Here is a 144,179-nt window from a genome sequence, read left to right on the forward strand (position 1 = left end):
TTTTTTTTTTGGCCATTCACATATTGACACGTGTGCAACAAACCCCAAGTCACAAATGGTAACTTGTTTAGCCGGTTTCAAGTCACTTGGGACCATTAAGAGCGGATTGAATATAAAGGTCGGATTATTAAAAAATAATCGAAAGGTGGGATTATTTTGGGCGGATGAGGCAAAGGTCGGATTATTGGGGGCAATTAAAAAATAAAATACAATATAATGTTAAGGGATTAAAATCAAGGTTTCCCTACAAAAATTCTTAGACGCAATTTTCACTTATTTTAGATTTAAGAATTTCAAATAACTTTTTTTTTTAGAAGTTCAAATAACTTCCCTATCCCTACCTTATAAAAAGTAGAAAAGAACTCTTAGGAATAGTGTGCTACCAATTATACCCTCACTATTGTGTACAAAATTGTGTGCAAAATGTGTATTTACTTTTTTACCCTCAATAATATGTTTACTATCATTAATACATTTAATGTTTTTTTTTCATTAAACATATATCATCAATTAATTCGGTTTTTTTAACAAAATATATGTAATGCTTTTTTTTATTTCCCTACCTTATAAAAAGTAGAAAAGAACTCTTAGGAATAGTGTGCTACCAATTATACCCTCACTATTGTGTACAAAATTGTGTGCAAAATGTGTATTTACTTTTTTACCCTCAATAATATGTTTACTATCATTAATACATTTAATGTTTTTTTTTCATTAAACATATATCATCAATTAATTCGGTTTTTTTAACAAAATATATGTAATGCTTTTTTTTATTAATTAAAAAAAAATAATGCTAGGAATAGTGTGCTACCAATTATACCCTCACTATTGTGTACAAAATTGTGTGCAAAATGTGTATTTACTTTTTTACCCTCAATAATACGTTTACTATCATTAATACATTTAATGTTTTTTTTTCATTAAACATATATCATCAATTAATTCGGTTTTTTTAACAAAATATATGTAATGCTTTTTTTTATTAATTAAAAAAAAAAATAATGCTAGGAAAAGTGTGCTACCAATTATACCCTCACTATTGTGTACAAAATTGTGTGCAAAATGTGTATTTACTTTTTTACCCTCAATAATATGTTTACTATCATTAATACATTTATTGTTTTTTTTTCATTAAACATACATCATCAATTAATTCAGTTTTTTTAACAAAATATATGTAATGCTTTTTTTATTAATTAAAAAAAATTAATGCTTTACACTTCATATGATATTATTATTATTTAAAATGAAAAAAAAAATTGTATGTACGAATAGATGATTTATTACCAACTACCAAGGGACTATTTTATCTAATTGTTGCCTGAATGTTAATGATTATGCGAGTTGTAGGGTGTAATTGTTTCTCTTTTTTAGTTTCATATAGTTAATCTCATATAATTTATATAGAGTAATTACTAGGTTGGGTAAGAGTATAGACTTTCAAATAGTAAATGTTCCGAAAAATTGTTCTACTATTGCATATATAATGTTAAATTACTTCTTTTAGTATATAATATGTGCTCTATGATTTTTGAATTGTATTTAATCCATTTCTAACTAAGTTTGTAGATGTTTTTGCAATATTACACTGTTGAATAATTGCATTGATGTTTCTTGAAGAAAGGTTGTGCAGGAAAAAACGAAAACTTTAAATACACATTCCATTAATTTATCAAACTATTTTCCCTAAAATTCCAAAGTTGCAAAAAGTTTAAACACAAGCCAATATAGAATCAAGAAAGGGCAAATCACTTCGTGCGCATCGCGCGCGTCAACTGCCCTAGTTAAAGGAAAACTTGCAAATTGCAGTCATTTAAAACTTGTATTTTAATTTGCAAATTGCAGCTATTTAAAAAAAAATTGTAAATTGCAGCTCAAAAGTTGTTATAAATTGTAAATTGCAGCCTAATTCAATTTTTCATTGATTTGCATGTCAAAAAAATGTTCGTTTAAGGTTTTGGCCATTTTAGCTCTTAAGGGTCCGAATTGAAGTCGGAATTGACAAAAAACAACGTAAGTGTCTCGTTTTGCGTAACAAAAATATATCACTCTAAAAAATATTATGATATAAAAAATAAGTCTATATGATAATTTTTGTGAATTATGATCTAATAATTTTTTTGAATAAAATTATAATTCAATTTGTACATATGAAATATTTGTATTTTATCGAAAATAAAACTCTAAACTAACAATTTTATCCTAAAATTCTAAACTAATTTTTTTATCTTATGAAGTCTATTTAAATCTATCCAACATGGCGCAACACTTGGCGAAAAGTTTGAACGCCAAGTGCCGCTGACTCGTGACCTGGGTAAAAGTTTAGCTTTATATATTAGTTATATGATATTAGAAATTCTGAGCCTCAAGAATTCCCGAGTCTAATAAACTTGTTGGTATTAAATTGTACTTCCTTCGTTTTTTTTTTTTTTTTTTTTTTAGTTGTAACAGTTTGACTTTTACACTATTCATGTGTTTCACTTTGACTAGCTTTGACGATTTATGCATAATTATAAATATAGTCATGTGGGATCTTATTAATTCGTCTCGATTTGTACAATTTTAATATATAAAATTTATAATTTTTACATAATGATAATCAAAGATATTAACGATTCAAAATATGTATTGACAAGCGTGAAAAGAGAAGTGTTGCAACCATATAAAAAAAAATAAATAAATAAAAAATAAAAAAACAAAAAAAAAACAGAGGAAGTATGAAGTTGGTTTCGAGTAAAATTGAGATCTATTAGTACGAGTACTAAATAAGGCCTAATTTTAGTTGTACTAAAACAATTAAAGTTTACTGTATATCTAAACACAATTTAGTACAAGCACGCGTTACTTGAGATTGACTAAGAACTTCTCACAATGTTCATGCAAAAAATTCAAAGAAATTTGTCAATTTCTATGAACAAGACAAAGTTAACATGAATGTGAAACAAAATCTTGAGCATGATTTACTGTAAATATCTGTATTTCTATCATATCTCATCATCAATAAATACGTTTACATGATTGATAGACGTACCAAATATATGTTATGTTTGACATAGCTAGCAATTTAAGTACGAACAATGGCAATGCATTTTGGCAGCGAATAATTAGTGCCTACAATTGAATGTTGTTGCAGCAAGTTCAGGATTCTGAGTGTATGAATTTTAGCCTATTTGACGGGGTAGCTTCAATTTCTGCAAATTGATTATTATTATTCATTACTAATTTACTGGCTACCTCAACTATAATTTTCATATATTTTATTTAAATATAAATTTATTTATGATTGAAAATTCTGAAGTATATCCCTTCAAAACTCCAAAGGCCTCAAAATATTATGGGTTGCGTTTTAGTCGATTCACTGGATCAAACTTGATTAAGGCCCCGTTCTTTAGAGCAGAGCTGCTTTTGCTGTGCTGAGCTCTGCTTAAAAATATTAATTAATATTAAATTACTGTAATAATAAATAATATTTAATAATAATAATAAATAAATAATATTTAATAATTATAATAATAATAATTAATATTTAATAATAATGATAATAATTAATAATAATAATAATTGATTTTTTATAATAAAAATTAATATTTAAAGATAATAATTAATAATAGTAATAAGTAATTAATATTTAATAATAATAAAAAAATTAATATTTAATAATAATAATTTATTTATTTTTAATAATAATTATAATAAATAATTAAAATAATAATTATTATAATAATCATAGTAATAATTATTTAATAATAATATTTAATAATAGTAGTAGTAGTAGTAGTAGTAGTAGTAGTAGTAGTAGTAGTAGTAGTAGTAGTAGTAGTAGTAGTAGTAGTAGTAGTAGTAGTAGTAGTAGCAGCAGTAGCAGCAGTAGCAGCAGTAGTAGCAGTAGCAGCAGTAGCAGCAGTAGCAGTAGTAGCAGTAGTAGCAGTAGTAGTAGTAGTAGTAGTAGTAGTAGATACTACTACTAATAATAATAATAATAATAATAATAATAAAAAATATGCTCGGCTCGGCTAGAGGAGTGGGGCCCAGATTGTATCTCAGCTTCCCACTAATTTTTTATAGGTTGTATAATTTTGTATGTTTTTGAGATATAATAATAATAATAATGATAATAATAATAAAATATGCTCGGCTCGGCTCTGCTGCAATCTGCTCTGCTCTGCTGACTCCTGCTCTGCTTTGCCCAGAAACTCAAAAGAACAAAGCCTAAGGCTGGTAAACCGGATGTAGTTTGAGTTTGTGTTGGGTCGATGTTGTCAAGTTTGTCACATAAGACTTTGTCATAAATCAAAGCTAGATTCCAACACAAATATTTCAATTCTTTGTGACGCAATTAATTACCTTTCAACAATATTTTTTAAATAAATTATTTCTTTTTTTGGTGTTTAGAGAGCCACAAGTGAGAATCGATCCCATGATCTCCTGGAATCGGGAGGGAAACTCTAACCACTTGAGTTATCCCTCACTATCAAATAAATTATTTCTTAGCATACAATTATGCTAGGTACAAAACATTGTCTAGGAAATCTAGCTTCAATTTTTTCCTATTTGATCTTTGCAAGATGATAAGTGATAAATTTTCCAATATCTATATTTTATGATTAAAAAAAAAAAAAGTTACCCATGAGATTTGAACACAAAATTTCAAATCGTAAAATTAAATATCTTACCACTGAGCCATTTCATACTTAATGTTACTTTTAAATGCAAAATATTAATATCTAGTTTTGAAATTATAGCGAGTTTAGCTGACACCACAAATTAAACACCGAAACACTAAGGGCCTGTTCTCATTGACTGAACTCAGCTGAACTGAATTGAGCTGAACTCAACTGAACTTATTAATTAGTGATTTTTAACTACGGATTAGTGATCTTTGATTATTTATTATTATACATATGTGTATATACAAATATACATATTAAAATATTTAAGAAAAATATACTATATAATTAAAATATTTTCTTTTCGAAGAGGACGAAAACTAACCGATTATGAAAATGTGTATCAAAAAAATATAACCATTTGAACAATGAATTGTATCAATATAATAATAATAATAATAATAATAATAATAATAATAATAATAATAATAATAATAATTATTATTATTATTATTATTATTAAATGTTATTATTAATTATTATTATTATTGTTGTTGTTGTTGTTGTTGTTGTTGTAGTTGTTGTTGTTGTTGTCGTTGTTGTAATAAGAGTTTAAAAGAATGAAATTTGGTTTTATATCATTAGCAATATCATTAGACATAAATTGAAGTGAACTGAAAATAAACGTATGAGAACAGGCCCTAAGTAGTAATTCCGCCCTTGCTTCCACAAGAGAGTATTATACATTTATACTCCGTATTGGATTATCAGTTGTTTTATTTTTATTTTTGTTTTAAGATTATCAGTTTATCACAGATGACAAACTAACCAAAGTGACAAACTAAAATGGTTTCAATGTTTAGTCTGAAACGAACTGCATCATTTATTTACATGCTAATATTTAAGATATTGAATTTGTTCATTAATGTTTCTCAGATATATATTGCTCTATATATGATAACCTACTCCAGAACCCCCAATCCTTTCATATTAATGAATGAAGTGTATGTGAACTCAATTAATAAGAGGTAGCTAACAGTACTCAGGTTCCTCTCGACCTCTATAGATAGACTGCATGCAATGATGTATGTACAAAGTACATATTTTTAAGTAAATGTATGTATTAAACTCTATATCAAATAAATGAAGGATTTATTTATTAAGTTTTGCTGAATTAATTAGTTGAAGGAGTACTAATGAGATACACATGCAATGCAAAGTCACCATAAATTTCTTTCAACACTTTCATTCTTTTGAAAAGATAGATAACTTAATATATATTGGCACAACTAATGTATGGTTGTAAGCGATACTCTAGATATCTGTGTATGTTGAAATGTTTAAATCACTTTGCATAAATCAAACACGGAGTACAACTAATTAGTTTATCCTGCTTTGTCATGTTAGACCATGTCATGTTGTGCCTTTTCATATTAGCCTATCTATATAGTTACATGATTGACCTGACCCAATGCCATTTTTTGCACAACCCTTAATTAGCTTCCCCAACCCCAAAGTAGACTCAAACTGCTTGTACAGTTTAGGCTCGCCATAACTTTTTCTACATTCACATATTTTCCACAGCCAAATGCTAGTAATTAATTAGTGTGCTACCCTTGTCTCACAAAAATGGTTACAAATTTGAATAAGATATTATTAAAATGATCTTCATTCAATTTTTTAAAATCATACATGCATTGTCACCGAGTTTAAGTTTTTGAGAGATTAGTAAGGTAAATAATTATAGGATTGGCAAGTTTAATTTGCAATCAATATAAAAATATATCATGATATAATAGCTTATAGCTTAGATGTTCTCTTCAAAAGAACAACCAATGATATAAACTTTCCACTATTCGACTCCAACAATCCAGCTGGCCTGGCTAGCTCCTATCTAATCCACCATCATACGAGTAGTGGAATTCATCAGGCAACAAAACATTATTACTCCACAACTTAAAAAGAGCCCTGCCTTCAAATAATACTTTTAAGCAATGTAACCCCATTGATCTTTTATGGCCCAAATTGTCAGATTAGTTTATAAAAAGGGTGTATGGTGGAATGGTGTAAAAATTTGTCTCTATTGACATTTTATTTGTTACTGAGGGACTGTTCTGATTTACTGAAAACAATTGAATTGAACTGGACTATTATGACTGAATTAAATAAAGTTAAAATGAATTATTTATTAGAGAAGGAAATTAGGAACTAAACTGATTGAAACGAAACTGAACTGAACTGAAATTAAGCTGAACAGAACAGGTCTTGAGTATGTATTATAGTATTGCGCACCTACCGTTTCAAAATAGATGTACTCCCTCCATCCCTAAATTCGGAATGTAATTTAGGGACGGAGGGAGTATTATTTTTTATTTTTTTTTAACAAAAATAGATGTATTACTTTGACTTTTGGCAATATTTATTTATTTTATATTGGCCATAATATATTTTTCTTGTTTCAATCAACATATGAAAACAATTACTCCGTATCATTCTATGAATGACCTAAATGGTATTGATAATGTATATTTTCAACGTATCAATTTTTTTTATGACACTCATAGTCAAAGTTATGTATTGACAAGCATAAAAGTCAAAGTTATGTATTGACAAACATAAAAGTCAAAATGGTACAAAACATCATTCACGTTGTCATGACATTATCGAAACCAACTAAGTTTAATAACAACTAAATTTTGGACTAGGAACCTCACATTAAGGGCAAGGCTCAACAGCTCCTTAAAAATCATAACATTAATAAGAGATAATATTACTCATAAAAAATTAAAAACAGGAAGTTGTGACAACATTTAAAGAATTTTATGAATTATATGTGATATATGGTTCGTTATATGATGAGCTATGAAGTGTGTATTTTATTACAAACAAGGTCTTGCAGTTACTGCAATAAACTTCAATATTGTACTTCACTGGCAAAACAATGCACCAATTTTTTCCTAAAAAACTTGCATGACCTCAACCAATGTAAAAATGTTTTGCCAACTTTTTGCACTAAAAAAGCCACAAATGTACAAAAGATGCAATGTTGATGATCTCTGTCTCTATAAATTACCTGAGAGGACAGAAGATGTAATGTTGATTGTTGACGATCTTTAATCTCTAGTTCTCTACAAATTACCTTTGGTCCTGCTTTTCCACGTGATATGCCCTTACTTAATCTAATTAAATTTTTCCTCAAAAAAAAAAAATTAAAATAAAATAAATAAATAATTAAATTTTACTTAATTACATGAAGAAATCAACCCTTAACTAAGCTTTCATAATTATTATTCTAAAAAATTCATAATCAATCAAATTTTTTTAAATTTAAACAAGAGTAATATCGAGAATTCAAGATAATAACATTGACATAGGTGAAGGAAACCATTTTTAATGTTGATCGAGTTAATGTAGCAAATTACTTCTATATGTCATTGAAAAAGTTGTGTCTAGTAAATACTTGTTAGTTGCACATAATTAGAAATGACATCTTATTCATTATGATCGATAGCAATTAGCCAAATGTCATGGTAAGCCTGACTAGTCGTGAGGCAGCAAGTTGAAGGGCAACATACTATATCATACTATCAATGGTAGTTATTGAATTAAGTTATCTAATAAATTTTTATAATATTTAAGACATTTTCAAAATTTTAGTGTTATTATTATTACTATTTTTTCTTTAATTCATAGAATTCATTTACCTAGGAGATGATCAATAATAACTTCCAACTTAGGACTTAATCTGATTGACTGAAGTTGAGCTAAATTGAACTGAACTGAACTAAACTTATTGGAGCTGAACTGAACTGAATATTTTATGAAAGAAGGAAATTAAAAACTGAACTCCGTAAACTACTAAATTATTACTCCATATTAAATAAAGAAGAGATTTTTACATGTACCTAAATATAAGTGCACCCGAGTGTTTATAAAAATTACATGGTATCAATATCAATGAGATCGTTCTACTGATAAAGAAAAAAAAAAACACAGCATCAACTTGGGGTTGATAGACTACACACTTTACTTAAGAAAAGAAGCTTTTTCAAAACTATTGATAGAAAATGACCAATTGGGTTAGAGCGTGCAATACCACGAGACTTCAGCAATGATAGTTTTCAACTTTTTTGTTATTCAACTCTTTGATTATCTGACATTTTACTGCCATCTTAATATCATTATATTGCACACAGCAATCTAATGGCAAGCACTGGAGCTCGATCGATTAGAGCATGTTTATTTCAATAAGTGGTAGTGAGAAACTATATTAACTTTTCAGCTACTTTTTGTATTTCTTTTTTTCTCTTAAAAGTATAAAGTAAATACAAATGGCATATTGTATCTATCGGGCTTGTTAGTGATCCTAAATGACATAATCCGAATATATAAACATTGTTTTGTAAAGTTACATAGGGATAGAGTTACATCGACGTTAGTCCCATACAATTGTGATAGGGATAGAGTTACATAGACGCTATTCCCATACAATTATGAATCATCCACTTCCTACTCCATGCTATGTTTAAGAATATGAACGCTGATTCAACTCAAATATTAGTATCTTTTACTTCTTAACATTACTCCGTATTTTAAATGTGAAAGAACCACCTACCCTAATAAATCCATGCACAAAAATACTCTTCTCAACTTTAACAAACATGGATGATTTTTATGATTTATATTAACCTGTCATTCAAAATATAAATTCCCTATTACTCTAGCTTGATGTTGGTGTATGTGCAAGTATTATTGTTGGTCATTTTCAATTAACAAAAGTTACTTATAATTTCAAATAAATCACGGTATGTATAGTTAATATGAAACGGAAACATTGAGTTTTTAAATAAATTGCGTAATGTATAGAATTAATATAAAATGGAGAAATCGAGTTTAATCAGTATGTATTTCAATAGAGACAAGCAAAATATTAAAATTGTGGTGCACTTGTACTTGTGTCCTTAAAGACCCTACAACATTGACTATAGATTGAAACCTCATTAACTGACTTATCACCAAGTTATCTCCATCCAAATGCAACATGCATACATGACATCCTCATTAATTGGAATTTATGGTTTCTACTTCTAATGCAAGTTATGCAACATTTGGTGAACAATATCCCAGATATCTGTAACTTTTTTATTCAAGAATTAATTATTTCAGAGCCTTAATTAGTTTACTCTTTTCATACGGAGTAGCTAACAGCAATTTACAAACAACTCAAATCCAAATTTAGTATTTTCATACCCTTTAATTTTTAAGGGGAGATAACTAAACTGTTTTCATTCCCATGGCAATGAGCTACTGTAATTCATGAAAATTAAACTAAGGGCTTGTTTGATTCTTATGTTTTTTAGTCTAACTTATTTACTGATTTTTAATTTGTTGTCACATAGTCAAGTATAAATGGTAAAGCATTCATATCATTAAGTCATCTATCTTTACAATTTATTCACCAATCTACACTAATGGTATAGTATACGTAGCCATTATAAGCCACATTATCTATGAATACTCTATATGATTTTTGACCTCACAGTACAAACACCATCTATCATGACGTACAATATAGTCATTTTTATAGAAAACAATACGGAGTAGTCATTTTTGACTCATACATAAATGATGCATCCATCACACGAGATTAAGAATAACTCCGGAGTCTTTTTTTTAAAGGAACAATATACAGAACAGTCATATTTGACACACTCATGACTGATGCATCACACGAGATTAAAAACAACTCTATAGTTGATAGTTACACATACCATTGTAATAAGTTCTTGCTTTCTTCTTCATCATTTATCACAACTGACAGAAATAAAAACATTAAGCCGACCTAGGGTTCTAAATTACAATCCATTGTTTCACAAAATTAAGACACTAGGAGCTGAAAATAATCATAATATTAGACAATACTGTTTTATGGAAAAAAAAAAAAAAAAAAAAAGACAACTAGTAAAAGATTCTAGGGAGAAGAGCAAAGTTTGAAATAAGCAAAAATAAAATTAAATGAGCATTAAAACGAGCTCAATTGAAGCAGACCCATTATCATAGCACTTCTTTCAATTGAATATTGATACTTCTCCTATGTAAACTCTACAAGACTACAATTATTATTCTGTTCCAAATCCCTATGTCTATATTTCATCAATTTTATGTTATAAGTCTTATAACTATACTTTAACCTTCTGCTTTTTTTTTGGCTTTATTATTACTCAAGGCTCCAACTTTTTTTTATTTACTTATTAGAGAGAGAAAAAAGAAAAAAAAAAAAAAAAAACTCAAGGCTCTTTGGGGACCCATAGCCTATCTTTTAGAAAAGGATTTTTTTTTTTTTTAATGTTTTAGAAAAGGTTATGTAAAAGAGAATGAAATACCACTTTTGACCAAAAATCAGTGGACCGTTTTATACAGATTTTATCAAGGACCTACAAATATTGAAATACTACAAGGAAGATACACTTGTCTCTTCCAAGGATTGCACTTAAACATACAAATTAAAATGTGATAATGTAAAAAATAAATAGAAACATAAAGAATTAATGATAAAAATAAAATTAAATTAAATGGTTAAAAAAGACAAATTATGGATTTGAGTATAGTACGTTTGAATGATACACCTAAAAATGGGAGATTACAAATCCCAAGTCCTAGAATAGAATTTTAAATCTTCCCTTCAAGAATTGGCAAAAGAGCACTATATAGTGTTAAAGAAAAATTAAAAATATATATAAACGCATAAATTAAAATTTAAAAAAAAAAAACACTAAAAATAGTAAAATCCGTTTGATTTCATACCAAATGGTAAAACATCTTTACAATTACTAGTCACATCACAATATGACATGATCATGACTTACAATCCAACCAAGTTAGAAAGATCTTACATATGTTGCCTCAAAAAAGGAGGAATATTTAAGATCATACCTACAACCTAATACCTAATAATAATGCACTACTACTATTAATCCATCCTACTCATACTGATTAATAATAACACCAAAAGATGATTACAAATGCTAACCAACTCAACTAAAAATCCAAGTAAAATTCTAGGACCCATAGCCATCACTCTAGTCGTAGACAAGACCGAGTTTCAGATGTACGCAATCTTATCCTGCTGTTAATTGCGGCTACTTAAATCTCATAGGATTTAGGCCGAACGAAGAACCGAGGGGAAGAATGATCAGGTCTCCCATTGAAGAAGAAACTATTCCAAATCTCGGTAAAAACCCGGATTATAGTCCCATGAAGAGAAGGAGAATTCAACTGCAAGAAACAGTTTAAAAGCTCCTTAAGATCATTTTTAGTATAAATTTGATTCTCCATTATCATTTGTAACATAGACTGCCTGAAATCCAAATACGGGTCACTCGAATCCTTCTCAACAGCCACTGATTTAGTCCCAACACGACCGTACCCATCAACTGATGAGGACGGCTGTGAAGAGGACGAGGAGGAGGTTGTGGTGTCCACGTAAGGAGAAAAGGTAGTGGAGTTAATAGTTGGATAATAACACTCATAAGGGGAGGAAGAAGAGAAGTTTCTAGTAGTTTTATCCCAAGTAGTGTTAGTACTAGAAGTTGAGGAAGAGTAGGAATAATTTTGGTATTTTTGGTATTTCGGTGTTCTTGATTTTGGTTTAGGGCTAAAAATTGAAGAAAGTTTTAGCGTTCTACAATTACAGCCTAAGTCTACTGGGACTGTGTTTAGGAGAACTTTTCTTTTGTTTGAGGACATTTTTTTAGAGAGAGAAAGTAGAGAGAGAAAGAGGAGTGAGTGAATTCTTGGTTAAATTTGTGGGAGAGATGTATAGTTTGTGTTCATGTGAATGAGTTTATGTATGTATGTTTGGAAATCTAGGATGACATGTGGGTGTTTGAAGTGAAGGTGACAGCCAAGCCTACTATAGTTATAGTATGGGGACCCAATGAGTAATTAAGGATCCGTGTGGTGCATTTATCTTATTAATTAATTATAATGGGTTGAATGACATCATATAAAATCTAGGCATCATTTGATATATGTGAAACTTTTGAATTGTTTATTGAAGCGAGTTCAGGTTCAATTGGATCATTTATCTTACGACAAAGGTAGAGCTTTTTACTGTTCAAGGCGATCGTAAAAAAAATGTTAAAATGCAAAGTTAGTGTCTGTTCTGATTGATTAAATTGAGTTGAACTGAACTGAACTGAACTTATTGGAACTGAGCTGAACTGAATATTTTATGAGAGAAGGAAATTAAAAACTGAACTGAACTGAACTGAACTTATTGGAACTGAACTGAATTGAACTGAACTGAAAATAATCTGAAGAGAACAGACCCTTAGTTGTGTTTGATACATGACATATTCTTCGTTTTGTTTATGGTTAGTCTATTGTATGATATGATGCGTTGTAACATTATTACATAAACCGTGAATGTCAACTAGTTTAGTTGGTTAAAAGTCTTAGGGTAATATTTAAGATTTTTTTAAACTAAATCATCTAAATCAATGTGCATACATTATCACATAAACTATCCATAATACATGGACTAATGGAGCATATGTGTTAGATATGGAGTATACTACTTATGAAAAGGACTTTTGTGAATTTTATTAAAGTATAATAGAAACCCCTGAAATTTCCATGCAAAAACAAACCCTTTTGAAAAAGTTTTGGTAGAAAGTAATCAAAGTATAATGGATTAAAGAAAAAGTCGTGATAAACTTTCGTATTCATATACATCTTTAATTAATCGTCTCTATTAAAATTAAAATTTATAGATATAAAATTGTAACACAATTGATGCATCTTTAATTCAGTGTCCAACAAATAAAGCACGTAGAAAAGAACTTCATGTGCTTTAATTAATGCCTTATTAAATTTACTTGCTTTAATTACATAGACTTTTTAATCTCATCTCTAAATTATACAGCTATTAAGCTTTCGAGTTTTAGATCTTATTGTATAATGTAGTGGCAGTAATTTATTCTCCTACTTGATTATTTAAACATCAAATTATTAAACAATATAATTAGCATAAAATCTTCCCTGACAAAATTTCAGATTTTGAAAAATTAAACCAAGAAATTAAATTATATTATAAAAAAGGTACTAATTAGGTAAACTACAGGTTAATATAATAATTCTTGTCTGCAAACAGAGTTTGTACTCTACTACAGGAATCATTCAGAATTTTTAATAATGCATTAAACAGAATATTATTATGATTTATGCTTCTTAATTGAAACTACTAAATAACTTCATTAATAACAAGACATGCTTGTATTATCTAAAAAATATGTAGAAAAAAGACAAAGTACTTAAAAGTTAAGAGTGGTTTATGAATGATTTAAGAAGGTGCTAATGCTTGCCCCCAGTATACTTTAGAACAAAGTACTGTAATAGGTAGCTAGACATAAATTGCATATACATTACTGTCCATATCACTAAATATTTAATATGATTTTGGATTTGAAGTTATCTATGCCCCACAATATTCACTCAATTTGTAACATGTGATTGTCTTACCTCAAAGACTTAAAATGCTATGGAGGTATTGTTAAGAGCTATTGAGGTAGAATTTCAGTCGCATAGATTGGATTTAGTTCGAGTCATATAGATCGGTTTTTGGGTTGATTATGATAGATGTGCAAATCAATCTAGTTTTGTGTACGTTGGTCCATAACCAAGAAGGCTATATACGTTGGTAGTCATATGAGAAGTGCTAACTACCAACCTAGGATCCTCTTTGTATGGCTAGACAAAACTGCAAGTAGACTTCGACATTGCTGGGCCTTAGTTGAGGGAAAAAAACTCCAGCAGGCAAGACAAAATATATAGACTGATTGACATGCTATGTATTAGTGACAAAATACAACCTTTAACTACTAAACTACCAAACAACTCATGTTGTCTTCTTATGAATTATGTATGATTAGCAGATTTCACTAAAAAAAAATAAAAAATTTCAGCCGACATCCTAATATTTTGAGGTAGTTCACAAGACATCTCCGGCGATTTAAGTATTCAAGCATGAAACTGATGGCTACTTGGCCGTAATGTCGAATTTCCAATCAGTTTAAGAGTTGGGGTAGCAATATGATCAAGGAAAGAATTAGCAAACCTGCATATAGTACTCTGCAGCAGCAGCAGCAAACATGTTTGCATTTCGTTTACACATACGATGAGGCCTCACCGTAGTCCGTAGACATGGCTGGCTGCTGAAATTCTTCAGAAAGATGAAATAGACGATTGTAATGAAACTGCTGAAAAAAGACAAATTCTGTAACTTCCAAAATTTTTTGCATTGACTGTTCAAATCGAAGTAATATTTTGATCAATATCACAGAAATACAGGGACCTAAGGATAGAGCAATTCATTATTTCATTATGTACACAGGTGTAGCAGCAAACAAAACGTATATATGACAAACTTGTACCACTTAAGCCATTACAGAATCTATATCCAGTTAACTTTCAGAAGAAGTGTGGTGAATAAAGTAAAAGAAATAAGAACCAGGAAGGTAACATTCTCTTCATTGTTTACTCATCAAATGGAGAGCCAGACGATGGTATAGTGTTTACAAATGTTTCTTGATCAAGCCAGCTACATGCTGGGCAACCCAAGTGGAACCAGCCTCGGTGCAACTAAAGGCATGGTCGTGACCCTCTTTTTCAATTGACAAAGAAACATCAGGAACTTGCTTGGAAATCTGTAATAAGTGCAGAAGAAAACAGAGGAGTTAGAAAAAAATTGCCCAACAGACGAAGAAATATAAGAAATTTGTTTGGAATATTCACATCATTGTCTGTTTATTTATCATCTGTCATCACATAAGACATTATTTGTCTCTTATATCTAACAGAATATTGGACCTTCTAAGCAAATACTAAGTATGAAATGTGCATTCCGCCATGAGACAACACTTGCAAACTTCCAGTTTGACTAGAATTTTAAAATGTGACAGTTTAACTTTGCAGAGAGAGGGATCAAAGTCTTTTTTGCTCCACCTTACAGAGCTCTTTCTAGTAAACAATAAGTTCAATTCTTAGATTCTTCATTTCGTCTCAAGTACCAGCATTAGGTACCTGACACCATATATAGGCACAGTCACTTGGGCGCTTCAACTTCAGTCAGAGAAGGGAAATCTGAAACTTTCTCCATTTCATAAGTTCATAACGTTTTGCCTGCTTGTCTTTAGTACGGATTTTAGAAAGAGGTAGAAAGAGAAAATAACAGAAACTTCACCTAAAAAACCAAGTGTGCAAAAAATTTGGGACACCCAATACAGGCAAATGTACAAATATGGGATAGAGAGAGAAATTCTCTGCCTACACTATATGCAAACAGAAAAGGATATTGTCCTTATCCTTGGACTGCATGATAAATTGAATAATTGTAATTCTGTCTAGTACTCCCTTTTCTGAAGTTAAGGTTATATTAATGGAGGAACTCTAAATCCATAACCAAAGTTGACATTTGTATAGAACATTGAGCATGACAGCATACAGAAAGAAGCAACTACTATCTTAAACCGAAATCGGCATTTTGATTAGGTTAAGGTGTTAACCTGCTTTAAGAACAGACTTATTGATCAAAGGACACATTCTACAAGAACAAATAGAGATTAGAAAATATGACACCACAGTAAGAGAAATAGGAGAGATGATTCAATTCAAACAAATTTCCCTTGATCTAAATACTAAATTCCAACCAAAGCAACACAAATCTAAATCATACTGTACAATATCAAAACGACTCAATTAACTATACAATACACACTCAGTTGTCAGATTTAAGCAGCAGACAGTAAGTAAGTTCTACATCAGCAGTTAATCATAAACAGACCCTGATATTGTTTGGTAAGGCTGCATATATCTGAACCTCCCTTAACCTAGAATGAGCAAAAGACCCCTTCAGAGGATTTTGGGTGATGCCTATCTTGATGTATTGTGTATTAAGCTCCCAACTGCCCAACTACATAACTTTGACGGCATTCCCAAAGAAGTGAGAATAAGAATCCTAAGCTCAGCAGAAAAGATGTGCTCAACAACATTTGCATTCTGACATATACATACAGAATGCAATTAATGTCACAAACTGATTAAGTTTATGGGCAGAAGCAACAAATTTTTGCACAGTATATGCAGAGGCAGAAGCAACATTTTGGAGGTGAATAAGGATCCAACCATTTATGCATCTGCTGATGAAATTTTATATAGATACTAAATACCTAGTACGCAATTGCAATCAACAGGTACACAGCTAAGTGTTGAGGTGTAGCAGTATGGTTGAATAATTTAATATCTTAGAATGACTGGACTTGAATCACATACCTCTTCAAACAATGACAACGGACCCCAATGATCATCAATGCCAAATAAAAATGCTATTTGATTTGGCTTAGCTTTCAGGAAGTCCCAGTCTGGTGCTTCTGAAAACTGTTATAAAAGCAATCAGAATCAGGCAATCAGCAGTAATGATTCGTCTTCTATCCAATCATTACAAAAGGTAAGACACTTATTCATTTTTTCCACACAACAGAAACTATATTAGATTTAGTTACAGTTGAAGGGTAATGCAATATTGGCATATAAATTGCATTAATTATGCAGTATAGCATATATTCTTACGTTGATTTGACAAAGTAGAGCATATAATGTTATGTTGTTGATGCAGAGTTACTGATATTTTGAAACAAGAAAATCAGATTAATTTGCCTAAATAAAGACATTTTTTTATGTACAACAAAGCTTTACATTCATTTACTACTCTTCCGATAGTATTCTAACCAATGAACTGTCTACAAATATACATTCTTGCTTAGATGGCAGCAAACTCTCAACATAGAGAAAGAAGATCTTCCCGAGAAATTGCAAACTATACAAGACACAATACATCAAATTCAATTCTAGGAGGTTGTATTTCTCTTCCGACCAACAAGTATTGCAAGGACATTCATAGCATCATATAAAACAAGGGAAATCTTTTTTTTTAAAAAAAAAAAAAAAAACATATCAGAAGTATGCCTACAGACAAAATAATTAGACAAAAATTTACCTTCTCAAACTCTGTCTTTGCCATAAACAGCATATTTCGCATTGTATGGTACTGCATTGTTTAATATGAACAAACAATAAATTAGAATTCATTCATTTCAAAATGTATATAACTTGGCCAAAAAAAAAGGAGGAAGATCCCTCAAAAATGGCAAAATACAAAACAATAGAGTTCTCTTGTCTTAGCAAAAAGCATTCATCAAGGGATGTGTTGAGTTCCAATTGTGAACATGATCAAGAAACCATTTAAGCTGCACAGAAGAACATGAATTTCTTGGTAGATGTACAGGCTCTCATGGTACTGTCCATGGGAATGGAGGGAGCAAATTTATGATCATTAAATGTAAATATTGATTGATTGCTTATGCAAAACTATAGGACCAAATATTCCTCCAAAAAAACCATAGGACCAAATAAATTCTAGGTTGTAATGTAAATTAAAAGTAAGAGAAACATAATCCCACATATATAGATCTGAAGAAAGTCTAGTTGACCAGACCACCCTATGCTGTTCAAGATCACATTATATGACCTGAAAAAGTTACAGTTTTCTTTCATTTAAGTTTGGCTAATTTTTTCTCTCAAAACTTAAGGGAGGATGGTGAATATGTTTTAACCAAAGTTAATTGGTTTTAGCAATGAGATGCAAATAAACAAATTGGATTACAAAACCTTTTGGTGGAGTAAATAAAAAAAAAGGATAAAATTAGTCAAGAAGTGAGTTCACTTGTGTCTCATTTAACATGTTTAAAACCCAAGCCAACACAATATTGCAGACCTTGGTTTTATAACATCTTGATGGAAACTTCTAGATAGACATCTATTCTTAACTTGTTATTGAAAAGCATGCACAACCTCCTTATCCAGATTTTGGAAGTCTTACCTTCAACAAATGGGAGCAAGCAGCATCTATAGCAGCACCAGACCATGAATTGCCTAAAGTCATCTTCACAATTAACCTTGATAAACTGGGGACAATGCCCAGCAGAGCTACTATAGAGCTTACCAATGCACATAGTACTGAAGACCTGGAAATTTGAACAAGAAAATGGACCGTTAAACTAAGTTATGTAGGGTAAGAGGGGGGGGGGGGGGGGGGGGTGAGGGGACAGCAGGATGCAGTCAGGAGCAATAAGTCACGTGAAATCTCAATCTAGAAAAGAATTTATAGATTGCCTCAGTTGTGCAAGCCTCACATTGTACAAAGATAATGCAATTAATGCCCACCACAACAGGCAGCAGCAGGACTGGCCCTAATACAGAACGATAGTTCTTGCAGGTCTTAAACAAGATTTTTTTTTTTTTTTTTTTTTTTTTTTTTTCCAATTCAGTTAGTGAAGCAACTCAATAGCCTAAAAGTTGGCGACTTAATATCTAAGTCTGACAAAGCATGATTTTCTAGACATGACGCTCTTGCCTCTTCCCATTCAGCTAGCTAAGTGAATAAAGGCCTAAAGTGCCAAGGAACATAAGAGTAAAACTAATGTGCTATGCAGAAAGCAAAGCACAGATCAACACTCATCCCTCATTTTTGTACTGACTAAACATAGATTTTGCATCTGAGAAGTTGATCCATGATGTGATAGTGTAAGAATAAGCAGTTAAGTCATAGCAACTTAAACATCAAGAAGTAAAAGCAAGTTTACAATTATATATACCACACCATGCCATTGCCAAACACCAATATGGCCCCCACCTAAGGCGGGATTAAGGGTGTGCACTGTATGCAGAAAGAAGCTATTCCTGATGGACTCACAATAGGAAAGCCTACTAAATGTTTTATAAATACTCCATGAGTAACAATCGAAAGTCAGAGATACATTCAAATTTGTTCATTCAGATGAAATATGAGGATATGAAGAATTAAAGGGCATAACATAAAGACAAAATCTGCACAATAGCTAACAATCAAATGTGTAAATATGTTAGAAAACTCCTAGACCAAAATCACAAGAAAGTGAACAAAAAAACTTTTTTTTTTTTTGAGTCGTTTGAACGTCAGTAAAACAGCAACAACCTGGTATAAATACCATCAACACAAGATCAATGCAGTAACTGTGTTTAAGCACCATTTTAAGTTGTGTAGAGTTGCTAAAATTAAAATGCAACTCTTATCTTAATGTGGAGTGTAAAGATAAAAATTTACTCTGCTAGCTTCCTGATTGCAGTTTGCTTTGATGATTTGGAATTTAAAGCCAAGAAAGGGTATAGCCCAATGAAGTATATAACCTGGATAAATAGCATCCAGATTAATCAATTGAGAATAAGAAAGCAAAGGTATGAAAGTAGTAGTGTAAGATGATTTCTCCAATATAGTTAACTGAACACCTTCTGTGAAGATCTCTTAAACATTTCAGATGCTATATGAGATCCAATAGAGTGCCCAACCTTCAAAAGAACATACATGTCAGATAGGATACTTCTGAAAGGACAGCTGATACAGGCCAATGAAATTACCATCCCCAAAAGCTAACTCAAAGGGTAGAGAGCCCATAAACCTATATAAACCCCACATCAACTTCCCCATATGACTGATATGGGACTGAGTAGCACAACTTGCAATGGAACCATATCAATAAGACAAGTATTTCACCAATGAATGTATACATTCATTACATATTGACCACGCAAAAGTATTTTTTAAAAGGCTTCCGTAGAACCACGCAAAAGTATTAAAATATACATTCATTACATTTGTATTTCTACTACACTATTGACCAGTGATTGCTAGAGTATTTCACCAAGATTAAAAGGTAATCAGAACAATGACAAGCAAATGGTGAAAAGAAAACTCAATATCTAGTATGTCAGAAAACAAAATATTCTGTTTTTTAATTAGAAGTGAGCATAATGTCAAAGACTCAAAGCTATAACAAAAACAAATTTATTAATCAAACAATGGTCCCAAAAGCTATATAAGCATTCAAATATCATATGACAACCAATAATGTTCAATTATTATCACCAAGACTGTAGAATTACATGGGCTAAATGGATTTTTATTGCTTTTGGAAGTGGTGAGAACTGCCAAAATCCTAACATCAAGCACTACAATGAGTAATTGTGGATATTGTTCTTTCAAGCCACAGGGAAATTATTAAGTGACGCTTACTAATAAGAAATCCACAAAGATTAGATCTAAATGTAAGTTCACCCACCAGTATTATTGGAGCACTTTTATTTTGGAGTTCATGGGTAATAAAATCAATCTGCAGCAACAGAAACACAAAGCATCAATGATTCATCTTGCACCTCAAAACAGCTTTGCAAAGTAAATTAACTCTTTAACTCGACACTGAAACTTACTGTCCGTAACCACAAACCAGGTGAAAAGCTTAATTAAGAAAAATTACATAATTACATGACAGGGTAAAGTTAATAATGCTCAACTACGCTACTTTAGAGTTGTGACGTATGCAAGAAAGCAAAAAAAGAATGATACTTTCGATGTGTCAGAGCTTGATCATAAAAAATTGGAAAAAATATGTGGTTCTTTCCACTTGCCTAATTGGCACTGATGACTTGACAGTGTATTTATAAAGCACTAATAAAAAACAAAAAATTAAATGATGGATTTTAGGCCTCAAATCCATTTCCAACTAAGCATAATAAAATAATTATCAACACAATCACAAATAAATTACAGTGCAAACTCCCTCCCCTTCTCATAAGAAAATTCTCTAGTTCTTTATTAATAGAGTGGTTTTACGAAGTCAAAGCAAAGCTAACCACAGAGAAAACTCTCTAGTTCTTAATTAATATACTGACTCCCACTCTTTCTCATAGTACCAGCAATTCCTCATTCCAGGAATAGGATAAAACTGTATTCAGAATAGTACATAGGTTTAAACTGAATATGCAAAGCATGTATAATTTTCTTTTATCAAAGCCAAATTATCCTTCACCTTGTAGTTTTAGCACAATGTACTCTGCTAGACAAGTTGAAATCCAAAATGAAATGTGTTAAATGGCCCTATTTCAGTGAACTGCCACCTTACTATAAAAGAATAGTAATGGAGTTTACCAAAGTAACCAAACAAAAAAAGCTTACCTTGTGGCTAATTTGATCTTCCAGTGAGAATAAGCGTCCATGCTCCCAATCCTAGCACACAATCAAATGCGATAAGAGAGGCTGTCTCAACTCTGAAGCATTAGTTTATCCAAAAGAGATGTGCCATGCTGTATTTTCATTCATTAATTTTACACATATACAAATATTATTATAACAATCCAAGGAGAATCCACACACCACTTCACAGCTTTCTTTCTCCGAACAAGAAAAAATTAGCCAAAAAGCTATTTCTATTGTTTAAAGAAAAAATTCAACTATGTAGCCTGATATTGAAGTAATTACAATGAGATAAACCCATGTATTAATACACATTTATGGTAATAAGGTAGCTTATTTGGAATACAATTATTGGCTAAAATTAAATGTTAATGTCCTCAATAAACTGCCAACAACACTAGCAAAGATATTGGGAGGGGGGGTGTTTCTTGTTTTTTTCGCCTGCCTCCTTTCTTGTTTTTCTTCGCCTGCCTCCTTTCTTGTTTTTCATCTTTCTCCTCTATCTTTCTTTCCAAGATTCTTCTTTAAAGATCCAATACCACCACTTTCCCCAATTTACCAACCTACTTTTTCCCCCTGCTCAAGCTCACAATTTGAAATAATCATGGAGCTCTTTTAACTCTTCCACTAAATATCTCTCCACCGTAGCCACTGTCATCATCCCTCTACCGAGTATATAAACACATAGTTACATAGAATATAGGAGTTAAATGAACTGTCCAATAAAGGGAATACAGCAGCTTTTTACACCAGATAGTTACAGAAAAATCAAGTATTGAGTAAAGTTTCAAAATAGGCAACCTTAATTGTACTAGCCCAAATGTTTAAATGTTAAGCCACTCACTCAAAAATTTCCATCATATAAAGAAATCCCATCATTAAACCACTACACTTCGTGTTTTAACAGAGTCTATGTAGCTATTCATAGCCATTATAGGCGTATCATCATGCAATAACTATCATAACATGTAGGTAATCTTCACAACTTTTACTTAGAGAAATAGTAATACAATTTCTCCCACAAGGATCAATTACATTTTACAGAAAGCAGATCACTACTCAGACATAAGGTCTCAACAGTCAATAAGTACCTTATTTGTGTGGGATATGTGCCCAATAGCTGTGGATCAACACAACAAGAACAACTCCCTTGAGATATTTCGGGTCGAAAATAAATGGTTTAAAAAGAGAAGGGAAGCCAAATCATGCCTGTAATTGATGCTTTTCCACCAAGCTCCTCATACAATGACTCCACAAAATCGTTGTAAAATGTAACAATACCTGAAATTCAACCACCTAAATCATTGTTTACCTACCCAACTTGAAAAATGAGTCACATAAAGAGAGAAAAGGCAACAAAACCTGGATTTCCAGGGATAAGCAAAACATGCATTGTAGGGTTTGGAGCCTGAATTTCCAGCAACTCTGTCATATAACTTAATCCAAAATACATAACTATGTAAAAACCAATTTACACAAACACAAATTCCAACAAAAATAATGACAAGAACACAAAAATCAATTGCAATAAGAGTAAGGCAAAAACTAGTACACAATAAGTACGGGTGTATTGTATACAACACGATTAGTTGCCCAAACACGAGAGTACAATAACACTTTTATGTGATCTTTAGTGACTAAAGACAGTTGTATAAAATACACCTGTCGTGTATAAGACCTATCTTTAAATTAGAATCACAGTATATATAAAACTAGCAATTGAAAATCATTTACCCAGATACATTGCACATTCGAAACTTTGCAATTTTTGAATACTCAGGATTAACACTTCCAGCACCCATCTGTACCCACTTGCAATGTATGTTGTTCTTCAATCTGAAATAATCACAACAACTTGTACAATTAAAATTAAGTAGCTAATCAGTGAAGATCAAAGATTTGGGTTTTTTATTTATATTTTTTTCTTTCCAATTACTCACTTCAATTCAACTTATTATTGATTACCCAATTCAAACACAAAGATAAGCAGAGAAAAATACAATGGAGAATTACCTGGAGAAGTAGAGTGGGTGTTGGGTGTTAAAGAATGATCGAGCAATTGGCGAGCATAATAATAACCTGAACATGATCTAAGATGTTGTCATTTAAACTATACTTGTTTTTTCAACGAACATCTACAAGATTATAGTTGGGTCATCTCCAAATTCACCCAAAGAATGATGGGCTTTGGTCAATTGTTTGTTGACAATCTTCATTGGTATGAGGAAGTTATGGGTCTCTTATAGTTCTAGTAATGTTGGATTGTTCTCAGGTTTGGGATTTAACCTCTATTTCTTCAAATTCTCGTTTTCACATACTAATTGTCTCATTAGTACTTAACAATTTGATATTGCTAGATTTGTTTTTTTATTTTATATTTTTTGTGAAACATAGTGTTAGTAGAGATGTTAATTGGATGTGTAAATACATTTAATTCAAGTCTTGTGAGATCTACCTGTCAAAAAAAAAAAAAAAAAAAAAAAAAAAAGGTCTTGTAAGATCTTCGGGATTGGATTATTTACTTATATCACATTAGGCTTATGTAAGGCCAATGTGACCACACAAATCAAAGTTTGATTGGGATAGCTTCTAGAGTTCTAGGTTATATGGGGTTGATCTTGAGTTGGGATTGGGATAAGTTAGATACTTGTAAGGAAAATTTGCGAGAAAGAAGCTTTTATAGTGAGTTGGTTGTAAGAAAGGATCTTTAAAAAAATAAATAAATAAATAAATAAAAAGTGGCAGATTAGGACCTTATTTAAAAAAAAAAATTGTGAGATGGGACCTTTTGACAAAATCCGGCCATTGAACCCTCAAAAACCACCTCCACCTCGCCGAAGTCCCTCCCAGACCCTTGAAAACTACCTCCACCTCGCCTAAATCCAACACCGACCCCCAAAAACCACCTCCACCTCACTCAAATCCCACGCTGAACCCCCCAAAAACCATCTCCCCAAGGCCAAAAACTCATCCCGACCCTCAAAAATCACCTCCACCTCGCCAAAATTCTACACAAACCCCCAAATACCACCTCCACCTCACTAAAATCCCACACTGACCCCCGAAAACCACCTCTGCCACGTCAAAATCCATTAAAAGGTCTGAACTCGCAATGTTTTTTTTTTTAAATAAGTTCCCATCTCACAACTTTTTTGAAATAAGGTCTCAATCTGCTACTTTTTTATATAAGGTCCTTTCTAACAAACAACTCAATTTAAAAGGTCTTTTCTCTCAAATTTTTCGAATTATAACAATAGGATAATTTAAGAAATCATGTCTCATGAAAAAGCAATTTCATTAATTGAATAATGTGGATATTGAATTGTGTCTCCTCGATTAACATCCAACAATTGAGCTTAAATTGTTTGCTATTAAGTTCGGTCTTGAAAAATTGGCCAAAAAAATACTTATGTTATCAATATCGTAGTAGTTGATGGGCCTAGAATCCAAGATTAATATATATATATATATATATATATATATATATATATATATATATATATATATATATATATATATATATATATATATATATATATATATATATATATATTAAGAGCCTTATTGGACCTTGCTAGGCACATAGGCTTTTCAAGACCCTCTTCGCATTCCTCTTTATATATTATGCTCTCCTTCACCAATTTGAAACATGAACGATATATATTATTCCCTTCATTTCGAATTAATCACAACAGCTGGTATATATATCAATACACAACTAATTTGAATCATTATTATGCTATACAAGACAACATTTGTTTTATGATTATACATCCTCTACTTATCTTTTAAATGCAACACTGCTTATTACATCCTTATCAATGTACTATTTCAATCATTAATATCTTTTATTACTAATATGTAAAAATTAAAAAAATGATATTAATAAAGTATAAAGAAGATGATTTTAACAAGATCACAAATAATTATATTTAGTTTTAATTATAAATCAATTAAAGCTAGTCAAAGTGGAGTACATAAATAGTGTAAAAGTTAAAGTGTTGCATTTAAAAGAAAACAAAGGAAGTATATTGGTAAAAATTATAGTCAAATAAGTATATAAATAATGCAAAAGTGAAACTGTTACATTTAATATGAAGTACAAGCAAATCTAAAAGACTAAAATAAATTCCAAAGCAACTAAGCAATTCTTTTTAAATGCAAAAGTGAAATTGTTACATTTAATATGAAGTACAAGCAAATCTAAAAGACTAAAATAAATTCCATAGCAACTAAGCAATTCTTTTTAACAAAAAAAAAAAAAAAAAAAAAACTTCGTATACATTAGGTAGCCCTTCTACAAGCTAAGCTAGTATATCCGCGGGTGGCTCTTCATAAAGACATTCTTTTAACTATTGAGCATGGGATAAAGTATTCTAATTGGAGTTGATAATCTCTTAGTAATTTAATATTTTGTCATATCTTTTGGGAGTCAAATCAATCAGCGGACTGAATTGCAAATGTTAGTTATTTAGTTAGCAATGATATCTAATTCTTCTTTATCCTCATCCTTACTTCCGACGTATTAGAAATTCTCTTTATTAGGGTTTCTTAATGGTTTTTTTTTTCCTTACAATTATTTTTTAGAAAAAAAAAAAAAAAATCTACAAGTATAGAATGGGACATGCAGACGTATGACTAATATTGACTATTTGGTCAACACATTTTTTTTTTTTTTAAGAAATGGTCAACATAAATTTAATACTCAATTATGGAAGAACCTCCAAAAAAAAAAAAAAAAAAAAAAAAAGAAAGACGTAATATTTTTACAAGGGTGCATGCCACATAATCAAATTTACATATTTCATTAATTAATCAAATGATTTCATAACCGTGTTGATGTAAAATTTAAAACATGAATGAAAAAATAAACATTAAAAGTAAAGAAAGCAGCCGTTTATTTTCATAATCAAAGTTCTTATGCATTAATTAACAAAAAAATAATACGGAGTACTAAATCCAAGTTGTTGAAGAAAATTACTTCGTATAATATACTCGGTAGTCAACTGAAAATACTTCAATTCAAACACTCAAAAGAGATATGGAGACGATGATAATCGGTGAGTCATACACTACTCATACAAGAGTACATGACAAATAACACTACTAATAACTTTTTAAACTCTGTCTTACATCAAGTCATCAACCAGTATTACACTGTTTCTGTCTAGACCTGATCTCCCAAAAACTCGGACCCGAGATCCTGATACTCCTATCGGCAAGCTGAGAACCTACACAATGAGAAGAAGTTAGCTAACCCCGGGGTGATCCGGGGATAACCACTCCGATGATAAAGTCAGAAAGTGTTTAAGCAAGGAAGATAAGTATGAGAGAGAAAGTGTAGAGAGAGAGAGAGTGATTAATGTCCTCATTAATGAGGTCTTACCTACTATTTATAATGATCCAACTTGACAGGTGGCTCTCATCCATGCAAAGCCTCTTGAGCCAAGTGTCAAGCTTCTGTTGCCACGTGCCGAATTCCGACAAGCCGATATGTCTGCTTTCTGGTACATATCAGCACCTTTTCACAATTACTCAAGGTTTGATCACGCGTTTCTTCAAGATATCGGCCCTGCCTAGATATCATCCCATACAATTAGCCCCCCAAGTGAGGACGCATGATCACATATCATCGTTCTCAGTTAACCTAGCCGACAAACTTAATCTAGCTGAACAAACTTTGGGTTCCACTTCTCATTCTTCAAATTTCACCTCATTTTGGAATTTTTATATGACACAACGTTTCTTGCACTCTGTCAAGCATTGTGCACCAACGAAACACTACTGCTATCCCTGTTGTTGTTCCAGTTCGTTATGCCCATTTGGCGTACACTCAGACACTGCAGTGGATGAAGTTTAAGGATACCTCAGAGACTTTATTCTGACCTGACGGTGCGGCTACAACTGGATCTATTCTTGTCCTTTAAGCTCTATATTCTTTTGCTGAGAAGATTTGTTTCTTATTTTTGTAATATTCAGGATGACTTTTTGTATAATGTTATAATTCTTTGGTATATTCATTTGCATTATCTTTGATTTTATCTCTCAATTTTATACTCTGTTATACTCCATCGACACATTACTATTATTTATTAACTCCGTTTCGACACATTACTATTATTTATTAACTCCGTTTTCCCCCCCAAGTGACCTTGTGTGCCGACAGCAGACAAGGTCTACTTGTGACAAAATATCTGGGAGCGAAAAACTCCGTTCCCCCCCCCAAGTGACCTTGTGTGCCGATAGCAGACAAGGTCTACTTGTGACAAAATATCTGGGAGCGAAAAACTCCGTTCCCCCCCCCCCCAAGTGACCTTGTGTGCCGATAGCAGACAAGGTCTACTTGTTACAAAATATCTTGGAGTGAAAAACTCCGTTTTCCCCCCAAGTGACCTTGTGTGCCGACAGCAGACAAGGTCTACTTGTTACAAAATATCTGGGAGCGAAAAACTCCGTTCCCCCCCCCCCCCAAGTGACCTTGTGTGCCGATAGCAGACAAGGTCTACTTGTTATAATTTATAAAATGGAAGCGTAACCGTTTTTTTTTTTTTTTTTTGAGCAGGAAAATTAATACACGTGTCGTAAATCCTACCGCTGCTTTTTGAAATCGATCGCCGATTCAGGACCGTTGGATCTCTGAACCGCCTTTCACTTCAACTGCTTTTTCAGTTTCTTTCTTTTAGATCAAAATTCCGCCATCTTTCTTTTTACTTCTCATTTTTTTCAAGTTTTCTCTCAGAACCAACTTTCTCGATCCAAGATTTTACTTTTCTTTTCTTTCCTGAATTTAGTCTGCGCACTTCAGTATTTTCGGCGTGCTTTTCTTCTTCGTCATTTCTTACCACTTAAAGACATCAAGTCAACAATTTTCGTCGAAGGTATTGTCGCACCCTAACCCCTGATTTTGCATGTTGTTTTTATTTTCTTATTTTTAAATTAAATGTCTGAAGATAGTGTTGAAGAGAACTTTCCTAACCTTAGTACTGCTAGGCGTCGTTTAATTAGGCAATCCCTAGGCAGAGAAACCGGTAGTAATCAGGGTAATTCATCCTCTCTTTCTGATAACATAGATTACCCATTTGAGACGTTATCTTCTGAAGAAGAAAAACGCGCTTTTATGCTACATAGGACCATTGCTCATCGCGAACGTGCTTATTACCCCACTAATCCTGATATCCCTGCCGATACTGAAATTCTTGACGTTGAGCCTGTTAGTGTTCGTTATCACTTACGCAGCTTTGCTGGGAAACGGTATTTTAATCAATACGGCACTAACGTTGGCAATATAGGTATAAATACTATGCCAAGGGTAAAGAGAACAAGTTACCAGCCCAAAGCTGCTGCTCGTGAGGCTGCTGAGGCTGCAAGAGCCGTTAAGGCTGCGGAATCTAGAAAAAGACCTGGACAAGGTCAAGTTGTAAGTTCTTCTGATGAGGGAGAACAAGAGGATGATATCCCTGTAAACACTTAGGAAGGTCCGTCATCCCCCGTTCATGATTCAGCCGTGAACTCGGTTTTAGGAGATGACGAAACTCAAGAAGGTAGTGTTAACACTGAGAGTAGGGAAGATATTGTTGACATGACGGCAGAGGTTATCCAGGAAGAAAATCTGGATGAGGGTTATAATTCTGAAACAGATAGGGCTGAGTTCCGACAACCTATTGTTCTCGCCAACGACGGGAAGGTTGCAAAGGCAAAAATAAGTGATGCTTTTAGGAAAACGGCAATTGAAAAAGATTATTGTCGTCGTGCCAAAAGGTTTTTCAACTTACCTGATGGGTACGAGTTATCTCTTCCTCCTTCTAGGGCTTCAGTGTTGGACTGCCCGGTAGGTTCTGTGGCCATTTACATGAAACATTTTGATTTTGGTCTCCGTTTTCCTTTACATCCTTTTGTTGCCAAAATTTTAAAAGCCTGGAATGTTTTTTTAGTTCAATTAACTCCTCCAACAATTCGGGCCGTTATTGCTACTGTTTGGGTTATGTTATATCGAAACTATCCTCTAACCCTTAATGTATTTAGACGATTAATTACCCTGAAGAGGGATGGTCAATCAGATGGGTGGTGGTCACTATACACTCAACCCCACAAATACACCGTTCATCCTAAACTATCTAGTTGCAAGGATTGGAAAGATAGATTTTTTTTCATGTCGGTCCCAGAGGATTTTCCTTTGAGGAGAACCTTCTTTAGGCCTCATCCCCGTTTTGACTCAATCCCCGAGAGAGATCTCGTTAAGCACGAAGAAAGAGCTGTCAATCACTTTGACATCTCCGAATTTGATGAGGGTGACGGCAAGGTTCGTCTAGTTCCCAAGGTGTGGGTGCCGAATGTGAGTTACATTCTGGGCAACGCGCCGCTATCTCATGTCGGTCTCTGTTGGACAGACCATCATGGTATTATTTATTTTGCTAACTTCTTACTTTCTGCCTCATTCTTGATCTTATTTATCTGTAGCTAATTTTTCTTGCTCTTTGTTCTCAGGCATAGATAAGTTAGACAACAGGAAACTTGGCCTATCAGCCGACGGGAAGAGAGTCATTAGGCGTTGTCCTAAGACGTCAAGTCCTTACGACACTCTTGCTAGTGTTTGTGGTCGTGCTCCCACTATAAGCGCAAAAAGAAGAGCTGAGATCATGGCCGATGACAATGCCAAGAAGAGAAAGACTACATCACTTGCCAATCGGCGAGGTGGTGGTGTCTTGATCTCTAGCCCTAGACAGCCTGAAGGGTGTGGCGAGAAAAAGAAGGACAAGTCGGAGTCCGAGAAGACTCCACCCATCACAAAAACAAAAAGCCCTAAAGCCGTTGTGAAGAAGGTTATTCAGGGGATTGAGATCGAGGATCTCACTGCTGCTGAGTCCCCTCGTCAGCTTCAGCCAACCACTACAATCGCTCCTACTACGGTTGGCTCAGATTCAAGCATTCCGGCTCTAACTTACGGGTCCAATCAATGGATTGAACGAGTCTCTGGAAGGTTTCCAAACGAAGTTTTAAAAGGCTTCGCTGTCCCTGCTGGTCATTCCGGAGACCGTTGGCAACCTAATATGGATGTCGGTCGGAATGAATCTATGATCACCGACGACCCAATGCAAGGTGGGAATCTCGGTTATCGGCTTTTGAGCAACCTTACTCTACCGATGGACAGACCTGCTGGTCCAATCGGTCCCCTTGCTGCTACTCACATGCACAACATGATGAAGGTACATTTACTTTTGCTATTGGCCTTGTCTACCCCACTCTCTTTTTTACATACTCTTATGCTTTTTGCGCACCTTTATTATGTATTTCTCACTCTCTTTGTTTATTCTTAACTTTAAACATTTCCTTGTGTTCAGGTCGTCATGTCTGGTACGGAGCTTGTTGAGATGTATCGTTACTATCAAGAGAAGCATCATCAAGCCTCCTCCAGCCAAAGCGCTATGCAAGAAATCATCGACAACGCTGAGAGGGCCTTAGATGATTTAAAGAAAATAAAAGAAAGAGACGACAAGGAGATGTCAGAACTGAAGGTTAAGGCTGAGAAGGTCGCTGGTCTAGAACTGGAAGTGCAGAGTCTGAAGACTCAAATTATTGAAAAGGATAAGGCCATTGAGCGCCTTCCTTCAGTTGAGAAAGATCTCGGCGACGCCAGAGCTAAAATTAAAAGCCTTGAAGAGAAGATTCAAAAAATGGAAGCTGACAAGCCTGGCATTTGCCAAAGGGCTGTTGGCCGCTATATGGCTTCTGATGAGTTCTGTTTCAAGATCCAAGATCGCTTCGACGGAGGTTGGACTGCTGCCCAGAGATGTATTGCTCACGCTGCTGGTTGGAAAAAAGAGGATTGGGCAAAAGTGGAGAAAGCTTTCAACGAGGAAGCCTACAAGATTCCTTCCGGCTTTGAAGCGCAGCAATTCTCTGAGGAAGACTTGTACAACTTGGTGCCAAGTGCTGATGACGGCCCTAAAGATCCCAGCATTTTGAACTCCCCAGTGCCTGAGAATGAACAAGCTTGAAGGGGCGGGCAGTCATCACCGACATCTTCTTGTGGGTCTTGTATTATTGGGCCTTATCAGTTGTAATTCTCCTTTCATCGATTTTTGTCTGTCTTAACATTTATTTTGACAATGCTGTTTTATCGGCATATACCCCTTTTTTGTGGTGATGCCTGTCGATTGTCAACTTTATTGTTGTGTAAACTTCTCAACTAATTTTAATGTTGTGTAAACTTCTTAACTCATTTTCATTATGCTTTGTTGCTTATCAATTGCTTATAAATTTAGACATCTCTTATCATATTAATTAGGGATAAGATATTTTATGTTGCAAATTTGCCTACTTAAACAATGTTATCGTAACTATATTGCTTTGCAAAAAACAGTTTGCAAAAAACAGTTTGCAAAAAACAGAGATTTGTCTGATATCTAACAACTCTCAACAATTATCAAACCATGACAATATCCAATCATAACAGCCTTAACAACCTGTCATTAAAAATTATCAATATAAGATATCTATCTCGATATCTATCTCTCACTCTTTACTCCCCCTAGTGTACATAGTTCGTATCAGAATTATGTACACTAAGCAGTGATTTGTGTTGCTGGTCCAGATTATAACGTCGGTCACCCACTGCTTTGCTGTTTCAGCCAGTTAGGTACCCTCTCGGCGATCACTTTCTGAGCTACGCCTCATGTCAGCGTATACTCGAATTGATTTGGCCGATATTATATTTTGAACCAGCAACCTCGCGAGTTAATGTATACAACTGATCAGGTTGTAGATTCATTAACTTCACGGAAGCGGTTTTGAGATGTCCGTCCCATTTAACGATGTTCTGTTAAATGGAGGATGCCTATTCTCAACACATGTTATCTGAATACCTCTTCATTCATCACTGATATCCTTTGTTGATATCAGCTTCACATCAAAATTTCATATATTTCATACATAGTATTTTTTTCAGCGCAGTCGAGCTCCATACATTCCTTAGTGGCTTCCCATCCATAGTCTCCAGATAAAACAATCCCTGGACGACGACATCTCTAATCCGATAAGGTCATTCCCAACTTGCTGTCAGCTTTCCATCTTCATTTCCCTTACCCGTCGCTGTTGTTCTTCGCAATACTAGATCCCCTACACTTAACGGCCGATGAGATACCCTTCTGTTGTAGGCCCTCGACATTCTTTCTTTATATGCAGCTGATTTAACTGCTGCTTTTTCTCTGAGCTCTGGCATAAAGTCTAACTGCTGTCGTAAGAGTAAATCATTTTGGTCTTCACAGTAATGCTGAACCCTAAATGTCGGCAACCCAACCTCTGCTGGTATAACTGCTTCTGTACCAAATACTAAAGTGTAAGGTGACTCGCCCGTAGCTTCTCTAATTGTAGTCCTGTTTGCCCACAATATCTCCGGTATCAAATCTTCCCACAAACCCTTTGCATCTTCAATCTTCTTTTTAATTGCTGTTATAATTTGCTTATTTGCTGCTTCTGCCTGGCCGTTAGATTGTGGATGGCATACTGCTGCATAAGCAAATTTCACTTTGTACATCATTAAGAGATCTGTGACTGGTTTACAATCAAATTGGGTTCCATGATCAAAAACCATTGCCATCGGCAACCCAAATCTTGCGAAGATACTCTTCCATATAAACTTCTTCACTTCTGATCGATGCCGTTATCTTCGCTACTGGTTCTGCCTCAATCCATTTTGTGAAATAATCTATTCCCACTATCAAAAATTTCCTTCCACCCGTGGCCGATGGGAACGGGCCAACTATATCCATCCCCCATTGTGCAAAAGGGATTGGATTTAATATCGGAGTCAGATCATTGGGAGGCAAGTTAATAGCTGGGGCAAATTTTTAGCATTTCTCACATCTTTTAACATAAGCCACTGCATCTGCATTCATCGTTGGCCAGTAATACCCCCTTCTCATTGCTTCTCTAGATAAGGCTCTTGCTCCGAGATGATTACCACATCTACCTTCATGTAATTCTTCCATCAACCTTGCTGACTCAAAATCCGTTATACACCTCTGCAATGGCTGCAATGGCAGTGAAAACCCCCTTTTGTATAACTGACCTTGGTGCATGACAAACCATACACTGTCTTTTCTTAATTTTTTCAACTCCCCCTTATCCGTCGGCATTGCCCCATGAAGGAGGTATGCCAATATTTTATCATACCACTGGACCCCGATATCTACACACAGCACCTCTACTGACGTTTCATCTATGCTCCTCTGCTTTAAAACCTCCACCATGACTGTCCTTTCCAAGCCATTAAAACTCGAACTTGCCAACCTTGCCAACGCATCTGCCTGAGCATTTTTCAATCTTGGAACCAATTTTATCTCAAAATACTGTAACTGCGCCGCTAACTGTTTCATCTTCTCCAAGTACTTCACCATAGCTGGTTCTCGAGTTTCATACTCCCCACTATACTGACTTGATACCAGCTGGGAATCAGTTGTTAAAATCAACCGTTTTGCTTCTACTGCTATCGACAACTGAATTCCAGCTATTGCAGCTTCGTACTCGGCTTCATTATTCGTGGCCTTAAATTTAAAATTCATGGCATATTCAAATATTTTCCCATCTGGCGCCGTTATTACAATTCCGGCCCCTGCCCCTGTCGCTGTAGCTGAACCATCAACTGATACCTGCCATGTTCCCAACTCCTCCTCTTCATCTGTATATGTTGTCTCAACAATAAAATCTGACAGTGCTTGAGCCTTGATTGATGTTCTTGGCTTATAACTTATTTCATACTCTGATAACTCCACTGCCCATGTCAGTAATCTACCAGATGTATCCATTTTATGCAATGACTTCTCCAAAGGATGATTTGTTAATACATCTATTGGATGTGCATCAAAATAAGGCCTTAACCTTCTAGCTGCCATTACTACTGCTAGCGCCATCTTCTCCATCACTGGATACCTGCGCTCAGCTGCATTTAGTACATGACTAACAAAATATATTGGCTTCTGCTGCTTCTTCCTTTCCACCAACAAAACAGCTGCCACCGTTTTTGGTGATGCCGAAATGTATAACTGCAACAACTCTCCCTTCTCGGGCCTGGCACGTGGGAAGAGATCTGAGATGATTCCTTACTACTTCCAGAGCATCACTCTGTTCCTTTCCCCATTCGAATGCCTTGTTCTTTCTCAGCACCATGAAAAACGGAAGTGCCTTGTCAGCTGACTTGCTGATAAATCTGGTCAATCCTGCCATCCTACCAGTCAATCTCTGTATATCACGAATGGTTTTTGGCTGTTTCATTTGGAGCACCGCATTCACCTTATCTGGATTTCCATCTATTTCCCGTTCACTGACCATAAAGCCCAAAAACTTTCCTGATCTAACCCCAAACACACACTTCTCTAGATTCAACTTCATCTGATACCTCCTTAACGTCTCAAATGTTTCCTTCAGATCTGCTATATGGCCTTCTTTTTCCTTACTTTTTACTATCGCATCATCCACATACACCTCAACATTCCGGCCCTTCTGCTTCTCAAATATCTTGTCCACCAATTTTTGATATGTCGCTCCTGCATTTTTCAACCCAAACGGCATTGCCTTATAACAGTACACACCGGCATCCTTTATGAAAGTTGTTTTGTTCCTATCGGCCTTATGTAAGCTGACCTGGTGATAACCTGAAAACGCATCCTAGAAACTAAGCATAGCATGACCAGAAGTTGAGTCTACTAGCCTATCTATTCGTGGTAATGGGTAGCAATCCTTAGGGCAAGCCTTATTCAAATCTGTAAAATCCACACACATTCGCCACTTCCCTGTCGGCTTTCTCACCATTACCACATTTGCCAACCATTCTGGATACGTGCAAGGCTCAATGAACCCTGCCGCTAAGAGTTTATTCACCTCAGCCTCAATTGCTTCTATCTTTTCAGTTGAGAAATTGCGCTTCTTTTGCCTTATCGGTCTGAACTTTCTATCAACATTCAACTTATGCTCCATCACCTCTGGATGTATCCCCGGCATCTCACTCGCTGAAAACGCAAAGACATCTGCATTCTCACGCAGCAGGCTTATCAGATGGCATCTTGTGTCTATATCCATATCAGCCCCAACTTTCACTGTTCTACTCGGGTCACCTGGTTGCAACTCAACCTGAACAGTTTCTCCCCCTGGTAACGGCCTTGGAGTCTCCTCTGGCCTCGTGTCAAAGTTTTTCATAGTTAAGTCTTGGACTGTTGGCTCACCTTCTCTTATCGGATTGCATGGTATCGGAGCACTACCAACTGGATTCTTTAAAGCAGTCACATAATAAGCCTTTGACATCACTTGACCTCCATAGACCTTTTTCTACAGCTCCCAAATTTGACACATAAGCTATTGCCAAATGGTAAGTCGACACAACGGCCTGCATATCATGTATTATCGGTCTGCCGATAATTGCATTGTAGGCTGACTTAACATCCACCACCAGAAACTCTGCCATCACATCTCTTGCCTGTGGCCCATCACCCAGCCTGACTGGTAGTACTATGCTTCCTTCTGGCCTTACAATTGACCCATTGAACCCAATTACAGGATACAATACCGGCTTCAGATACTGTCTCCCTATATTCATCTTATTGAAAGCCTGTACGAACAACACATTTGCCGAACTGCCCCCATCAACCAGTACCCTTTTGATGTCAGCCCCATTTATTTTAGTTATCAAGACTAATGGGTCATCATGCGGGAATACTACACCCCTTGCATCTTCTTCCGTGAACACTACTTCAGGTATTGCAGTTGGCCGAGGACGATTGTCCACATCCAGGGCACAAACTAGATGACGGTGTTCAGCTAAATGCTTCTTTGGTCCACTAATCGTTCCTCCATGCACCGGCCCCCCCGTTATCACATCTACCCTTCCAGTGGATAACGGCGGCATTCCTACATCTCCTTGTCGGACCACTCCTCCTTGCACCCTTTCTGGCCTTGCTTCTACCCGTTGCCTCTCAACTGGTTGTGGTGGTTGTTGATTCATGCCTGTGTTCAACCGGTATTGTGTCAAATGCCCTTTTCTGATCAATTCCTCTGTGTAATGCCCCACATCTCTATAAAACATACAATACTTCTTCACATCCCTTGGCCTTGCCTTCATGGGAATCGGCCTTCACCAATCTTCTCTATTCTGATTTACTGAATAGATTGCTGCCCTTGGTGTATTCAAGGGAGTGTAAGTGTTGTATCTCATTGGCGGCCTTGACGCCCTTGGATCTTTCCGGCTTCCTCCTCCCCTTCCTGGGGCAGGAGCTCTCGGCCTACTACTTCCGGACGATGTCCCTTCATGCTGATTTTGCCCTCTTCCGGCAACGACATGTCTACTACTTGTCCTCATCAATTCTTCACTCTTAATGTAATCATGGGCTTTGCTAAATGCTACTGCTAACGTCGGCAGATTTTTCCTTGTAAGATAACGCTTGAAATCAGAATCAACCAAGCCATTCATCAAAGCCATCACAGCTATCTCGTGTTGCAGTTTTGGGATTGTGTTTGCCTCATTGTTAAATCGCCTAATGTAATCCCTTAGGGATTCATCTAGCTTCTGCTCTACGGCCATCAACTCTCCAGAGGTTCTCTGCCGCACACTATTGCTGACATATTGACCCACAAACATTTCGGTCAATCTTTCAAAACTATCTACCGATCCCACTTCAAGGTTGTTAAACCAATCAGCCGCAGCCCCAATCAAAGTAGTCGGAAAGACCTTACACCAGACTGCATCTGAATTGGTGTACAACATCATGTACCCCTCATAGGACGTTATAAACCTCGCTGGGTCCCCTCTTCCATCATACCTACAAGTCGGCATTTTCACCTTTTCCATCGGCTGGTCTAAGATATGCTGGGCAAAAGGAGATGCCCTTAACTGCACCACAGTTCGCACTGCCTGCCCATCTACCAGCGAACTTCTCTGCTGCTGGGTTCTCGTACTTACGGTGTGACTTGAGGATTGCTCAACCCGCCGTGACATAGTATGCGTCCTTACCGGCGACTCATGTCGGGGTCTCCTGGGCGAGTTTATCAACTGATTATGTTGCTCTTCCTGATTGCGGTGCGATGTTCCCCTATCGGCCCGAGCGGCCTCCCTTTCAGCCTGTGCCGTCTCAGCCTCCTTTCTCTTCTTACTCATTGCACTCATCACCCTTGCTGCTGTCTCCAATTCATCTGGTGTGAATGCTGCCATAGGATCGGTAGTCAACTGAAAATACTTCAATTCAAACACTCAAAAGAGATATCGAGACGATGATAATCGGTGAGTCATACACTACTCATACAAGAGTACATAAAAAATAACACTACTAATAACTTTTTAAACTCAATCATGTCTTACATCAAGTCATCAACCAGTATTACACTGTTTCTGTCTGGACCTGATCTCCCAAGAACTCGGACCCGAGATCCTGATACTCCTATCGGCAAGCTGAGAACCTACACAATGAGAAGAAGTTAGCTAACCCCGGGGTGATCCGGGGATAACCACTCCGATGATAAATTCAGAAAGTGTTTAAGCAAGGAAGATAAGTATGAGAGAGAAAGTAGAGAGAGAGAGAGAGAGAGAGAGAGTGAGTGATTTATGTCCTCATTAATGAGGTCTTACCTACTATTTATAATGATCCAAATTGACAGGTGGCTCTCATCCATGCAAAGCCTCTTGAGCCAAGTGTCAAGCTTCTGTTGCCACATGCCGAATTCCGACAAGCCGGTATGTCTGCTTTCTGGTACATATCAGCACCTTTTCATAATTACTCAAGGTTTGATCACGCGTTTCTTCAAGATATCGGCCCTGCCTAGATATCATCCCATACATACACTTTTTGTTAATCAATGCTAATAATACATTAGCTTTGAAGGAACGTTAAGGTATGCAAGTATTTATTCTGTTTTTAATTTCCTCTTAAGCTATACAAGTGTACTCAGATCAAGTATCCTCTTTATTCTCGTCGATCGTTTTATTGATATTGAGAGAATGTGAGAATATTTGTCGTGCTTTCTCATTAACGATTAATCAATATATACAAAGTATTCTATGTTAAACTAGGAAACTATACATCAAAATAATTACCAAAATTATTACAGAACAATAAATACATAAATAGATTATTTACATAATCTAGCACTCCCTCGCAGTCGAAACGAGAGGAGGACAAACGCTGAGACTATCTTGAAAATCATCAAATAAAACCTTAGGCAGACCTTTGGTTAAGATGTCTGCAATATGGTATCGGGAAGCCACATGTAGGACCGAACTTCGCCCCTTTGAAATTTCTCACGGACAAAGTGAATGTACATCTCAATATGTTTAGTGCGCTGATGTTGAACAGGATTACTAGAGAGATAGATAGCACTAACATTGTCACAATAAACCAGCGTTGCCTTAGAAATCGGACATGTGATCTCTAACAATAAGTTGCGAACCCAACATGATTCGGAGACAACATTAGCAACCCCTCGGCACTCTGCTTCAGCACTGGATTTTGACCAAGTAGGTTGTCGTTTAGAGGACCAAGACATCAAGTTATCACCAAGGAAAACACAGTATCCGGAAGTAGAACGACGAGTGTCCGGGCACCCGCCCCAATCGGCATCCGTATAAGAAAGAAGAAATGAGACGGATGACTTATACAAGTGCAAGCCAAAATCGGGTGTTCCTTGAAGATTGAAGATAACGAATAATTCGTTTTAAAGCATTCATATGTTCAACCTGAGGAGCATGCATAAATAGACAAACCTATTGCACAGCATAAGAGATATCCGGACGAGTGAATGTAAGATACTGTAAAGCTCCACATAAGGAACGATAAGTAGTAGGATCAGAATAAGGAGTGCCGGATTGGGAGGTCATTTTTCCCTTTGAATCAACCGGAGTCAAAGACGGCTTGCAATTAGCCATGCCCGCCTTGGCAATAATGTCATGAGCATATTTCTTCTGAGATAGAAACAAACTCTGTTTGTTCCGAGTGACGGCAATTCCTAAGAAATAACTCAAAGAACCCAAATCTTTATTCCATCGCAAATTCAGAGCTAAGTTGGGAAATGATCAGTTTCCGAAGAGACTCTGAAGAAGCAGTGAGCACTATATCATCAACATAAAGAAGAATATAAGCAATATTATGACCATGGTGATCTATGAATAAAGAGGTGTCCGATTTGTTGTTAATAAATCCAATAGATGCCACAAAATCAGCAAAACGTTGATACCAAGCCCGAGGTGCCTGCTTTAAGCCATAGAGAGACTTGCGCAACAGACACACATGATCCGGCCGAGTCGGATCTTTGAACCCCAAAGGTTGATACATGTAAACTGTTTCATTCAAGTTACCATGTAAAAAAGCATTCTTCACATCCAATTGATGAATAGACCAAGACTTAGACAAAGCAACACTAAGAACCACCCGAATAGTTGTCAGTTTCACAACCGGACTAAAAGTCTCGTCACAATCAATCCCCTCGCGTTGAGTCTTACCATCACCAACTAGACGAGCCTTGTGTCGTTCAAAAGAACCATCAGAGTTAGTCTTATGCCGAAAAATCCACAATGACCGAATAATGTTCACATTAGGCGGTCGAGGAACTAAATCTCAAGTCCCATTCTCAATGAGATAGAGCATCATATTCCTACTACATAGCAATTTTCCAATTATGGTCACGTAGAGCATGAACCGGGTTCTTTGGAATAGGGGATATGGAGGTTGTAGTATGATGGGTTTGGTTTTGGTATTTAGGATTCGGCTTGAAAATTTCATGTTTACTTCTCGTATCCATAGAATGTGATGTTGTGGATGGCAAGGGAGAAAAGGAAGAGAGAGTAGGATGAGGAGGGGGCTGGTGCTGCCTCGGAGGTGATATGGAAGGCGAGGGCAGCTCGTGGTGTGGCGGATCACTGCCAGGCAGTGTGTGTCACGGGCTGCCTGTGGAAGGTGATGAGGGCTGGCCATGGGCAAAGAAGGGAGAACTCGGGGAAATAATGGAAAGAGTGCTAGCGGGGGAGAGAGGAGCCATGCTCGCACCAGCGTGTACTGGAAAACTAGCGGGCTGGGCAGACGCCTCAGCATGAGGTGTTGTTTGCACACCAGCACCCGCTGATAACCTGACGAGGGTATCAGTTGGCGGCACTAAGCCACGCTACTGGGTGGAGCTACACACACGGGCTAATGCGTACCATGAAGCGGGGATGGCGTGTGCTGTGCTATAGGATCAGCTTGGTTAGAGTTGGATTCAAGAATTTGACAGAACATAGGACTATCTAAAAATTCGATTGAGCACCCAAAAAATCATAAGAATGAGGAAGAGGAGTATGCACTTTAGAGAATAAGTGGTCATTTCAACCAAAAAGAAGGTGGCATAGAGGCATGACAAAGAAGAGTCCGAACAATATTATTTATGGTCTTAATTTTTCGTTCGGATTTTCAATTTTGAGGAGAGGTGTATGGACTAGAGAATCATAAATTCATCCCATTTTGATGAGCAAATTTCAAGAAGGGGACATTATCAAACTCATGACCATTGTCACATTGGAAAGCTTTCACTTCCCTTTCAAATTGAGTACGAATGTAGGTTCCTATTCGAAAAAACAAGTTATAAACTTGAGACTTAGATGCTATTGGAAAAGTCCACAAAAAATTTGTGAAGTCATCTAGAAAAAGAACATAATATTTGTGCCTAAGAGAACTTGCAACGGGAGATGTCCATAAGTCACTATGAATAATGTCAAAAGGCATAGTAGTATGAGATTGCGAATCGTAAAAAGGCATTTTTATTAATTTACCCAATGGGCAAGAATGACAAACATGTTTAGTAGCCTTATTACATTGAATGAGATTTCTACTATTCAAAGAACTAAGGATTGCATTTCCTGGATGACCTAAGCGGGAATGCCACACACTAGGAGAGACAACTGCAAAAGCTGACGGAAATGAAGTAGAAATGAGTTGACGATCGGTGAAGAAAGGATAGAGATCGTCACTGCTATTACATCTCACTATTTTTCTCCCCGTCTGCAAATCCTTCACAAAAACCCAAAAGGATCAAACTCAATAGAGACATTGTTATCAATTGTGAATTTTCTAACAGAGATGAGATTTTTGACAAGTTTGGGTACATGAAGGACATTTTTTAGTTGGAGTGTGTTTTGGTGTAAGGAAGTGTGACCATAACCTTTAATAGGAACATTGCTACCATCACCAACAATTATAGCATTATGACTATTTTTGCTCAATGTAAAATAAGACAATAAATTACCTTGAGAATTAGTCATATGAGAAGTAGCACCGGTGTCCATGTAATAGTTGGAGTCGGCTAGAGACATGGTGTTCATTTCCTGTTCGATGTTTGTTGGCACATAACTCGAAGGGGGAGGCGAGTTGTTGGTGAAATAAGCCTGCGGGGGGACGAGGCCTAAGGATCCCGGATAGATTAGAGTTAAGCCTTTTTGGCCACTGAAATTGGGCTGGGCCTTGAGAAGGATATGGGCATGGTGGAGTTGCCCATTGCATAGGAGTCCAATATGCCCAGGGAGGATACATCCATCCCGGGACTTGCTGCTACTACATATGCTGCGAAGGCTGTGAACCACCACGCGGCTGTTGCTGTTGGTTGCTCCGACCAGCACCGGTGGAGCCACCACACCCTTACCCTTGTTGCCGCCCTTACCCTTATTGTTTTTATGACCACCACTGCGTGAGTTACCACCCGATTCTGACCAGAATTGACCGGGTTATCACTGTGATTTTGCTGAGCCGTAGGGGAACGTGGGACAGATGGGCTTCCTTAGAGGTCTCAATTGCAATGTTGGCAACATTTCCTTGCTCATCATGCTCGAGCGTGGAACGCAATGTATCAAAAGAAGGCAGGGGTTAAGACATCGAACGGACGTTCGAAAGGGTTTATACTCCTCTGAGAGACCTTTCAATAGTTGTAGAGCCATTCGATTGTCGGAGACTTTATCTCCAACATTCTTCAAACTATCAGCAAGGGATTCGAGTCTGGTGCAATAGGGATTAACACCATCAAATTGATCAAGCCTTGTATTGGTGAATTGAGCATCGAGTTGCAGGGCGCGAGCAGACTTGTTGTTATGGAAAAAAAATTTCAAACGTTTCCACGCATCAATCACTTTGTCATCGAGATCGATGATGGAGTTGAGAAGGTCAATGGATATTGTGCCATGTATCTAATCAAGGCGCTGCCAGAGGACCATATCAGGGGCTGCCTCAATGTCCTTGTTCTTAGTCGAAGAATCAACTGGTTTTGGCTTAATGTGATCAATGACCAAATGAGCGCGGCAATGGAGTTAAAATAGAGTTGACCAGCTGTTAAATTGTGTCCCATCTTAATCAAAGGTGATAGGTATACACGTCTTGATATTCGGCACCAAGGTTGCAAGATGAACCTTTTGATTCGGCCATGGTGAAAAAGGATGAAGAGAAGAGAAGAGAGCGGAAGAAAGAGAGTTAGGTTTAGGGTTTATGATTGAAACTTAGACTCGTGATACCATGAGATAATGTGAGAATATTTGCCATGCTTTCTCATTAACGATTAACCAATATATACAAAGTATTCTAGGTTAAACTAGGAAACTATACATCAAGATAATTACCAAAATAATAACAAAATAAAAAATACATAAGTAGATTATTTACATAATCTATCAAGTATGTTGCATTTAAATTATTTAAGTTTAATTACTTTACAAGTGATAGAAATTAGAATAAACCATTTTTAAATTAGGGTCATTATCCATATATGTATCTTTGATTTCATAACAAATACAAAAAATTTAATATTTAAGAAGTACAAAGAGTGAGGAATAACTCAAGTGGTTAGAACTTCCCTTTCGATTTCGGGAGATTCCTGGGATCGAATCTCAAAGTACACATTGTTAATACGGATTACAAAGTATGAATCAAGAAACATATCAATACACGGATTATTTCTTTTTCTTAAAGATAAGTGTTTTTGGATCATAAAATCATAACATATCAAATTAGATTTTTTTTTTTTTTTTTTTGAACGGGATCAAATTAGAATATATTGCCTGTACATTAAACTCTAAAAAAATGAGATGGTAAATTAACCATAATCAATTCACCAAAAATATTTATACCAAGTATATAGTTTTGAAAACATAGCCCATAAACGCCATGTGACATACGATTTTTCTCCTTTAATCATTCCTTATTTTTTCGATCTCTTTAAAATTTTAAATTATATAATTCCATTCTAACTTAAACTTTACCTTAGTTTCACTAATTACAATTTACAAGTAAGTTGAGATAAGATATGATAAGTTAAGATAGAAATCAAATAAGATCTGATAAGTGAAAAACTAATGAATTGAACACTTCCAAATTGTTTTTTTTTTTTTTTTTTGGCCATATTTCAATGGTCTATGTTATCTTATTCTCCCCTTAACATCTTCATTTTTCTCGTAACAAAAACAAAAACATATGGTTTTTTTTTTTTTCTTTTTCTTTTTCCAATTGTACTATTAACAATTCATGTGACATAAGGTTAAAAAAAATTAATTAGTGGAGTAGTAAGTAGTATACACTCATAAACATTAAAAAAGACACGTCATAATCTTCAACTTTTTATGGTTGATAATCTTTACACGACAGTAGCATCTAATTGTAAATGGGTCCGCATATCGGAAGTTAGAATAGTGGATTTCTAACATCACTTAAAATTGTGTCAATTATTTTAGAAAAAGCTAAGTTAGATAAACTTTAGAGTTGACACACTATTAGGTATCAAAAAAACAACTAACAATTAACTTAATACTACGTCGTACGACTTAAGTAATTATTACTTCGTATTATAAAGTAATAAGAAGTACTATATAGTAAGAGATTAAATCAAATCTTGTGCATATCCCCTTGGCAATTGACCAAATTTCCAATATATCAGCTTCATTATTATCCAATAATATAATACTAGTATTACTATTATACATTTATATACCAGTTTATACGATGATAGAGTATAAAACATATATTCCTAGGGCTCAACCATCAGTTTAAGCTTTTGATTGAGTTGGTCTACTAATAGGGAATTCCCTCCCAAAAAAGAAAAAGATAATGAGGTATAAAACATCAAGTTTTCTACTATTTCTTTAAGGTGTCATTATACTTGTATTAGTCGTATATTATAAGATTAAGATTTTATGAAATTATTCAAAGCTGACCAAAAGTAAACTTCTTTCATTTAATTTAATAGAATTGCATAGAGATCAAAGGTTAAACTACCGTCATAGTAGTTCAAGAACTTACCAAACACGTAACTAACGTTTCAATGTTCTATTTTATCCACCATTTGCAATTTAATTGGAAGTCTAATACTCCCTCTATTTCATAATGTTAGTCTCATATAGAATCAATCACATAAAATAAGAAAAGATGAATATTTGGAATCTAACATTAAAGTACAAAATAATTCATAATTAGTGTACCTTATTTAAGTTTTTTGATTTTTTTTTTGGGAAAACATAAATCATAACGGCATAATTCAAAGTAGAGATTTCCTTATTTAGAGTCATGTTATCAATCTACAACCAATTAAGTCTAAAAAAAAAATTAAGTTAATAATTGAACATATTCAATATGGGTATATCTTTTTGAATCGCCTAAAATAGTACATGGGACTAACATTATGAAACGGAGGGAGTACCAAGTATTTATATATGCATGGGTTAACTGATGGATAATTATATCTAGGTGAGTATTACTAAAAAAAAAAAAAAAAAAAGTTGAGTGATTTTGAAAGTCGTACTAATACAAATAAAGTTGGATTATTGTCCTAACCGTACCGTGGTTTATTCAATGATAACTACTTCGAGAAGGTATTGGGTGCGGCAAGCTTCATAAAACAATTCGTGCGTCAAGTATATATGATATGGAGGATATGTGTTATTTAATAGAGGATACGTATAGTTTTGTTATAGGATATGTATTGTTTGTTATAAGATATGTACAATTCCTCTTTGGTAGAGGATATTACAGTTTGTTAGAGAATATCATCATATAGCCAATAGAGAATATCGTCTAGCCTATAGATGATATCATAAACACAATTATAAATGATATCATATAGCCAATAGAGGATATCGTCTAGCCTATAGATGATATCATAAACACAATTATAAATGATATCATATAGCCAATAGAGGATATCGTCCAACCTAAAGATGATATCATAGACACAATTAAAAATGATATCATATAGCCAATAGAGGATATCATCCAGGAAATAAAGGATATCATATACACAATTATAAATGATATCATATAGCCAATAGAAAATATCATTCAACCAAAAGAAGATATCATAAACTCGATTATAAATCAATGATATCATCTAGTTTATATCATAGAACCAATAGAAGATATCATTCAACTTATATAGCAGATATCATCCAACTTATAGCAAATATCATAAAAACAATAGAGGATATCATCTAACTCATAGAAGATCTCGGATCGTATCATAAAAACAATAGGATATAAAAAACAACAGAGGAGATATCATCCATTGTATAGATATATAATATAATAGACACAATACTTGATATCATCCAGCCTTTAGATGACATCATCTAGACAATAAATGAATAAAATTATACATATTTTATATTTAGTAAGCTTTATTTTTAAAATAAAGAAATACAATAATTGTCTTCCTACCATTGAAGGTCAACAATGGCAGAACCACCATTGAAGGTCTCATACTAGTCTTATGGGTATAAGCTAGCATGCTCATTTTTCAACCAAAATACATGCATTTGTTATCAAAACGCTCACAATTCAACATACAATCACATAGGACAATCAATTTTAACAATTATACATCACACAAGAAAGACCTAAATCGTTTTTTTTTTTGGATATTTTTCGAAATATCCGAGAATCTCAAGCAATTAACAAGTCAATTCAAGCATAAATAATGGACAAATATAATCAACAATCAACGAGTTCCTTGCCGTCGACGATACCACCGTCAATAACAACGTCGTCGATGGGAGCGATCATTGGTATAAAGTAAAAACCCGCTGGACAGATGAAACATTTGGTCAATCCGGACTGACGCAATAATTTGTGTAAAAAAATTGTAAGTTACTTGTCATTTTTAATATACTTGCCTAAATTTTAGGTTAAAAATAAATTAAAATAGACTATCATGAAATGTAGAATATGTAGTGAAAGAGCAAAATATTATAGAAAGAACGGTGTATAATCTTATCTTAGATAGATTTATGAATATATGATTGTCGTTATAGCCTATATACCTAACATGATGAAATCAAAAGTGTACATGGATTATCAATCATATGGATATATGGTAGCTTAGAAAGATTTTTTTTTTTTTTTTTTTTTTTAGAAAAAAAAAAGTGACAAAACCGACTTAACTGAATTGACCGAAAAAAAAAAAAATTAATTTTAGATTTTAATTTGTATTTACAAAAAAAAATTAATTTTAGATTTTAATTTATATTTACACAATAATTTAGTATAATTTAAATAGACTCAATCTGAGCCGATCTCGTCAAATTAACGCCTCTAGATAAAATTTGAAGACGTAATGACTAATGACTAAGCATATCCGACTCTTCTCTTTTCTTTTTTCATATATTTATTATTTATTTAAGCAATGTTGAGGATTTTATATATTTCATATGTTGGTCTATTGAGTATTGACCATGTAACGGGTTGCGAGCTTGATGGAGACTCAAAAGTCAAAATCCCTAAGACGTGACACAATCTTTTATTGAACCAATTTAAATTTAATAATTTTATCAAACCATGGCATGCGATTAAACACATTCAAGAACTCTAATTTAATGTACGGACTACTCGTTTTGTTTTTGCTTTTTAAAATTATCCCTATTTCCAAGATGACAAGTTTCATTTTTATTTCAATTGAAATTGATATGAGTAAATTACCAAGTACTTTCTAAGTTTCTAATTTTCTATAGGATGTTCCTTGTATTAATATAATGGTTATCCTATTTGACTTATTTCATAATCATTAATTATCTTTGAACAATAATAAGATCTTATATGAATATACTGATTTTAAAATACACTAATGATCGAATTTTCAAGGTCAAAGTTAAAGATACACCGTACCTGTTAGTGAACTATCTCAGCTTAAAAGCTTAAGCTGATGGTTGAGACCCAACAATATGTTTTGTACTCTATCAAGTACCGTTAAATTAAACAATGATCTTGTAAAAAAATCAATTATCATAAATCAATATTAATTGGTGTGTATTTTGTTCACCTAGCATTCACTAATTGATAAAAAATTGAAAACTTTGAACTTATTTTAGTTGTAAATTGAACTTAATTGATAGTCTGATCATTATCAAAACATACTTGAACTTAATTGATAGTCCGATCATTATATATTAAAACGTACTTGAACTTATTTTTCATGAATATTTAGGGCATGTTCGGCAAAATATAGCTGTGAAGGTAGAGGTAGCTTTTAGCTGTGAAGGTAGAGGTAGCTTTTAGCTGTCAACAAGCTGTAGCTGTGAAGATATATAGATAATTTAAGTATGAGTGTTCGGTAAAATAGCGGTTGACTAGCTGTTACATATAAAAATCAATATTTTGTATTTAAACTATAGATTAAATTTTCAACAGCTACCTCTACTTTCAAAAGCTATTATTTCTAACTTTTCATAAAAGCTGCCTCCACCATTAAAAGCTACCCTAACCACTACTTTGCCACACACTCACACTTTTTGTTAAGTAGTGGTTTGACCAAGTCAAACCACTAAAAGCTACCTAAAAGCTACTCAAACGCTAGCGCCAAATACGCCCTTAGTTCCGTATTTAATTTGAAATTATTTGAACCGAGTGATTATAGCTTATTAGCCATTATATTACTCTATCTTACTTAACTTTATTAAACTTCATTATAAGTCTTAGGGCCTGTTCTGATTTACTGAATTGAGCTGAACTGAACTGAACTGGTTGGAGCTGAACTGAACTAAACTAAACTGAACTAAACTAAACTGAACTTAATTGTTTATGAGAGAAGGAAATTAGGAACTGAATTGGACTGATTGAAGCTGAAGTGAACTAAATTAAACTGAAATTAAGTTGAAAAGAAAAGACCTTTAATCATACCTTATTAGAACTTAATTATTAACCCTGTCTTAGCTAAAAATTTATCATCTCGATATGATATCATCTTCATACAGAGTACCTTGTAACTTATCTAAATACGTATATGAAGATTACTTAAGATGTTATTTTTGGCACCCGATCGGATTCGGTTTTATTCCCAAATCAAGGATTTCTTCTAAAGAAAAAAAGAAAAATAAAGCAAGCAAGAAAAATATGGAGGGAAATGAGTGAAGCAATAGTAAGCAAAAAGCGAAAGAATAACTGCCCAAACGGTGGACTGAATCTTCGCCCTATTTCATCATCTCCTCTATTTTATATCGCAGGCGTCCCCGGCAAGTTATATTCCTCAATTTTTCTCTCTCCTTTTCTTTTTTTCTTTTTTTAATATCTTCGCGAATTCAATTACTTTTATCCAATCATCATTCTCCATTTTCTTTAATCACCCTTTCTTTTTTTTATTCATCTTTCCCTTTTTTTTGTACACAATATATATATAATACCCCTTGGCTTGTAAACTTCAGTTTCCTCCTTTTTCAAGCTTTCTTAGTTTCTTTTAATAAACCCCCAAAAAATTAATTTCATTAAAATTCAAAGATACATTCTACACTATACCTGCAATTTCCATTGAATTTTCTGTTCAATGTGATTGACCTCTGTTTTCATTTTTCTGAATATAAATTTCTGGGTTCTGACTTCTTCAATTACTCGTTTTTTGTTACAACCTTTGATCATTTCCAGTCATAGAAATCAATTTCTTATTCATCTTCATTCGTACTCTAATTTCTTGATAGAGTTTACGATTTTTCGTAACGCAATCTGAAATTGATCATCCAAAATGGTAGGAGATTTCATCGGTAGAGGACTTTTGTAAGTAATTTGTTTCTGTTGTTACTTACTTGAATTTTTTATTGCATTTGTTTGATTTTGTACTCCGATTCAAGAAATTTTGTGATTCAAATTAAACCGTCTGATACAAGAATCTGCAATTGTAGTATGGTATTGGGGTTTGCATACCCAGCATTTGAGTGTTTCAAAACGGTGGAAAGGAACAAAGTTAACATCGAAGAACTCCGGTTTTGGTGCCAATACTGGTACGTTTTTTGTACTACTATATTGTTTTCATGACGATGAAAAAATATGTAGAGTTTGATCATATTTTTTTTTTTATTTTTTTATTTGTGTTGATAATAATTAGATATTTAGTGTTAATTGATTGATAATTATTGATGTGAAATTGGTATAATTCTATCATATCTTTTAATTTAACAATTATTTGCTCAATTGAATATTGATTATTAAATTCTCTGTTACATTTTCCCGTTACTTGGCTGCTTCAAGTTTTCATTAATTGTATACAATCTTTTATGTAATTCGGGTTCAAAATTTCATACTAAAGTAGTATTATTATTAAAATTCCTTAATTCAATTGCACCATGTCTTGTATACAACAAGAGTATAACACACATTACAAAATAATGTTTAGCCGTTCCACTTATTTAGCGTTATTGTTTATCCGATTATGTATTTCTAAAGTACAATTTAAAATAAAATACAATATCCTTTGTTCATTTATTTAATTTTAAGTTTATAAAGTATTGAACGAATTAATTATATAAAAAAATAATAAAAAAGCGGGGGAACGTGGGAGAGTAATTTTGGGGATCATGTGATGAATGAGAGAGTTATGGGTGTTTTAGTTGGCTGGCCTAAACTTTGTAGGTAGTTGAGGTGGTCAACTGCTCTATTTCACAACTCACACTAACTTCCCTTACAATTATACCCACCGGTGATAAAGATCAATTTCTGGGCATTATATGTCAAATTTTCAACTTATTTGAGTAAAATATCAACATCCAGTTATACTTGGGCCAAACTTTAGGTAGTAGAGTACCAAAACCACATAATATCTACTACGGAGTAATCTTTTTTGGTCGTTAGTTTATGTAAGTTTAGATAAGTGCTATGTAGCATTAAGCTCATTTTGAACTAATAATAAGCATAGAAAAAATTGAGTTTATGACAACGAAGCCTTAATCATAGTGAGGATTGACAACAACTCGGCCCCTAAACAAAGAGATTGGTTTGATATGGATATGTTAGGGAAGATTACAGAATTAGCATTTTCTTGCTTGGCTTAAAAAGGCAGTAGTACTAAGAACCTAAGGCACTTTTGGACTCCATGGATAAGAATTACTCTAATCGTAGTAGCAAACAACACATTATACTTGCCGTGATACAATTGTATTACTTGTATATTTTATAATTAACAACCAATCAAGACTTGCTGATCACTCTTAAGTAGTTAAGTAAGATCAGAACTTGAAATACTAGTAGGTACTGCATTGTTTACGACTTTTAGTATCAGGTTTTTTATGCTAACAAAGTAACTATATTGTACATAAGGGTTATCAGTAAATTCTTTAAGTTATTTTGTTTAAATTTAAAGAGCTTTAATCATGTTATTGTTCACTGAGTCTTGTTCGTCTTTCTGTAGGATCATTATTGCTGTACTTTCAGTTTGTGAGAGGTTTGGTGATATATTCATATCATGGTAAGCAGAGGTTTCTCCTTTACATAGGAAGTATGTCGAAATTGTCATTTAATTTACATGTTTTTCTTTCAATTACTACTAACATGATTTCATTTTTGCCTAAAGGGTGCCATTATATGGAGAGTTGAAGTTGGCTTTCATTATCTACCTTTGGTATCCACAGACAAAGGTAATTAATTAACTAATGCTTACCCCTGATGTGTAACTCTGTTGTTAGTGTAACTGACAGAAATGTGGTATGATGCAGGGAACTTCTTATGTGTATGAGAGCTTATTAAGGCCATTTGTGTCGAAACATGAGACGGACATTGACAAGAACCTGCAAGAGTTGAGATACAGAGCTTGGGATGTAGCCATTTACTACTGGCAAAACTGCACTGAATTGGGATCATCAGCAGTTTTCAATGTGTTTGACTACATAGCCAACCAGTCTTCCAGGCTTAGAGGCGGCAGCACTCAGGTATATCTTTCTCAATTTCTGTCGCCGTCTAAAATAGGCCCACTAAAATTGTTCCTGAACCATACATGCCTCAGCTAAGGTCGAACGCCTCGTGAAAGAAGTCATAATTCACTATAATGTCTATGATTAACTGTTGTATGATGTATGCTAATTTACTTCTTGAAAAGTTAGAATTTGGACCCAGTAATGATTAATTATAGAGCACACTGAATCCTTTAAATCATTCAGTTGTCTATGTGTCTCTTGCTCTCTCGTTGTCATAGCGCTGTCTTTCATTTTTAGGCAAGTGAAGCAATGAATTGTGATCATGCGAATTTAGAAACGTGCATCTCACAAACTCATAAAAAAAAGGAGCAAATGTTTGTGATTATGCAAAGTAGTGTATATGTTCTTTTTACCTTTAAGTGCAAAAGGGAGACAAATTTCATGTATTCAAATATTAATCATGAGTTAAACCTATAACACTAACACCTTACAAACACACACACACACTTTATTTTTGCTGAGCATTGATTTGTTATTTGGCACATTGCAGAAAGATGATCGGAAACGACGAGACGGCAGGGGTAGCCCACCACCACCACCACCATCTAAAGGGTCCAGCATATGGCCTCTCCGACAACGAAAATCAAAGCCTGAATCACCACCATCCGTTTCGCCACTACACCCGAACCACCGAGAGGAACAGCCAGCACCATCAGCACCTCCACTTCCAGCTGCATTTCCCAGTTTGTTCAAATATGAAGCCCAACATTCCAAGTCCAAACTGGTCCAAATGGAACTTGAAGAGGCCCAAACTGAATACATCCACGTTCAAGAGGTTCCGGTAGAAGCCCATTTTAAAGGCCCAGAAAAAGAAAAGAGCAAGCTTAGCCCGACCCGTTTAAAGTTTAGGCGATCAAAATCCATTCAATGATCACCTAAACAATCACCATTTTGACATTTTTACCCAAAAAAATCATACTGTACAAATCTCCATTGTTTATAATTCACCCAAAAAAAAAAAAAAAAAAAAAAAGCACTCTTTTTTTTGTTTACTTTATTATTTCATTTTCCTCACGTTTGTAATTACAACTTTGCCACCACACAAATTTGCAAATTTTTTTTTTTTTGGATAAAAATAAGTGAAAAGAAAAGAATACAATCCGTCGTTATCTGCACAGGATGAGCCAGAGAGCGTCTACCAACCAATCATAGACACGTGTTACAGTCTCCGACACCGTCCGCCGGAAACTGACAAACATCTGCCGGAAAAATTCACCAGAAAAACATAGCCGGCGAGATGAAGAAGAAGGAGAAGTCGAAACAGTAGGCTGAAGGTACGCCCAAGCAGCCTGCTTAACCAAACGGTTTTTAATCGAAATCTCATACCCCGAACCACACGAAGAAGACGAAATTCCGGCGAGTGCGACGGCGGGGGTAGGAGAGAGAATGGAGGAAGGACTACTACACGGGAGAATATCTCTTAAAGAAGTGTAGTTATCCGAGGATGGTAACGGCGGCGGCGACTTCAACGGAAAAAGCTCGAAATCCGCGGCGGAGAACGACGGCGGCGATCTGTTGGTGTTGTGGTGGTTGCCGTTTAATGGTTTGGGTTTACGAGGCGGGACGATGACGGCAGAAGGGAGGCTGTTTCGACGTTTGAGAGTAGTAATAGGATGATTATCATGTTGTTGTTGGTCTACCATTGGTAATAATGTTGGGTTGAGCTAGAAAGAGCGTGTTAATGGAAATATGGAGGTTTTAGTTTAGTTTTAGAAAGAGAAAGTTGAATGATGAATAGTTGTTGTTATTAATGAGAAAATTCTAAAGATTTGTATTGAAAGATTAGAAGGAGAGAAATTAATGATTGACGTAAATTGTCACCATCCATTTGAATTTGGTTATTGGTGATTTGTGATGGGTTGTTTAGATGCAATATTTGGGTATTGGATGGTTTTTCCAGATGGTGTTTCCGTGTTTAGTGTTTTACTACTTCACTTTACTACTCATTCTGTATTTGTGTTTGTGAGTGGGATGTATGTAAATTCATTTGACTCACTCTTTCCAATTCAAGTTGTTAATATATGTCCAAAAGTCGAGTACTTTCGTCTTTTGTTAATATATGTCCAAAAGTCGAGTACTTTTGTTTTTCGTGGAATTAAACTAAGTAATTTTTTTTCTTCTTATTTTAATATAGGTAACGTTATTTGAACATTTAATATACTTTCTTTTTTATTCCGTAGTATTAAGTTAGAAATTTATTGACAATTTACGAGTAAATTAGTATAATAATAAATGTATATTTATCGTCAATTCTTTTCATTTTAAGCTTTTTACATGGAGTCCTAAATATTTGTCTTTTATTTATTTAATATTTTTACTTTTTTAAAACTCCCTTGTCTATGCAAAATGATGTTGTATGTACCTGTATGAGCATCATCATCCATTAATTAAATAACACTACTAGTATATAATAAGAAATTTTAAAAAATTATTATGAGTACTTCATTGCATACCTGAAAAGGTAATATTTCTACGGAGTATTATTCATGCATTTTCCTAAGCAATTGCCATTAAATATTTAATTTATTTGCCCAAAATTAAATGAGCAAATAGAGAGATGTATGGGTAGACATTAGAATTTCAATTTGGGATATGAGTTAAAAGAGAAGATGGAGAAAGAAAGTTGTAGTATAGTAGTTATAAAATATAGTCAAAGTACTAATATGAATATATTAAAAAGTAATTTTATCTTAATTATAGTTGATTATAAACATATACTAATATACAAAGTACGAGTACTGGTATACTACAATCATGCACTTAAAAATATTGGTTATTCAACCACCAAGTTGAATGTAGGTCCACGTTCAACTTCTTTCATTGATTATGAATAATTTAACAACTAATCTTAAAATTGATTTACGTTCCTAGTTTTGGAATTAAGGATCCTCTAGTCTTAACATTGAAGTTCTTGTTGATACGCCTTTTTTCTTCCATATTAGATAAAATAAAATACTCAATTTATGATATTAATTAGATTAATATTTGTGTATTGAATTAAGTACAGAGTATAATGTATTATGGTTTAAGATAAATTTAGTACAATTGGTTGATCGGTTATGTAATAGACTTGTCTCAAATCAAAGGGTTAGCCAGTTAGGTACTTTTGTTTCTATCCGTTATTATATATGTAATTCAAGACCCAAGCTTCACTTTCTTGATTAAAATAATTTTTCTATTATCACTCCGTATATTTTGATGTTCTTAAAAATCATATACGGAGTAACATAATTTGATGGTAAGACATTATTTATAAAACTTGAGGTTTGCTAATTGGTTGACTTGAAGAAATTAAAATGCCAGCAGAGAAGTGTGATCAAAGGAATGCATTCAATGGAAAAACAAAGCCAAAGATTGCATGGCATGCGAGCACATGGCCTAAGATTTGCACAAATAAAGGTATTTTTCTCAGACCTTTTTTAGGTAACTCTTACCATCAATTATTATGGAGTATGATTGGTAGAGACGTAGAGTGCCATTAGTAGCCAACTGGATATTCTAAGGGATTCTAAACAATCCTAATTATAAAGAAAATAATGTAAATTGCAACAAGGATTTCCTTGCAACAAAACTTCAAGTAAAAATGATACAACACTCTTCTCCACCACCTCATTCATATGACTGCATCAAGGTGCACGGAGTTGCATACACCACCAGCGCCCGCACTATATAAGTTGGCATGTGAGATTGTATCTTGTGAGGTGTGCATGAATGAGAAGTGTAGTTGCGTAACAACCACACATATTGGCCCGTGCCAAACAAACACAAGTACCAAACCACTTCACTTGATCACACAAACACCCAAAGAGATTATGTGAGCTAACAGGCTAAAGGAAGGAACTCACGTACGCATTGTTTGTAATGGCCAATTTACTCAGGGAAAGCAGACTGAGAAACAGAAATCATAGGGCATTAAACCACAGCGACATGGAAGGCTAGTGGGAAGTTGTTAAGGGCAAAGATTACCTCACTGCAAATGGTGGTATAGTCCATATTGTTGAGGTAGATGCTTTGGGGTTGTGGACTTCCATGTGGTGGAGGTTAACTTACTATGGGTTGTACCGGAAGTGCAACATCACAATGAACTCTTATTATACTTTTAGCCTATTACACTAGTTTATTACCCAAAAACGTGATTACTTAAGTTAACATTGGTTGTACAGATGAAATCACGCAAACAAATGTCAAATATTTCACTGGATTAACCTTGCGGATAACCCAGAGACTATCGGAAAAAGATTCAGCTCTAACAAACTACAAAAGCAGGATGCTATAGCGAGTGATGCATAACAGCAGTTTTCCTGTTTTTTCCATACAGAACAGACTACTGCTTTGACAGTAAGCCCCAAAATTTTTAAGAGTTACCAACAGAAGTTACTAAATAACATAACCAACACCACAAGCAGCTAACAAAAAGGAATCCAAATACTAACAAAAGAACAAAACTACCCATGCTATGCTTATTCTCTCATGTAACAAACTCAAAACAAGAAGATAATATTCTCTCCTTTCCCAGCTCATATTCCTTTCTCTCTCTCTTTTCTCAAGTTCCCAACCAATATCAGTTCCATGATTGATTCTAATAGCATCAATTTCCTTTCTGTACACTAGCAGGATCTACCAAAGAGAAAAAACTCTATAAGATGATCAACTTCCACAAAATTAAATTTTCAAAGAGTTTAATAGGAATACAGCATCATATTCTGAGAACCACATATTTCATATTTCATCACATCCCACATCTCATTCTGCAAATTATTTGTCCTCTCATTCTTTGCAGCTTGAGAAACTGTGATATTTGTCAGTTAGCTTCCCCTCAAATCACCTGGCAGCTCTTCTATATAGATTGCACCTAAGAAACTATAGACTAATAATATACTCAGTATGAACAAATCTTCTACAACCCATTTCCACAGCATCGATTTCCTCTCCATATTAGCATTTGTGATAAAACTCTACAAGACAGTTTAACTCAACATTTCAGCCCAGTAAGTCTTTAGCTTCAACATGATCTGTATGAAGCATCACAGCCTCAGACCAAAATATCCATATGGAGCAAATCTTCCTCATTTTAAACAATTTTAGACATCTAATTCTTCCAGCATCTCTGACATATAGATAGCTTGACTCACTGAGGAATATCAACACATTTACATTAGTTAAAGAAATTACTAACATTTCCTCGTTAATTTCTTAGAGATACATGCTAACTCTACCTGAGATAATGCACCTAAGTACCTAATTATAGACTAACTGACTTCTATTAAAAAATTGCCAAATGGAGAAGGAAAGCATTAGAATCCATCTCCATGTCAAATTTCATGAAAGATAAAGTTTCTAACAGCATGATCTTGCAAGTTGCAATACAAAAGAAAGGAAATCGGGATAAAGGACAGGTGTAGCATTCAGTTACTTTGGTAGTTAAAGATTGAGCTAGTATTGAACAGGAACTAAAAACCCTACAAACTACACACAATGTTGAATACCGAACGATAGTAATTACTAATTAGTGTGTGTGAAATCGCTATATCATCCATCAACTTCCACACATTAAAAATGTTAGTATTAACATAGTTCAAAAATGATAACACATTAACACTTGGCGAATTGTAGCAGTAAGCTTGCCATTTTAGATCAACAACAACATAGAACGAACAACATAGAGCTCGAAAGAACATCATGTATTCATCTATAAACCTTGATATATTCACTTCATCATTATGTTACAGTAGTTAAAACAATGAGCAATCTACATTGTATTAACAACAATAAATTCACAAGTCATTTGCTTTTTTGCAAACCCCACAAAGGGGAATTGCTCTTAGGCATAGAAGAATTACAACAAACATCCAATCGCTTTCGAAAATCCTCATCCTTCATCTTCAACATCAAAGGAAGAGGAAAACAAACACCCCTTTCTACACAACACTGATGCCTAGGCTTAATCCTCTTCTCTAAACTAAACGAAAAGTATTGAGGAAACTCCTTCAATTCCTTCAAATCCCTCCCCATTTCCACCACAAAGTAATTATATTTAGGCTCGAAATTATCCTTAACACTGTAACAAAACAACGCAGGAAACCTCCTAAACAAAGACACAGAATCATGATATGCAAAACCCACTTTCTCAAAATACTCAATTTTAGGCAAATATTTATCTTCAACAGAAGCGGAAAGAAGATCAGTATGCTTATATACCTCGTGAATCCCAATGCTCTGGAGAAAATACAAGGTGGGTCGAAGCCGGGTTTCGACATCGGACACAAGAAGGCGGGGACGACGGCAGATTACACGAGGAAGGTGATGAGCTGGCACCTTCACTTCTCGGAGAAGGAAGGCGAAAACCGGGGCTGTGTTGTGGAGGCGAAGCGAGAGGATCTCAGGACACATGGTGGTGATACGGCGGAGATGCGGCGGAGTGAAGCCGAGAGAAGTGAGGTAATCGAAGAGGGTTTTGAGGTCGGAGAGAGAAGAAGCTGCGGCAATGGCGGAAGGAGGGAGGAGAGAGAGTGAGTCTAGTCCAATGGAGTCGAGGAAGAGGGTTTTTTCTTCGAATTCAGGGTCGGAGGAAGTGGGGATGGTGGTTTTGGGGTGGGAGTTTGGGGTTGAGGAAGGTAAAGGTTGGATTTTGGGTGGTTTTAGAGGGTGGATTGTGGTGGTTTTGGAGGATAAGGTGGGGAAAATGGTGGTTTTCCGGCGGAGGAATGAAGGGGTTTTGGGGAGGAAGATGGGTTTGAGGAGTTTTCCGGTGGTGGTGGGGAAATTGAGGGTGTCTTGCATTGTTGAAGTGGGGGTGGAATTACATGGTTGGGAAATGGAGAGAGAGAGTGTGAAGAAGAAGGGTGGTGTTTGTCTTTTAGGTGGGAATGAAAGAAAGAGAGGTGGATAAGGTGTTAGGGAGATTACAGGTTATCTACAATCTAGAGTTATGGAGTTTCATCCAACTAAAGTGAAAGTAAACTAGTTCAATTTCACCTCCCACGTATGAATTTTCACTTTTCACTCCTTCAATTTCCTTTTGCTTACTCGGTAAAACACACAATAGTACTCAAAGTCTCAAGACTGATGGCACTAGGTTGCGTCGGCCCAAAGCTCAACACAGAAAAAGCACAGCCCGACATGTTATGGTGTGTCAGGATGTGGGCCGAGTCTGGGCCACCTTTATTTTGGAGAAACACGATAAGGTACGACACGACCTAGCATAGCACGACAAAGCACGCTAAATTCAATGTAATTTTGCTTTGACACGCAAGCTCGGCACGTGAGCCTGGGCCGTACACAAGCCAACTTTTGAAGATTTTGGCCCGACCCAGCACGACACGTAACTTGTGAAGTCGTAGGTCAAGCCAAGAAACGGGCCTAACTAACCCCAAAATACATGAGCCCAGCACGTTCTAGAACGATTTTTACTCTTAAAGGGTAAAGGTGGCAATCAAATTATTTAAATTAAATTCAATTCGAGCAATGTATCAAAGGTGTGGAGATTGAAATTGTTGTAAAAAAATGTTTGTAATTGTTCAGGTACAACTCTTCCCGTCAATTAACCACTATAGAGATATTTTAACAAAACACATATATATCATAAAGTTAATTAGAGAGCCTGATCGAGCAAGATTCGAGTCATTTGGTCCAATAGATAGAGTTGACGAAGTCAAATTGATGAGCGCTTTTTAGATCATGCCTATGAGTCGAATCTAAATTAAGGTTAAATGCACAAAAAATCAAGTTTTCAAGCTTGCATAAGACTATTGAGCTACGTTTGACCATGTTTTTGGGACAAATTAAGGTTGGATGCAATTGATTGTCTGTAATGTATCATGGTATTAGAATTACTTTTCTCACAATTATCAAATTTTATTTGATTTCAACGCTACAACATCAAAAACACCCCCATCCCGTGAAATAGTACTGTATTATAGAAGGGGGTTTTTATTAACATCAAATATGATCGTAGTTTAATGTGTGATAAATTAACATTACCTTTTTTTTTAAAAAAAATACCTTTAGTACATTATTGTTCTTATTTATAATTAAAATTAATGATTTATTCAAAGCTCATAATTGTGAGATACAATCCTTATCATTAGATCAAATATTGCTTGATAAAAACATATTCATATTTGTACATCTTTGAATTTATAAGAACTCGATTTCTTTAATTAGTCACTTATAAATAAACTTTTTTTTTTTTTAATAAAATATAAATAACCTATTTTCCTTTTTTTCTTTTTGGGTTAAAAAACGACAATTCCATCAATTTGTGGAGAGAAAAAGAAGTAGAGTGATAAGTGACCATTTTCTGGAAAAGTCTAGAAAAAAACACTTTACGAAAAAAAAAAAAAAAAAAAAAAAAAAACACATCGTCACACACCAAATAACCAATCTTCCATTTCCACACACTGAAACAGTCTACTTATCCACTCTCTCACCAACCTTTCTCCTCACACCATTCATATAATCTCACTTCAATTTCATACCCAGAAATTCGAAGAGAGAGAAACTCAACCTTCAACTACAATGGCGTCTGCAGCTTCATCCTCTGCAATTCTCTCTTCTAATCCTAGGGTTTTCGCTGCTAAATCTCATGCTCCAATGGCAGCTGCTTCCGTTTCTTCTCTCCCTAAACCTTTCTCCCAAACCCTAACTCTTTCTTCCACCTTCAATGGCAAATCCTTCCAACCTCCTCGCTCTTTGTCTTCTCGCCGCGCTCAATCTTCCAGACGCAGCTTCGTCGTTCGCGCTTCTGTATGTCACTTTTTCTTCATGTCAATTCATTCGTTCTTCATTTTTTCAATTAATTTTGTAAATTTAAAATGATTACTGTATTGTATATTCATCATTTTGATTGGAAAAACTGCTGATTTGAATGTTGCTCTTAGTTTCTTGAATTCGGTTTAATTGACGATTAATTGTAATGTTGTTATTGATAGACTGTAGATTGTAGGTTGAACTGCATTGGTAATGTATAATAAGTATAAATTATCACTATGCATTTGTGCAAATTGGAAATAAAATGAGGTGAATTGACAACGGGTGATTTTGGAATTATGAATGTGCAGTTTGAAGCTTTTTGTAATCTTTAATTATGAAAAAGTAACATTATATTTAAATTGTGTGGTCAATCTATTGAGTATAATCAATATAAAGTCAAGAAGTGTTACTTTTTTGTTGTAAGAATGTAAGATAATACATTTTGGCAAAATGTTATGGCATAAGATAGTTAATTTTGGGGACGTAATTGTAATGTGGCCTATTATATTGGAATGGAGATAGTAATTATTTTTGTTAGTCCCTTTTACACATTACGCTATGATTATTGGGGTACTGACTGTTGTGTGGCAGTTATTATATGATTTAAGTATCAATGTTGGCTATAACTTAACCCTTTTTTTTTTTTGTCTTTTTTTTCAGGCTGACCTCCCCTTAGTTGGAAACGTTGCGCCAGACTTTGAGGCAGAGGCTGTATTCGACCAAGAATTCATTAATGTAATTTTCGCACAGACAAAATCTTTATTACAATAGCTGCGTATATTGCAAACATGCTTCACCCATCCGATTTTGTATCACTTTGTTTTATGAGTGCTAGTTCAGAAAAGTTGGAAGAGGGTTGGAATCTAATTGTTTTAACTTTCTTGCAGGTTAAACTTTCTGATTACAGGGGAAAGAAATATGTAATTTTGTTTTTCTATCCATTGGACTTTACATTTGTTTGTCCTACTGGTTAGTACTCTGAATCTAAAAGGCTAGTTGATGTTTATAATTTCCAAATTAGCTCCTTACACCCTTTGCTTCCCTTTTTGTTGTTGTAGAAATCACTGCTTTCAGTGACCGTCATGCAGAGTTTGAGAAGCTGAACACCGAAATACTAGGTGTTTCTGTTGACAGTGTTGTAAGTATCTAATGTCTTTCTCATTTTTATTTTCGTTTGCTACCATCTTGTGCTGAGTTACAGTTGTTTATTGGTTGTGGCTTGCTTACATTGTTCTCATCTGTAATGTATTTTGTGCTCAGCTAAAAAATCAAAATTTACTTGGAAACTATATTAGTTTCTCTGATTCTCTTCATCGTATCTCCTGCGGTTCTACCCTCTTATTTATTGATTGTGCTCTTTACATGCAGCTTACACTTTTTATTCTGTTAATTTTTAGTTGCCAAATATTTCTTTGTTGACGAGTGGTGACCAAAAAAGGATGAAAAGGGGGACAGGGGGGCACATGACATTCCTTTTTTGCAAGAAATAAATGGTGGATACGTCAATATGGTAGTCAGGGAGGACCAAAAAACAACCTTTACTAACACGGATGATATTTCTATGAAGATTTCTGTTACTAGTTATGATTGTAACAGAAGATTTGTTGTACTATAATGCATAAGAACATTAGAGAAATGAAATTAATGAAAGAGGTAGGGAGAGCTGGGGCCTGGGAGGTGGAGAGTCAGGAGACTACAAATTGATGTTAGTTTCTATTGAAGTGGAAACCCCTCTACACCATACAACTATGAAAAGACTAGTGTTTTCAAATAGATTATTGCTACCGAAGAACAAATGTGGGCAACATAAGCAAGTTCTACTTTAGGTTTTTCCCATGAAGGCTCTTCGCTCTATTTGCGGACAGGAATTTGAGTTTTGTCAAATGATGATCTAGAGCCCAAATTATTTTTATCTGGTGATTTGGTTAGGGGTTATGGGAGGATAGCATGTAATTTGCAATATTCATTATTTGGATGGCAATGGGGCTTTGGTTAAGCAGTTACCTTAAGCCATACTTTCTTAATCAACTCAACTAAATCTGACTGCCCTGTCAGATGCATAATTATACATACATTGGTAAAGGGAATGTGTACTAGCGTCACACTGTCCTTTTGCACTTCATCTGTGAATTAGGAGTGCGAAAAGATAGTCTGGAGTGTCTATAACCTTTGGTATGTATACTGTCTTTATCTTAGTGGACCAAGCCTATTTGGATGACCTTTTGGGAGTCAATGGAGGATATCCTCTAGGAAATATTTCCAAGTAACAAAGCATAAATTACAATGAACTTGAGAAAAAGCATGTGGGCCAATTGCCTTGAAGGAGCACCAGGAATCACATCAATAATTTGGAATATGGCACACTTTCAGATTGCCTTCCTGAATAATCCTTTTGCTATCTAAATTATAATTGAGTTGAGCTAAATTCTTTACTGTTTTGGTGTGCAACAGCACAGCATTATGTGCTGTAGTCAATATATCTGTCAACTTGAACATTTCCCAATTATTTACTTCTCTTGCTAGTGGGATCATTGTCAATGGGAGGTAGGGATGAGGCTGATGCAAATATTCACTTCTCTATGTGAGCTGTAGTGCATTTTTTTTTTTTTTTGGCAGAGCAGTCTCTTACTGCCTAATTTTGGAATGTTGGGGGTCTTGAGGCTTTATATTTAGGCAAATTTTTTACAAAATTCATGGCATAAGGTGGATTTTGTTGTGAATTTTCTGGATAGCCTGATTTTTTATAAAATCACTTCACAGCGTAGCTTGAAAACTCTCTTCAATCTATCTGGATTTTGCCCTTGAATGTTAACCCCGCAATTAATTTGACTTTATCTCTTGGCTTTTCTATTGAGTACATATTAACTTAATTCAAAATAGTTTTCATTGTGATAATTTTCCTTTAACTTTTATTGTGGGACAACATTATAATTCATGGAACATGCATTAAACCGTATTCCATGAACTATGCCTAAGGCATTACACCAAAACTACTAATTAAAAGTAAAGACGATATAAAGTACCAACCAATTTATTCACAAGGTTTATGTACACATTTCCATGTCAGATATCCTTTCCGAATAGTATGTTCTGATTGTAACATTTTTAGCACATCCCTCAATTCTGTATCAGTTTATCCGTGTAATGGTTGATATAATTGTTTATTGTGCAGTTCTCACATCTCGCATGGGTCCAAACAGATAGGAAGTCTGGTGGTTTGGGTGATTTGAATTATCCCTTGGTTTCTGATGTCACCAAGTCTATCTCAAAGGCTTTCAATGTCCTGATCCCAGACCAGGTATGCATGAATCACTTTTACTGTTGGAATGTTGACACTCAGCTTCTCGGTTTTCTGGCTTCAACCATTAGATAATGTATTTGGTAGTCTTTCACAATTTCACACATTTGCTAAACTGTTATAGTATAAGTAGAGTCTGTGGCTCATTTGCAGTCTTCTCTTTTAGTAATACCAACATTCCCTGAAATTCACGAGGAGTGGGCTTAATAAGTACATGTGTTCAGCAGCTTCAGTCATTGATGGATGTTAATTAAATTTTTAATCTTGGGTCTCCAAATGCATAAATATTCAGTTATAGTGTTAATATTTCTGTTTATTTGATTCATCTTTTGTTCAAATTTACCAGGGAATTGCATTGAGAGGATTGTTCATCATTGACAAGGAAGGAGTCATTCAACATTCAACCATCAACAACCTTGCTATTGGTCGTAGTGTTGATGAGACTCTTAGAACACTCCAGGTATATAAATCTCAAATTGCCACGCGTTCTTATCTTTTCACTGGATTGGAGAAATGTTGAGTAGTGTTGTGATTCATCTCTTTCAAACTGGTTTTGCAGGCATTGCAGTATGTGCAGGAGAACCCTGATGAAGTCTGCCCTGCAGGGTGGAAGCCTGGGGAGAAATCAATGAAGCCAGACCCCAAGCTTAGCAAGGAGTACTTTGCTGCCATTTAAGGAACACGATTGACTCTGCATCACATAGGAAGTCCTGAATTTTTGTTTTCTGTATCATGATCTGTAATCTTTTGCGAAATTTGAGCTGATTCTAGGGAATAAATGTCAACAATTTATCTATGTATCGCTTTTGTAGCAGATCCAATTTTAATGGTTTAAACTATTATCATTGAGCTATTTGGATTGTGTGCTTTGTTGTAGCTAGCAGTACAGCGGAAAATTGTTTATTAGAAGCAATGCGAATTGCTCAACTTTGAGCCTCGTTTTAGTATGCATATCAACCTCTCCGTAGTTATGGTGATTTCAGAATTTGTAGTAATTTATTATACTGTCAATGCGTCATTTGATAGGATTCCACCTATTCTGATACATATACGTTTGTAACTTTCTAATCAGATTATCCGAAGAAATTGGAGTTGGAATAATACTGATAATGGTCATTTATAATTAGCACACCTATAGTTATTAGTGGGTGTTAATGGGTTAGTGGGCTTATCCACATTACAATCACATACTACGTCAAGGCCCTTTACTCTGAATCCTTATTGCATCCCAAAAATCCAATAAAATGCTTTGATGGAAACAATTTTCTAGGAAATGATTTCTAATTTTCCTCTATTGTTCGTCTTTTTTTTTTTTTTTTAAATTTATTTATTTATTTATTTATTTATTTATTTATTTATTTTGACAATAACAAATTATATTAATTAAATCAAAGTTTACAAAATGCGAAATAAAAACTAAAACTTACCATTACATGGCTTTAACTTTTAAGCCTCTACAACTTTCAACACTAAAAACAATATTACATAATTGGGGTTGGCCGGATAAATTGCAAATTAGGACCTCCTTATAGGCCAAAGAGCTGATATCTAATAGGGGAAAACATTATTGTTTGTCAAGGGTGGGAAATAGTTTTTCTAATAGGGGAAAACATTTTCCATTTGAAATTGAAGTAAATACCACTTTTTTTTTCTTCTCATTATTCTTAATGTTGCTTTCCTCTCTCCTCTCATCCATTTTCTTGGTTCCACTCCTATATTAGTTCGTGTCCGTCGATATGTCCAATTGTTACACATACGGAGTAACAAATAATGAAATAAGGAAGTGGTTGATTAAAAAAAAAACAACATTACATATATATAAGGATAAGGGTGTAAATTGGATGGGTTGGATAAAACTTAGCCAAATTCATATCCAACTTAGTATTTTTTGGACGGGAGTCCAAGTCCGCGATCCAAATTTATTTTTTTGAGTCCAAATTTAATCCACTTTGGTGCATATTTTTTAAAACTATTAGTAGGGGGAAAACACAATGAAGTTCACAAAACTTGACCAGTTGATCACTTGATCCTATAAAAGGAAATAATACAAGTTAAAAAATAAAAATTCGGAGGAAATACCATGTAGTTTGAAAAACCATTGTTAATACGAGAAAGTGACTACTTTTCTGAACATCAGGAAAATAGTATGGTATAGTCTCAGTCTAATTAAAATTGATTTGAGTAAATTTTACGCACTATCACCCATAAACTATGAATTAGTTTTGGTTGCATTAAGAAGCATAAAAGTTAAATATGAGAGAGACATGAAAAAATTTGTAAGCCAAGTTAATTTATAATACAATATCCTAGACACTATTACTTGTTGCTAAATGGCTAAAATGGCTTAAGACCCAGAGATACAATTTAAATAAAGCTGAGATTGTTAAATACTAGTAATCCTAAACTAGCAACAAAAGTTGCCACAATTTACATTTGATCAATCTACAACATCACAATATGATGAAGCATAAAAAAGTGGCAAAAAGTTTAGATAATTCAAAATCAAATTTGTACATCCAGAGATTGACCAAGCAACTACTTCGGTAATAGTTTAGGCTAATTTTTTTTCTTCATTTTTTCCATTGATTTTTGCTAAAACCATTCGTTTTCGGTCACGTATACAACCAAAATGGGGTGGTCAATTCATTTGTCTAAGTACCAAAAAACCAGAGGCCCCTTTTCCTTCCTATACTAAACATTAGATTACCCCATATATCAGCATCACATATCACTGTACTTTTGTGTATGCTATAGGCCGAGGCCCCCCCAAAATTCCAGAAAACCAGCAGCAGCACACATGAGCACGGTTATGTTGTGACGCCCGATTCAGAGACATAATTAGGCCTCTCCACTTCCTCCCAGATCAACTTAGACGACAATTCATCGATCTCAGGGACATACTCCTGCTAGCCCAAGGAGAACAGAATTATTATGTGGAGTACTTAGCAAGATTGCTAACTTCGATAATGCACAGGACTAATTAATTAATCAATTCTAGCTACCCTAAGTGTTGATATATTAAAGACAAAAATTTGATACATTCCTTCCCTTGATTATTATATGAAAACAGCATACTTTCTTGCATCCTCGCGACCAGACAATCACGAGTTTAACAGTTCTAAATATGTTTATATATTCGGTCTGTCAATTAAACTGTCTTACTATTGGTGTAATTATTGGATATTGATTAATTACCTCAAGCTTTCTAAACAATTCTTTGGCTGTTGGGGCTGACACAATGATCCCACGAGACGTTGGAGAGATAAAGCCTTCATCAACGGCCTTATCGATAAAAGATAATAAGCAATTGTAGTACCCATCCACATTCAACAGACCCACCTGTATTATAAAAACAACAAATTGCACAACTTCAATCAAAAGACACTAACCATGCTTTTCAATTATATTCTTATTACGATTGATGTTGTCACGACATACATCAATCAATAAAAATGTTTTTAATATGTCGTGAGAGATGGAAGGAGTTCTTAGATCACATGCAATTGAAAATTCGTCGAAAAAAATCTGATTCCCTAAGGGAGATACCCTCAGGAAACCTCTCAATAATGATGCACCATGACTATGTAACAGCATAAAATCTTCTTAGCATGTTTCCATGTGAACTCACCCAAAGAATCACATGCAATTTCCATTATTATCTATCCTCATCAAATCTCCTATTTGATCAAATCTTCATTAAATCTGTTATTTATTTCTATTATTAAAGCATTTATACATAATCAGTCGTATAGTCGGTAGATGTCATGGCAAAGGAAGATGTTGACTACTATGCTTTAGTACAAAAAATTATGACGATAGTTCACAACGAGCATTCAAAAAACAATCTCATATTAAAGCTTGGTCAAAAGATGGAAAGGAATCATTCTTTTAACGGAAAGCCAACAATCCAACCGTCTTAATCCATTACACACTTGTTGGTTGTTTCATACTCTAGGGACATTTACACATCAAAAGCTTGATTGGTAGTTAGTCTCTCCATAACCCATGCATAAAAACATCTTCATTTTTTTAACTCTGGCCTACATCTTTTGGTGTCAACTAATTGTTTCTATTCGCGAAAAGAGAGGATAATTTACACACGTCGTTTTTTTTAAATAAAAGAGCATTTAAGATAAAAGTAGAATTCATACAGGTTTTCGGTGTATTCCTAGCTGAGCGTAAGTGATGACTTCTAGAAGTTCTTCAAGAGTTCCGTATCCACCTGATCATACACAGAATGAACACGTTAATTAAATTATCATTTAATAATCAAATCAAATAAATTAAAGCAGTATGATATCATCAATCCAAGGCTTATCCACGTTAAGTTTAGTTAGACTAACACGAAAAACATACCAGGTAATGCAATGAATGCATCAGCTTGTTTTGCCATTTCAGCCTTCCTCTGGTGCATGTTTGATACAGTTTTCACTTCCCCAACGGTTTCACCAGTTATCTGTCCAGTAAAATTTTACGTTAAGAAAAGCTATTATCAATATCCAACAACAACACAATTTAAACTAATTACTAGTAATTTTGACAGAATCAAATTGCATGTATGTTGATTAATAACAAAAACCGTATCATATTCTTATTACTTAACCAAACTATAATTGTTACAGTTGTTTTAAAAGATTAAAGTAATTAGTGGGTCCACTTATGATCCACGAAAGATAATTAGCACCGAAGAGTTTATAATAATAAAGAGAAAATCAAGTGTATGAATGTTTTGACTAACAACATGGAGATAGATACAAGCTGACTTTTGCTTTAGAGCTAATAAGAGGCAAAGAAAGCAACACATGTATGGAAAGCCAAGAATGTAGCCTTTATTTTTCCAGACGACGATGACTAGCCTACGTAAGCAGTACAACTTAAAGAATATCCCTTTATTATAAAACACTAAGCTAACCACCCTATAATGAGAATGAGATTATTACCTCTTTAGAAACAAGGCTCTTTGGAATGACCCTGCAAGTTAAAAACAGCCACCAAAAGCAAAAAGTAAGTTAACTGATTTGTTGGCACGTCAAACTTCTAAACGGAATCATTATGATCTAATTAGCTTTAATTAATATTCAACAAAGATGTTCAAACATTCAAATAGCATACACGTCAAAGCATTTGAGTGCATTTGATTGATCTTTACAATAATATGTAGATAAATATAGATTAGCTTAGACCACAAAGTTAATAACAGAAACTACAGGGCACTATTGTTTAAAGTAAACAAGAAAAAAAGCCATCAACAAAAAAAGTAGCCATCGAAAATTTATCAATAACCCGCTCACCATTTCCTTAAACAAAATACATCAAATGGTTTAAAATGACAGATTTAGACATCCATGAAAGTATATTTATTGAACTTATGCTCAGAAAAATAAGTACGAGTCATAATAACCGCATCTAAGAGATGCGCAAAATCATTTAATCTTGAGTTTTACTCCCTGTCCCTTATTTTTTGCCCCTATGATTCAAAAAGCTCTCACAAACAAGTGAGCCATGGAGCAAACAAAAAAGAACTGAGGGAGTAGGTACAGTTCTCATTGAAACTGATAGGTAAAAGGATGGTGCAAAGGCATGTAGCTTAGGTTAGGTACTTTGAACTAAAAAAGATGAAGAAATTTTACTAGCTACTAGGATGAGGTTAACACAGTGGCAAAATCAAAGATCCAAGAAAAGGGGGAGTATGTCATAAAAATCAAAGCTTAAAAATAATATGACAAGTGTATCTGCAGAGTGAAAAGTTAATCCTTCTACCAAACCTTTTCATGTCAAAAAAATATGTATGGGAATAAGGAGAGTTCCTGTAAAATAGCCTGACATGGGCAAAACCCAATGGATTCAACTTTACTTTTCTCATCTGATCAGATCAAACTAAAAGGGTATAACAACTTTTGTACCAGTCATTTTGTAAATACTTAATTCATGTAACACATACAATCAAACTCTTCCTTTTTCCTTGTATGGGTAAAACATTCTTCACATATCTCAAGAAACTTTATTTTATGTGTTTTTTTGGTAATACAAAGTTTTCTTCTTTAGATATAAATCCCAAAAAGAACTCAACTTTCAAGGGTGGTCATATTGTCTAATCGAACATTCTTTAAGTGCTCAGATATTTTATAACACGCAAATATATTTAAAACCATCATAACTTTTTAGGCTATGTTATCGAGATTTGGATACCAATGTTCAATACGTGTACATGTTTTAAGTATCTAACTCAACAATTTTTATTGTTGAATGATCTGACATGGGCACTTGATGTGAAATGATGAGTAAGTCTAGCATAAGAGCATAGAGTTCTTTGAAGCTCAATAAAAATAGTTTTTGCATGGTCTAGGATAAAGAGAAGTTTAGAGACACCCCCACACCCCACTTCATAGAAGAAGAAGAAGCAAAGAAAAGGGACAATTATGAAGGGGGCAGGCAAAGCAATGATGTTGCTAGACTTTGAAAACTTAGCATATAATCTTTGAATTGGTTGACATATCCATTTACAACTCAATAAACAACACATACTAGCATACTGCTCCTAGATAAGAGATAGTCTCCTAGTACTAGTAGTAGTAATTTTAAGAAAGAAAAAAGAAGAGAGAGAAAGTAAGGAACATACCCTAGAACATGGCGCCCACCATCATGAGCTGCCTGAGAAACAAGACCCATCAGACCCACGCTGCCACCTCCATACACCAAATCAATCCTTCTCTCCACCTTCAACACACACACACACATCCAGAGGTAAATTAAAAAATTATAAAAATTAAAATATTTTAATATTGAGAAACAAATCAAATTAGTTCATTGGACACGTGTCAGAAACCCACAACTCACACAACCTCATTAAATAAAAAAGAAAAACAAAGATAATTAAAATAATCATGATTGTGAACCATATGCCTAATCTATAACAAGTCTACTAAATATGGATATTATTAAAATAATTTTATAAATGTATAATATTAGTAATGTATAATTGATTTTCATGGCCATAAAAACAAAAAATATGGATTTTTAAATTTAAATTAATTTCATTTGTTGGTGGAAAATTAATGGAAGTAATTGAAACCCCATATGTCACCACCCCACGCTTTTATGGGTCATGATATCTAACAAGCACGTTTGTTTCCCTTGAGAGCACCAAGGGAAAATCATAAAGCTTTAATCTTTTTAATTTCATTTACCAATATTTTTTCGAGTTTTGCTAAACGTAGCCCTAAAAATGTACCACGTCGAGAATTTATGATAAAATCACACCTCAATTGCTTCCTTGGTGAAATTGAACGTCTACTATGTGCCTATATCTTATAATTGAACACTTTAACATGTAATTTGCTTCTCTCTTCCCTAATTAATTATGTTTAATGAATATAAATATAAAATCAAAAACTCTAGGAAATGAAGGGGGAAGAAAATGGGGGGAAAGAGGGATCATGCAAGAAGGCTGTTCCACTGACAGACAGATTACAGCTTGCAATAATTTTCTCTCTCATGTCAAAATTAACCTTTAATCTTCCTCCATTTTCACCAAATTATTACAACAATTTTACACAATTTTCAAATTTAGAAACAAAAAAGATTAGTGTAAAATAATAGGGTTAAAAATGGGTAAACCAGAAAAAGTTACAATTTTGCACTCATTTTCGCTCAACTTTAATACCCCATCAATTTTTTTCATAAAAATTCTGTCTTTTTCACAGTCATTTTCACAGATTTTTGTGCAAATGTTGCATAATGCAGAGCATATAAGAATACCCAGAAAGATTATTCAACTGCATTACAAATCAGACCTTCTGGGATTATAAATTTACCCAAAAAAATAGTTTATCTTTTCCAAAGATGCAATTTTTAAGTTTCTTAATGCAATAATTCAGAAAATAAATAGCAAAAAAAACAGGGGATATTGGAATTTAGTAATAATATTATTACCAGTTCATTGCCAAGCTCAACAGCAGCTTCTTGGTAGCTTAATTTCTTGCCCGAACTGCTCCCACAAAACACACAAACCCTCTTGAATTTTGACGGCTTTGTCTCTTCCATTTTTTTTAATTTAATTTAATTTTCTCTCTCCTAAAAAAATGTACAAATAAAATTATAGAATTCAGAGAGTTTTTTGGAAGAAAAGTTGAGAGAGAATAATAATGTAAGAGAAGAATGAGAATGAGAACAAAAGTGGGGATATGTTTGCATATGCAATGTTCTCCTATAAATATAAACCCACCGGCCCATCCGGGTAACGCCTCTACCAAGTAACCATTTTTTTAATGTCTCATTAATTTTACATTATACTTTTATTTATATGATTTTATTATTAACCTTTTATGTTATGGGGTAATAAGATATGTTTTGTTTAAATATGTGATGTTGATTTTTACTTTTGAATTTTTGGTCAAAGGACTTAGAAGGTTAACTTTGATCTAATTGGGTCCCATAATGACTATATATGCTATGTCTAAGTGCAATACAATTAGAAAATTATTTTTTTTTAGAAAATGAAATGATTATGAATGGAATCGTTTACCATCTTTGATGGCTTGGTGGTTACATACTATTGAGAAAAGAAATTTTAATTATGTGAGTATAACTTATAAATGGTTTTGCTTGTGAGAAATTAACTTCTATATAAAACCAATTATTAAAATTAGATTGTATGAAGCTATTTTGTAATATATTAATAAAGTCTACGTGTTCATATTTGTTATGTTTTCATGATAGAAGTTTAGAAAGTATAATACAAACTGATCGGTGTTGACTATTACATACGATCATGTTCTTCTGAGCTTTTAGGCAGAGTAGGGGTTAGCAGAGCAGCATCTTTCAACACTGCAAAGCATAACAAAACAGATTTCAGCATAGTATAGCAAGGCTCAGTAATTCAAAAGAATAGGGTCGTACAGTAGTATTACGTGATTTATCCATTTTGATATTTCTTTGTACTTTTCTGCCTTTTTGTATAAGTATATACAAGTATTAATGTAGACCCTCCCCTTTACGCCCACAAGACTACATCCTTGTGTTTCTCCATCATATTTGCATTATTAGATTTCGTTCTCATATTGTTACCCTATAAACCGTCTTCTTAGATCTTTGATCAACACTTCAACAGTCAATAAAATGTACTTCATAGTATCATACTAACTTTAAGTAACTAATACAGCCCCTTTTTTTTTTTGGGTGAACATAACAAATACATCAATGAATCAACGAGTAAAATCAATTTTACCTACTTTTTCCGGTAAATCGTTTTGTGTTTCTGAAAACTCATCACTAACATAATACTAAAACAGACACCATGAATGACACATGTCATTTTCTGGTGCTATTTTTTCCCTCCAAAATCCCCCTTTTTTTTTTCTTTTTTTTAGCCAATGCCATTAATTACCTATTATTATAAGTTATACACAAAAAATTCACCAAATCGTATAATATAATTGTGATTATTTGATTCATATACTTTTCATTTCTGTAATTAATATTTTCCATTCTAGGTATGTAATTTTAGACTACTATCTAATGTAATTTTAAATAAATATAGAGTTTCCAAATATTTAATGTACAAACCTAAAATTAAATTAAATTAACTTAGATTAAAAATATACATCTAAAAGTTTAAAAAAATTTCCAAGTAAAATTTTTGCTAAATTAATAATAATAATAATAATAATAATAATAATAATTAAAGATTTTGGTGAATACGACTATATACTTCGTATTAGATTGTAGCTACTGAAGCAGAAATTATGACAAGAAAATTTTAGTTTTTTTTTCTACGGGAGATGGAAAATGAATTAATCTACTTCTCTTATATAATTATGTCATTATGTGAAGCAATATTCATTTATTTTTCAATTAATAAAATGAAATTATAAAAAAAATAATAACTTTAAATACTATTCAAATTACATTTCTTATTTTTGTATCGACCATTAGTAAAGCCCTTTATTACTAAATTAAATGTCTTTTTTTTTCCTACGGGATTGATAGTTAATAATTTGATTTATAAACCGTGCATCGCATGGGTGCTGTGCTAGTTTTTACTAATTGAAACATAGCCTTGAGCCCTTAATTGATTAAAATTGATTGTTATGTATACGATTGTTTCTTTATTCCTATTATCTGAGATTACTAAATTTATTTGACTAGTTAATACAATGAAAAGTATAACATGAGCATTATAGATATTTTCATACTTAAACGAAGGAGATAAGAAACTTATTACGAGTAACAAATAGAAAAAAGACAAAATGGACAATCCACTGATTTTATGCTTACAAATAGAATTAAGAAAATGTGGAATGATGTAATGGACAATTAAGGGGTGGATAATCGTTTGTGCCTAAGTTTTTCAGAGCACAACAACGTTGAGTTTAATTGGTGATGCATACACGTGGAGTGTTAGGCTAGAAAGTGTAACCAAGTTGTGCACCAAACAACCAAAAAAGATTAATGGTGTCCAAAAACAAATCATCACTACTTCTTTCATTTCAACATTTCATATCGATTGCATTTGCATGCTCTTTTGAGTCTTTTCCCATTACTTAGTAGCTTACATGGCTTAGTATATCCTTGATTAAAATGTCCTTTCTCCCTTTGGTAGTATCATGCTGTCATCAAAACATTCGACATCTTTTGAAGGCTTTTATCGACTTAATCCATTAATGTCCTTAAAACTATAGAGAAAAGATAAGGTAATTCTTATCGTGCTAAGTACGAATTCATACTTACCAACAGGTCTTGTATGGACTCCGTCCACAATAAATTATTGTAGACCCAAAATTTAATACTCTCAAATAATATACTCACATTCTAAATAATATAATCATTTTTTCAGATGATGTAATTATCTTGTTGTGAGTCATATTTTGAATGATATAATCGTATTTTAAACAATTTAGTGACATGATATAATTATTTTTTGAATGATTAATTACCGTTTGATACTTTTTTTTAAATGATAAATTCACTTTTTAAATAATACATTTACATAATCAGTTTTTGGATGATATAACCACTTTTGTAATGATATAATCACATTTCTTATGATATATTAGATGGTTGGGTGCACAATTGTGCATCGGGTCTATTGTAGACTTTACCCTTACCTAGTATATATATTTGAGTACACATGAAATTAATTAACAACTACCTTTAATTATTTGAGTACACATGAAATTAATTATCTCTACTTATTTCCTCTATTCTCTCTTTAAAAAAAAACCTTAGCCTCCATTCTTGATTTTTGAAGGAAAGCCCCAACCTTTGTTTTTTCACACTTTTTTTTTTTTTTTTTTTTTTTGTTTATAATAGTGATTTCTCCCTCGAAAGAAAGGATTTTTCATCTTCTTCGAAGAACAAGGTTTTTTCGATCTTTTTCGAAAGACAAGATTTTTCAATCTCCCTCGAAAGATATGGTTTTTCTCCTATTTTGTGGGGGGAATTCCTTTGGCTTAAAATCAGGGATAATAGATCTGATGGATTGCCTTGAAATTGTTTTGTTGATGAAAAATTATCTAGGGTCGCAAAGGTTTTCAATTTTTTGAATACGGTCATATGATTCGATAGAAATCATCCTCAAGACTACAAGGGATTGTCTCTCTAACAAGACTGTATTTTCCAGCGATATTAAGCGGGAGATGTTCCACATTGTAAGATCCAATTTCAATCAGTAAAAAATAGGAAGTAAGTTAATTTAAATGAGCATGAGATACCCTTAAATGGATATTCAACTCCTAAGATCTTTAAAGGTCAGATCACACAGTTATTGCTAAAAATATTGTTGGGTAAATAATGGAGGTTTTTGAACTATCTAGAATTGTAGCTAAATATTTGTAAAAATTATATGGCAGTCATTCTTAAAATGACTACCATTATGACATGTTCATCTTAATTTCAGTTCAGTTCTTAATTTCCTTCTCTCATAAAATATTCTGTTCAGTTCAGTTCAGCTCTAATTAATTCAATTCAGTTCAGCTTAATTCAGTAAATGTGAACAGACCCTTTAACTAATTTTTTATTGGCTGATTTTGATTTATTTTTTTATGTCAAATTAATTAAAATGTTTTTTCTTATTTATTTTTAAACATTTTTATAGTTAATTTTTAATTTCAGTAATAATAAAAACTGGTTTTTTTAAAAAAAAAAATAAAAAAAATACTAACTCACCAAATGCCACACATCATCTAATATCTTGAAAATTTATTGGCAAATTAGAATGGTGAGAATTAAACCCCTTCAATAACCTAAAGATCGAATTTAAAATCTCAATCTACTCGTACGGAAATCTATTTATACAAAAGATAGTTTAACATTTAATTTCATAATTATTATGACCCAAATTTGAAAAGGCTAAAAGCCCAAAACTAGGCTTATTTCCAATGGATGCAAGTTAGGAGTTGTAGTACATTAGTATATGTAGTACTAATAATTAAGTACTAGACCATACTAGCACGTTAAGTGGTTAAGGGTATCCATCTTATAAAATAATACAAAAAACTATTGCAATTATGGACGGTAGAACTAGAAATTTTATGAAGAGATTCTAAACATTAAATTAATTGTTCCAAAGATTTATGAATCACTAATATTAGATTTGTAAGATCTTGGCTTCGATTGTACAGTTAGTGCTTAGTTACATTATCATTATTTATGATTTCCTTTACGTTGAACATAAATTGATGAACAATCTATGAATCTAATCCTTAATTTGTAACAAATTTTAATTATTTTAGACTTATGTACAGTTGTCATACAGCCAACAACAGATCAAGACAAATTTATAATCTAAGAACAAAGGAGAAGTGGACAAGATACATAACAAAAATTATATATAAATCCCTAAAAAAAGGAATGTAATTAGTAGTTTTTTTTTTTGTTTATTAATTTGTTTTATAAGTCCAAAATACTCAATTTTAGCAGCCAACTGGTAGATTAGATATCATGAATCGTATATACATGAAAAATCCAATATATCTTCGAGAATCTAGGGATGAATTAGCCAAATAGTGGCTTTTGGAAGAAATTTAAGACGTGCTAATGGATATCATCTAGAAGACTAGAATTATAGAAACCTTATTGGCTTTCGAAGTTGTAGGTTTCACTGATAGTCTAAAAGAACATCAATGTCACCTAAGCCAGTTGGTAAAGTTTTGAAGGAGTGATACTCGTATACCATAAATTGATTTTTGTTTATATCATTACCCTTGAGCCTTGAAGTACTGGCTCTTGAGCCTTGAATCTTGACCTACTTATCCAAAATTATTACCCGTACAAAGGTAGAGTTTTCATCTCCCAATCACAAGCTAAGGTAGAGAGTTGAAGAGCCACAATTATTTCATGAAAATGACAATGAATTTAAAAAGGCAAAAGCTAACGAATTTCCGGAGACGTTGGATAAGATAACTAAAAGTAGAATTATAAACTTAAAATTAACATCAATTATAATGATCGATGCGTGATTTTGTTACGCATTCCCAAATTAATACCACTTTAAGTAGCATTTTAAATGCTTATCTAACGCTCCGAGTACTTTCGTTAGCAAGATCCATTTAGAAATGGTGTAGCATCTTTATATAACGTAATTGCATTGTTATGAATTTTTCAAGGTGCATTTTGTTCACCTTTAAACAATATTTATGTGTATCAAAGTTGATCAAATCAAATTAAATCAAATGTAAACATAAAGTGAAAATCACGACTTATTTGGTTTATTTAAGTCTAATAAGTTAAGTTTAATAAAAGAAAACACTATATATATAACAATGCAAAGTTTAATTGTTCGCTAAGTGTTACGACCTCCGTTTTTATTTAGTTGACACCTTTTTCTTTTCACATTTGCCAACACACTAATTTAACGATTAATATCTCTAATTCTCGACATTGTAAAATTATATAAAGTGGATATTAATAAAATATACATTGAGACAATTCAAACAAGATCCCACTTGACTATGTTTCGTCGTAGCTATAAATCACAAATGCTAGTCAAAGTGTAGTTTGTGAATAATGTAAAAGTCAAATTGTGTCAACTAAAAAAAAAAAAACGGAGGTGGTATTTTTTATTCATTTGTTTACTTTTTTTAAAAGTTTGTTTGTTTTTGTTATTTTTTACATATAAAAGTTTGGATTTACTTAAGCATAATGAAGTGTTTTTATTCACATTAGTTTTGGAAAAAAAGAAAATAGATCCATTATTTTTCTTTTCACCCACAGAGAGCCCCATTGATCTTTTTGATAAGCGATTAAGGTTTATCTACGGGGCAAAATCGTAGTATCATAAGCAAAATTGTAGTACTTCAAGTTTTCAAATATCAGTTTTACTGGTAAACTTATTTACAATATTGCCATTAAATATTTATTAGAAAATCAACTTGTATTTTCCTTTTAACCAAGCTCATACCAGAAACCCAACTGTGCGACGTAATATTTTTGCATCGTAAGTTAAAAGCCCAAAGAGTTTCAAGCAGAAGGAAATGTCTAAAAAGGCCTACGCCCATATATATATATATATATATATATAAATTGCTATTCGTTGCTCCCGTTTTACATAGTAACGCTCCCATTTTAACTTCAATTGACAAAGATGCCCTTTATGCAAGTTGTAATATTTAAAAAGGACTTTGTTCCCTTCAAGCACATTTTACATATTAACAGTCCCCTCAAAATAGTACACTGTGAATCCCGAGCCCACCACATCGGTCTCCACGACCTACAAACCAAATCGGTCCCCACGACCACCTTAAATCGTTTTTTTTAAAAAAAGTAATCATCAAGTTTTTTCCGACGGGTCTTGGATGATGGACGACTGGAACATTCGTACGTCGGAGAATGCGTCGGAACATTCTGTAAGTTTTTTTTTTTTTTTTTTTTTTTTTTTTTTTTTGATAATGGGACATCCGCCCAAAATTTCCGGATGTTCCATGGTGGATCCGGAAATTTTAGGCGGATCCACCATGGGACATCCGGAAATTTTGGGCGGATGTCCCATTATTCAGTTTTTTTTTTAAGTTAATTATTATTTTTTTTAATTGTTGTTGTGATTTAGTTTTTGATAATTTGAGTAATTAGTAGTAATGTAATTATTATTTTGTAATTGTTGTTGTTATTAGTAGTAATATTATTATTATTATTAGTAGTAGTAATTTTACCTTATTATTATTATTATTATTACTACTACTACTATATTAATTAGTAATTATGTTAGGGTGTTACTGTTTTGTTATTTATATTATTAATATTGTTATTGTTGTTAGTGGTGTTTATGATTATTGTTGTTGCTATTATGATTGTTGTTATTAGTATTAGTTATTAATTTTAATAATATTATTAGTTGTAATATTGTTTTATAAATATTGTTTAAGTTAAGTTTTTTTTTTTAATTGTTGTTGTGATTTAGTTTTTGATAATTTGAGTAATTAGTAATAATGTTATTATTGTTTTGTAATTGTTGTTATTATTAGTAGTAATATTATTATTATTATTATTAGTAGTAGTAATTTTATTTTTTGAAACCTTATTATTATTATTATTATTATATTAATTAGTAATTATGTTAGGGTATTAATTGTTTTACTATTTATATTATTAATATTGTTATTGTTGTTGGTGGTGTTTATGATTATTGTTGTTGCTATTATGATTGTTGTTATTAGTATTAGTTATTAATGTTAATAATATTATTAGTTGTAATATTGTTTTATAAATATTATTATTAATATTATAAAAAAGAACATAATGACATAAACCGTTGTTTTGTTTAATTTGTATAGGATATGGAATCTGAAGACGGCGGTGACGGTGTGAATTATAGTGGGAATTTCGTCACGGATACGTTATTTCCAACGTTTGAGGATGCAGTTACATGGGCGGATGCTGTTTCCATAAATCTGGGATTTATTTTGGTGAAATCGTCTTATAACAAAACCAGAGATGGTCGGCCGTATCGATATTTGAGATGTGATCGGGCACGGAGGAGCAAGCCGAGAGATTTGGAGAACGCAATACAGAAGGACACAAAAACAAAGCTAATGGTTGTCCTTTCTACATTAAGATATATTATGAAGTCAGCACTGATAGTTGGAAGATCCGTGCGAAAAATGATCACACCGGGACACATAACCACCCAATGATTGTGTATGAAGAGGGTCATCGTAAAGTGAGCGGATTGAGCCCGGGTGAAAAACAGGTTGTGCGTGGCATGACAAAGTCCAAGGTTGCGCCCCGTAACATCATGGAAACTATTGCAGAGCAATTTCCTGATGATCATCCAAACATCAGGCACATTTACAACTGTCGGAATGACTTCAGGATGGAGATGTCCGAAGGAAGAGGAGTTGTTCAACAATTTCTTCATTTGGCAAGAGAGAGTAAGTACATTTACTGGGTCATGTCCGATGATCTCGACGTCTTGCAACATGCATTTATGGTGCACCCGATCACGGTTAACATACTCTGCACATACCCACACGTCATAGGGATGGATTCTACTTACAAGACCAATCAATATGGCATGCCGTTCTTTGAGATAGTAGGCGTGACACCGAAAAACCAGAATTTTCTAGTTGGTTATGTTTTCATGCGCAACGAGTGCACGGCTAGCTATCGGTGGGTGTTGCAGAGATTAAGGGAACTGATTGGGTTTGATAAAGAGCCATCGGTATTTTTGTCAGACCGTGAACTTGGGCTATGTGCGTCTTTGAGAGAAGTGTTTCCAGGGACGTCGCATTTACTCTGTCGATGGCACATTAACAAAGATGTGGAGGCTAGGGTGACGAAGATGTTCAAAAACAAGAAGATTGGTGCTAATTTTAAAATGGCAAATGGAAACGTATTATGAATGCATCAACTGAGGCGGAGTATGATCATGCTCTGGCTACCATGAAAGCAAGGTGGGCAAGTTTTCCGGCAGTGACTGAGTACGTTGAGGGAACATGGTTGTGTCATAAAACCAAATTTGTGACGTATTGGACGAATCAAATTCTTCACTTTGGTAACACCACCAACTGTAGAGTTGAGAGCCAACATTCAGCAGTGAAAACGTGGTTTGAATCATCCACAGGTTTGTTGTTTTACTATATTAGTTGTTGTCTTTATTTCGTAACTGTAATTATATTAAATAATAGCAAAATGTTTTTACTAATTGGAATCAATGGCAGGTTCTTTGGATACCGTATGGGCCCGAGTCCATTGTCATATCGGTAATCGAATTATTGAAATTCGTAATAGTTTGGAGGCATCAAGGTCTAAAATTGGGGAGATGTACAGACAATTGCCACTGTCACGTATAAATGGCAAAGTGTCTCAACATTGCTTGAAAGTACTTCATGCGGAGACCAAAAGGATGCGGGATTTGAGTTACCAGGTTTATGAACGCTGTGGATGACTATGCGTGTGACTCATGGTGTACCGTGTGCCTTCCAGATACATGATTCGCTAGTTGCACAGACAGGCTTGTATAACAGCCAAATTCATTCTTTCCGGAAGACTTTGGTTATTGGTGATGGTATTAACATTCCAGAATTGGTTAACGATTCGACCGAGGAGGCTGCACATTTTCGTTCCCTGGTTGATGAAGTCATGGAAAGTGATTCTGCTGTACGTCGAAATTTATCACGCATCCTTGAAGAGGAGCTGCACCCGGATCATACACAACTTGAAGAACCACATGTGAACCTCAACGTTCGTGGTCGACGGAGGAACAATGACACCAGGAGTGATCGAAGTTATTTCGAGCATGTGAACAGTCAATATAGTAAACGTGGTCGTGACCAAGAAACATGTAATATTAAAAGTCTAGTGATTTTAAAAATTATATGTATTTCATCTTGTAGCTTTACTAATAATTAATCTTTGTAATTATGTGCAGCAGATCCGTGTGACATTAGTCAGTGCAAGTATTTGAACCAGCTTCTGGGCCCGATGTTGTCGTACATTACGTCTTGGAAGGATGTCATTGGTGATGGGAACTGTGGCTTTCGTTGTGTCGCCGACTTCTTCTTTGGTGATCAGGCACTATGGTTTGACGCTCGGGAAACAATAGTGAATGAGAACGTCGGTCATCCTGATTTGTACGAACGGATTTACGGGCTTGGACGACTATGGATGAACATAGAGCGTATTCGATGGGATGGTGGGGCTGTTGGGGAGCGGCATTGGATGGTAACTATTCAAGATTTATTTCCTATTGCTACGTGGTTCAACGCAAGGGTGATTTGTCTCGGGGTAGGCCTAGTACCAACTTGCTACTACCCATGCATCACAGTGTTACCGCTGAGGGCACGAAATAGGGTCCTCTCACCGAGTCAGGAGTTCGTGATTGCTACAGTTAGTGGATCACATTTCATCCGTCTTGACCTTGCACCTGATTCACATCTCCCGCCGATCGTCGGTTGGTGGTCTGAGCACCACGAGGCTAGTGTTAATGGATAGGATCAACAATATGAAGCTAGAAGGAACATGTGGGATGCATTAGTTAGATAGTATGTGCAACAAAAACTAAGAAATATACACTGTCCATTTCTTATAGTACATGACTAATAAAAAAGAAATATAAAGCAATTCAAACAAGTTCACATAAAAACCACTAACACGACCAAAAAAGCAATCTAGAGTCCCATTTTTGACTTCCAATCAAATACAAGCTGCTCCGTCATTGTCCTAGTCTCACTAGACATGTGAGGATACTCAGCCAGTGCTCTTTGGTGAATCTCCATGGATCGACTCATCCACTGCAAATCACACAATAACATATTATATAAACAACAATTATTATAAGTCATTCTAAATAGTAAAATAAACACAAAAACTTACATAATCAGTGTTAGTCCGCTCTGGTAGATTGCTTGTAACTGTTGAACCTGGAGATACCCAAGGGTGAGAAAACCTGTACAGCTACTGCATGTAACCAGGCATAACAGAAGGAGCTCCAACACTAAGTCTGGTGAGGGCACCTAAAACTAAACTCTGAGATACCCCAGGGACAAACCTCCTCCACATCACATCTGACATCTCGGTCGGGAAGTCTACCCGGTACATCTTCAAGTTAGTCGGCCTCTTGGCCTTCTCTGGCCTGATAATGTCACGTGGAATGTCTTGCACGAAACCAAGCTGTCGAACCACTCTATCAGGCATGTACGGCTCTATGATGTTACGGTACTGGATGCAGCCAATGAATAAAGTAGGGGGCACTCCAAGTCCAGGATCAACTCCGTACGGTAGCCAGTTCACCTGACGGTCAGTCAGCGCATCAATTCTAGTACAAAAAGATATCAGGCGCTCCAAGTTCTTGCTAGGACATCCCGCTCCAACATCCCAAGCAGACGCACGAGGTATATTAAGGTCCCTCGTCAAGGTACCCTGCTGAGGCCGAAAGCACGGAAAGTACTCGTAAATCCACGCTTGTAGAAGCGTGAGACAACCCGCGATCGAATCAGCACCTTTCCGTGATGCCGTGTCCAATTGCCTAAACAAGTAAGCCAGTGCAGCTGTGCCCCAAGCGTACTCGTTAATAGGGACATCCATATAACATAGCTCGTGGAGGAAGGAAGAATGCGTACGGTTACCACTTTTGTCTATAAACAATGAACCTCCAAGCACTAACCACAAGTACGCAGTATACTGAGCACTAAACTGCCTCTCAACCTCCAATGTTGACTCAAAAATCTTATCAGTCAACACCCCACTACCCTGCCAAATTGTCTTTGTGCCGCAAATCTCAGACAAATCATCCGAAGTCATATCCATGGTAATCGAGCACGCATCCCGTAAGTAGTCCATGCTAGGTGTAGTGGTGACCATCTTGCCATGTACACGTAGCCCAAGAATGTTGTACACATCGTGCAACATGATCGTGATCTCCCCAAATGGCATATGAAAAGTGTTTGTATCTGGCTGCCATCTCTCAACAAAAGCAGAAATCAAAGGCCAATCAAGTTTTTTAAACATCAGCCCGGGCAAGTGAGACAACCAACTACCATCAATCAACTGGAGGTTCTCCACTGATTGACGACCTCGCCACGTAACCAAGTTAGAACACAGCTTTGACCTACTCAAACACCGCAAAACACCTCGCTCCTACTCGATCCATATATATCGTGCCACGTGACCACCAAAACTAGGGATAATAGTCCCATCCTCAAGACCACCCGGCATCGGCTCCTGCACTAACCATGCCTCTGCAGAGCTGGTAGTAAGCTGACTCGATCCACTACCAACAAATCTCCCATACTGACCCCTATATACCATATGATAATCATGGGGGGGGGGGCTCGATTCTTCATCTCGGTCACCAACATGACTAGCCGAGACTTCCTCCTCGTCAGATGTAGGTACTCCACCTGGCGAATACATGGGCCGACTACTTCCTGACTGTTGGTCTCCCGACCAACCACTAGTAAACCCGTATTGCTGCTCGGGCTTAAACGGTGCTGAACGAGATGATTGTCTCCTAACAGACGCATTCAAACGTCGTGATATTGCATGTCGAGCACCAGAACCCTCGATCTACATACAATAAGTACAAAATCCAATTTCAGTTTTAATTACAAAAAATACTACTTGTTTGAAGTTGGACTACAAAAAATACTATTCAAATTAATTAATTTCATACCAACACACCATTAACAACAACAACAACAACAACAACAACAACAACAACAACAACAACAACAACAACAACAACAACAACAACAACAACAACAACAACAACAACAATAATAATAATAATAATTATCATACTCACAAAAGTAATCATACCAACCACAAATTTTAAAATATAATCATAATCATAATAATAACAATAGCAAAAACAATAATCATAATCACAAAAATAAACTAACAATAACATACTACTACTAGTAATAATAATAAGAATAATAAGGTTTCAACAAAAAAAAAAGAATAATAGTATAAATAATCATAATAAAAATCATAAAAATAACAACAATCATAATAATAACAATAATAATAATACTATTACTAAATATAACAATAACATTACAAATAATGTACTAATAACATAATAATCACAATAACAATAACAACAACAACAATCAAAACCACCACAACAACAATAATCATAATCACAAAAATCATGCGAACAATAATATAGTACTACCACCACTACTACTACTAATAATAATAATAATAACAATAATAATAATAATAATAATAATAATAATAATAATAATAATAATAATAATAATAATAATAAGATTTATTCATGAAAAAAAAAATCGAAAATTGGGACTTTCATACCAACACACCATTAACAACAACAACAACAACAACAATAATAATAATAAAAATCATACTCACAAAAATAATCATACCAACCACAAATTTTAAAATATAATCATAATCATAATAATCACAATAGCAAAATCAATAATCATAATCACAAATATAAACTAACAACAACATACTACTACTAATAATAATGAGAATAATAAAGTTTCAACAAAAAAAAAAGAATAATAATATAAATAATCATAATAAAAATCATAAAAATAACAACAATCATAATAATAACAATAATAATAATATTATTACTAAATATAACAATAACATTACAAATAATGTACTAATAACATAATAATCACAATAACAACAACAACAATCATAATCACAACAACAATAATCATAATCACAAAAATCATGCTAACAATAACATACTACTACCACTACTACTGATAATAATGATAATAATAACAATAATCATAATAAAAATTATAAAAATAACAATAATAATAATAATAATAATAATAATAATAAGATTTATTCACGAAAGAAAAAAAAATAAAAAAATAAAAAAAATTCGAAAATTGGGACTTCCGCCCAGAATTTCCGGAACTCCTTTGGAGGATCCGCCTGAAATTTCCGGATCCTCCAAAGTTTTTCCGGAAATTTCAAGCGGATCTTGAATTCCGCCCAGAAATTCCGGAAATTCCTGGGAGGATCCGGAAATTTCAGGCGGATCCTCCAAGGGAGTTCCGGAATTTCTGGGCGGAAGTCAAGACTTCCATTTTTTTTAAAGCTTTTACCTGTTCGCCGCCGTCGCCTACATCGCCGCTGCCTAACCCACGACCACCGTAAGTCACCCTAATTCGCCTCGGATCAGTCATCCCTTTGCCTTGTTCTTCAAGTGGTGATTGTAAGGTGGTTGTTGGTGATGGTGTTTTTTTTTTTTTTTTTTTTCAGATTTAAAGTTCAGATTTTTTAAAAAGATTTCAGACTTAAATTTTTAGAGAGATAAAATGAGAGTGAATGAGGTTAGAGAGTGAAATATGTGACTCGTTGAGTAGAAACTCCGTAATTATATGCTAGGGGTATAAAAGGAAATTCCTTATAAAAATGGGAGCGTTACTATGTAATTTGCGAGCGACGTTTAACAATATAAATATATATATATATATATATATATATATATATATATATATATATATATATATATATATATATATATATATATATATATATATATATATATATATATATATATATATATAATCTTTAATTGCGTTGATTCAGTCCAGCGACAAATTAAGAAGCCCACCTTTTCCTTTCTTAGCATGAAGCCGATGAAGGCCAAGAAAAATAACTGATGCTCATGCATGTAGAAGTAGAACTGGCCGCTGGGCAATTAGGCATGAGCCAAGCATGCACATTGCACGGGCTATATGTCATTAAACTCACTTTAGTGTTGAAAATAATACCATAGTACTTCAACGATTCAATGTAATAAGGCCCTGTTCTTTAGATTTGCTCTGCTTTGTCCTGCTCTGCTCTGCACTGCTCCACTCTACTGAAATATAATCTGCTCTACTCTGCTCCGCAGTGTGTAGAAGCCCAACCCTGCTCTAATTTACTAAAATCTGCTATGCTCTGCTCTGCTTTGCTTTGTCCTGCTCTGCTCTGCCCAAAAGCTCAAAAGAACAGGCCGTGGTCCAGCTATTCTCAAAAGAAGTCTATTGTGAACCCTGGACCACCGGCCCATATGTGCTTATTTCTCACTATTTCTAAAAAAAAAAAAAACGGTCAAACAATTAAATATTTTCATTTCCTCTTTCGATTCCTCATCAACACCCATTTTCTCTCCTCTGCAAATCAACGAACCAAATTTCTCATCAAAACATTCTCTCTCCTCTGCAAATTGACGAACCGACATGGATGGACCTAAAATTTATGTACATTTCTTTGAATTTGCTATTATTCGTTAATTAAATATCTTCATTAGTTAGCATTAGTTAAATTTTTGTAATTTGTGTATAATTTCTGAACATTTTCACATTTTTTTAGAGACTCGACAAATTATTCTACAAGTAGTGATGAAGATGAATTGTTGAAGCTAATCCGATCAATTTCAAGGCGTGCAGTGGTACATTGCGATTGTTCGGATATTTTTACTAAATGTTCAAATTTGCAATGTTTAGATTTTTTTTATTAAAAGTTCAAAATTTGCAATTGTTTAGATTATTTTACTAAATGTTTAAAAGTAAATGCGTGGTACATTACGATTGTGTTAAGATATTTTTACTAAAAGTTCAAAATTTACAATGTTCGGATTTTTTTTACTAAATGTTCAAAATTTGCAATCGTTCAAATTTTTTTACTAAATGTTCAAAAAAATAGGCGTGGTACAATGCGATTTTTCAGATATTTTACTAAATGTTCAAAATTTACGATGTTTAGTTCGGATTTTTTTTTTTACTAAATGTATTTTTCAGATATTTTACTAAAAGTTCAAAATTTTCGATGTTTAGTTCGGATTTTTTTTTACAAAATGTATTTTTCAGATATTTTACTAAATGTTCAAAATTTTCGATGTTCAGTTCGGATTTTTTTTTTTTACTAAATGTTCAAAATTTGCAATCGTTCAGATTTTTTTACTAAATGTTCAAAAGTATATGCGTGATACATTGCGATTGTTCAAATATGTTTACTAAATGTTCAAAATTTTTGATGTTTAGTTCGGATATTTTTACTAAATGTTCAAAATTTGCATTCGTTTAGATTTTTTTTACTAAATGTTCAAAAGTATAGGAGTGGTACATTGCGATTGTTCAGATATTTTTACTAAATGTTCAAAATTTTCGATGTTCAATTCGGATTTTTTTTTTTTTTTTTTTTTTTTTTTTTTTTTTTTTTTTACTAAATGTTCAAAATTTGCAATCGTTCAGATTTTTTACTTAATGTTCAAAACTATAGTTGTGGTACATATAACTAATTTTGAAACAATCAAATAATAAAAATTCATACAAATTAATTAAAACAATCAAATTCATACAAATTAATAACAACGATCAAATTACTCGATCAAATTAATGAGAACAATCAAATATATCAATTAATCGATCATAATGGCTTGAAATCGGTCATAATGGATTGAAATCGATCGAATTAGCTTCAACAAATTCAATTGATATTAAAACAATAATTTCATCCACAAATTTATCTCAAAATCAAAAAATAAATCAAACTAACCTGGATTGATCTCTTCGGGAATATCGACAATTTCATCACGTTAAATGCAACAAATCAATGGAAAAAATTAATGGAAAAAAAATAAATAAAAAAACCGAGGAGAGAAAAAATAAGAATTTGGAAAAAAAAAGTGTGAATTAAAATCAAGAAAGAAATAGAAAGAGATCAGATTAAAAAAAGAAAGAGAGATTATGTAAAAGAAGAAAAAAAAAAAAAGAAGAAGAAGTTAAGATGGCGTGAAGAGCAGTAGTAAAGTGAGATGCGTTTCATTCATATACACATGCGTTTAGCATGTGGTCCAACTATTCTAGGTGGACCAGGATCCATAGAAGAATTTGTAATGACATGTACTCAAGTATTTGATTAAAAACTGGGTATTGACCCTGTCAAAACTGGGTATTGAAATAAAATTAATTTTACTTATTCTTTATTATATGTCTTCTTTAGCATAATTTAAATTCACTCAACTGAAATTATTTTTAGTAAACAAAACTTATTTTTACAAAATATTTATTTTTTTTAAGGTGAGGTGAATAGGGTCTAGGTAAAAATCAATAAATTTATAGAAAAAATATATTAGAGAATTAGTACAATTAATTTCAGTTTAGTAAAAATTATTCCAATTCAACAAAAACAAAGTGAAGTGAATAAGTGCTAAGTGTATTTTTACCAACATTTTTACGCACTATTTCAAATATACAATCCACATAAAAACCTATTATTTAATATGAGCAAAAAAAACTTTAAATTTTATTTAGGATATTAAATAACACTTTAGATTACAGTAAACAATTTTTGAAAGTTATATAATTGATAACTACATGTTTTTGTAACTAAATTAAATTAGATAAAAACCTTAATTTATAAAGTTGTAAATTCAAACACACATTATTAGTCCCTTCTTTTGTACATACATACCCATTTTTACCCTTTTCTCGCATCTTTTGTCAAGTATTATGATATTACAACAACACACTATTTTGTAAAATGAAAACACTTTCCTATTACAAAATTTACTTGGAAGTCTGCATCAAAATTTTGCAAGAAAATTAAAACACTTCCTTATTACAAAATTTCCATTTATTCTCAATAGCTCATTACTCTATTTTTATTTCATCCAATTTCTTACCTACTATGTCATTGTTTTTTACCTTAATTTTGTTATTTAAGTAATTGTAGGGAATATTTCAAGCATCCCACACTTGAGCCCACTGTAATAATACACTTAAGCATGGTAGTGTCCAAAGGAAATGAAGCTAGAGCAAAAGAGTCGCAAACAAGTTTTAGAAACTTGTAAATCGTTCATAGGGTGAAGGTTACACCCCTTCACGATCCATGAGATCGCTAAATTCTTAATGGTCCGGAACCATGACTAGATATTCGGGGATGAAGATACAAATCCAACCTAAAAGAGATTGAACCTGCCCTAAAAATAGGCCTCTACTTTGTTCTTCTCATATTCATGTGCGCTTTCTAACTAACATACAATCAATATATTAATCCTAAACCTGTTTAATCTATGTTGGTTGATTATTAATGCACAAACAAATCTATTATTGACGATCACTTGAATTAAAATCACATTAGCCTAAATAAAATTATTAATTATTTTATTAAGCGTGATTTCATGTACAAATTCCCTTTAAACCTGCAAGAGAGGGCGTGATCAAGCAATAACAATAATATCAAGCAACATAATTATAACAACAAATCATCATCATCATAATAATCTCAATCTCATCAAAGCATAATAATATAATTAGCAAGATCTTGGGCATAATACTAACAAGATTAATAACAAATCCTAGCATGTCGCTAAACATTAAAAATTAAAGCTTTAGCCCTAACATGATATTAACATGATAGAATAAATAAGAATCAACCTAAACATGATACTAGAAAGCAATAAATAACATCGTAACATGATACTAGGAATTAAAATAATATAAACATGCTTTCTATAAAAATATAGCAATAAAACAACTTAGTTTGTTGCCTCATATCTCTTTCTATCAAAACAATACACACGTTAGTAACTTCAAGGAAAATATTAAATCAAACAATTAATTTAAATAATTGAAATACGGATTTAGAACCAAACCCTCATAAATTATTAACCTTTCACGTCTAGGGCGAAGACAACTTCGAGCTTGGCTATGTGTGTCTAAGTCTCGTGATGGAGGAATGTTGTTTTGAAAAGGGAAAGCTTAGAAAGAGGGGGAAAGAATAAGCTTTTATCTTTGAGAGAGAAGAGAATAGAAAGATGATTGTTGATGATTGTTCATGATTAAAATGGAGGAAATCAACCTTATTTTTAGAGAAAAACGACTGTAAACGATTAGAAAAGAGTTACAATTCGAATCGGATTAAAATTCCTTTTGAGGCGGCAAGATAAAAAGTATCGTGGCGCGATAAGACAGTTTTTTACGGATTTTATTTTTATCATAACTTTTGATCTAGAAGTCCAAATAAGGCATATAATATGTTGTTGGAAAGCTCTTGAAGTATAATTTTAAACCCAACTAGAATCAGATTAAAATATTTTGTAGAATAAATGATATGGCCGAAATAGTGGAAGGCTGTCAGTTTCGGATAGAGTTTCTTATTTCTTTCATATCTTTTCCGTTATAGCTCGGAATTAATATTATAATATATCATTGGAAAGATAATTTCAAGATCTATCCAATAATATAAGATTTGGATAAAAATTATGAGGCACGAAAATAATATCTGAACATATTTCATTTCGCACAGAACAAAGACTCTTAAAAGAGAAGTTTTATTCAATTTCAAACTCTTTGATCTTTATCTTTTCAAAAAGGATAATTAAGATCTTTTAGAAACTACTAGAAGCTTCTAATAAATTCTAATTAGTTTAGGAATGGGATTAAACCTTTGGACCCACCACATGATCATTGGGTCGTAGGGAAAATCCTGTTTGGGACCAGTTTAGTATTTTGGCCATAACTTCTTCATTATTCATCGGAATTGGGCTTATAATATGTCGTTGAAAATCTTTTTTCAAGCCCTATCCAACTACACCATTATTGGACCCATATCATGGACCAAACTAAATGGGACTGGACATTTTTCATAAACAGGGTACGAAAAGAAAGATTTTCGAAAACTGAAAGAAGTATTTTTTTATTAAAAACAGAGGAATTCACGAGACTCTTTCACATTTTGCCTTGTTCGATACTCATGACGTGAAATATATTCATCACTGGTTTTTGTTTTTGGGGAGACACAATCAGGTGTCTATAGTAATAAACTACATTGCTAATATACACTTGGCTCTGATACCATAATATGATTTCAAGTACGAAATCAAACAAGTAGCTTAACTTTTAGAGAAAGAAATATAAGAGCTTGATGTTATTGATTATGAGAAAATGATTCAATGAATACAATCAGTAAAGGAAAACATCAATTTATACTACTAGTGTTCTAACAATAGTAGTAGCTCTTACAGAAAATATCTAAAAAATATTTAATAACAAACTCATAACAGAAATTCGTTATGGTAACAGAAAGTTGTTATGATTTGTGGAAGCTTCTAGAACAATCCAAATGTTTGGTACACCTCAACATAGTAGCGGTTCAACTTCTGTCATTTGCAGGCTTATAAGGATAGGCAGCAGAAACCTCCTGAGCTAGATCATAAGCATCGTGCTCTTTATCTACGTTAGTGTATATATATATATATATATATATATATATATATATATATATATATATATATATATATATATATATATATATATCTGAGCCTTTTATTAGTTTTGATCTAACCGTCCAAAATAATCACTAATAATGGCATTTTTGTAAATGTGAGGATCGTACAATCCCTTTTCGTCTTTCTTCTTTCGTAGGTTAGTTCTTTCTCTCTCTACAATTCTAAGCTTCCACTCTCTCTCCTCTTTAGCAGAAATTCGTCAACTTCTTAAGGAAATTTTCTCAGCTTTTTGGATAAATTATTGTAAGTTTATGAATTTTATGATCAAATTTGTTTCTAAATTCAATTTTAATTGCAATTTTAGATTATTATTGCGATTTTTATCCAATTCTGCGATTATTATTGCGATTATTATCAATTTTTGCGATTAGAATTGCGATTTTGATCAAATTTTGTAATTATTATTGCTATTTCCGAGTTAGATTTCTAAGTCGGTTGATTTTTTTTGACAGTTTTGCTGTTTTTTGGTTTGTTTTTCGGCTCAATTTTGAGTATTTAGATACTTATTACTCCGTATTTTTTTTTGGCTAAATTATGTTTTTGATAAAATTCAATGAATGTTATGTGTCTGTGTTCGATTATTACGAATATTGTTTAATTTTTTAATTTTGTGCTTGTGAATGATTCTTGGGTTGGTATTTTGCTGAATATTCTACATTTTTACAGATTTATTCAGTCTGATTTTTGTTATTTTCATATGTTTTGAATTTTTAACCATATGTTTCAAATTATTAATGATATGCTATAGAAGTATCCCTGCTCATTTGCCAGAGAATCCGATATGCTAGGATTTGGAAAATAATGGGATGTACTTAGTTAGGTTTGCATCTTTGCGAGAATGGCGTAGAATGAATTGTGAATTGGTGAGATGGTAGAGACTCATTCTTCTTTTTTTGGAGCTTGCTGAAGTTTGCTATGAGAAGCTATTATAGGTTAATTGCTCTTGCTCATCTAGTGCTAAAGGTGCCGTCAAAGAATGATGCAATTGCTAGTGTTACATGACACTTTGTAGAACAATGGGAGGCAATAATCGATGAAGCAGTTTTCTTTGGGTTACATTTTGCAACTAAGCTTGGCATTCATAATGTGCTTGTTGAGGATGATTGCCAATTTAGGAGTAGTTAATTCCATTTAGTAGAATGGGGTACAGTGGAGCAATCTGCATCTTATATTTTAGATGACATTTATCAATTTAATAGAAAAAATTAATGGTTTTGCTCATGAATCAGCCCACTACCTACCATGGGTTTTGGGAAGAAAAGTCAGGAAGGATAACTTTCCTAGCTTGTTTCAATTCACCACTTGTATAGTGATAAGTCATATGACTCGTATCACTTTGCATGGGAGTTGTTGTAGATTAGTTGATGATTGGTGGATTTTGCATATTAGTTATTAATCATTGTATATATGATTCATATATACGTTGTATGCCATAATATGTAATAATTATTAGGATTATTTATGAAAGAATGAACTAAAGATGGTGTTATATATATAAGCCTACTAGCTTCAATAGCAAATTAAATGATGTTTCATATACATAAAACCTACTAGTTTAATGGGTAGAGTATTGTGCAAATGAACAAAAATGTGGTTCGAATCCCACGTAGGTTCATTATGATAATGTGAAAATCAGAGTTTGTATGACTATATGAGAGTTAGAATATAACAAAGTTTTCCACAGTCACTAATCAATTCAAGCCAATATTTTGCCCATAAATCATTTCAAGCTAATTTTTTGCTCCTACGAAATATAACTTAGTGTTAATCTGATATACTTTTTTTAAAAATATATGTTTAGAACATAAACAGAAAATTTTAGAACATATAAAAATATGGAACATAGGAAAAAAAAAATTAGAATATAGGAAAACATAAGCAGGAAATATTTAGAACATAAGCATAAAATAGTTTAGAGAGTAGGAAAGGGTTTACAATATAAGCCAAAAAAATTTTAGAACATAGGAAAAATTTAGAACATAATCAAAAAATTTAGAACATAGGAAAAAAATTAAGAACATAATCTAAAATAAATTTAGAACATAGGGTGAAAATTAAATTTAGAACATAGGAAAATATTTAGAACATAAGTTGAAAGAATTTAGAACATAAGAATATTTAGAACATAGGAAAATTTTTAGAGCATAAGCTGAAAGTTAAATATAGAACAAAGGAAAAAAATTAGAACATAGGCTAAAAAAAAAATTAGAGCATAAGAAATAATTTAGAACATAAGCAGAAAAAATTTAGAACATAGGAAAAAAAATTTAGAACATAAGAAAAACTTTATAACATAAGCATAAAAAAGTTTAGAACATAGGGTGTTCTTATATAAAAAGATATTCTTACCGGATCCCTCCCATATATAGTTGTGGGTTCGAATCCCACGTAGGTTTATTTGTGTAATGTGGAGACTTGAGTTTTGTAAAGAGTGTAGTTGTATCATAGTCTCCATAGTAATAACTCATTTAACTCAATTTTTTTGTTCGTATAACTTAGTGCTGAATTTATTTACTCTTTATAAATTTTCTTAGTTATTTTTAGAGAAACCTATGTAGGAATTTTCTTATGGAATTTTCTTAGTTATTTTCTGCAGGAAAAGTTCACAGATGCGGCTATGCTTACTGATGGGTGTGCTGGTTTGGGTGCAGTAATATGGGATGCAAATCAAAAGATTCTTGATGTGGCTATCTAGTAAGTGAAGTGTGGGGGAATGGTGATGATGGCTAAAGCGCTAGAAGTCAGGTGGGGTGGGGTGTGCACAGAAGCTTTGGTTTACTTATATTGAGCTTCAATGTGATGCCTTAAGGTTGTGAAGGCTGTCCGCAATACTACACATGGAAAAGCTCCAATTAATTTGATCATAGGTGATGTGTGCTTAGTGGGGAATCACCTTATGTATTTTTCTTGCTCGCATGTGAAACAAGGTGGTAATGTTGCTGCCTACCTTGCTCCTAGATTGTGTCCTTAGACTCTTTCCCGCAAGGTATTTGGCATTAGCGAACATCAATGTAACTTGATTTTATCTAGTTGCTTAATAAAATTTCCACCTTGTTTAAAAAAAAAAAGTGTACAATCATAGCATCAAAAACAAGAAAATTAGCAGATATTGATGTTAAAGTTGTGCAGGATGCACTTAAAACTTTAATAAGATTGCAAGATTTATTTGCAACTGCTGTTCCAGCTTTGGTGTAATGGCACATCAAGGATGCTTTCCCCACCTTTTTTTCTTCTTTTTCTTTTAACTTATTCTACCAATCCAATGTTAATATTTTCATGGAGGAAAAGTGTCGGGTTGCCAACCTATTTGAGGAGCTATTAATATTTAGTATGTTCTAAACTCTTTAAACATATGAAGTTTTTTTTTTTTAGATATTTTTAGACATAACCTATGTAGGAATCGAACCTACATTCCCTATGCATCTGCATAGTTATCTACCACTTGAGCTAATAGGTTTTACCAAGTATACCTATATTAATTAATTAGTGTAGTCTAATCGTTAATTTAACCATTACAATAACTATTTTCTTTGATAGAAAAACTATAAGATAAACAACAGCATCATATGATTTACATCTATGATAAACAAAAGCTAGAATACATCAATGCATCAGATGATTACATACTATTTGCACCCTTTTGAGTTTTTAATGCATCGTATGATTTACGTCTAGATTAGCAAGAGCTACAGCATATTTCTTGATTCGTAAGAAAAGAGCCTAAAAATTCCTATTTCAATATAATTCTTCTTGCTATGTTTTAAATTTTATCTACCTATGTTCTAAATTATTTTTTGCCTATGATCTAAAATTTTTGGCCTATGTTCTAAAATATTATGCTTATGTTCTAATTTTTTTTTTCCCTATTTTCTAAAATTTTCTCTTATGTTCTTAATGTATGTTCTAATTTTTTTGGCTATGTTCTAAATTTTTTTCCTATGTTCTAAACTTTTTTTCCTATGTTCTAAACTTCATTTTCTATGTTCTAAACTTTTTTTTGCCTATGTTCTAAATTTTTTTGTTCATGTTCTAATTTTTTTTTCTTATGTTCTAAACTTTTATCCTATGTTCTAAACTTTTATATCTATATTCTAAACTTTTATACTTATGTTCTAAACTTTTCTCTAATATTCTAAATATATATGCTCTAAAATTTTGACTATGATTTAAATTTTTCCATATGTTGTAGAATTTTTCTGCCTATATTATAAATTTTTTTTTCTATGTTCCAAATTTTTCCTAAGTTCTAAATTTTTTTACTTATGTTCTAATTTTTTTTTTCCTATGTTCTAAATCTATATTTTTCTAAATTTATAATAAGATTAGTTTTCCTCACTTTTCGTGCACTACTAATTTTACAATAACTGAGCAAAATTTGCAGCTTAATCAACCAAGCTTTCCTAGCAGCATATAAAACAACATTATACGAAGTATCTAGCACTCATACAAATTCATAAGTTTTGTCAGCTAAATTGATGGGTAAGGCATAGTAACATAGTGACTACAACTTATACCAGAAGTATCAGAAGTAAACTGATTATACAAACTTGCAAGTTCAATCTTAAATGGCAGTCTAATAGAAGCAAAGTGATTCATCCTCTTATCATCTTTTCTAAAAACCATATTTCTTCCGTTCATAGAACAAATTTTGGCACTTCCTAGATTGACAATTTTCAGACTTTCACCTCTATCCTTCTCCTGCTGAGTACATTCCTTGCAGTAATAGGCATCTAAAATGCCGACACCTCCAAAGATCACACATCTACCTTGACAATTTTTTTCTTGTGTTTTAAATTTTTTCTTATGTTCGAAACATATGTTATATTTTTTTCCTATGTTTTAAATTTTCCTAGGTTCTAACTTCTTCCCTATGTAAATTTTTTGCATATGTTCTAAATTTTTCACACATATTCTAACTTTAGAGCATAACTAGAAATGGCGCAAAAAAAAAAAAAAAAAAAAAAAAGAAACCACTCCTAAATGTTTAATTTCCTTCTCTTGAAACAATACGAAGTACAATAAACCATCAACATGCAATGACATTAGTACACAAGATAACAAGTATACTTTTGGAACATAGTAGATAGACTTTTAGAACATAACATTCATACTTAAAATTCAAACATTAGAAATTATAATTTAGAACATAACAAACCTAATATGTAGAATTTTCTAACATCATAGACTAACTTTAGAACATAAAACGATATTGTTTAGAACATAATTTTAGATGAAAATTTTAGAGCATATTATGCATCAATTATAAATTTCTAGGACATAGATAATAGTTTAGAACACCTATTCAAAAAAAAAAAAAAAATAATAATAATAATAAAAAAAAAAAGTTTAAAACACAATTTTCAGAATTTGTACCGTATACCTTATGAAATTATAGTAGTTGTCAGATTGGTTAGAGTAACATTCGGAATTTTTTCAATTCGCCCTTGCATGTAGCTGTAGTTTTGAAATACCAAAAAAAATTAGCAATATTCAACCGAAAATAGACATATTAATACCTGAAATTATTCAAAAATTAATAGAATGAATATTACTTACATTTGCATTTTGAAACTTATTTTCATAAAATTATGCTGTTCTTCGCCAATTTCCAATCAGATTTCTCTTTAAATCAATTGTTGCAAAATCTAGGGGTTTTTTGCCAAAATTTGTAGTTAAATTGTTCAATTTGACTTTGTTAATGCAATTTTATGAACAATATTTTGAATCTACGCAAAAAATGAAGAAAAACGCAGATTTTTTGGGTTCGATTGAAGCAATTTCAGTATTTTGAGGAAAGTGGATATGGTGGTTTTAGAGAGATAAAGTGGTGAGAAGTTTGGGTATCATTGAGGAGAGAGAAAATTAAAAGGTTGGTGGTTATATAAAGGTAGAAGGTTTTGATATTTACAGGATTGCCATTAATATCTATGCTCTAATCTTAACTGTTTACCTCAATCAAATCTTACGGATTAGATTGGTTCTTATATAACTATGATTCTTATATAAGGAGAGGTTCTTACCGAATCCCTCCCCCATATATATATATATATATCAAACAATAACGTTTGCAAAATTTAGCAAATAATTGATTTTATTAATTGTGAATTATTATTTACTAGATTTGTTCAGCCACAATAATAAATTCTATTTTGAGTATATTTTGTGATTTATATATTTAAAAAAAGTGTTTTGGTATAAATAATAGTGAAAAGGTAAATTAAATTGAGGAATTAACCAAGCTAAATGCAAAGTAAGCTAAGTAACATAAGTGACACATTATTTAATGTGATATTCTTAATTATTGAGCCTAAAAAAAATACCACAACATGATGATTATTGAAAGATTCTGCTATAATGATTATTTTTTTATTTTTTATGCTATGCTATAATGAAATTACGAGTGTTCAAAAGAACCTCAAATTATTAGGGTGATAAAATAAACTTTTCAAACTCTATGAAAATAATTCTCAAAAGAGGAATAGAGAAACAGGTAAATAATAAAAGGAATCTGAAGGTATTGAGTTTATATGTAAATATGTAAAACACTTGTATTTGATTTCTTAGATGCTTAAAATTGAAGCCATATTCTCCTATATATACTTCTTGTTCGGTGGTGGAAATGGCTAGTAAGGTGAAATTAAGTTGGCTAATCAACAAAGTAAAGTGGTCAAGTCTTCAAGAATCAAGATGTGTGTAGATATGTAGTATAGAAGCTTCCATGCATTATTAAATGCCTCTTTACTCTACATTTGTAGAAGCTCCATACTAATTTCCAAACTTCCATACGATTTTTAGATATATCATGATGTTTTGTAATTAAGTTTGGCAAAAATAATTTGGGCCTAATGAAACTTTTGGGTCATTTCCAACAAATAGTCATATGTAATCTTCAAAATTTTAGGCTATTTCCGACTACCAATCATGAGTAATCTTCTCAAAGTATGGGTCTGGCGATGGAGAGGCAGCGGGCTAGGCAGTGGTGGTGAAGTGGTGATGGAAGTTAGGGTGGGCCGGTGGGGTAGAGGAGGCTGCTTGGATTTTCTGATTTTTTGTTTTTGTTTTAATGTGTTTTTTTTAATATTTTTGGACCAATCAGGACTTAACACGTGTCAAGTGATCTGATATAATAGGTCATTGACTTTTGTTGACCGGTTAATTAGGGATTGAAGAAAATCAACAGCCCCCAAAGTTCAGATTATTCCAGAATAATCCAAAATTGGGATTATTGCAACAAGATGTGTGAAAGCTGAGATTATTATTTCTAATTTTCTTTATTTTAAAGTATTTTTGTAAAAAGTAATGGTAGAGAATAGTTGGCTGAGTGAGGATGAGAATCCTATGTAACTTTAGCTTCCCCATATGGACTTAGGCAAGGGATGAAGACATGGTTGAAGTGAGTTGGCTCTAGTCTTTTAGGAATCATAGAAAGTCCTCTAGAAAAAATCCTCACCTTAAGAGAAAGATTGGTTCTCCATCTCTTTTAAAATACAGAAAAACTTTAGTTCTTATCATGTGTGTTTAAGCTTTCAGTGTAAGTGTTGTATTATATGAGTGTTATAATCTTTCCAAATTAAATAAAGTTTTTTTTTTTTTTTTTTTTTTTTTTTTTTTTTTTTTTTTTTTTGAAGGGAACACTATCCTTTTGAACCTTATACTTCCGCCGTTTCTAATTATTTCACCAATTGCTTTTAAAGGAAGTTTTACAAATATTACACCATGCCCATTTTATGTTATAAAATATCTTTGTTCACACTATAAATACCCAATATATTCTTACATTAAACACTTGATTTTTCAATTTAGATTTACATCATATGAATAATTTTGTGTTTTTACCTAGGGATGTCAGTGGGGGTGGGTCAAGTAGGAGACCTGCCCTATCCCCGTCCCAGTGAGGCGGGGATGGGTCTCGGTTTGGCAGGTGGTGGGGAAAGGATGGGGATAAAAACCATACTTGCCATGGGTAATGGGGCAGAGTGAATTTTAAGTTGTACCCGCCCCACCCATCCATCCACCCAACTTCGTACCCGCCCTTTCCCCAAATCTATGTATCTTTAAAAACATTTTATACTATTTTATAAAGTAATTACGTGAAATAAAGTATTAATTATAATACTTTGTACTACACTTATATTATAAACAAAAACGTGTGTAATATTAAGAATGTTTTTTTTATTCGTATTAATTACGTAGGATTGTGTATTTGAGATGCGGAGATTAGGTGGGTCTTGGGTGGGGATTAGGCGGGTCTTTGGTGGAGGTGGATATCCAAGTTGGGGGTGGGGTGGGGATGGTTTTGGAGTTGTACCAATTGGGATGGGGATGGGGATGAGGATGAATTTTGGACCCGCCGCGGGGATGGGGATGAAAATGTTAGGTGCGGATGGGGATGGGAAGGCCAACATCCGCCCCGCCCCGCCCCGCCCCATTGACATCCCTATTTTTACCCCCCTCTCTTCCTTTTTCCCATTATCAAAAAAAGGGTGTCAAATCTCTATGGTGCAATAATAAAAGAACGGAGGAAGTATATATAATGAATTGTCTTTTTGTTTAGAAAATTCATCATAAAAATAATATAATGTGTTTGATTAAAGACTATTGTCGAGGTTGTAAACGAATTAGATCTATGTTGTGCCTAATCTAAGGAAGACAAGGTTGAGGGTAGTTGCCTTGGTAAATTCAGAAGCACTTAACACCGGAGGTTCCATTGTCGACTAAGTTATTGGTTAAAACTTTCTAATTATTATTATTATTATAATTGTGAAGCATGGTGGACTTTTAAAATTAAAAGTTAATTTATTTTGATATATAAAGTAGTAAAGTTGTGATAACTAGCTAGTACCGTCATTACGAGATAATAAAGTGATTTTTAACATTGTAATTAAGTATTTCCTTAACAGTACTAATAGACATAGTATCATCAACGACATAATATAAAGTATAAATCATATAACTCATATATAAAGCTAAACTTTTAGCCAAGCAATGATACATCGACACTTGGCATTCCAATTTTTCGCTAAATGTCGTGCCACGTTGGATAGATTTAGATAGACTACATAGGATAAAAATGTTAGTTTAATTTGAAATTTTATTTTCAATCAAATTTGAATAGAATTTTAGGATAAAATCATTAGTTTAGATTTTTATTTTCAATAAAATTCCAATATTCATATGTACAAATTGAATTACAATTTTAAATTATTCAAAAAAGTTTTAGATTATAATCCTCAATAATTATCATATAAAATTCATTTTTTATATCATAATATTTTTTGGAGCAAAGGAAGTAGTTCAGAACGTAAAAAAATCCATTTATAATATATTCTAATCGATTAAAATAGTATGCTTCAAGTCATGGGTCATTTCAGATCGGGTTACTTCAAGTTATGGGTCAAGAAATGGCCAAAGTTTTGGTTCAGGTCAACCTAACGGGCTTTGAACACTTTTTTATTTAATTTTTTTCGCTAATTTTTAAATTTTTTTATGTATTTAATCGAACCTTTTTACCAACATTATTATTAGTCATTATGTGTCTACTAGATAACAAATTATCACAAAAACACATCAATTACTAACTAATTTTGTATCAATATATATTTTAATTAAATTTTGTCATTTAGATTAAACATTTGTCTTAAAATTCAATAAATAACTCGGGTATCGCACGGGCACAAAACTAGTAGTATTACTAGATGAATCCCGTGCGATGCACGGTTTGTTTGAATTTTTTAAAATAATTTTTTTATATATATTTATGTGCTAAATTTGTTATATATTTAGATAAAAATTCCCAATATCAAAAGATAATATTTTATATTTAATTAATATAAACTGGGAAATCTCATTCGCCAATTTTGCTTACGTGTCATTTAAATTATTTAATTCTAAAAGAAATTAATAATTTTGTATTTAATTGGCTACCATTAAAATTTATTCTCCTACATGGTGCGTTGAAAAAATTAAATCCTACGTGGCTCTTTAAAAACTCGGGAAAAAACTCCCCTTTATATATATATATATATATTATATATATATATATATATATATATATATATATATATATATATATATATATATATATATATATATATATATATATATATATATATATATATATATATATATATATATATATATTAGATTGTTTGTTTCATTTTGTTCGATTTTTAATATGCTATTTGATCATCATCATTATCTTTAATTAATATTGACAAAATGTTTGATGAGTTGATTTTTATTAAAACCAAACTAAACATTGAGATGAATCCAATGGAATGGTATTTTTTTTTTTTTTGGCATACTTCTTATATTAATGAGAAACTTTAATAAATAAAAAAAAAATTAAAATTTGACTTAAAAAATAAAATAGGCAGGGCTGACTATAAAGGGGAGCAGCTTGAGCGACGATTCAGGGCCCCCCTTTTAATGTGCCCCGCGTTGACAACTAGGCTGAAGATTAGTACTCCACTAGGTTAGATCCCGTGTCATGCACGGAAATTTTTAATAATTAATTTTAAATTAACATTGTATAAGTAAATTTACATATGTAAATATTATAATGATTATAAAATAGCCTATTTGCCAAACAGATATTTAAAAATATGCATTTTACTATAGGAAATTTGTTCCATGTACCCCTGAGGTTTTAAAAAATGCACCGTATACCCCTGAAAACTTTTAAATGCACCGTGTACCCTTGAGGTTTGTATAATTGCACCAAATACCCTTAAACTCACAATAAATGTTAATTTTGTTAAATTGAGATTCTCTAAGCATGAAATTATATGAAATTATTATAGTTTAATGTTACTTTAATGCTAAATCATTTAAGTATAAGTTAACTTAATTAATAAAGCATATTCTAACATCCAAAAGTTTAGGATTTAGAATGATCGATGGAGTTTAAAGTTTGATGTAATTTATACTTTTAGGCGGTTTTACTACATAAATATAAAGTACTAAAAGTGAGTCAGTGTGTGGGCATGATTTTAGTTCAATAAGTCAATGATATATGCATTTGTTAGAGGATTAGGGTTATTTGGTGCATTTATTTACAAACGTCAGGGGTACATGGTGCATTTGAAAGTTTTCAAGGGTACACGGTGCATTTTTTAAAACCTTAGGGGTACACGAAACAATTTCCTTTACTATATATTGTACTGTTGAAAGATACATCAAATATTTTATTTATGTAAATTAGAAATTTTGTTTTATACTTAAGTTTATAGTTGACAATAAATATAAAGACGCATCAAATCTTTTATCTATGTATAATTTTTTTTTTATATGGAATATTTTTTTTAAAAAAAATTAGAAATAAAAGAGACACGCCAGAAAATAACACGTGTTATTACTGGTGTATCTTTTAGTATATAGTATTGATGATAAAGAGACCTAGTGGTATTGTAAAAAAATAAAAAGTTAATAATTGTTTGCCAACTGTACTTGTTAGACATCTAGCTCATACGAAGGGCTTGTTCATATTTACTGAACTGAGCTGAACTGAACTGAACTGAACTGATTGAAGCTGAATTGAACTGAACTGATTGGAACTGAACTGAATTGAGCTGAAATGAATATTTTATGTGAGAGGGAAATTAAGAGCTGAACTGAACTGAACTGAACTGAACTGATTGGAACTGAACTGAACTGAACTGAACTGAACTGATTGGAGCTGAACTGAACTGAAATTAAGTAAATGTGAACAGGCCCGAAGTATCTCACAACCCTTTCATTTGGAATGCATAATTTCCCTTTCTTCACCTATTACCACACCACCACTATATAAAAATCCTTACAATCACACCACTGCCATATATTTCTCAATCCAAGCATACAATAAGATAAAACGTCTGAAGTATAGAAAGACAAGAGTCACACGACGAAAGTTGCAATTTATTTAAACCTAAAAATTAAGCAGAAAACCTAAACATTTTTGCTTAAGCGCCATGATATTCATGTGACAAGCTGGAACAAGACTCCTAGAAGCACTAAATATTTATTTCGTATATCACTAGTCCACTCAATACAAAAAGATTAATGTTCTTTTCTTTACAAAAATGTACTTTCCAGGAGTTCAAAACTAAGTCAAAATTGTCAAAACCTTGGAAAGAATTTTCCACAAACCCCATATAGCTCACATTTTACCCTTACCGCCAATCCTACTCGAACCTTTCATAGAGCCCTTGCCCTTGCCCTTGCCCGAACCTTTCACTGAGCCCTTGCCAGCTGCCTTGCCCTTGCCTGCTCCCTTGCCCTTGCCTGAACCTTTCTTGCTTTGCTTGTTCATTCCCTGCTGTCTTGCATCACTCTTATCCACAAGAAGTTTTCCTTTCCCTGCCCTAACCTGGACCCCCTTTTTAGCAACAAGTAATTCCTTCTTAGGCTTTCTGGGTGTCGCTGCTTTCTTGTAGAGTTGATTAATCATCCGTGACTTCGAACGATCAGGGAGATCATTCTGGTCGGCGATAGTGTTAGCCTTCTTTCGTACCTTCTCCATAGTCCTCATTGCAGCCCTCTTTTTACTAGCTTTGGCTTCTGCAACCTTCTTAGCAGGACGTGCATTGATCTCTTTGAATCGGGCCTTTTCAGCATCTATCTCCTTCTTGGTGACAGGTTTCAATGGTTGGTTATGCCTCTTTTCATCTTCAGCAAACCAGCTAGGCAAGCCCTGATCATCAAATGTACGTTTGTTGTAACCATCATCCAAAATCTCGTCTCTTTTTCTCTTCCTGAGCATCTTCTTTGCAGCAGCCAACACCTCACACTTTATGTCAGTATCATAGTCCTCAGATTCATCATCTGAGCTACTGCTTGAATCAGTAACAGGAGCCGGAACAACCTCTAAATCATCTTGTATCTTTGCAGCCCTATTTTTTGGTGCTTCTGAGCCCAAAGAATGAGGCTTTGACCCATCTTTAGCTTTGTTTATGAGGGCAATTTTCTTCTTTTGTACAGCTATCTGCAAGTCATCCTCATCACTACTATCCTTGCCTAGATCTCCCCCCTCTACAGCTTCAGTGAAAATGTCTTGACTATACCACCTGTTTTTGATTTCCTCTTGGGTTAGTTCTCTATCTTCATCAATAGGAACCACAAGAGGATTCGCTTCCTTATCAACCTGATCATGGTCAGAATCGTCATCTGGCTGATCTATGTCATTATTATCATCATCACTACCCTGCAAGACAATTGTACAGACATCTTAGGTCAATCCAGGATTAAATGAACTCACACAAGCAAGGCAGCAAAAATTTGGTATCAACTGCAAAGAGGAACATAGCACCCACCTTTCCACCACCCAAATTTTTTATTTTTTTTTATTTTTTTTTTAGCAAAAAAAAAAAGAGAGAATTATTTTGCCGACAAATGAGCCAAAGATATGCAGAAAAGGAACATCAGAAGATAGCTTCAACAGTCACAGCATTTCAAGGAAGCTATAACAAACTACATTGACGATAAAAACAAGCAGAAAGCCCTTACGTGATGCACACGACTTTTTTTAGTCGGAAAAAAAGTCAATGGCCAAATCCGGTCAAAGGACCCTCGCCACAACCTAAGTGCGATAAAAAGACCTTTTGTTTCACCTTTTTTATAAAAGGACCTTTACAACAAAAATACCTATTTAAAGGACCTTTCTTACAAATTTTCCTTTCTTAAAGTGTTAAAATTTCCTTTTGTGGCCTTTTTTTTTATAAGTGTTACGTTATATTTCCTATTACAGCAAACTACATTTTAATAATATATCTCTCTCCGCTCATAGTCCCCACACATAGCCACAACTACTTTTTAAGTTATTTTTGTCCTCTCACATTAATTATTTTATGATTTTTTAATACCCAATTCGTATTATTATATTAAAGACAATTAAATTGCCTAAAATTATGTGTCGATCAAAGTCTAATACTTAAATAACAGAGGGAATAACAAAATCATTACATAGGGGCACCAAAAGCCATTCAGAAATAAACTGAAAAAAAAAAAGGACCAACCTTGAACGCTCCTCATCAGAATCCAAGTCACTAGATTCACTATCATGATCAGCTTCATTGTCTGCATCATCATCACTACCAGCCAATTCATCACCTTCAACATCTACTGTGGTATCAATAGTTGCTAAGTCGTCCTTGCCCTGAATGAAAGCAAACGCAAATTAAAATATAGGTAATACAGGAGCATACAGCTCAAGGTGCAGTACAGCTTTCTCAGAATTATAGTATTAGTTTCCCATGACTACAATGTTAGCAACTTCAATCAATTCAACTAAAAACTGCTCCAACTTTACAAGAAAACAGGTAAAAAAAGAGAACATTGAAAGCATCACTGAGACTAGAGCAACAACCAGCAAAAAGAGTTGTAAAAACAAGTCCAATATCTGAATTAACAATTTCAACCAAAAAAAATTGATTCTTCAAAAAGTCCCTTCAAAAAACCTCCCATCTTCAAAAGCGTCAATGAGATTAGAGCAACAGCCATCAAAGAGAGTTGAAAAAACAAGTCCAAAGCTCTATATTTATCCATCCGGTTACAATAATTGTACTGTACTAACAATTTCAACCAAAAAAGAAATAGATTCTTCATCAAGCCCCTTCAATAAACACTCCCCCCTCTCTCTGCAAGCCAGCTCCCAAAGAAATTGAAAAGAATAAGAAACAAGTATCCAAACTACATTTTGGAATCCACAATTCAAGTAAAATAGCAGCTTATAATGACTAACCTTGATAGAAGCCAGAGAAAACAATTCATTGTCAACATAACCATCTTGTAGAGCATCTACTTGCATTCCTGTTGCTTTTCATTCTTTATCCTGATCCAACAAACCACATCATCAGAGAAAATCTTATTGTATATACACTACCATAAAAATCGCCGGCATAGTAGAAAATTCACAAAGCATCATAAAATACACAAACATAATTTCAGGATATGTAGAGACTGATCATCAAAATGTACATTTATAATAAGTATATCATATAGTAGGTAGATGAGTATATCATATAGGAGGTAGTTGAGTGATATTTGTAAATGTAAGAAAGTCAATATAACCCCCTACAAAGAGGCTCATTAAATTGTGATGCACAGATATTGTTTAAAACAATGGATAAACCCAGCATGAAGAGCCAGAACGGACCACATCAACAGAACATCATTAGAGACCCTTTTCTTTTATAAGAACCAAGATCTTTAATACAAGGGATCTTTAGAATATATAAGATCTTTAATATGGACATTACATAAACCTCTTCCCCGAAAAAATGCAAAGGCTCCATTCTCTTAAAACAAATAGACGACAATTGGTAACTCCACCCCCTGTTTCATTGTGAGACCTGACTCAAGGCTTCATGGCTAATCCCAATAATAAATCCTCACAAAGCTAAAAGGTCCAACAACAGTCACAACAGTGGACAAAACATCATTTACAACACCACATTCTTAATCAATCAAGAGCTACTAATAAAATTATGAGGATAATATTCTTTTTTTATGGATTATAAAGTAAATTTATAAGCACAGGTACTACAAGCTCAAGGCTCATATTACCAAACAGTAAAAAATAAAAAATAAAACAAAAACCTCAAAGCACAATAAGGCAAAAATGGTCGAAGAGCCTAGGTGCAAATCTAAAGCATAAGGTGTGCCCAAAATTGAATGCATATTATACAAGTAAATAACTTTGGTGCAAAAAAATGTTATTGTGCCCCTTGGTGCATTTCAGAGCACTTTTCTACGCCTCTTTGAAATCTTTTGGCCAAACCCGCAACTAAGCACTAAGGCCCACAGTACAACTCAGGTGCACTTTTTAAACAATGATTGGGGCTCAGTATTTGCCTAATTTTCTAAACCAACAACAATTTATATCTAAAACATAGAACATTCCCTCTGTCAACAAGTACTCACCTTAAAAATAACTTTTGGGGGGAAATTGATGCATTCTGATATGTTTCATTAGGAAAGTGATGGTAAAGGTTAGTATTAAATAGTGTTAGGTAATGGGTTTGGGTATTTTAAGTGAGTGGGCTATTTTTTTGAAAAAGAAAAAATTGTATGTGTAATGGTAGTTTGGTAAAGTAAAGCGGGTAAAGATGTTAAAAATACAAAGGTTGCAACTAAAAAGAACTGTATCAAAATAGAAAAGTTACAACTAAAAGAGAATGGAGCAAGCATAAAATCTGACTTCAGCTTCGGGTGTAAGTAACAGTGTTAACTATTAAAGATGCAGCAAAGCCATGTTTATTGGATAACCTACAAGCCCATTGCACATGACGACATCAAAAATCTTTCCCTTGAGGATCTTTAATATCCATTTAATGCACAGCCACAAACATGTAACTATCTTCTGATACCCAGAGGTCTGGATTAGCTAGATCAGCTACTAATTATAGGATATGAAATTTACTTATCTTCGATTTAAAAAAAAAAAAAAAAAAAGAATTATACCTTAGCCCGCCTCTTCGCAAGAATTTTCTTTTCACGTTTCTTTTTTCTCTCTACATCATGCGTCAACTGCTCCATTTCATTGAGAACTTTCTCATCCTCGTCCCCATTCCCATCCCCATCCTCATCCTCATCCTCATCCTCCTCTTTATCCACATTCTTGTTCTCCGGATCAATGTTTACGACAGTAGAAGTGGTTTTCCCAATTGGAGAAAGAGCCTTCCGAATATTTATCCTCCATCTGTAGTAAAATTAGAACACAATTAATAAGAGAAGAAAAAGAAAAATTAATGCAAATGATCATTATAATCCAAGACGAAAATGGAACATGCAGCCGTATTTGTGAAAACCAACAAGGCAACAAAGGTTACAGATCATCTGAAAGCTTGAAATGGGGTAGGCCATATATGTGTTCCTCAAAACAATATTCTGTTAAAGGAGATATTTAGAACCATTATTATGTAATATAAACCGTGTTCATTCTCTGAACAAAAAAGTTTATTAAAAAAGTAAAAAGAAAAAAAAAAAAAGCCAAACCCAAACCTAGCCAGCTCCACCACCGACACCGCCAGCTGTAATACCCCGTATTTTTGAAACGTATTTCTAATTATTTAATTAATTAGTCTTCTCTTAAAAAGGGTATTTTAGTAATTTATTTTACTATTTGAATTTTGGAGCCAAAATGATATTTGAATTTTGGCGCCAAAAGTATTTTAAAAACTCAATTATTATTTTTGGATTTTGGATAAGATTTATTATCCATTTATTTCATTTTAAAAAACCGAATTATTTATATATATTTTGGATATTTTAACTAATCAAAATTATATTTTAATTATTTAATTAGGAGGTCCGAATTTCCTAAATAATAAGCTATGATTTTTGGATTTTCTAAGTGTAGAAAATCTGATTTTCTAAGTATAGAAAATCTGATTTTCTTAGTGAATTTATTTAGTGAATAATTGGTATTTTCTTAATTAGTTATTTTGTACAATAAATATTATATACACAATTATTTTTAATTCCTTAAAACTAGCAAATTAATTCCCTAAATATCTAAAAGGAGGTCCGAAAATATGAGCTTAGGAAACCTCAAATTTTCGGCCACCATGATGGATTTTTGGGTGATTTATTTTGGTAAATTATATTTTCAATTATCTCCTCAAAATATCTTATTTTCCTTAATTTTATTTTTCCATCTCACAAAGATTTGATCATCTTATTTTCCTACCTTATTTCATCTTTGATTATTCCCCAAGTAATCTCTTTTTCCATATTATTTTCATGACAAACACACTTTCCTAAATTCTATTATTCTTCATCACCTTTGAAAGTGATTGGTTTGAATAACATGTTTTATATGATTTTATTGGAGATTGAATTAAATTGATTTGAATTATGTTTGGAGGTATTGATTTTAATATTTAATTTGTTTTAATAGAAGTATTTTGAATGATTGATTTTTAAATCATGTTTTGAATGGTTTGAATTACTTATTGTGTTTAAATAAAGGAATTGATTTTAAAAGGTTTGTTGAATTAAATAAAAAGTTTTTCAAGGAAGAGTTATTGATTTTGAAAAGTTACTAATATGATATTTTATTCTCAAGTATCTATTTAAAAGGTTTTAATTTTGAAAGTATGTGGAATTATTAAAAAGGAGTTTGAATATATATTGGAATTTATTGGATATTAAAAGGATTGGCGGCTAGGACACCAGCGGGTACGGATTGGCGGAGTCATACCCATCCGAATCGGAGTTATGGGGATAAGCTTTTGCCGCGTTTGGCCCCACCACCTTGCTTGCCAGAGAGGGCAGAGGTATCGTTTGTATTCTTTTATTTATTCCTTTGGTAGCCCACTAGCAAATTCTACTCACTTTTATTTGGGCAGGATTCGACTAGAGAGTTCGTGCCTCCGCCGGTATCCATCATCTACCAGGGCACTTTTGGTCTTGTTGAGGAGATGATCCCCCTGGCTCCTGAGCCATGGCGCTTCATAGAGGAGTCGATACCTCGTCTCCAGACATCGGTAAGTTGTTTTATTTGTCATCTTATTTGCATATATGCTCTGATTATCTCTGACTTTGTGACTTTGACAGTTTTCTCGAGAGGTGTTGACGAGGATGGCGAGAGGTATGGACGCCTTCCGTTACCAGCTCGTGAGGTTGAGCTACCGAGCTATGTGTCATCGCGGTGATGACGGCATGGAGGTATTTCTCTTGACCTCCTCTTATGCTTGTTTATATTTATCTTTCTGTACTTGACTCAGTTTGCTTTTTCTATTTCAGCCTATTCCTTCGACGCGCACTCGTATGAGACCCGAGGCTAGGAGGGAGAGATTGGAGTCTGACTCGAGGCGTCGTCGTACTTCAGCTGGGAGTCAGGGCGGTCGAGCAGAGTCAGACCGTACTGCCATACCACACTACTAGAATTCGGTCAAATTGTGACCATTTTTCTACGACCGTCAATAAAGCGGTCGCAAAAATTGAAATTTGCGACCGGTTTTGAACACGGTCGCAAAAAATTGAAATTTGCGACCGTTTTTAGGATACTAAAGGTATTTAAACATTTTGTTTAAATAAAATAAATTTAAAAAATAATTCAAAATTAAATTAAATTATTTGCTACCGCTCTTAACGGTCACAAATTGTGGAAATTGCGACCGTTCATCAAACGGTCGTAATTTTGCGACAGCTAAAGCGGTCAAGGATTTTAAATTTTTTTTTAAAAAAATTACACGTATAAAATGGGTGCACTTAACCCTAAACCCCTAAGCCTTGAGACGCCGCACCCCTCCGTTTTTCTTTCTCTCTCTTCTCACATTCTCTGTCTTCTCCTTATCTTTTCTCTAGTTTTCTTTCTCTTCCCTCTTCTTCCACATTTCCTCTTCTCTTCCTTTCCTCTTCCCCAATCTGTCCTATTCTCTTTCCTCTTTCCTCTTCTCCTTCTTTTTACTAGCTCTTCTCCTTTTCCTTCACTTTCTCCGGCAACGTCGGTGGTACGGTGTTGCGATTCCGGCAACGTCTTGATGCTTAAGTGGTGGTGTTAAGCAAGTTAATGGTTCTTAACGTCAAATTTGACCTTGAAAAGTGTAGATCTACACTTTTTATGGTCGAATTAGGCGTTATTAACCAAATTTAAGGTGACATTCGAAGTTAACTCTGGGTTTGAGGTATGTTTTTGTGTTTATACTTCTTTTTGTTAGTTTTTTTGTTCGATTTTGGTTTGAATTTTGGGTGGGTTTTGTGGGTTTGAATTTCCTTGTTCGAAATTTATTGGGTTAATTTATGTGGGTTTGATTTTCTTGTTTGAATTTCCTTGTTCGAATTCTTTTTCTGGTATAATTTGTTTTGCTTGATGTTTGTGGGTTTGATTTTCTGGATTTATTGGAGGTTGATTTTCTGGATTTTTTTTGCTTGATTTTCTTGTTTTTTTTTTGCTTTGTTTTTTGGATTTCTGTGGGTTTTGTGCGTTTGAATTTCCTTGTTCGATTTTTTTTGCTTGTTCGAATTTTGTATTTAGTTAATTTTTGTGGGTTTTGTTTGATATTTTGTTTGCTATTGTTTGATTTTTGGTTTTGTTTGATTTTTGGTTTGCTATTGTTTAATATTGTTTGATTTCTGGTATAATTTGTTTTCCTACGAACGTTTTTTTTCAGTTTTTTTTTTTGAGATTTATGGGGGTGGCTGGTGGAGTTACGGGAGTGGCAAGGTGAGTTTTATGGGGTGAGCTAGTGCTTTCGAGGTGGTTGGGTGGTGTATCGGGGGTGGCTAGTGGTGTTGTAGGGTGGGCATTGGTGATGGGGCTGGCTGTGAAGTACAGGGAGGTGGGTGCTTTTTTTTTTGTTTTTAGAAAACTTTTAGCGACGGCTTTAAGTGGTCGCTAATATCCAATTTTGCGACCGCCGATTAAACCAGTCGCAATTATTAATATTTGCGACCATTCCCCTTACGGTCGTTGAAAATATTAAAAACGATCGCAATAAATCTGCTACCGTCAAACGGTCGTAATTTTGTTTTTTTGCGACCAAGTAAATAACGACCACCCCTTTACGACCGTTTTTGCTATTTTCTGCGACCGTTAAAGGTGGTTGCAAAAACCTTAATTTTTAGTTGTGCTAGAGGGTTCTGGCTCTTCGTCTGAGGGTGCATCAGGGAGGCCGACCGGCCAAGGAGGCACGACATCAGCTTCTTTAGTGAGTGGTGGGACGTACGAGGTTGGCTCATCGTCGCAGCAGCCACAGCAGCCTCGGCATTCGGGAGCCCAGCAGCAGGGTGAGCCTGGATGGGCTGGCCCTACTCTCTCGATCCCGACTACTACTGATCAGGTTGCAGGCGAGGGTTTGACTCCTCGGACTGTACAGTTTTTTGACATGTTTGATGTTCCTTTACATTTGCGGGCTCCGCCATCATAGTTGTACCTGTATATATTTTATTTTGACTTTGTAGGACTTTGCTCATTTGACTCGTCACTTGTATTAGACACTTTGTATATATCCATGATTATTATGTCTATTTTAGCCTTGTATTTTTATTTTTCATTTTATGTGCATGTGAGTATGTGAAAATTATTAATAATTTTTGCGCAAAAAATTTCCGTCATTTTTATTATCAATAGAGGGTATCCAACTTTCTCCCCCAAAAAGAAAAATGAAAAATAAAAGTCGTGTTTAACTAAAATAAGCTTAAATTTAATTAAACTCAAGATAATCAAATATGGCACAAGTATTTTCAATAAGGTTGGATATGGCTATGAAAATGGTGAAAACCGTAAAATCGTAGTACAAAATTAAGTCAAAGTCGAAAAAACTTGGTTAGCGTAGCACTAGGCTGGCGCGACACGTGCCAGGATGTCGCGATGCGACAAGCATCACGCGATGCGTGATTTCTGTCGCATGGCGCTGATGATATTTTTCCGAATCCTTTTAGGATTCGGTTTGCGTCAATTTTGTGCATATAGAGCCCCCAAATCTGTCGATTCAGTATACATTAAGCAGATTAAAAATAATCTTAGCTTTTATTTCTCATCAAGTAATCATGTCTAAGAGTTTTAGTGATTGCACTCGTGAGTGGTTCCGGTCTTTGACTGCTAAAGAGAGAATAAAGCTTGACTTTTTTTTCACTTGGGGGGTATATATGGTATAAAAGGGGTAGATCTTGACATAGACTTTATTCATACCGCCTTAGAGTATTGGGATTCAGATACTCATTGCTTTAGACTTGGTTATGACAAAATTTGTCCTTTACCGAAAGAATTTGGTGGCATTCTAGGCTTCCCTTCCCTGAATCTTGCGGTAATTCCCAAAGTAAGCGAGTATTATTATAAAGACTTTGAGCGTTTCCTTAACCTTAAGGATAAGGACTTGAAAGATATTGTGCATGGGAATGTAGTTAATTTGAAGAAGTTTGCACGTTTTTATTTTGACAGACCACGCTCTGAGTCTTTTCATGTTTATAGGAGGAGAACCTTCCTTTTTTGCATGTTGAACCAATATTTTCCCACTAGTGGTAATATTCATGAGGGCCAAGCGATTTTAGCATCTGTCATGGAGCAAATTGAATCAAGTAGAAATCCAATGCCTTTGATTGTTGGAGAAACCATGCTTGGTTTAGATGAACTAAAGAAGAATCTAAAGGCACCTCTTCGAGGTTCTCCAATATTATTACAGGTAGAAAATTAATACTTTTAATTACAGAAATCAAGAATATTTAACTTTGTACAGTAATAATAGTTATTTGCATTGAATTTTTGCAGATATGGCTAATGGAGAGATTTGAATTAATTAGCCCTCCTGACAATGTTGACAAATATACACCAAATTTCCTTGTAAGACAGAAGAAACGCTTTTCCATAAAGATGGGCTGCCGGGAGTGGAGTAGAATCTTTGAAACTCGCGACTTTGCCATCAAGTGGGTCATTCCTTGGTGAAAAATTGAGAAGATGGTTGGTGTCAATAGTCAACCTTTTTGCCATCTTCCTAGCTTGTAAAAGTTGACTTTTTACTACCCCTATAGGGTAAGAAGACAATATGATCTTGCTCAAACTGTTCCGTCTGGTGATCTTCTTCGTCCCTATGAATTTCCCGTTTCATAGGATATAGAGAGATTTGATGACTACTGGTGTGCTAGACCTTTATGGGAAGTTGTTACCCAAAAGGTCCCACCTTCTTTGTCTAGGGATGTGAAGCAATGGCTACTTGGTAGGTCTCAAAAGGACAAGAACAAAGCTCGGAAGCTGAGTAAGACCAATGTGAAAGACCGCCTAGGGGATAAGAAAATTCCTCCTAAGGAGCGTTTGGGTGAAAGAGTTGAATTTAAAACTCCTGTTATGCCTAAGGAGAAAATTTCTACTAAGGGTAAAAAGAAAAGAAAAGCCGACTCTACAGAAAAGAAAGTATGGGTTGAAAAGAAGCACGGTGTAATGGCTATTGGAGGGGCCATCAACACCAAAATCGAACGTAGATCTTCTAAAGGATACCTACAAGCAAAAGTGATGGATGATGACTTTATTTTCAACAATTGGAAAAGTGGTAGACAAGAATTGGAAAAGAATTAGAAAAGAGAAGACAGATTAGAGCATTGCTTTACTTTCAACTTATTAGACAGCTTTAATTTTTTTTAAGTCAATTTATTTTTAAGCTTTAGTTAAAATTTCATCAATAATGTAATTTTGACTTTATTTTATTAATGCAATTTTTAACTTTTACATTAAAAATTTATTAAAGCAATGAAAACGACTTGAATTATTCCGAGAATTATTCGAGTATGGAAGTCGAAAATTTTAGAAAAAACACCGGAATTTTCCCAGATTGATGCAGGACTTCTGGCGCTGCGAATTTGGGCTTGTCACCGTACAGATGCGGCGTGTCGCGCTAGACGTAATTCTTGCGCGCTGGCTGTTCTGTTGCCGACGAACCGATTTTTGTGAAGATTAAAGTGGCTGCACCCTGTAAAGAGTTGCCTATGTATCCTTTCCTAAGGAATCAGGCCAATCGTAGCTCTCTTGAGTATCCTACTCAAGTAATTATGGGTAGTACTTCTTAAGTTGGTCAAGATTTGTCATATTTGAGAATTCATTGCCATCCATATCAGTTAGTTTTGCGGCACCTCCTAATAGGATAGTTTTGACAATATATGGTCTAAACCAATTAGGCCTAAATTTGCCTCTTGGGTCCAGAACATTTTTCCTTAATGCTTTCAATACCAAGTCTCCTACTTTGATGTTTCTTGTCTTGACCTTCTTGTTAAAGTATCTAGCCATACGAGTTTGGTAGCATTGAGTATGATGTAGAGCTTCTAGTAGTTTCTCATCAAGTAGAATTAGCTCCTCATATCTTGCTCTAGTCCATTCGACTTCATCGAGTTTACTTTCCAACGCAATGCGTAGAGAAGGTATTTCTAGCTCCATAGGTTGTACGACATCCATTCTGTAAACTAAGGAGAATGACGTATTTCCCGTTGATGAGCGAATTGACGTGCGATAAACCCAAAGAGCAAAATGGAGTTTGTCAGGCCAATCCTTGTAATTTTCTGTCATTTTCTCGATGATGGTCTTTAAATTCTTATTGGCTGCCTCTACTGCACCATTTGCTTGAGGTTTATATGGGGAAGAGTGGTGATGTTGAATGCCATACTTTTGTAGCAATTCTTCACATTTGGCTTGAAAGTGAGTTCCATTGTCACTTATCATTTCATGTAGGACTCCATATCGACATATAATGTTCTTTTCGATAAAGAGTGCTATATGCTTTGCAGTGAGTTTTGTATATGAGGTTGCTTCAACCCACTTTGTGAAGTAATCGATTGCTACTAGGATGTATTCATGACTGTAGGGAATATTTCAAGCATTATGATAACCCCAAACTTGAACCCCACTGTGATCATACACTAAAGTACGGTGGCGTTCCAAAGGGAAAGACAAAGAGCAAAAAGAGTCGCCAACAAGTTTTAAGGAACTTGTACCCAAAAGACAATCCAAAGGACCGTCAAATACTCCATAAGGTCTTGAACCAAATAGGGTCCGGGGATGAGGGTACGAATCCAATCTACAAAAGAAAGGACCCGCCCTATAAAATAGGCCTCTACTTTGTTCTGCTCGTATTCATGCGCGCTTTTCGAATAACATACAAACATTATATTAAACCTACCCTGTTTATCTATGTTGGTTGAATATTAATGCACAAATAAGACTATTATTGGCGATCACTTGAGTTAAAATCACATTAGCCTAAACCAAATTAATAATTATCTTATTAAGCGTGATTTCAAGTACAAATTCCCCTTAACAATCATAAAAGGTGTGATCAAGCAATAACAATATAATATAAACAATATCAAGCAACATAATAAATCAATAACGATGATGATAGCATGATAAGGCATAATAAAGCTCAATAATAATAGCAAGATCCTAGGCATGATACTAACAAGATTAATAACCAATCCTAGCATGTCACTAAACAATAAAGATCAAAGCTTTAAACCTAACATGGTACTAACATGATATTAGAAAGATAAGAGGCACCCTAAACATGATACTAGAAAGCATTAAAAAACATCCTAACATGATACTAGGAATCATAAAACAATAATAAACATGCAATCTACATTGTGAAAGAAATAGGGAGTAAGCTAATCTACTTACTTTGAAGCCTCGTACCTCTTTCTAATAACAAAATACACAAGTTAGTAAACTTCAATGAAAATCAATAAACAACAATTAAAGAATTAAATTGAAATCAAATTGAATAAAGTTTTGACTAGTTTTGGACCAAACCCTCAGAAATTGTCAACCCTTTCACGTCTAGGGCGAAGGCAACTTCGAACTTGGCTAAGAGACTCTAAGTCTTGTGAATGCGGAATATTGTTTGTAAAAAGCTAGTTTAGAAAGAGAGAGAGAAAGAAAGAATTAAGCAATATTGCTTGGAGAGAGAATAGAGAGAATTAATGAAAGTTGATGAGAATTGATGATTGGCGAAAACAGGAATTCGGACCCTATTTATAAGAAAAATAGTCCGGAAAAACATAGAATTTGATAAGGAATAAAACTCCACGCTGTCGCTAATCAAACCGACCTTGTCGCCAAAGATTTATCTTGTCGCCAGGCGACAGAGTCTGTCGCGAGGCGACAAGCCTGTCGTTTCGCGACAAGACAGTTTTTTGCGGATTTTGTTTTAATCATATCTTTTGATCTAGAAGTCCAAATAAGTCATATAATATGTCGTTGGAAAGCTCTTGAAGTCTACTTTCTAATGCAATTGGATTCAGATTAAAATCTTTTGTAGATAAAAAGATATGGACGAAATAGTGAAAGGGTGTCAGTTTTGGATAGAGTTTCGTATATCTTTAATATCTTTTTCATTATAGCTCGGATTTAATATTATAATATATCATTGGAAAGATAATTTCAAGATCTATCCAACCATATAAAATTTGGATAAAAAATATGAGGCACGAAAATAATATCTGACTATCTTTGAACATCTTTAAATCCGAATAGAATTAGGAAAGTTTTAAAATAGGAAAGTTTATATTCAAATCAAATTCCATGATCTTATCTTTTCAAAAAGGATAATTAAGATATTTTAGAAACTTATAGAAGATTCTAATCAATCCTAATTAGTTTAGGAATAGGATTAAACCTTTGGACCCTCCACATGATCATTGGGTCGTAGGTAAAATCCGGTTCGGGCCCAGTTTAGTATTTTGGCCATAACTTCCTCATTATTCATCGGAATTGGGCTTATAATATATCGTTGGAAAGGTCTTTTCAAGCCCCATCCAACTACACTATTATTGGACCCTTATCATGGACCAAAATAAACTAAAATGGACGTTTTTATAAAATAGAGTGGGTTTTCGAAAACAGAAAGAAAGATTTTTGATAAAACTAACCGCAACACTTGACTTTTCACACTTTCACCTTATTCGATCATGGTTCGACGCAAAAGGTATTCATCACTGGGTTTGGTTTTGGGGAGACACAATTTGGTGTCTACAATGACCTCCTATCCCAGGAGGAGTAATCTTTCCAATGATATCTATTCCCCATGTTGATGATGGCCATGGTGAAGTATAGGTGTAAAGGAGTGACGGAGGAACGTGCTGCAAGTTAGCATATATTTGGCACTTAGGGCATCTTTTAACATAATGATAACAGTCCCTATTCATGGTAGTCCAATAATATCCCTCGTGCATTATCTTTTGAACTAGCATCTTGCCATTCACATGAGTTCCACATACTCCTTCGTGGACTATTCTCATTACCTTTTGGGCTTCCTTTTTGCCTACACACGAAAGAGCTTGACCTTTAGGTTCCCTTTTGTGTAGCTCATTAGTTATGAGTACATATTGAGAAGCCAAAAGTATTAAGGCTCGTTTTGCTCTCTTGCCAGCGCGGAGTGGATATTCTCCTTTAGTGACGTAGTTGAGAATGTCTGTATACCAAGGTTCTTCTTCTTCTTTTTCTTCATGGACTACTTCATCGTCTCCTATAGCTTGAATGTAAGCAGGTTTATGCCTCTTTTCTATTGTCAAAGGCATTTGCTCGATTTCCGTGGGAATTCTAACCATTGAGGCTAGCCTTGCCAAAGCATCGGCGAATTGATTTTCTTCTCTTGGTAGATATGTGTATTTTACCTTTTCTAACTGATTAGTGAGAGTTTGCAGATATGTCTGGTAAGGGGCCAAGCTTTCGCTCCTTACTTTGCACCTCTTGGAAATTTTGTTGATGATTAAAGAAGAATCTCCGAATATTCTAACTTTCTTTACTCCCAATGCCAAAGCTGTTTCAAGGCCTACCACGCATGCTTCATATTTCGCAGCGTTGTTGGTAACGTTAAAATCTAACTTTATGGAGAATGGGACATGTTCCTCTTTAGGTGACACAAATAATACTCCTACACCACAACCCTTTTGGTTTGATGCTCCATCGAAGTATAACGTCCAAGTATCATCTTCTGTAAGCATTAAGTCTTCGTCTGGAAACTCATTTTCATATATAGGTGTTGAATCTTCTATTGAAAAATCCGCTAAGAAATCCGAGACCATTGATCCTTTGATAGCCTTTTGAGGCATAAACCTTACATCAAATTGGGCTAAGTTAACTATCCATCTTGATATTCGCCCATTAAGTGTAGATTTCTCGAAGAGATATTTTAGTGGATCCATCCGAGATACCACATAGACTGTATGAACAAGCATGTAGTGTCTTAACTTGGTTGTGGCCCACACTAATGCGAGGCACAACTTCTCAAGTGGTGTGTAGCGTATTTCATACTCGAGCATCTTTTTGCTTAAGTAGTAGATGGCATTTTCTTTTCCTTCTACTTCTTGTGCGAGCATTGCCCCCATTGTCTCTTTGGTGACTGTTAAATACAACCTAAGAGGGATTCCCGGGAGCGCTGGTGCTAGTACAGGAGGATTAGCGAGATAGGCTTTGATCTTCTCAAAGGCTTTTTGACACTCATCGTCCCATATTACTAGCACATTCTTTTTTTAGTTTCTTGAATATTGGTTCACATATCTTGGTTAATTTGGATATGAACCTACTTATGTATTGCAACTGGCCAATGAATCCTCGAATCTGTTTCTCGGACTTGGGCGGCGGCATTAACATGATTGCTTTAATCTTAGTTGGGTCTATCTGTATTCCTCTAGAGCTAATGACATATCCCAAGAGTTATCCCGAGGTAACTCCAAAGGCACACTTAGATGGACTTAACCTCATGTTGTATTTCCTCAGCCTTTCGAAGAATTTTCCTAAGGCTACTAGATGTCCTGGACGATCTTTTGATTATACAATCATATCATCCACGCAGACTTCAACTTCTTTGTGCATCATGTCATGTAGTAAGGCAGTCACTGCAGTTTGGTTAGTGGTACCCGCGTTTTTCAACCCGAATGGCATTACCGTGTAACAGTAAGTGCCCCATGGCGTTTGACAGGTTTTAGTCGTATCACCTAATAAAAAATAATTCCTAATTCCACTAACTATGCAGATAGGGAAGAAGGGTCGAACCACAGGGAAACAAGTCAATTTATTCCTAATTAATTAAGAGTAATCTAAATTATCAAGTAACCGAAATTGTTGTTAATTAAAGGAACTATACTACGAAGAATAAAAGCAGGGAGAAATAAAAGTAGGAGGAAATCAATGACTAGGGCATAGGTTCACCAATAAACAATATTTCAGGGTAAAACATAACAATCAATCATTAATGCATCAATTAATTAGATCATAAAGGGCTTTCGCTACGTATTACAATCACATAATTAATCTACCGGTATTAAATCTCATCTCTCGAATCTTGACTTAACCATTTATAAATTAACCCGCCTATTGAAACTAAGTCTAAACATCAATTCTCATCTCTCGAATCTCGAATCAATATTGCTAAACTCATACAAATTAAATCTGCACAAATCTAATTGCATAGCATTAAAACAATCAATAGGAAATTAATCAAGCATTGACAATCAACAATAATAAATCACCCCTTCATATTATTTATGGATCCCCACAAACCCTAGAAAGAAAACTACTCACGCATAATTAAGTCTAAACTAATCAAAGCAATTAAACAAGTCATGATAAAATAAAGAAATAAAAATACTGAAAATAATAGAGAAGAAATCTTTACCAAAGTTAACGGAAATAATGGATTGAATTAAACCAAGAGTTGTAGAGAGAGAAAACAAGAGAGAAAATAGTACTAAGAGTTTAATTAAGGGGAGAGAGTAAAAAGTTAGAGAGAGAAAGAGAGTAAGAAGTAGTCCTAAACTCGCTTAACAAAAGCGTACTTATACTAAGCTAGAAAATCCTAAATTAAAACAAAGTAAAACGACGCCTAATCTCCCTCCAGAAACACGCGCCCGATCGGGCAAAGGGCCGCCCCGATCGGGCCCGCCTTTTTCCTCGCCCTCTGATTCTGGGCAGCCGCCCGATCGAGCCAAAGGTTGCCCGATCGGGCCCGGCTTTGCTTGAACTTGGATTGGGCTTCACTTCTTAGCCCACTCCGGATTTCCACTTTGGGGCTTGAATACTCGGTGTCCAATGCTTGGTATTTCATATGTCGAGCCCTTAATCACCAGCTGGATGACTCTAACCGGCCTTGGGCTATGAAAAGCGGTCGTGCTCCTCCAATGGTTGTAGTCACTCTATAAAATCCCGGGAAAATGCTATAAAAGTGCAATTCCCTACAAAACTCAACCAAAACTACGAAAACACTAGAAAACACCAATTAGTAATAAAAGTGGCTCTAAAGAGCCAAAAACACTACCAATTATGACCAAGGGACGGGGGTAAAATACTATATAAAATAGACATATCAGCGTTATGAATGTAGTCTTTTCCATATCTTCCTTGGCCATGAGAATCTAGTTATATCCCGCGTATCCATCCATAAATGAGAGAAGCGCGTGATTCGCTGTGTTATCTACCAAGATGTCGATGTGTGGTAAAGGGAAGTCGTCCTTTGGACTTGCCTTATTTAGATCTCTATAGTCGACACACATTCTTACCATTCCATCTTTCTTTGGAAGTGGCACCACATTTGCAACCCATTCGGGGTATTTAGATACCTTGATAAAACCTACAATAATTTGTTTTTGAACTTCTTCTTTTATTTTAAGAGCTACGTCGGGTTTCATTCGACGTAACTTTTGTTTTGCAGGTTTCATTCCTGGAATTAGTGGTATTGTGTGTTGAGCTATTTCTCTATTTATTCCTAGCATATCTTCATCAATGGTATTTTGTGTCATTTTGTGGTGTTATTTTTATAAAAATCCTATATTTTACACTATAAGTTGACAATAATTGATAAACTGCATTATATATATAGTATAAGGGTAGCTAAAAGCTATAATTCAAATGACAACATTATTGATTTAGTGACTATATATTTTATAAATTGACAATAATTGATAAACTGCACTATAAGAGTTTCATGATTAAGTTTGGCAAAAATAATTTGGGCCTAATGAAATTTTTGGGTCATTTCCAACAAAAAGTCATATGTAATCTTCAAAATTTTGGGCTATTTCCAACTAACAATTATGTGTAATCTTCTCAAAGTATATTTTTAATATGTCAACTTATTACAATTTTTAACTTATTGATAATAATTTGTATTAATTATTGTAGGGAATATTTCAAGCATCCCACACTTGAGCCCCACTATGATCATACACTTAAGCATGGTGGCGTCCAAAGGGAAGAAAGCTAGAGCAAAAGAGTCGCCAACAAGTTTTAGGAACTTGTAAACCGTTCACAGGGTGAAGGTTACACCCCTTCACGATCCATGAGATCGCTAACTCCATAGTGGTCCTGAACCATGACTGGATATTCAGGGATGAAGTTACAAATCCAACCTAAAAGAGATTGAACGTGCCCTAAAACTAGGCCTCTACTTTATTCTTCTCATATTCATGTGCGCTTTCTGACTAACATACAATCAATATTAATCCTAAACCTGTTTAATCTATGTTGGTTGAATATTAATGCACAAACAAAACTATTATTGGCGATCACTTGAATTATAATCATATTAGCCTAAACAAGATTATTAATTATCTTATTAAACGTGATTACAAATACAAATTCCCTTTAAACCTGCAAGAGAGGGCGTGATCAAGCAATAACAATAATATCAAACAACATAATAACAATCATCATCATAACAATCAATCTCAAAGCATAATAATAATAGCAAGATCCTAGGCATGATACTAAAAAGATTAATAACAAATCCTAGCATGTCAATAAACAATAAAGATCAAAGCTTTATCCCTAACATGATACTAATATGATAGAAGAAGGAATAGGAGACACCCTAAACATGATACTAGGAAGCAATAAAGAACATCCTAACATGATACTAGGAAACAATAAAGAACATCCTACATGATACTAGGAATTAAAATAATCTAAGCATGATTTCTATATCAAAGGAATAATAAATAATCAAATTACTTACTTCGATGCCTCGTATCTCTTTCTAATAACAAAATACACACGTTAGTAACTTCAATGAAAATATTAAATTAAACAATCTAATCAAAGAATTGAAATAAGATTTGGGACCAAACCCTCAGAAATTATCAACCTTTCACGTCGTGGGCGAAGACAACTTCGAACTTGGCAAGGTGTGTCTAGAACTCGTGAATGCGGTATTTTGTAAAAGGAAAGGTTTAGAAAGAGGGAGAAAAATAAACTATTGCTTAAGAGAATAGAGAGATTATTATTGATGATTGTGAATGAATAAAAACGGGGAAATACGACCCTATTTATAGAGAAAATCGTCCGGAAACGATAGAAAAGAATAAGAATTTGAATCGGAATAAAACTGGCTCCTGTCGCTGGCGACAGGATCCAGCGCGAAATGAAAAGCATCACGCATGGCGACAGGCCCTGTCGTTTGGCGACAAACTTGTCGTTTGGCGCTAATTAAAAGATAAAACGCGCTTTTGTACGGAATCATTTCCCTAATATAATTAAGTAATTAAACTCCGTGTTTATTAATTTTAAATCAGTTTTTATCATAATAAAACACTTGTTTTATTTCAAATCAAATTCGTTATTTTTAAAAGATATAATTATCAATCCTAACTCTATTAGAATTTAAAATAATCTTCTAGACTATTCTAGAAAATTAGAATTAATCCTAATAATTTTAGGAATAATAATTAATGGGCCCTCCACTAGATCATTGGGCCATAAAACTATTTCAGACCCAATTTAGTATTTTGGCCGTAATTTCCTCATTATTCATCGGAGTCGGGTTTATAACATATCATTGGAAAGCTCTTTGCGAGCCCGATCCAACTACACCATTATTGGACCCTTGTTATGGACCAAGCTAAATTGGAGCTATTTTCATAAAATATAGTAGATTTTCGAAAACAGAAGAAATTTTTTTATTAAAACGACCACATCACAAGACTTTCCACACTTTCACCTCATTCGATAATCAAGTGACGTGAAAGGTACTCATCACTGGGTTTAGTTTTTGAGGAGACACATTTGTGTGTCTACAATTACTAAATTTATTCGTTGACAAATATGATAAAAAAATAGAAAAATTTGTACTGCCTCCGTTAAATTTTAGTTGTAATTTTGGGGTATTATCTGTGAGATATAAAATAGGAAATTTTAGAAAATATCACCACAAAAAAACCCAAATTTTGATTGTAACACCGCAAAATTTTAAACTTTTATTATAACACCACAAAAAAAACCAAAAAATTGAATTTCACCACCACATATTAATGTCATCCAAAAAACCGTTAGTGGGCCCCACATTGTATACGTGTGAGCTATATATTGGATAAAAAAACAAAAATAAAAATAAAAATAAAAACAAAAAAAATGAAAAATCCTAAAATCCTAACCCAGCCACCGCACTACTTAGCCACCGGCGCCGAATCAACCTGCCCCCACCGCATTACCCATACACCGGTGCCAGTTCCCCAGCCAACCACCCTCGATCAACCACCTGAATGACGCACCACCCTAACCTTTAAAACACCGTACCCAACTCAGCTGTAGACATCTAGTTTTGGCCTCCTGTCCCGAACAGGAAGTGTTATGACGATAAATAAAACCATCTCTGTGTTGGATCAAGATAAGGAATGCTTATGGACAACTGATTAAGCCACAAGAATGCAAAATAACTAGCCAAACCTAAAACAAAATGGATTAAGGTCCAAGTCAACTAAGCCCGATCATAATTAGGCTTAAGCCCGAGGTTAAAACCTAATTATGACGGATTTAGAGACGCCTAGGTTAAAAAATCAATGCTGCCGCAGAGAAATCCGCGCGCATCTCAATGAGTCACACTGGTCTAGCGCGCGCAACTCAAAAGGTTGCACGTGACACCCAGCGCAACCTCTAGTGATGCGCTTGCGGAAGATTCAGAATTTCATAAAAATATAAAATCGAATCTTACCATAATGCCGCGCGCAAGACATTCAGTTGCACTGCTCATAGCAGCGCATCTAAATCACTTGCGCTGGGCTGTCGCGCGTAACCCATTCAAATGCGTGCGACACCTGCAGCGGCAGAATACGTGAAACCCTAAATGCATCCATTTCCTATAAATAAAGGTTTAATACGAGGCTGAAACAGACAGAAATTAACCTAAAACTCTGGCAAAAACTTTGTGAACTTGTGTACTCTTAACCCTCTTGTCCTAAACACTCACCCCCTTAATACTTGTTACTACGGATAAGGTTCTCGAACAAGAAGGAGTCCATAAGTGTTCTAAACGAAGATCTAGCAAGGAGAAGTGGTAAATTCCCGAGCACTTAGATCAATCACCTTTATTTTCTTGTTTAAATAACCTTTAATTTAATTGATTAATTAGTGTTGCTTGATCACTTTAAACGGACTTTTAATTAATTAAATCCACATAGCATCTTGTGTTAAATAACGAATAGAATTGAACAGTTAATTGTTGATTGATCACCTAAGTCAAGGCGAATATTTTTTTTTTCGTTCTTTTCACGAATATTGATTAAATAAAGAATAACGACCTTTGCAATGTAATTCCTACGTGATTGATGCTTGTAAATAAAATCAACTAACTTAGTTTTAGGTATCACGTTGCATTTACTGTTTGGTGATGAAATTGTGAAAAAAGAAGAGCTAGTAGAGGCCGTACTAGGGCTAGGATAGCGATTCCCCCCTAAAGGGAACGTTATTTTAGTACCCTCGCTCCCAAACTCATTTCTGGTACATGTAGACCAATTTGGGCGTGGGTAAACTTACGATTTGTGCTAAATATCCCTTGAACTGTACTTGGGAGAAAGGCATGAACGAGGTTTATGAGTTTTCCTAAAACTCATTGGCGACTCCTACTTGTTTCTTACAAAAAAGCGTAATGATAGAATCAATTCTAATTCAAGGTCCCCAAAATATTCCGGAATTCAAATCCTAATACACCCTAACAAGTGGTAAAGTCCTAGACTTTTAAAGGGTCATGGACATTTAAGAAGAAGGATCTCTTACGATGTGCACACCCTCCTTACTCAGCCCAGCGCCGATTAAATCGATTTCTGGAAACAAGTTAGGGTTCAAGTGAGGGTGGTTTATGGGTTGGTGTAGGTTGGGGTTTCGACAATAGAGGATTTCGGCGACATGGTGTAGGGGAGAGGATTTCGGCGACGTGCTTTCGGCGACACTAACTAGTGGTGGTGTGATGTAGGAGTTCGTCGACATTTTGGGTTTGGTGGTAGGATTTCGGCGGCGTAAGTGGTTTTTTGGGAGGGGGAAGGCAAATTTCGGCGACGGGTGGTTTCGCCGATTTCGGTGGGGGAGATGGTTGCCGGTAGGCTGGGTTATGGTGTCGGCGGCTGAGGCAAAGTGGCACCGGTGGTGGGGCTAGCTGAGTTAAGGGATCTTTTTTTTAATTTTATTAATTTAATTTTTTAAACCTATAGGCTATTGACACCTGTCAAATTATGGGCTCAACTAACGGATTCCATCCAAGAATTTGTTAAGTGGTGGGGAAATCAAATTTTGTGTTTTTTTGTGGTGTTATAATAAAAGTTTTTTTTTTGTGGTGTTTTAATCAAATTTTGTTTTTTTTGTGGTGTTATTTTCTAAAATTTCCTGTAAAATATTCCAAAGTTGCAACTAAAAGTTAACAGAGGTAGTATGAAAGAACCTTATATTCGTCATTTTGTTAGAAAAGATCTTTTGATAAAAAAAATGGGATTTTGGGACCTTAACATTATGTTTGGATAAAAAAGGGGAGGGAGGAGAAGAGGAGGGGAGAGAAAGGGAGGGGAGGGAAGAATGGTGAGTTTTCCTTTCAAGTCTCTCCATTGTTGGAGGGATCAATTTCCTACAATTTTATCCCTCCATTTCTCTTCCCTCTAATTCCCTTCATTCCTTATTTGTTATCCAAATGATAGATGATTAGATAACCCATCTCTCCATTTCCCTTCCCTTCCTTTCCCTCCATTTCATTCAATCCAAACACTCCGTAAAGTACATTTTTTCTATTCGTCGTGCGTAACTTTGCCAGAATTCTGGCCATTGACCACCACTTTTTGGCATTGATCACAACTTTCCGATGTTGACTATCATGTTCAGAGCATATGCCAGCATCAAAAGCCTCTATGTTCTTTCTTTCTTCTTTCCAACCTCCATGATGACTGTCAAGAGAATGAAGCTAGATGGGTGGGAGCGAAAGAGCGAGCAAGGAAGAAAAAGCGATTATATTGTGGGTAATGCAAGGGGTTACAATGATGAGAGGTGACATTTGGCTAGAGGTGTGGTGTGTTTAGGGAGGATCGGAGGAGATCATAAAATAGAGCAGATGTGCAAAGAGATAAGGTGTTTGCATAGGTGTCAGTGTGGTTGTGATCGACTTGATTGTGCGATGGTGGTGGTGAAAAGGGTTGGTTGGTGGTGGAATAATCGTTAAAAGATTCGAAATGAAAAAGGGAAAAATCAAAGTCACGTGCCACTCATGTAATTATTTTGTCGGAAAAATGGTGGCCAATTGCAGATATCGGACAAAGGTTAATGTGCCCTTTATCACAAAATGATTAACATAAAATGTCATTTTTGATATACTTTCTAAGAAAATAACTACAAAAGAACAAAACTATTAATATGTTTTTAAACTCAACAATTTAGTATTAAGGAAGGGTTAACCTTAATATTTCTCAAATTCCTTCATGTACATACTTGTATAGCTTTGGTGAATGCTAGAGGATATTTTATAGGGTCGTCATTTGATTGCTTCACTAAACTTGTTTCTATATGATTCATTCCTAAGCTTTAACTCAACGTGTTTAAGTCAGGGTCAATTAGGCAAGGGCAACTGATAGAGTATAAAACATATTCCTGGGCCTCAACCATTAGTTTAAGCTTTTGGTTGAGATGGTCCACTAACATGGTATCAAGAGCCAGCATGACACAAAGGTCACGGGTTCGAATCTCATCCACCCCCCACTTTCAAGTGGAATATTAAGCGCAGGGTATGAGGAGGGCCCATGCTGCATCCACACTTCTAGCCTAACCTGCTCTCGTGTGAGGGGGCGTGATAGAGTATAAAACATATTCCTGGGCCTCAACCATTAGTTTAAACTTTTGGTTGAGTTGGTCCACTAACATGGTATCAGAGCCAACGTGACACAAAGGTCACGGGTTCGAATCTCATCTACCCCCACTTTCAAGTGGAATATTAAGCGTTGGGTATGAGGGAGGCCCATGCTGCATCCACACTTCTAGCCCAAACGGGCTCTCGTGTGAGGGGGCGTGATAGAGTATAAAACATATTCCTGGGCCTCAACCATCAGCTTAAGCTTTTGGTTGAGATGGTCCACTAACATGGTATCAAGAGCCATCGTGACACAAAGGTCACGGGTTCGAATCTCATCCACCCCCCACTTTCAAGTGGAATATTAAGCGCAGGGTATGAGGAGGGCCCATGCTGCATCCACACTTCTAGCCCAAACGGGCTCTCGTGTGAGGGGGCGTGATAGAGTATAAAACATATTCCTGGGCCTCAACCAAAAGCTTAAGCTGATGGTTGAGGCCCAAGAATATGTTTTATACTCTATCAGCAACTTATGGAAAAGCCCCTACATTTCGTTCTTTATTAATATACCACTCAATCAAGTTTAGTCACAATATTCCCAAAGAGCCAGACATAGCTTTATCATGCTCTTAGAAATGAAAATTATTGCTTATATATACACTCAAAAGATTACTTTTGCTGATTTTATTTCCTAATTTATTTGTTTATTATGGCAGTCACAAAATAAATGTATGACATGTTATCCGATCTCAACTTCTCTTACTTGAACAACAAGCCTATGGGCATTTACAGCCCAATCTATCTGGACTGAGAGGATCAATATGCAATCCGTATTGAAAGCCCAATCAATCTGGACTGAGAGGATCCCTCATATTTTTGCTTCTATTTTATTTTCTTTTTAAAAGAGAAAAAAGGCACATTTCATGAGGGATAACAAAAAGTTAGAAACTTACATAATTCATCTTTTCTTAATTCTCACCTATAATAATTCTAAATTTAAATTATTTATGAAGGCGTGAAACTTTTTTTTTTGGTTAAATTTGAAGTTTATCATATTAACATAATCAAACTTTTAACCATTCATTCCAAAACAGACTTCTAATAACTTAAGCATTACCGTCAGGATAATCAACTAGGTTAACTGGTTTAAATTTTAAGGAGCGGTACTTAAGAAGTCAAAAGTTGAGATCAAATTCCATCTACTTACATAATTCATCAATTACATTAGCTGGTTTAAATCTTAATCTAATTGGATTTTATGGATTAATATATATTTATATACAAGTATTTGTTTGCTTTTGAATATTTTAAACTTTTAGAGATTACGACTTGTGAAGTTGTGAGAGAGTTTTACATACGGCGAAGTATTTCTTATTCAGTACCATACACATTATGCGGTATTACATGATGGACAACATTGTAATTTACGAATAATGAACTGAATGTAGTACACCACACACTAAAAGTATGTAAATAATTTCTAATTTTTGGAGACTTTAAACAAAATCATAACTTATAAAATTGAACCAACTGGAATAAATCAATGTAGCTCTAAGATTATTGAAGACTATCCAATAATCTTAACTTGACGCCTCCTTTATTTACATAGCGAAAAAAAAAAAAAAAAAGGAAGGTCACTACTTTAATTTGTTATGCACACTTTTGCTTCTTTAAACCCAATCTTTGATTCTCCAAGTCATACTCAATATAGAAATTTTGTTGTTGAAAATTACCCAATATTATACTCGGCCCAACGTGCACACTAGGCCCAGCTAAGCTTGCATCGGTAACGATAGTTAAGCACCAAACACCCAAATCACTGACAAACGAGAAGTAATTATCCACTGGCATTAACATCTTTGCTCCACCCTTGTAGTGAAATACGAGCTTCGGGAACGAAACATTTCGTGCTTCCTTAATTTCATAGCAAAGCCCTAAACCCGAAAAGGCCTCCGCGTCGATTGCCCGCTTGTAATCGGTTATTTGTGCAGCCAACTCTTTCACGAGCGGCTCAAACAACGGTTGCTCCATAAAAGTAAGGGTAGACCCAGAGTCCATTATGGTACCCCCGTTCCCAGTGTGGCTGGGGACAAGATACTTATATGGTAACCTAACACGTTTTTTACCAACGGTAATTTTTCTTAAGTTGACATAGTAATACTCATTGTAAGGGGCCTTAGTAGGGTTTTTATAAAAAGGTGTGTACTCAATTTCACCACCTTTACTCTCGCGGACAATGGGGACTTTTTCCCCTTTGCCTGCCAGATACAACTTACTATTTCTTGATCCGTCATTAAACTTATGAGGTATAAGACAGTATGAGAACTTCCCGAGCTCGAGCTGGCTCGGGAGAGATGTAGGGGCTCTCCCGAACCCGCCAATCCCAGTCCCTGCCGGTTGTTGTATCGACGAGAGGGAGCAACCTAGGAGAAAGTCACGGACCGGCTTGCCAGGCAAGTCGAGCGTCTCCGAAATAGCAACCCCACTAGTGGCACCCTTACCATACTGAAGAACATAGCTTGGACAACCCCGGTTGCAGTTCGAGCCACATCCCGGTCCGCACCGGGCTGCCTCATCAGCATCAAAGATCCACCCACATTTCGGGTTTCGACACCCTATGACACGAGTAGAGGAGGATAACTTTGGTTGGAAAGGTTCAACTTTAGAGGAAGTGCAGTTAGCACAAGCATACTTTGACGTGCAAGGGACCCAAAGGAGGCTGCTACCCGTGTCGAAAATGAGCGGGATTCTCTGCGGTGGCGTACCGAATGCGAGGCTAACGGAGTAGCCACCGTAGCTACGAGCATATAGAGGCATGCTAGTAGCTCCATGTAGAGCACTAGTAGTAGATGATGTATTTTTGTGGGGGTGTTTGAGGTGCCTAGCTCTTTCGATGGCGGTTTTAACCACGTCGGAGGTGAAATCCCGTCGATTCAACGACGATTTCGGAGTAGGAGTAGGAGAAAGATTGAGATTAATTGTGCTTGAAGAAGAAGGTAAGATGATTAGGGAGGAGAAGCAGAGGAAAAAACAGAGGAAAAGAGAGGCCATAGTTTTATTCTATCCTAAGCTAGTTGATGTCTTAGTATTTTAGAATAGGAAAAATAATTAGGAATATATTATAGTAGTATGTAAAAAGCTTGTGTGTATGATATTTGGTGTGAAAAGTGGGGAAGTGAGATTTGTTTTTATGTGTACGTTTGGTTTGCATAATATAAGAGGTTGAGGGACCAAGACAAAACAAATCAACGATTTTTTTCGGTGGAGTATGATTGCATGAAAGTTAGTAATCAGGGAGAGATTTGTGGAATCAATGAAGAGTACTCCATCCATCTCAAAATATTTGGAAAGTTACACTTTTTTTACCATTTATGTATTAATATTAACTATAATTTTTATATTAACATAATAAAAGCATATTTTATCATAAAATATGTTAAATAATATTAATATAGAGTTTCATAATATTGTACGAGTATAATTTTTAAAATAATTTTCATTAATATTTAATTATATAAACATAAAGTCAAATTAGTGTCTTGACATGTGTGCAAAGTTGACTGTATTAGATATTCTGACAGAGGGAATATATTAATTTTTTAAAATTTTATATAAACGTTAGATGATAATAAAAATGATACTCCGTAATTAAGATTCCGTACTCAGTAAGAGTTTAATCTTGTCGTGTTCATAAATTAATTCTATTCTGGAAAATGTTTCTTAACTAAATCACATGCAATTATGGATAAAGCCTTTTGGGATTGGTTCTTTTATTATGAAAGTTTTTGGTTGATAAAACTTTAATGGTTAGATTTGATGGTGACTTTAATCATATAATTACAAAGGTGGGAGTTGTTTATTATGTTTATTTGGTTGCTTGTGATGTCAAAAAGTAAGTGTAGTTTACATTTTTTTTAATATATATTTTAAAGGTAATCCTAATTCTATCTAAAAAAAAAATGTAAAGTATAAATAAATAAATTAAAAAGTAAACATAGTAAAATGATGAGTCAATGTAGCCGTTCGAGTAACGTCTGGCCCCGAGTAGAATAATTAGATTGCATCTTTATTTTTAGTTGATATTAGCTGTAATGACTTTTATACATTCTTCGCAATAGAAAAATTGATCATTGGGAGAAAGTTTGCAAGAATATTAGGTTAAAATGATCATATTATTCATAATTCATATAGTCCTAATCGATTAGGTGTGTTTATTGGTTAAGAGGGAGGCCATGTGAACGTGGGGAGATGAGTATGTATGAATGTATGATTGTAGTCTAAATTTGATTTTTAACCTTTTTGCATGTTGCCATGTTCTGTGGTTGTTGCATATCGATCTAATCATTGAAATTTTACAATAAAACGAATACAATTAGATGACCTAGTTACATTGTGATAGAGAACAGTATAAGAAAGTAGACTACTAGACTATAGGTTTATGATATTATTTTGTGTAAATATTTACTAAGTTATTTGATCTGATATCATTCAACAACTCACTCTTGAATCTAGGGTGTATTTGATTACACTTTTATATAGCTAGGATTGATTACTTTTTCTACTACTACATAGTGTTACGACTTGGTCTAAAGTTCAAACGCTAATCGCCATCTCAAGCATTACTACCAAATAGGGCCATAATAAATGAAATACACTTCACTAGATATTAAGAGCTTTACAAAATCTAACACTTTGAAGAGAAAAAAAAAAAAAAACTAATTCATGTTTTGTAACTTGCAAATTAGCTGCGGTGACCACGACTATCTAGTTCTCAACTTCTCACTTTAAAAATAGGGAGGAGTACTTGCTTTGTCAGAGAAGAATGGCGAGGAGCTGAGAAGTCTAGTTAATTTACAAGTATAAGCAACGTGCCAACCAAATTTGAATGAAAAGAAATTGGTTAATGCATACAATATATAGCATACTCGTTATAAGTTTAAGATTTAGACAATAATAACAATCTATCTATAACTAATACTAAAGTAGTAAGTGCTGATGTCATCTTTTTTTCAAAGTTGTACACGTGGTGTTATCTCATGAAAATATTTCCTGCTCAAATGTTTTTTTTTTTTTTTTTTTTTTTTTGGAAACAAAATGCTAATTAATTTTAAATAGGTAATAGCTATTATTTAGGTGATTAATTTAAAATAGGTACCATTGATATTAGGTTGTTGGAGTCTTTATATGAGTTGTTAACATAATTGATAAACGCGGGCCTGGGCCGCACCCGCAAACTAAGAGAGAGAGTCCACTTCACAAGTCCAAGGAGGTTCCATCCCAAAACCATATGGCAATAGGAGGAGTAGCCTCTTAGCCTTATAAAGTGTTTAATTCTCTCTTCTTCAACCAATGTGGGACACTTACATGTGGTGACACTTGAGAGGTTTATTCTTCAACACTCCCCCTCACATGTAAGGTCCCTTTAACTCAAGGATCACTTGATCCAATTTAATTTGGCCCAGAATACTTGATGCCATTAAAGGTCCCAAACTTTGGGCTTGGCAATATACTCAAACCATTAGAGGTCCCATACCGTGAACCTGGCTCTGATACCATGATAAACGCGGGCCTGGGCCGCACCCGCAAACTAAGAGAGAGAGTCCACTTCACAAGTCCAAGGAGGTTCCATCCCAAAACCATATGGCAATAGGAGGAGTAGCCTCTTAGCCTTATAAAGTGTTTAATTCTCTCTTCTTCAATCAATGTGGGACACTTACATGTGGTGACACTTGAGAGGTTTATTCTTCAACAATAATTGAGGTCAATTAAAGTGAACTTATGAACATTTTGAACTCAGAAAAAATATGAAAATAAAATTTACAAAAATTCAAAATAAATTATGGTGAAACCCGTGCATCAGCACGGGTGCTAACCTAGTAATGTACAAAGTAATTGGCTACGAATAAAGAATAGAATCATTTGGTTACATCACTAGATGACTAGCTCATTAATAAAAGGATAAGACAAATATTTTAGGTTATTCTGAAAGCATATCATGATAGATAGAAATCATATAATTACGTATTTTATATTGATAATATTATACTCACATAAATTTGTAAACGTCATCAGATCAACCCCATATAGCCTATTTGATATCACATTAATTGTCATCTTATGTGATTTACAGTAATAAAAATTAATCACTCCTACATATTTTCTTTAATTTATATTAAAGCACAATAATGGTGGTTGATTACATGCTTCAATAATAATAATAATGCTTGTGAAGTGAAATAAAATGGCATGCATAACACTGTAGTTTATAAGACTAAGGCCTATTCTGATTGAATGAATTGAGCTGAATTAAAGTGAACTGAATATTGAACTGAACAGAACTGAACTGAACTAAACTAATTGGAGCTGAACTAAACTGAACTGAATATTTTATGAGAGAAGAAAATTAAGAACTGAACTGAACTGAACTGATTAGAGTTGAACTAAACTGAATTGAAAATAATTTGAAGAGAACAGACTCTAAAAAAAATATACAAATATTGGTAGTACAGTACATATATAATTGGCCCATATATACATAAAATAAAAAACATAGGTGCAGACAAACCGAAAACTGATTGGGTAATTAACGGCCCGTCGATTAGTAATCGGCGTTTACGTACATGCCGAACAAACTTCACGTGAAATTGGGAAACCAACATATTATTATTTTTGTATAATTTTTCACAAATTCACATTACCTATGTGACCAAATCAGATCAAAATCATGTTATTCATTTATATATGTTTCATCTTTCGATCATGTGTCACACTGTCACTTAGCAAGTAACTATTACGGATATATATCCATTTAGAGAAATTACGACTATTTCTATGCTATCTTAGATTCTTAGCAACTTCATTATTACATAAGATGGATTCATGGATATATAACATTGGCGGATCCAGGGGGTACATAGAGTTACAGCTGTACCCCCATTCTGCCAAAAAAAAAAAATACTGTTAAGATTAGAGACCGCCTTTATGTAATAGGCGGTCTCTTAGGTACTGTTATGTAGTACACCGCATCACCGAATCAGCCCCGCCTTTTTATGTTTAATTTAAAGAGACCGCCTTTGTAAAAATTTGGTCTCTTAGGTTATTTTTTTTATACCTTCCATGCTAGAAGCCTAGGAGTTTCAGAATTGTACTTTTGATCAAAGAGAGCTACTGTACAAAAACAACAGGTCTCTTAAGTGATATTGTTTATTTTTCCACAAGAAGATTTGTACTTTTTATCAAAGAGACCTACTGTTACAAATAACAGGTCTCTTAGATAAAAAAATTCTCCTCCCAATTTTATTACTTAATTTTAAGCCTTAGTGTCGGAAGATAGGGTGTATAGTACACACAAATATTAATACAATTTACAATAGTAAAATTATTTATTAACTCAAAATTTATTAGTTAGGAAAAAATTATTACACTCCACTTTTTATTTTGTAATTTGTTTTTTTACTAAACGTAATTTCGTACCCCCATTCCCTAAATCCTGGATCCGCCACTGATATATAACCTGAGATGTATAGTACACTGAAAACAAAATAAGATGTATGTTGTTGCTAAACTACTTGTCACTACTATTATTGTAAGGGAAATTTTCAATGGTAACCCCCAACTTTTGTAACACTGAAATGATAACGCTATTTATTTTTAATTATACAAAATGACCCTCATTAAGAAATTTATCCTACTTATAACATTAATGAGTCTTATTTGGTTCAAAAATTAAACCATGGTTAAAAAAACTAACCAACCTACCACCTCCAGCAACCTTCACCATCAGCCTCTTCCATCACCTCCACCTCAGCCTCACCCAGTCGCCGCCTCAAAGCCACCAACCCCTCACCCCAACCCGACAACCCCACCAGACCCACGACACTTCCTCTTCTCCTTCGACCCACGACCCATAGTATGATCACTCGCCGGCTCGTCATACCTCCATCTCTCTCTGTTGACGAGCCACCCGAATTCGAACACCCTCCCCAAACCCAGACCCGAAACCAAATCCCTCCTAACCCGAAACTGAATCCATCCTAACCCAAAATCGAAACCACCACCTTTAATCGAAATTGTGTCGGTGTTTGAACTGGTGTGCGGTGGTGGGTTTCGGTGTTGTCAGAGGACAGAGAGGGAGAGGCGGTGGTCGGGAAGCGTTCATGGGTCCTGGGTTAGGGTCGCCGGTAGTGAAGGAAGGTGGTGGTGGCTGGCAGGTTTAATTTGAAGGTGGTGGTGTGCGTGTGGGTGGCTGATTGGTGGGTTATTTATTTATTTATTTTTTAAGTTCTTTTAAAAAAAAAACCTAACCATAGTTTAGTTTAAATTAACCTTTTAGTGAAATAAGGTTATAAGTGAGAATAAATTTTTAATTAAGGTCATTTTATACAATTAAAAAAAAAGAGGGTCACCATTTCAGTGTTACACAAATTGGAGGTTACCATTAAGAATTTCCCTTATTGTAATTTGTATCGTTTCAATAAGGAAAGAAATGCCTAGGATATCAAGTTATTTTTTGATGCATGTTGCATGTATCATCTTTGTTAAACATTTCATCATTTTTTCAAACTTAGGTAGGGATTTTAGGGAGACACACTCCTTTCTTTGCGGGGAATTAAGAGGAAATAGAAGGTGTGTATATGTTGAAAATTTTATAGTAGTCGCCCTTAAAACGACTATCACTATACATTATTTTTATTGGTCGATTTATTTATTTATTTTTAATTGGTCAAACTTCATAAAAATAATTTTATTTTTTGAAAATTAGCTTTTTTTTACAAAAATTAATCACAAATCGAAGAAGACAATCGCCATTTTTGTTTTCGGAAAAAAAAAATGAATTTTTAGAAAACAAAATATTTTTAGAATAAAATTTTGAAAAGCGAAAAAACAAAAAAAACAACCAATGAAAATTAATTATATACTAGTCATTTTATGGATGATTGCTTTAAAAACATGTGTTTAAATGACCCTTCCAATTAAAGCGGCAACTCATCAAACCAATAAGACGCCAACTTTAACGACAAAAGCATAAGTTACACAAAGGTGGACCTGGTGCATAAGAGATAAGAGTATGAGTTAAGCTAATAATTAGGGATTAAACTTTTTTACTTTTCACCTTTTGGGACCTAAACTTTTTTCTAAGAAAGAATTTTGTTGAAAAAATTAACTATGATTAAGTTTTGGGGTCCACTAATTATTTTAGGTTCTAAATTATTGGCAAAAGAGGAATTTTGTTGATTTTTCACCCCCCAAAATAATAATAATAATAATAATAATAATAATAATAATAATAAATTAGAGTTAGCCGTTTTTACCAAAAAAAAAAAAAAAAAAAAAAAAAAAAAAAAAAACAATGCCTTTTCAACTCCTACTTTTTAGTCTTCATCTTCAATCTCGTCTATTTGTTCTCCCTTAAAAAAAATATATAGATATTCATGAATTATGATGTTGAAATCAATACTTAATATTGTTATAGTGTTAAATTTATTTGTTTGTTCTTGTATTTAAAATTTCAAATTTCAATTTGGGGTCAATTGAGAATTATTTTGTTTATACAATTGTTTTCGAGTCGGTGTAAAATTGCATTTGAAGCCATATCCATCCATTTCCATATTCTTTGTCTTTCAACAATTCAGTTGCTTGACGGTAACTATAGGCCAACCAATTATGCTCTGCAATTATCATTTTAGAATTACCAAGTATAAAGTTTGGCACCTAGTTTACCACTAGGGATGAAAGGAAAGGTTCAATTCTCATAATTTAATTATATAGTTTAACGATCAAATAAACTACTTTAGTGTGGAATTTTGATGATATAGTTCAAATGATCAAATGAACTACTTAATTCTAGCAAAATTAGTTGTGTCGATCTAAATTGAACAGAACAATTATATAGTTCATGTAATTGATAGTCAATGGATTTTGTAATTTGTAACTCTATTGACTTGTTATGATGTAAAATTTGGTTTAACTGATATAAATAATAATTTTTTTTTTTTTTTTTTTTTTTTTTTTTTTTTTTTTTTTGCTTTGGATTACTAATATTTTTTTAAACTACAATTAATGCATAGGTTAGTTAGCAAGCTTTTTAGATGGGTTAAATTGCTTGAGAATTAACCATAGGTCCCAAAAAGTGAAAGAAAAAAGTTCAGGTCCCAAAAGGTGAAAAGTAAAAAAGTTTAGTCCCTAATTGTTACCTTAACTCGTAAAACTATACAAGATCTCCAAATTTGTGTTTAGAATTTGGTTGAAATTGAGTTAAAATTACTTTAAGATTAATATATTCAGACTCTTAGTTAATCAATTAAAATTGTTTTACTTTTTTTTTTTTTTTTTTTTTTTTTTTTTTTTTGTGAATATAATAGAGAGGGGTAATTTCATTAAATAATAATAGTCATTTTTTTAATAGAATAGAGAGGGTTAATTTCATTAAATAATAATAGTCATTCGACACTTACAATCATCTTTTAAGAGATTTAAATTCTCAATAAAAGAATTAAACACCCTTAAATTATTCTTCAACAAAAAAGGGAAATTAAAGTATTTATAAAAATTTAACAAAAATACGAAGTATAAAGATTCCAATCATAGTTACGTACCCATGAGGCCATGACTGAATTTGGTGGTACCGCATGGCCGCGTTACGTTAAACCGTTAAATTGCTTTATACAACTCGGCCATGCATAGTTTGTGTTGTTGGGACTAATTTGTTCATTTAATTTTTTTGCAATTAATTTCATTACTTAAACTAAGTTTATGCCTAATTAAATAAAAAATAAAATACTGTAAAAAGTTCATGACATTTCATTTGAATGGTGATAGCTGATATTTATTCACAAGGGCATGAATAAAAGTAGGGCCTAGACTTTATTATGACAAAAATACACAAAATAACAAGGTGAAAGGGAGTCAGATTCAGATGGTCCCTTCTTTGCAACATACTAGTATTTGGTCACGGAGGAGCATCGATATTGTTCATCAACTTCAAGCTCAACTTCAGCTTTTGGATTTGCCTTCATTTTTACTTGTGAGCCCATGCAATAATGGACTAATGAGCTGAGAAAATATCGTATTACCTTCTTTTTCTTACGTGCACATCAACATGTGGTAGAATGGTATGGTAGGAAAAAAAACTAGAAAAACGCTCTATGGAATCAGAACGACACTTAATTTAACACGACCACACAAGTGTGTGGGCAACTAGGCAAAGACTCCTTCGAAATAACAGGGGAGAATTGAAAGGAGTATAAGCAATTGAGCTTGTATATGATTCAATCATTACTACTAGACGACCAAGTATTAATTACTTCGTGTTAATTGTGTACTTGGTATTGTTTTCCCGTAACTTAGATCTATTGAATTGGTGACTGTATTTCATATATATAAGTATATAACAAATGAATCACCTTCTTCAATGCTAACATACTATACTACTTAACAAATAGCAAATGCAAAAATACAAAAAAAAAAAAAAAAAAAAGCACTCTCATGTTCTACAATAACTATATTAAAGAAGAATAAATAAGCAAAATTATTAGGTAGCAAAGATGGTATGACTTCTTATTCATTTCCTAATGGAACTAAGTTCAATTCTTGACATAATTAATTTTTAATTGACGTGGTACGTACCATTCATATCTTTAATTGAGTGATGTGACATTCTCTTGATGGAATGGAGGGATGACATCCTTGATTAGGAACACTATAGATAAGCAATGAATTGAAATAAGTTTTTTTTAAGGATAGTAGAGTTAAGCCTTGTTTAGTTCACCTTACTTTTACTTATTTCAGAAAAAATAAGTTTAGATCAGATCAAAAAAAATAAGTTCAGACCAGGTCAGGTCAGATCAGAAAAATAAGTTCAGATCAGATCATCGTTTAATGTGCATTTTTTAATCGCTAAATATCTTCAATTTCGTAATGAAAAAAATCATGAACACTACATATTAATAAAAATACACATTATTACGAATCTAACAAGACCCCACTTGATATATTTTTTCCTTATAGATTATCGTACACTTAACGTCAAAGTTTGGTCAAATTAGACAATCAAATCAGATAAGCAAAAATAAGGTGAACCAAAAAACCTCTACTCTACTCATTTGAAGAGAGTAAAATTTGTTATGGACGGTTTACAATAATAATAAACATAACTTTCTTATAAAGTTAAAGGGAAAAAAAAGCCATAATTCAATACATATTAATGTTGCTTAGTTCATTCTCCTCCAACTTAATACTCTGAATCTCTTCAAAGTTTATTTAATTTCCACCCCTTCTTCTTCTACCACTAAATTAAAAACATACGGTGTATTATAAAACGAAAAATTACATTACATACCTATGAATAAGCTGTGAATTGCACGAGCCAGAAAATTAGTTGATTATCAAGTCACAACTCTAACTCTTTTCAAAGGTAATTTGATCTAATAGTTATTAATATCTATAACTATATACTAAAGGCGAATTAGGAATGACATGTGTCATCTCCTGATAAAATATTTTCCCGCCTTTTTTTTTCTTTCTTTTTTTGATTTTTCTTTTGGTCAAACCTCAATAACAATAAGATATTCTTTCCATATTTAAGGTACTATATAATAGAATATTATTTTTAGCTAATGACTATATATAATCATTCTTTTTTTTTTTCCCTCCAACTTTATTACTTTTGCCAATAAAGTCTATTTCAATTAGAGAAGAAAATATTTTGCTAACATATATAAATGTATATTCTTTACTTTTCTACTCTTCCTATTAATAATACCGTGTGTCAAAATTTTGTGCAAAAATAATTTCAACTAAGAAATTTACAGTACATTAATGTAATATATGAACAATCTTGACTAATCATTTAAAAAAAATATAATTTGTAGTAAATACAATTTTTCCATCCCTACTTCAACATAATAATGTTAATAATAACCTATAAAAAATTAATTAAACAAAATTTATTATATTAATAAAAATTTACATATACTACTCATATGTTATATATGTAAAAATCCCTGACTACTCAATAACTCTAAATTAAAAGAAAAAATTATTAATTATCACGAAATAAATATATAATCAAATAATTTTGCATAAACATTAAACATTGTGTCGAACAAAGTATGTTAACAAAATTGGGACGAAGGGTATATCTATGTATGTGTGTATGTAATTATGTATCATTTGGGTACTAATATAACGTTTTCATTTTTTATACGGGGTAGTATAAAACCTCATAGTCCATAAATTTATTTCATTTCATTATTTGTTAAGTCTTTTGCATCAATAATCTTGACATCTTTGACATGAGTATATATAAAAATTATAGCTATTTTGTTTCCTTTAGAAATATACTTGGCAATTCTTTTTTTAGTACATATATAATTCACCATAAAATTTAGTAAAACCGTGCATGGCACGGGTGTTAAACTAGTAATCTATAAAAGATAAATACTTCATATGACTTTTTCAGTTTTTCTTATCCTATGTATAAAATAAAAGGGTATTTTGAGTGTTGAATTTTACTATCCCCAAATTACCTTCTCAATTTGCAAAATTACCTCATAAAACTAAAAAATGAAGTTGCTTTTGATTTTTTTTGGTTATTCTTTCTTTCTCATGCTTTTAGTAAATAATATTTCATTTGTATTCTCAGTTTCGATCACAACTCTTAATACACATGGTTTTTCTTTTCTTGTTTGTGGTGATTCTTTTTTTTTTTTTTAGGAAATTGTTTGTGGTGATTCTAGGTTAATGGCGGCGGCGTATAATTTTATTTATTTTTTTTCTTCTAATTTCTTATATTGTACACACATAGCGTGTACCTCTTAATTTGTAGAGATAAAGAGAATTGGGTAGAACATAAACACTTACTATGAACATTGACTTCTGGTTTCCCTTAAGTACGTTCAAAGAAACAAGAAGGTTTTAATGAGGGCCAGGAGGTATCTTGCATTTAGAGGTGGCCAGTGGGCCGGGTTGGACCCAGCCCACCCTGACCCGCACGGCTTGTGGGTCAAATGGGCCCAACCCGGATCCGACCCGGCACAACCCGTCTGCAAAGGGGGTTGTGTCGTGGGTCTAAAAATTGTAGCCCAACCCACTTTGACCCAGCCCATTTCGACCCACGTGATTCGGCCCAACTCGTTCAACCCACTTCGACCCACATGATTCGACCCACCCAACCCACGAACCCACCCAATTCGACCCATCAAACACGACCCACCCAACCCACCAACCCGCACAACCCACAAGCCCACCCAACCCACCAACCCGCATAACCCACCAGCCCACCCGACCCACCAACCCGCATAACCCGCCCAACCCGCCAACCCAACCCACCTAATTTGTTTCTAACGGCTAATTTGTTTTTTTGTGTAAGAATTCAAATATGGCAAGTTGGCAACTTTTATAAATCTAACGGTAACTTATATATATGTACTGGCTAGTTTTTTGGTTTTTTTGTTTTTGTTTTTTTTTTTTTTTTAAAAAAGGCTAGTATTTTTTCCTATAAATACCAATTCCTTTTCACTCAATTTTCCACACAACTCAAGCTTTCTTTCTCTCTTACTTAAAATTAATTGTTTTCAAAATCTCAAGTGTTATATAGTGTTTATTTTTGTTAAAAAAAAATCTCCTTAATATTATTATTAGTATTCTTAAAAACAATTTCTTAAAAAAAAAAAAAAAATCTTCTCCATATTATAGTTAGTAATCATATAAAAAAAAAAAAATGGGTTCAAGAGGAGGAATGGGAAGGAATCAAAGTGGTGGTAGAAGTGGTGGCCAAAGGAGTGGTGGTGCAAATTTTTCGTATGAAATTAATACGGAAAATTTAAACCAATTTGTCAATGAATATGGAGATTATGGTTTAGGAGATGGGCAAAATATTCAAACATCTCCACCACAACATTTCTCCCACCAATCATCAAGTTCAACTATGCCACCTCCATCGCAACCAACATCTCAACCTTCATCCCAAGGTAATTTCTAATTTAATTTTTATTGTTATGATTATAAACTACTATTAATTTTTATTAGTCTAATTTAGTTTAATTTAATAGTAGTTTAATTATAGTTTAGTGTCCTAAAAAAAAAAATTTATTTTAGTTTCCAATTTTCTATAATTTACAATCACCATGAAAAATGCGTTTAAATTACTATAATTAAAATATTTTAAATTTAAAAGTGTATTTTCATAAATAGCGTTAAAAATTAATTTCAATAATTTGATTTATGAAAGGTGGTGGCGGTGAAAGTAAAGGTCGAGGAAAAACTTCTTGGGTGTGGAAACATTTTGAACGAGTGGAAGTTACACCCTCGGGATGGCAACCCGATCAACCAAAGAGGTTCACGTGTACATGCCTAGTTTGCAAGGCGCTAGGTGCAAATGTCAAGTCATATAATTGGAAAACGGGAGATGGAACCGGAACCTTGACTCGGCATTTGCAAAATAAACACGAGTTGTTCGAAAATGGCCCCCGTACTTCGGGGGGTGGAATGCCCGTCCAA

At 33.9% G+C, this 144,179-nt stretch overlaps 12 protein-coding genes across 12 annotated transcripts; 2 read left to right on the plus strand and 10 right to left on the minus strand.

Moving 5' to 3' along the window:
• Positions 1-11,389: 11,389 nt before the first annotated feature.
• Positions 11,390-12,407, minus strand: LOC145572595 (uncharacterized). The gene has a single exon (XM_081631556.1). The coding sequence runs from the start codon at positions 12,354-12,356 to the stop codon at positions 11,754-11,756; it is 603 nt and encodes a 200-aa protein (XP_081487682.1). The 5' UTR covers positions 12,357-12,407; the 3' UTR covers positions 11,390-11,753.
• A 2,564-nt stretch (positions 12,408-14,971) lies between these two features.
• On the minus strand, positions 14,972-24,016 carry LOC145572596 (uncharacterized). Its single transcript, XM_081631557.1, has 13 exons — positions 23,746-24,016; positions 23,467-23,568; positions 23,095-23,168; positions 22,942-23,013; positions 22,824-22,852; positions 21,715-21,765; positions 20,822-20,872; positions 19,992-20,051; positions 19,810-19,892; positions 18,547-18,691; positions 17,665-17,715; positions 16,941-17,045; positions 14,972-15,316 (listed from the first exon to the last, which is right to left on the minus strand). The coding sequence occupies exons 1-13, from the start codon at positions 23,817-23,819 to the stop codon at positions 15,185-15,187; spliced, it is 1,029 nt and encodes a 342-aa protein (XP_081487683.1). The 5' UTR covers positions 23,820-24,016; the 3' UTR covers positions 14,972-15,184.
• An 8,754-nt stretch (positions 24,017-32,770) lies between these two features.
• Positions 32,771-33,500, minus strand: LOC145571336 (uncharacterized). Its single transcript, XM_081630388.1, has 2 exons — positions 33,320-33,500; positions 32,771-33,177 (listed from the first exon to the last, which is right to left on the minus strand). Exons 1-2 carry the CDS (start codon positions 33,498-33,500, stop codon positions 32,771-32,773), a joined length of 588 nt encoding a protein of 195 aa, XP_081486514.1.
• A 78-nt stretch (positions 33,501-33,578) lies between these two features.
• Positions 33,579-34,649, minus strand: LOC145571337 (uncharacterized). Its single transcript, XM_081630389.1, has one exon. The coding sequence runs from the start codon at positions 34,647-34,649 to the stop codon at positions 33,579-33,581; it is 1,071 nt and encodes a 356-aa protein (XP_081486515.1).
• A 1,331-nt stretch (positions 34,650-35,980) lies between these two features.
• LOC145571338 (uncharacterized) lies at positions 35,981-37,927 on the minus strand. The gene is made up of 2 exons (XM_081630390.1): positions 36,881-37,927; positions 35,981-36,835 (listed from the first exon to the last, which is right to left on the minus strand). The coding sequence occupies exons 1-2, from the start codon at positions 37,925-37,927 to the stop codon at positions 35,981-35,983; spliced, it is 1,902 nt and encodes a 633-aa protein (XP_081486516.1).
• An 11,481-nt stretch (positions 37,928-49,408) lies between these two features.
• Positions 49,409-52,841, plus strand: LOC145572597 (putative HVA22-like protein g). Its single transcript, XM_081631558.1, has 6 exons — positions 49,409-49,742; positions 49,868-49,966; positions 51,370-51,426; positions 51,532-51,595; positions 51,674-51,886; positions 52,422-52,841. The coding sequence occupies exons 1-6, from the start codon at positions 49,711-49,713 to the stop codon at positions 52,800-52,802; spliced, it is 846 nt and encodes a 281-aa protein (XP_081487684.1). The 5' UTR covers positions 49,409-49,710; the 3' UTR covers positions 52,803-52,841.
• Positions 52,842-53,037: 196 nt separating this feature from the next.
• LOC145571339 (uncharacterized) lies at positions 53,038-53,574 on the minus strand. Its single transcript, XM_081630391.1, has one exon. It carries the CDS (start codon positions 53,572-53,574, stop codon positions 53,038-53,040), a length of 537 nt encoding a protein of 178 aa, XP_081486517.1.
• Positions 53,575-57,597: 4,023 nt separating this feature from the next.
• Positions 57,598-58,817, minus strand: LOC145570610 (protein SEEDLING LETHAL 1, chloroplastic-like). The gene has a single exon (XM_081629739.1). The coding sequence runs from the start codon at positions 58,709-58,711 to the stop codon at positions 57,713-57,715; it is 999 nt and encodes a 332-aa protein (XP_081485865.1). The 5' UTR covers positions 58,712-58,817; the 3' UTR covers positions 57,598-57,712.
• A 1,500-nt stretch (positions 58,818-60,317) lies between these two features.
• LOC145570611 (2-Cys peroxiredoxin BAS1, chloroplastic) lies at positions 60,318-64,931 on the plus strand. Its single transcript, XM_081629740.1, has 7 exons — positions 60,318-60,676; positions 61,343-61,417; positions 61,570-61,651; positions 61,741-61,820; positions 63,855-63,980; positions 64,327-64,440; positions 64,540-64,931. Exons 1-7 carry the CDS (start codon positions 60,449-60,451, stop codon positions 64,654-64,656), a joined length of 822 nt encoding a protein of 273 aa, XP_081485866.1. The 5' UTR covers positions 60,318-60,448; the 3' UTR covers positions 64,657-64,931.
• A 1,599-nt stretch (positions 64,932-66,530) lies between these two features.
• On the minus strand, positions 66,531-72,070 carry LOC145572598 (cytokinin riboside 5'-monophosphate phosphoribohydrolase LOG7-like). The gene is made up of 7 exons (XM_081631559.1): positions 71,913-72,070; positions 70,600-70,697; positions 68,921-68,951; positions 68,337-68,436; positions 68,132-68,202; positions 67,176-67,319; positions 66,531-66,883 (listed from the first exon to the last, which is right to left on the minus strand). The coding sequence occupies exons 1-7, from the start codon at positions 72,021-72,023 to the stop codon at positions 66,788-66,790; spliced, it is 651 nt and encodes a 216-aa protein (XP_081487685.1). The 5' UTR covers positions 72,024-72,070; the 3' UTR covers positions 66,531-66,787.
• Positions 72,071-104,332: 32,262 nt separating this feature from the next.
• Positions 104,333-110,619, minus strand: LOC145571340 (uncharacterized). The gene is made up of 7 exons (XM_081630392.1): positions 110,568-110,619; positions 109,002-109,059; positions 108,634-108,871; positions 107,975-108,032; positions 106,913-106,986; positions 106,184-106,327; positions 104,333-105,376 (listed from the first exon to the last, which is right to left on the minus strand). Exons 1-7 carry the CDS (start codon positions 110,617-110,619, stop codon positions 104,333-104,335), a joined length of 1,668 nt encoding a protein of 555 aa, XP_081486518.1.
• Positions 110,620-130,147: 19,528 nt separating this feature from the next.
• On the minus strand, positions 130,148-131,851 carry LOC145572599 (putative aspartyl protease At4g16563). The gene has a single exon (XM_081631561.1). The coding sequence runs from the start codon at positions 131,730-131,732 to the stop codon at positions 130,332-130,334; it is 1,401 nt and encodes a 466-aa protein (XP_081487687.1). The 5' UTR covers positions 131,733-131,851; the 3' UTR covers positions 130,148-130,331.
• Positions 131,852-144,179: the final 12,328 nt, after the last annotated feature.

The sequence above is a fragment of the Chenopodium album genome, chromosome 12 (genome assembly GCF_948465745.1).
Source record: "Chenopodium album chromosome 12, dcCheAlbu1.1, whole genome shotgun sequence".
In the NCBI taxonomy this organism is placed as follows: domain Eukaryota; kingdom Viridiplantae; phylum Streptophyta; class Magnoliopsida; order Caryophyllales; family Amaranthaceae; genus Chenopodium; species Chenopodium album.

Excerpts from the sequence above, each read along its gene's own strand:
- LOC145572595 (XM_081631556.1), bottom strand. The coding sequence starts at position 12,356 with ATGTCCTCAAACAAAAGAAAAGTTCTCCTAAACACAGTCCCAGTAGAC.
- LOC145572596 (XM_081631557.1), bottom strand. The coding sequence starts at position 23,819 with ATGTTCAGGTTATTATTATGCTCGCCAATTGCTCGATCATTCTTTAAC. Across the intron at positions 23,169-23,466 it reads CGAATGTGCAATGTATCTGG|TTATATGACAGAGTTGCTGG; the intron begins GTAAATGATTTT and ends TTTTGGATTAAG. Across the intron at positions 21,766-22,823 it reads ACATATCCCACACAAATAAG|GATTGGGAGCATGGACGCTT; the intron begins GTACTTATTGAC and ends ATTGTGTGCTAG.
- LOC145571336 (XM_081630388.1), bottom strand. The coding sequence starts at position 33,500 with ATGGATATAGTTGGCCCGTTCCCATCGGCCACGGGTGGAAGGAAATTT. Across the intron at positions 33,178-33,319 it reads TTGGGTTGCCGATGGCAATG|CAATTAAAAAGAAGATTGAA; the intron begins GTTTTTGATCAT and ends AAATTATAACAG.
- LOC145571337 (XM_081630389.1), bottom strand. The coding sequence starts at position 34,649 with ATGGAGAAGATGGCGCTAGCAGTAGTAATGGCAGCTAGAAGGTTAAGG.
- LOC145571338 (XM_081630390.1), bottom strand. The coding sequence starts at position 37,927 with ATGGCAGCATTCACACCAGATGAATTGGAGACAGCAGCAAGGGTGATG. Across the intron at positions 36,836-36,880 it reads CAAGGGCAGCAATCTATTCA|GCAAGGCCAAGGGATGTGAA; the intron begins GTAAATCAGAAT and ends ATTCCCATGAAG.
- LOC145572597 (XM_081631558.1), top strand. The coding sequence starts at position 49,711 with ATGGTAGGAGATTTCATCGGTAGAGGACTTTT. Across the intron at positions 49,743-49,867 it reads TTCATCGGTAGAGGACTTTT|TATGGTATTGGGGTTTGCAT; the intron begins GTAAGTAATTTG and ends CTGCAATTGTAG. Across the intron at positions 51,887-52,421 it reads TTAGAGGCGGCAGCACTCAG|AAAGATGATCGGAAACGACG; the intron begins GTATATCTTTCT and ends GGCACATTGCAG.
- LOC145571339 (XM_081630391.1), bottom strand. The coding sequence starts at position 53,574 with ATGGTAGACCAACAACAACATGATAATCATCCTATTACTACTCTCAAA.
- LOC145570610 (XM_081629739.1), bottom strand. The coding sequence starts at position 58,711 with ATGCAAGACACCCTCAATTTCCCCACCACCACCGGAAAACTCCTCAAA.
- LOC145570611 (XM_081629740.1), top strand. The coding sequence starts at position 60,449 with ATGGCGTCTGCAGCTTCATCCTCTGCAATTCTCTCTTCTAATCCTAGG. Across the intron at positions 61,821-63,854 it reads GTGTTTCTGTTGACAGTGTT|TTCTCACATCTCGCATGGGT; the intron begins GTAAGTATCTAA and ends TTTATTGTGCAG. Across the intron at positions 63,981-64,326 it reads ATGTCCTGATCCCAGACCAG|GGAATTGCATTGAGAGGATT; the intron begins GTATGCATGAAT and ends CAAATTTACCAG.
- LOC145572598 (XM_081631559.1), bottom strand. The coding sequence starts at position 72,023 with ATGGAAGAGACAAAGCCGTCAAAATTCAAGAGGGTTTGTGTGTTTTGT. Across the intron at positions 68,952-70,599 it reads GGTGGGCGCCATGTTCTAGG|GGTCATTCCAAAGAGCCTTG; the intron begins GTATGTTCCTTA and ends TTTAACTTGCAG. Across the intron at positions 68,437-68,920 it reads AGAGCCTTGTTTCTAAAGAG|ATAACTGGTGAAACCGTTGG; the intron begins GTAATAATCTCA and ends TTTACTGGACAG.
- LOC145571340 (XM_081630392.1), bottom strand. The coding sequence starts at position 110,619 with ATGGCTCAGGAGCCAGGGGGATCATCTCCTCAACAAGACCAAAAGTGC. Across the intron at positions 106,328-106,912 it reads TTTCTCTGGCTTCTATCAAG|GGCAAGGACGACTTAGCAAC; the intron begins GTTAGTCATTAT and ends GCTTTCATTCAG. Across the intron at positions 105,377-106,183 it reads ATGAGGAGCGTTCAAGGTTG|GGTAGTGATGATGATAATAA; the intron begins GTCCTTTTTTTT and ends ATTGTCTTGCAG.
- LOC145572599 (XM_081631561.1), bottom strand. The coding sequence starts at position 131,732 with ATGGCCTCTCTTTTCCTCTGTTTTTTCCTCTGCTTCTCCTCCCTAATC.